Source organism: Podarcis melisellensis, assembly GCF_964234715.1.
Source record: "Podarcis melisellensis genome assembly, chromosome: 17".
NCBI classification, from domain to species: Eukaryota; Metazoa; Chordata; class Lepidosauria; order Squamata; family Lacertidae; genus Podarcis; species Podarcis melisellensis.
The window spans coordinates 29,295,481-29,417,376 of record NC_138534.1 but is presented as its reverse complement, the minus strand read 5'-3'; the positions used below and the strand labels follow the sequence as shown (position 1 = coordinate 29,417,376).

The 121,896-nt window shown below is 44.2% G+C and overlaps 1 protein-coding gene across 1 annotated transcript; it reads right to left on the bottom strand.

Annotated features, from left to right (window-relative positions):
- Positions 1 to 357: 357 nt before the first annotated feature.
- On the bottom strand, positions 358 to 106,321 carry ABCA1 (ATP binding cassette subfamily A member 1). Its single transcript, XM_081893604.1, has 50 exons — positions 106,023 to 106,321; positions 87,447 to 87,588; positions 81,268 to 81,361; positions 79,987 to 80,128; positions 78,592 to 78,710; positions 58,866 to 58,987; positions 58,519 to 58,710; positions 52,677 to 52,763; positions 47,096 to 47,336; positions 46,500 to 46,639; positions 44,635 to 44,751; positions 41,168 to 41,356; positions 40,474 to 40,679; positions 40,202 to 40,378; positions 39,348 to 39,570; positions 38,074 to 38,295; positions 36,497 to 36,701; positions 34,729 to 34,839; positions 34,298 to 34,469; positions 34,072 to 34,203; positions 33,434 to 33,573; positions 32,039 to 32,176; positions 30,397 to 30,617; positions 29,609 to 29,681; positions 28,602 to 28,804; positions 27,509 to 27,557; positions 25,802 to 25,912; positions 24,386 to 24,534; positions 23,807 to 23,931; positions 22,920 to 23,018; positions 21,702 to 21,891; positions 20,968 to 21,062; positions 20,739 to 20,771; positions 20,180 to 20,285; positions 19,833 to 19,907; positions 19,371 to 19,540; positions 18,962 to 19,139; positions 18,371 to 18,486; positions 18,137 to 18,281; positions 16,034 to 16,157; positions 14,462 to 14,591; positions 13,584 to 13,704; positions 12,157 to 12,219; positions 11,546 to 11,652; positions 10,356 to 10,497; positions 8,936 to 9,070; positions 7,608 to 7,711; positions 6,103 to 6,195; positions 4,686 to 4,929; positions 358 to 3,192 (listed from the first exon to the last, which is right to left on the bottom strand). The coding sequence occupies exons 2-50, from the start codon at positions 87,510 to 87,512 to the stop codon at positions 3,052 to 3,054; spliced, it is 6,777 nt and encodes a 2,258-aa protein (XP_081749730.1). The 5' UTR covers positions 87,513 to 87,588; positions 106,023 to 106,321; the 3' UTR covers positions 358 to 3,051.
- Positions 106,322 to 121,896: the final 15,575 nt, after the last annotated feature.

Genomic DNA, 121,896 nt, shown 5'->3' with positions numbered 1-121,896 from the left:
GGGTTTCATAATATTTTTTTCCTTGTTTTCCTCCTCCAAAAAATAGGTGCGTCTTATGGTCTGGTGCGTCTTATAGAGCGAAAAATACAGTATTTTAGAAACCCAAGGGTGGGGTTTTTTTTTTGCAGATGCAGGAAGAGTTCATGTACAGACTTCACAAGGAAGAATGCAGCAGCTGAGATCCATCGTCTTTAGGTGCTGAGCTACTTAATGATGCAGAAATGAATTTTTGGACTGTGCCACTTCAAATGGCAATGGGGTGGCAGATTTTTGAACATCACTTTTTACCAGTAAACCTGGAAATGATTTCTAACTTGGCAACAGATTCATGCAGTAGTCTTAATAGTAAATGCACAATTGTAGACCAGCAACACTTTATTTTTTTATGCTCGATACAAGGCAATTAACAAATGCCTATTAATACTTCACAAATAGTTATTAGCAATACAAATATATATTCGTTTTTCATGAAAATGTCCATTGAAAAGATTAACTTAATTTGTGTGTGAGGAAAATTGCTCTAGATTTTTTGCAAAGTTAACGGGGTATTCCAGTGCAAAAATAGATCCCATTACAGCTAGCATAAAGTGCTTGGAATGAAGGACCAATCGTCTTAAAGGGAGAGGAGTTTGAAACTGGGTTGGGAGGAAAGGCATGGTAATAGACAATTACCATATTACTTCCATAAGGAAAAAAAGTGTCGATAGGAAAGAGCCTCTACAGCGGTACGAATACTGCAGAGGGATGCAACAACTTTGCCACACACATACTGAAGTGGTAGGTGTTCTTAACACAGTTCCATGATCAGTGGTTTTGTATCACAATATGTTTAGCACGGAGGATAACCAGACAAAAAGCTTGCGTAACATGACTGATTTTGAGGCAACTGTACCATATTATACACAGTGCTAAGTGTTCAGTATGAGGTCAATTCTAGTCTGGATCTCCACTCCTGCCAGGAAGCACTGCTAAGAACTCGTTTCTCATGAAAAGAGTTAAGCACGTGTCCTTGCAAGCAGTTGAGATTTACAGTGCAGTCCTCTCTACATGTCTCTCATTTCAAACTCTTGCTGCAACCCTATACCATTTGCATGGGAGCAATTGTCACTGAACTCAAATGAAACAAGACTTCTGAGTAGACACGTAGAAGAGCTTAACCTCTTGCTTGGACTGTGTCTTTCTTGGGCAAAATTGCAAGTAATATTCTAAATAATACATTAAAAGGGCACTCTAAGTTTATATTATGCCCAGAGAGGCTGACCGTTGTGTACAATCAGTTAAGCACTCTTGTGCGTTAGCATTGCCAAACAGCGGCTGAGTACTAACTATTCATAGTATCCTCTGCAGGGAAAAGAGAAGCACCCAGCATTGAGTTGCATGAGCTGTAGGCATTTTGTGACTAGTGGCTTGGATGGAAAAGGATGTTAAAGGATGACAAAAAGCGTTTGGGCATACTCTAGCAAAAGCTAGTTGTATGGGCACTCAGGACATGGTTTCTAAATAAATGAGTAGGATCCTGACGCCTGTCCCATTTGCTTTCAAAGACCTTTGCTTTAACTAGCCTTTTCTGCCTTATACTGTCGTATTGCAATAAGGACATGGTCGTGTTGCAGGCATGACGATGTTTGGCAAACTCCAGTTTTTGTGTAAAAGAAAGAAAGTCCAGTGTTACAAAGAATCGCCCACAGCCATTTGCCCACTAAGCCTAGCCTTGCATAAAAGTACCTACTCGATTGACTTTTTTCCCTAAAACAAAACATTCCGATTGCTTCCCAAATGAGCAACTGTTTTGCAAATCACCTTTAAAAGATCCCTTCTTCATATTTTTCTGTTGATTCAGTCTCTTAAACTTTTTGCCTGGGATTGCCACGCCTAAACTGGCATGGGATAGATGGCAGGACTTTGTGAGGAACAAGTGGCATCAATGTCCACCATGCGTCAGAGAAACATGGCTTGACTTCTAACGTGGGAAAACCTATCACAGTACATTATATGATTACCAAAACTGGGGAAAGGATTGCTAGACTAGAAAAAGAAATGTGACAGTTTGTACAAATGAATCTAGGTTCTAGACACTTGGTGTAATATAGATCCAAGACTGAAAGTGATTTGATACTTTGGGACAAGGGAGGCGTGACAGCATTTCCCAGAAGGTGCCAGGTCACATTTAAATAATACTGTTGCAATGAAAACAGACATCTCAAACTTGATTCTTAACAAAAGCTGAAAACAGCAACGGCTTCACGAAAGCAGAGTGGAAGAACGAGCAATTGGTCACCATACCATTGGGACAGAAATCCTCTCAAATGTTTCCATGGTTGATTGTTAGTTCTGCCCAATAAGAAACTAAGTGAATTGTTGTTGTTTTTATGCGTGTTTTGAGATGGTGTGCTTCACGGCCCGCTGGTAAGGCCAACGGTGATCTTCCTCCTCATCCCCCTAAACTTGTGTAGTTAATGGGGCCCAACCGCTAATACTTAAATAAGGCCACAACAATGCATTACGTGGTGAAGAATTGGCACTGGTTTCGCCGGTACACTCATTGCCAGCAATGGATGTTGCGCCACAGCAATTCCACCCGCCCTCTGGAAGGGCAATGCATGCCTTAAAATGGCAAATAAATAATTACTGGCCAAGAATCCTCTGAGCAGTTGTTGCGCCACCCCTGACCGGGAAACGTACTAAGTAGAAACAAGCAGGAGTATGGCAGAAGACCACATAGCAGAAAGTGGCACCATACGAGAATTTCACAGAGTTATTATAACGAAAGAACAACTAGATTCAAGTCTTTCACTAGAGAACAGTACAACAAGGCAACATCTCCAAGAGGCACTGCCTCCGTAATGGAATATTGATTTCTTTGCATTGAGTTGCATTGCATCAAATGGTTACTAGTAAAAAACAACAACACACGTTCAGTTTTATTTCCTTCCTCTCTGTATCCTCTTGTCTCTTTGCTGGTGGGACGATCTCCCCACTATGGCACAGAAAGGATGTCTGCCTTCACCTTTCTGCTCAGAACGGCTGCTGCACCCTTTGCAACAGGGCTGCTCATACATAGCTTTCTTTCACCTTTTCATCTTTCAAAAAGGAAGTCAGAAGTGAGACATCTACAACAGTCTGGTTTTTGTGCAACGACAAGTCCTTTGTGTGGTCGTCATCGCTTTGGTCCTTGGCGAAGTTTACAAATACCTGAGAGGGAGAAAAGGTAGACAGACTAGGATAAGTTGTTGACATTTTTATTATTATTGGGATATATCCCTCTAAGCACATTAATTCATGCACATTAATTTCAATGGGTCCTGGTCTACTTTCGAACCCAGATCAGGTTGCAACACACATAAAACAAAGCACACCATCATAATATACTATCAGGATGCTGTCAGTGGCTCCCGGCTGGTTGTCCAGGAAAGTATAAAGACAAGGAAAAGTTTCTTACTGTCCTTTTTTATTTCAATCTTTACAGAGAGAGGCTATAGAACCCAGCCTCTTGGATAATGGCATTGTCCGAGGGAATCTCCACACACCCCTTCTCTCCCACTTCCTCATCCACCATTCTCATTGTCTCCTCTATGGGTGCCTCTGTCTTTGAGCTCTTTGCTCTCCTACTTTTAAGGCTCGCCAGGTTCTGGGAGATGGAGTGTCTGGAATGCTTTCTAATGACAACGTGTCAGCTGGGTGTTGTTGTTCTGGCTCTCCCTTGACTTCCCAACTCTTCCCCTCATCTGCCTCTGAGCTGTGACCTCCCGCAAACCCCGGTTGTAAATCTATACTGTCTTCCTCTTCCTCCTCCCTGGAAGGGTCAGGATGAGGAGACAGTCTCCACTGTTCCTCCTCCTCTGCCCAGTCCCCAACATATACACATGCAAAATTATCGGAACAGCTGTTAAACATTAAAACAAGCAGAAATTTAAAACAAACAGAAAAGTACACATTTAAATGCGTACAGAAGAAAGGCCAGTCTTCAGGTTCTGGCGAAAGATACTCTAAGGCAGAGCTTTCCAAACTTTTCACGTTGGTGACACACTTTTCAGACATGCATCATTTTGCAGCACAGTAATTCAGTTTTACTAGCAAACCAGAGGTTCAACTAACCCCTTGTAAGAGATATGCACACATATTGTTCCGACACACCTACACACTGCAGCCAACACACAAACGTGTCATGATACGCAGTTTGGAAAGCTCTGCTCTAAGGGGACGTCAACTGGTTCACACATGCAAGTTGGTCATCAAGTGAGCCACAAGCGTGTGGAACTTCACCCCATGCTTCTCATGGAACAATAATTCCCCAGAGTTCCTCCACAGCTAGGCCCTGTGAAAGGGGCTACACATATCTTCCTTCTGCCAGCTGTGGTTTGGGCACATGGTGCTTTGCAACATGATGGAGGGACATGGTGCTTTGCAACATGATAGCGATGATGAATGGGCTAGATAACTTGGCATACTATGACCAGGGCTGAAATTGTCCAAGGAGGAGAGGAGCTTTTTGTGTGTGTGTGGGGGGGGGGGGCATCTCCATGTCGATACACCAGGACAGATGCCTGAGGGCAAATGTGACTCTCCGGACCTACCTGTCTGGCCCTCTGAACTCTCCTGGACACAAAAATCCTACAAAAAGCAACTGAAGAGCCTCTGGGTTTCCACTCAATATGAGCACTGCCCTTAAGATATGAGAAACTTACTTGGTCAAGTGTGGTCTGTGAAACGGAGTAGTCTTCTATGTGGAGTCTCTTTTTGTTCTGGGAGAGGATGCTAAATATCCGAGCCAGAGAAGACTGGGAGGAGGGCAGCTGGTACTGCAGCATGTTGCAATGCTTCTCCTTCAGCACGCTGCCCGGGAAGGCGAGCTCAAAGAAGTCTTGAACAGGCTTCAGGTCAGGGTTTGCCCCTGCTATTCGCACTATGATTGTGTAGCCATCTCCAAACCTGCAAAAAACAAACGGAGGAAAGTGTGGGACTTTCAACAGAGTAGCCTTCAAAAAATGGAGCGTTTTTTATTCCTGTAGCTTAAAAGCACAGTAGGTGTTTGGTAAAGATCTTAACAGAAGTAGAATGAACACAAAACTTCAACCGATTTAACTTTTAGGCTAATCAACCAGCAGCGCAATCGTATACAGTGGTACCTCTAGATGTGAACGAGATCCGTTCCGGAGCCCCGTTCGCATCTAGAAGCAAATGTAACTAGTGACGCCACGTCTGCACACGACCGTGTCGCTTTTCGCAGCTTCTGCGCATGCGGGTGACGTCATTTTGAGCGTCTGCGCATGTGCAAGCGGTGAAACCCGGAAGTAACGCGCTCCGTTACTTCTGGGTTGCTGCGGAGTGCAACTGGAATGCGCTCATCCCAAAGCACATTCAACCCGAGGTATGACTGTACAACATATCTACAGTGGTACCTCAGTTTACGAACTTAATCTGTTCCGGAAGTCCGTTCTTAAAATGAAGCCATTCCTAAACCAAGGCGTGCTTTCCCGAATGAGGCCTCCCACCGCCGGTGCCCTTCCACTGTTCAGCTTCCGTTCGTAGACCAAGGTAAAGTTGCAAACCGGGACACTACTTCCTGTTTTGCAGAGTTCGTAAACCGAATAGTTCGTAAACAGAGCTGTTTTTAAACCAAGGTACCACTGTACTGAGAAGCAAACTGCTTGAGTTCAAGGGAAGTTCAAAGTGGGCATAGCAGGCCTCCCCAAGTTTAAATTAATCAACCGGGGCTCATTTTAAAATGGCAGGACAGCAACGTAAGGACAACCAGGTTAATTTTTGAGGCTATTTGGTTCTGGTGTGAGATTGGGGGGTGGGGACACACATTAATGATGGCCTTTTCTCCTAACTGTTTTTGTTTATTATGTTGTAAGGTACCTAAAGCATCATTATTTTCAAAAAGATGCTGATAGTGTTGTTTTGATATTATGTCAATGTGAATAAGTGTAACCCATTAATGTATCAGATGATCCAGAACAGACTTGAAAATAAGTAGAGTTACACCTATTTGTTGGCTGCATGCAATCTATTCTGAAGCAGATTCTGGAAATGCTGACATGAGCTGTCTTGGTGCATTCACCTGTGCAAAGGCAGCAAGCATAAAGCAGTGGCGCTTACCTGTTCTTCAGGTGCTGGACACTGCCAAGGCACCTGAACCGCCCATTGACCATGATCGCCATTCGAGTGCACAGGGCCTCACATTCTTCCATGCTGTGGGTAAGAGAACAAAGGAGTTAAATTGCGCAAATAAAGGTTCCAGCATGTTTGCGAAATCACTTTTGCACGGCACAGTTTTACATCCTCAAACAAAAGGAAGACCTGGATATGCAGGCTTTAGAATCTTTAACACTAGAAGCTGCGTTCTTTTAAAAAGAGAGAGTAATTGTCCTTCTAGCTAGCTCAATACAGTGGTAAGGTAAAAAAGGTAAAGGTACCCCTGCCCGTACGGGCCAGTCTTGACAGACTCTGGGGTTGTGCGCCCATCTCACTTAAGAGGCCAGGGGCCAGCGCTGTCCGGAGACACTTCCGGGTCACGTGGCCAGCGTGACAAAGCTGCATCTGGCGAGCCAGAGCCGCACACGGAAACGCCGTTTACCTTCCCGCTGGTAAGCGGTCCCTATTTATCTACTTGCACCCGGAGGTGCTTTCGAACTGCTAGGTTGGCAGGCGCTGGGACCGAGCAGCGGGAGCGCACCCATGCTGCAGGGATTCGAACCGCCGACCTTTCAATCGGCAAGTCCTAGGCGCTGAGGCTTTAACCCACAGCGCCACCTGCGTCCCCAATACAGTGGTACCTTGGGTTAAGTACTTAATTCGTTCTGGAGGTCCGTTCTTAACCTGAAACTGTTCTTAACCTGAAGCACCACTTTAGTTAATGGGGCCTCCTGCTGCTGCTGCGCCGCCGCGGCCGCGTGATTTCTGTTCTCATCCTGAAGCAAAGTTCTTAACCCGAGGTAATATTTCTGGGTTAGTGGAGTCTGTAACCTGAAGCATATGTAACCTGAAGCGTATGTAACCCGAGGTACCACTGTATTGCCAAGGCTGGCTGGTAGCAGTGCCAGGTCTAGTTTCAGGTTTTCGGCACCCTCCTAGCTGAGACAGAAATATCTCAGGACAGACATGTGCTCTACCACTAAGTGACAAGACCTTGATACTTAAGTATTATTAATATTATTATTTCTGAAACTGCTACCATCAGCTGCTATTTTTCTTCATTTTCTCTACAACTACTAAGCTCTCTTTTTCCTTGTATGGCTATGTTTAGTTACTTGAATTTAAAAATCAATTTAAAAAAGAATATGAAAAAAAGAATATTCAGTACTGTTAGGATATCCTGCTGTGTTCTGTTTCACATTGTGTGTCTGTCTGGAGTTTTTGTACAATTTACACTAAATCCAGCCAAAATTAAACATGTCTCATTCATTTTGATGAAAGGGATTTTAGCATCCATTTTATGTTCCCAGTGGACTCAAATGGTGTTTTAAACAGCTTCTTTAGCTAGATGATGACAGCTCCTTTTTTTGGTCACAATCCACTTGCAACCAAAAATGAAACAGTGACTGAAACACATCGCTATGCTGTGTGATGCAAATAGCAGCTAAGAGCCCCCCAACCCCGCTTACCTGTGAGATGTAAGGACCACAGACCTTCCCTCCTTGATGACACTCAAGGCGCAGTTCCAAAGGAATCGGCGGGCCTTGGGGTCCATTCCTGTGGTCGGCTCATCCTGCAATTGAGATATAATAAATAAGCACTGATCTTACTTGCCAGAGCATAATTTCATGATGATAAGCTCCATCACGCCTTCCCTCCCTCAACCATCATGAAGCAGGGCTCATTCCATCAGTTTTGCTAAAAGACCAGCTGCATTAGTGCCTCCTTGACCCTGAGCTGTTTCCTGTGGCAGCTGGACATTATAATAATGTGGTGTAGTGGTTAAGTGGTTAAGAGCGGTAGTCTAGAGACAGCCATTTTTAAAGATGGAACCAAGTGAGGCATTGGTTCCCATAGTGTACCTGCTCTTGAGAGCCAGTGTAGTGTAGTGGTTAAGAGCGGTAGTCTCATAATCTGGTGAAGCGGGTTCGCGTCTCCGCTCCTCCACATGCAGCTGCTGGGTGACCTTGGGCCAGTCACACTTCTCTGAAGTCTCTCAGCCCCACTCACCTCACAGTGTTTGTTGTGGGGGAGGAAGGGAAAGGAGAATGTTAGCCGCTTGGAGACTCCTTAAAGGGAGTGAAAGGCGGGATATCAAATCCAAACTCTCTTCTCTAACTACTATTTAAGAACTGGTACTAGAGGCCTGGGAAAAGACATATAAAAATTTGAAGAGAATGTGGGAAATGATTGTTGTTAAAAAAACCTGAAGTTATGATACTGAGATGTACAGGATTTGATGGACTTATTGAGAGAAGGACTTGGTTCCTATATTTGAGAGTGGATCCTAGGGCAAGACCATCCCATCCCTATATATCACCAAAGAAAATAAAGAAGATTGGCAAAATAAATCAGTGAACTATGCTGGACATATTAAATAATTTGAAACCCCAAACAGGGACAATTATTTAATGCATGTATTATTATTTTTTGGGAAGCTTTGTGTATAGATTCCTACATTGGCATAACTTTTAAAACTCACTTGTAATAAGATGAAAAGGTTTTAAAATTGGATTGTTAAGAATATATTCATGGACAGGCATGAATAAGTACTAAACAATAAAACCAAGAGGGAAGTCAACTGAAATAATGGTTAAAAAATTGTTCATGATGCTTGCTCCCCCCTCTTTTTTATACAATGTTGATATTTTAATGCATTGTTGTTATTTATTTATTCTGGAAATTTTATAAAATGTTATTGAAATAGGGGGGGGGGAGAAGGGGGAAAAAAAGAACTGGTACTAGAATTGCCTTTTAGCAGAATACACATTGCTTATGTGAGCAACACCCTACTCACCAGGAACACCACAGGAGGCCCTCCGATTAGGGCCATGGCAGTTGACAGCTTGCGCTTGTTCCCACCGCTGTAAGTGCCGGCGCATCTTTCTGCATACTTCACGAGGCCCAGCTTGCGAACAGCCCATTCACCAACCTGCCAGATAAGAGGGCAATATGAACAGAGAAGAACAACCTCCAGTCTCTCTGCAGCTTTAAAAAGCTGCTGTTTGCGACTCCAGAGTCCTACTTAGGTTTTATCAGTCTGTTATATATTCCAGGCCATTCAGCACAGCAAACGAGGCCGAAGCACCTCCAGGTTCTTTAAGGTTGGAGACTTGACAACAGTTTTGTTTCTAAAGAAAGTTGAAAGTGGCTCAGTTCACTTCCCACGAGGTATTTACACCTTCCTTTTTACCCTCTTCTGCCTCTGTTCAGTTGGAAACAATTCAAAAAACGCCCAGTGTTGCGTAAGTGGCTTGCTGTACATCATAATAAGTGGGGGCCTCTTTTTCAAGATGCCTTTGATCCTCTGAAAAACATGACTGTCTATATCCAGTCAAAGGGAGCTGACAGCACAGCCAGAATGTTATGCCCATTGGGCTTTGCTGCCGCGTTGCTGTTTTGCAAACATTCCTATTGTGTGTGCATTTACTTGCTGCTTTAGATCATTGTTGCAAGCCACCACATGCTTCTGGTGAAGCAAGATAGAAATGTTTTAAAGTAAATAAAAAAATTATTTACATTAAATAAATAAAGTAAGAGACCAACTAAGTTTGTTCTGGGTATAAGCTTTCATGTGCATGCAGACACAAAAGCTTATACCCAGAACAAACTTAGTTGGTCTCTAAGGTGCTACTCTAAGGTGCCGAAGAATTGATGCTTTTGAATTATGGGGCTGGAGGAGACTCTTCAGAGTCCCATGGACTGCAAGAAGATCAAACCTCTCCATTCTTAAGGAAATCAGCCCTGAGTGCTCACTGGAAGGACAGATCCTGAAGCTGAGGCTCCAGTACTTTGGCCACCTCATGAGAAGAGAAGACTCCCTGGAAAAGACCCTGATGTTGGGAAAGATGGATGGCAGAAGGAGAAGAGGACGGCAGAGGAAGAGATGGTTGGACAGTGTTCTTGGAGCTACCAGCATGAGTTTGACCAAACTGCGGGAGGCAGTGGAAGACAGAAGTGCCTGGCGTGCTCTGGTCCATGGGGTCACGAAGAGTCGGACACGACTCAACGACTAAACAACAACAATAACAAGGTCCTACTGGACAATTTTTTATTTATTTCGACTGCATCAGACCAACACAGCTACCTACCTGAATGCTTTAAAGCAAACAGAGATAAATGCCCCCTTTGCTTCCCCCCCTTCATCACCAACCCTATGGAGCTTGTTGCAGTAATTAGCACTGGTATCTCTGTCCTGCCACCTTGAATTTTTTTACCTTGCAGACTTCTTTCTCAGGGACGCCTCTTAAGAGTGCAAATAATTCCAGGTGTTCCCTCCCCGTCAGCAGCTCGTTTATGGCATCGAACTGAGGGCAGTATCCCATATTCTGGTGGACATCTTGGATGTTAGACAAAATACTGCAACGAGAGAAGATGCAGATCTTGAGTGTTTTTTGCTAGTGGTTCAGCACAGGGTGGGTTGTGGTGGACCGACCAATTGGGAATTATCAGATGTTGACAGCTAATGCAAAAAAAAAATACCACTACATGGAATTAAGTCAGAATTTTAAAAGGATGTATTGGAAGTGCTAATACATTGTGCCGCTGGCAACAACCTTACTAATGTCAATCAAGACTTTTGGAAATGGTGCATTTCAATACAGAGTTTGTGATCATGGTGTTGAATTCTATGCCTTTCCTTCTGGCTCATGCTAATGAACAGAGCTGCCAAACATTATGAAAATTCAAATTAGGAAGTGAAAGCACATTTGCATAACCCTAGTTTTTCTAGCCATAGGGAGGAGCAAGAGTTGTGCAGAGTACCAAAGCCACAACTGAAAATCTTATTCAGCCACCCTCCAGGCTCCTAAAGTTATGGACTTGCAAACTTGAGGACCTTGATGACTACAGTGGTACCTCAGGTTACATATGCTTCAGGTTAGATATGCTTCAGGTTACAGACTCCGCTAACCCAGAAATATTACCTCAGGTTAAGAACTTTGCTTCAGGATGAGGACAGAAATCGCGTGGCAGCAGCAGGAGGCCCAATTAGCTAAAGTGCTGCTTCAGGTTAAGAACAGTTTCAGGTTAAGAACGGACCTCTGGAATGAATTAAGTACGTAACCAGAGGTACCACTGTAGTCTCATTTTATTCGATGAAATGTAATTTCATTTCATGCAGTGCAAGTCACTGCTGAAACAAGCCCCACTTTGAGTTTTGTGGGATTTGTTCTCAGGATGTTAAATAGTGTGACCAATACCAAGTTCTTCCCTTGCATGGAATACATACAGCAACCATGAGCATGTCACTGCCCCAACAGGGGAGCACAATCTAGTCTCACAGACCAAACCAACTTTTGCTGTGAATGGCAATGAAATCACATCTGCTCTGAAAGTGCAACAGCAGACAGAAAGGCCCATGAAAAACATGGTTTTCTGCAGAAGGAGCCACCATTTTTTTTCATACCTGTTGCCCTTAAGGAAAGCATCTCCTCCTGTAACATCTGTATCTCCTGTCAACATCTTGAAAGTGGAGGATTTGCCAGCACCATTCACACCCAGGAGTCCAAAGCACTGCAAATATTTAAAAAGACCTGATTAGCACATGCATGCTCCATTCATCTCTCACACACTCCTTGTGTTGTTGCATGAAAACAGAAGGGAGCCATGGGCACAGCAGTTGGCAATGGTGGGAGATTCCATGGCAGGGAGCTTGGGCTGGCCAGAGTAGAATACCGTATTTTTCGTTCTATAAGACGCACCAGACCACAAGAAGCACCTAGTTTTTAGAGGAGGAAAACAAGAAAAAAAAATCTGAATCTCAGAAGCCAGAACAGCAAGAGGGATCGCTGCACAGTGAAAGCAGCTGTTCTGGCTTCTGGGATAGCTGCACAGCCTGCATTCGCTCTATAACACACACACACACATTTCCCCTTACTTTTTAGGAGGGAAAAAGTGAGACTTATAGAGCAAAAAATACGGTATGTTTGTGTGGGATTTCCCGTGTCCCCGAGAAGAGCCTCGCATCTTGAGCAATATTTCACTAAATACATGCAAATGATGACTTGGAAATCTTACCTCTCCGGGTGGAATTCCGACGCAGATCCTATCCACAGCAGGCTTTCGTTTCATTCTGTATACCTGGAATGAAGAAAAGAAATTTGCTCATAGCTGGCAACAACTAAGCTTTTCATCCTCTACCAGTGCATTTCTCTTCTTTGGCCAAATCAATAGCAGGGCCTCTGCCTACAGTTCAGTTTCTCAAAGGACATCCAGATTTTGTCATATTTGTTTGTAAATTCGGCAAATCCCAGCAAGTGTATATGGGGGAAAAGCACTTATGTGATCGACGAATGCATGAATGTGGCCATACCAACTAATCCAGGCATAGGCAAACTCGGCCCTCCAGATGTTTTGGGACCACAACTCCCATCATCCCTAGCTAACAGGACCAGTGGTCAGGGATGTTGGGAATTGTAGTCCGAAAACATTCCTAGTAGTGGCAGACTTTGGACTCTCAAATTTCAGCAGCACTCTGTGTGATGATAAAATTTGGTGCACACACCCCCCTTCCGCACTATGTTCTGTGTTGTTGTTGTGGCACCTAGTGCAGTTCAACCGGTCAGGAAGTAGGGCAATCATCTGATGTGCATAGTGCTGGGAGGCAGAGCTAGTTAGCATAGCCCTGTTCATACGTTGATTCAATGAGTGAGAGGTTCTTTCTGTTTTAAATGCAGACCATTATCAACAGCGGCAATCCCTTTTGATTCTAGGGAATGCATGAAAATAGAGAGTGAACCCCATGAATTTGGGGTGTCATGGAACGGTCGCTGTGACGTTAACATATGAGAGTGCTGGAGGTGAAATAGTTAAACAGGTTACCCAATCAGAACCCAGGGGGTGGAGTCAGGGGGACTATAAAACCAGCTCTGGAAAGGGCGAAGGGGGGAGTTTGCTGGGAGTTGGGTGGTTGGTTGGAGTGGGAGTGAATTGGGATAGAGTTTGTGGGTAGCTTGAGTTAGTGTAGCGAAATAAGCTGAGTCAGGAACAGTTAGGGGCTAGGAAGACAAGTAAATATCTGAGAGGTGGTTTGGTGAGTGAGAGCAGGTAGCGGAAGTTATAGGTCTGGATAGGCACCCCACGATTGTAATGGACCGATACTGTTTATGAAACCACACGCTTGTTAAACTGGAATAAATAAACAGAAGTTTATGTTCCAATTTAACCCTGACTGGACTCAGTTTTGTACCAGGTAGGGCCTGGGTGGTGGCAGCGAGAAATAAAGTGGTGGCACAGGGATCAATAGACGGTGAAACGTCCAGGGACCCTGTGTGATCGCCACAGTTGCTACCAACACTTGCTCCATAATTTCAAGCATCCATCAGCAGGAAATTGTACAGCAGCACCATTAGGTGGGTTGCTAGGCCCCATGCGTCAGTGGCAATGGAAATGCAAGCTTCCCCCATGCACAGAATGCCCAAAGAACTTCTCGCTTGTCCTCTCACCTTGGTTAGTTCTTTGATTTCTAAGATATCGCTCTGCCCACCGCCACCAATGATCCTCTGCCGTTCTCTGTTCACGTCCTCATCCTCTTCATGCACAGGCGGCAGCTTAGCATTGCCAGTTCTGTTGGGGGGGGGGGGAATGCATCACTTGGAGGTTAAGTTTGTGCACTGATAATTCAAGATGCATTCAGTAACATGCAGACCAGTCCTAGACTTCTGGATCCCATTCCAAAGGTGGTGTAAAAAGTAAAGGGACCCCTGACCATTAGGTCCAGTCGTGGTCGACTCTGGGGTTGCGGTGCTCATCTCGCTTTATTGGCCAAGGAAGCCGGCATACAGCTTCCGGGTCATGTGGCCAGCAGGACTAAGCCACTTCTGGTGAACCAGAGCAGTGCATAGAAACGCCGTTTACCTTCCCACCAGAGTGGTACCTATTTATCTACTTGCACTTTGACGTGCTTTCAAACTGCTAGGTTGGCAGGAGAAAGGTGGTGTACACAATCTCTTTTGTAATTAATTAAGGTTGAAACTCACTCTTTAGCTAATGGCCAGCTCCCAGCACATCCTGGAAATTAACACACAATTTCGCGAGCCACTTCCCACCTTACATTTTAAGGTGTGGACCTTAACATTTGTAGGCAGCTCGGGGAGTTTATTTTTGGCTGGGATAAAATGCTTTTGAATGAATGAATGAAGCATGGGTTTCTGGTGCTATTATTGCTCCCTGTGTTTCCTCTTTTCTGACTTCACTTACTGGGGGGAGGGGTGGTAGAGACGCTTGTCTTGGCCGCTCTCCCCCCCCCCCATTATTTGGATCCTCAAAATCTGCATATGCCTTTCCCCAGGATGGGCGTTCATTGTCACAAGGGCCATTTTACCTGGATTTGATAAAGAACCTGTACTGGATAAGCACAGTGATGAGGAAGAAGACGACTCCTTCCACAGCCATGGCGAAGAGATTCCGTCCCACCAGGTCCCAGGAGAGAGGGGAGACAAAGCGGTTCTCGCCTAATGGGGAAGAGCAGAGGCTGTCATTCAACTGTCTGATCAGACGTCTAGGAAGGCCCCCTATTACAACACTGCATGCAACAAGCTCGTACGTAAGAGCAACACACACTGTACTGATCTTTAATATACCTCAGATGTTCGTCGCAACAGAGACACAATTTAAACACTCAGCAAACCTGATGGCTGGCATCTGAGATGTTCTAATGCTGATTTCAGTCATTTGCAAATTACCAAGGATTTTTTCCACATGCTGCACAGGAAACCCCTGAGTCTGCCTCTGATCAAAGAGTCAATCCTGGCCCCTCAGTTTGTAAACATGATACATCTGCTAGAAAATGTGAATTTGTTGCCGCTTGTTACCCATACAGTGGTACCTTGGGTTACAAACACTTTGGGTTACAGACGCTTCAGGTTACAGACTCCACTAACCCAGAAATAGTACCTTGGGTTAAGAACTTTGCCTTTAGGATGAGAACAGAAATCGTGCAGTGGTGGTATGGTGGCAGTGGGAGGCCCCAGTAGCTAAAGTGGTGCTTCAGGTTAAGAACAGTTTCAGGTTAAGAACGAACCTCCAGAACGAATTAAGTTCTTAACCTGAGGTACCACTGTACATTAAAGCATCTTAGGATGAACACCTAAAAGATTGGTTGCGTGCAAAGTGGTTCTCATATTCTAATGTTCCTGACGACAAACAGTACTTTTGAAAGGACATTCCTATCCCAAATAGTTGCAAAGTTATGCTTGGAACTACGTTAAGTAAAGGCTGCTGAAATATCTGAAGACAAACAGGTGGCCAATTAAGTTTTCCAATGGTTGGGGTGGAGAAGAGCATAATTATTTTGGCCTCCCTCTACATTGTGTAAAATGGTTAAGAATTGCAGAATAAATAAGAGTACACAAATGCACTTAATTTGCATACTTTATACAGGTTGTAAAATTCAGTTTCCTCAGTGCTAAATGTGGGTTGTTTGATTTCAGAGTATCCACCCAACAGTGCCTTACAGCCCAAGTCTCCACAATCTAGGACGTGTTGAGAATTCCATTCCACCTTAAGGGACAAATGTGTGGAATTGTTGAATGTCACATGTCTGTTTACATTCCAGCACAGTATGCTGGGAACTTCCATTTGTGTATAGTTTCCTGTTTTGCTTTGGACACGAAGGAGATCAGACATGTTTTCCTTTTGTCCTGATCTACGCTGAATAAACCTGCTTGTAAATGTGCTCACACAGCCTCTTGTGCCGCTTCTGCACGGCATTTTCTCTGCTGCATAGCGTGCTCAGTCTTCTGAAGCCTGGGCCGCAGATTTATGCTGCACCAAGGACCGGATTTGTCTGGCACACCGGCCGGTGGGCTGGAGCCAGCTGGTGGCCTGCCAATTGCCCCCGTTTCCTTGGGTGCATGTCAACAGGATGATGCCACTAGGCCAACACCTCACTTACCAAATCTTTCTAGGGCATCTGCCATAGCTTGATTTTTCACCATGTCAATCAGGCCCCGGCCCAGGCAGAAATGGGGAAAGATGAGGAATACTGACTTCAGGATGTCATTGATGTTGGTCAGCTTCTAAAGACACAAAATCAGTGGCAGTCAGTTGCTTGGAAATTTATACCACGACAACGAAAAAGGGACACATATCAAGAGGCAGAGAATGGAAAAACTCAGAGAACTTATCCAGAAAGAGTGAAGCATGCACTCACTGAAATTAAAGACTAAACTGATTTCGAGATTAAGGACTTATTTCTTTGGCATAAAAGAATTCAGGTTGGTTTTGGGTTAAAAATGTGGCAGATTTAAGGGCAACGTCGCATTATTGAAGCCAAAATTAATGGCTTACCATGAGCGAATAGGGTGCTAGTGCATGCAGCCCTGAAGCTCTGCTTTTCCATTGATAAAAGCAACAGGCCATCAAGCCTTGGCTTGCTGTTACATACGAACCACGGTTGTGCTTTGTTTTTCCTGAACATGCCAGGTTCAAACTTTGGCTTCCTCAACTTTTTTCCCAGAAAAAACAAATCACAATCCCAGTTTTGACATAACAACAGTACAAGCTCCATGGCTTGTTGTTCTTGTCTGTGCAAGGAGAGGGGCAAGGCAGGAGCAACTGGGCGGTGTTCACTAGCATGCTGCTTGACTTATTCTGACAGGCAAATTGGTCCACTGTGTTCAATCCAAATGGACCAGAACCTTCCAATGTTGAACTTTGAAACAGAACCTGATCTGGTTCAGATGTCACACAAGAACGAGCCTAGATGCATGTCAGAGTCACACACTTTTCTTTTACTCCAGCATGGCCACAAGAAGTGTGGAAGCTTTTGCTACTGTTTTGGATAAACCACAGCTTTTGTTTCAGCTGAAGCCAACAAAACTGTGCTTAATATGCACTATGGTTTGTTTGGAATAAGGCAGCTTCAAACCATGGGTTATATGAAGCTGCATTGTTCCAACAAACTATAAATTAAGGGAAACTACAGTTTAGGGTTCGGATGTAATGCTGAACTGTAGTTAATTGAAGCAAAAACTTCTAATCTCCTCCTCGTGGCCATGCCAGAGGGGTGTGAGAGCATGTGAACCTAAGGCTCACCTAGGCTCCTGTCATCCAGGGACATTGTACAAAAGGAGAGCGGTTGCCCCTATGGGTCCAGCTATATTTTTTTCCGTACAGTTTCCTTTGAAGGGATGGCATAGCAGCATGTCTCTTCACTCCCAGAGGTATTTGCGACTGCATTTTTAATGTGATCTTGATAGGTCCTGCCTGGATTTCTAGTCACATGCAAATGGCCTTTGCATGTGACTAGAAATCCAGGCAGGACCTATCAAGATTCACATGTTTGTGTACACACTGGCTTAGGGATATGGGGGGTGGAGGGGCGCCCCACCTCGGGTGTCATGCCTAAGGAGGGTGACAAGATTGCCCCCCCCTCGGGTGGATCACCAATGCACCAATCGGCACAGCAGATCCGCTCGGGGAGCAATCTTGTCACCCCCTCGGCGGATTGCCGACACGTTGATCCATTTGGGGGGGCCCACGCGAGGCTTGTGGCAGCTGCCCCCCCCCCCCACATAAGGATTGCGGCGGCAGCCCCATGGGCAGGTTGCTCTGCCCCTGCCGCACCGGGTACCAGAGGAACTAGCTACATCCCTGTGGTTACAGTGTTAGGCTAGGAGGAGAGGAATGAATTCCTTAAAGCAAAATAGAGGGCAAACGAATTACCTGAGCATCTATACTTCAGTTTCCTCCTAGTCTCTTTCACCTATTTCTCTATTGCTACAGAGAAATCGCTTATCAACTCAAAGATATATTTTTTTTAAAGGATTCTGAATTCCGGCAATATTTCTCAATTGGAATAAATCAGGAAATCTAAGCAAAATCATGAAAATGTGACTAATTCACCTTTTAGCAACCATCTAGTATTTCTGTGCTGAAATCTGAAAGGCCACGGAGCAGGCTGAATTAATCAATTCAACTTTTATCAAATCTTTTTTTAAAAAAATAAAGCACAGCAAACAGCAAAGCATGCTGGCTGCGGCCACCAAGAACTCACATTGCTGGTGAAAAGCTCGAGGACAAAAGTGGCGACACTCCCATTAATACCGATGAAGAGGTTCACACTGGTGAGCACCACGTATGCTGTGCTAGGGATCTTGAACACAAAGGATGCCGGGTACATGAGAGGCGTTATGGACCACCTGGGAAACAGAAAGGATGTGACATTAAGGAACCCCATTGCTACATCTTGATCGGTCGTCAGCACCTGAGCAGAAAGGGCCTCCCTTACCCATAGAGCAAGAGGAGAAGAGCCAGCACGGGAAGGTTGCTTGAGGACACGTAGGATTTCTGCTGGAAGCCAATGAAGATGATGATGACCAAGGTGGCTGGAACTACATAGTTGCACTGCAAGTTGAAAAGAGAGAAAGGAGAATGCAATCAGAATAGCTCCAGCTTAAAGGATTCAAATGACCATAGACAGGGTAGGGTTTCCCCCCTATCACAGAAACATAGCTGTCAATGTTTCCCTTTTTTAAAGGGAAATTCCCTTATTCCGAATAGGATTCCTCGCAAGAAAAGCGAAAAGTGGACAGCTGTGCATAGAAAGCAACCCTAAAGTCAAGCAACGGACAAAACTGAGCTTCTCCAGATTGCGACCACAGTGAGACAAAGATGGTGCAGGAAGCAGAATTCTCTCTCCTCCTTTGCACAGGTAGATGGACAGAAAAGGGAAGGGAGCCTGATGAGACTTCATGATGCCTATATTACTCTCTTAGCAGTTCAGAGTGTGGGGATAGGCATGCAATACACACTTCAGATGCACTCTTTGATAGAATGTGTTCTAAAGACAAAAGTGGGGGGGAAACATATATAGCCTTACCATATCCCACACAAAATTAGCCAGCCAGTAGGTCACTGGCTTCACGCCACAGATGAACTGAAGGTGCTTGGCCTTAGTGACACGCTCCTGGATCAAGAAAACCACAAAGCTGGCCGGGACAAAGGACATGGCAAAGATGACGCAGATGGAGACCAAAACATCCACCGATGTCGTCATCCTGAGCAAAGAGAAATTTCAAAAGAAATGAGCTTGTAGATTTGACCGGGTGCACCGTAACCCGTTGCTCAGCTACATCCTTGCTTAGGAGTACCCATGGAAACAGGCCAGTTTCTACTACGCCCTGTAGCTGCCGAAGCAGAAACTGGCCCTAACTCTCCTGTTTAATTTTAAGGAGGTCATTTCCCCTCTCCCCTTATCCTCTCCCCATCCACCCTCTTCCGGGACGTACAAGGCGACTTCCGAGAGCTGCTGCTTGGTGAGGTTCAGAGGGTGGTTGAAGGCCGTGATGCCGTAAGCGCTGGGGTCCTCTCCCTCTTGCAGGTTGGCACGCAGAATAGCATTGTTCATTATGTTGAGAAAGGCGCTGATGGCGTGCCAGCCTTTGTTGTTGAACCACACCTGGAAAGGGCGCACAGTGGAATTAACAAAGAGTAACGCAGAAGCTCTTCACTTTGGGAATCAAACTGTAGAGGCTCCCCACCGGTTTATTGCAAATTTGGCCTTTTCTCTTACCAGGTTAATTTCAAACATAGTAAGAGGAAATGCTTCTGGGTGTCTCAGTGAAGCATGCCTTCGATTTTATTTTATTATCAAGTGCTTTAGCTGTTAAACTTTGAGAGAAGCCTCTGTGGACATTCAAGAACAACTTGCACCTGGGCTACTAGGATACAGAACAAGCAGGTGGAATTACCTTTACATTATCATTCGTGTCCATGCCCTTCATGAAGCTCGACAGGCTGTTAAGGAACCGTTCTCCAGAGCCCCCCTAAAAGGAGTAATAACAAAGAACATGAATCACAATATACTTTGGGGAGGGGGGGACAATCCTACACAAGTATACTCAAAAATACCATCGAGTTCCCTGGGGCTTACTCCCAGGTAAGTTGTTATAGAATTGCAATCTTGCGTACCTAAGTTTGCACTGTTTAGCTGTTTTAGAATTCCTTCCTACCCTTTCCCAAAAGACCACCTGAATTCCAAATCAAGTAGCAAGGCCTAAGCCATTTATTTTCGCATAGAAATCTCTGCTCTGTTTACCTTGGCTATTTCCAAGATTTTCTTCACTTGCTTGATTGCTTCATTAACTTCTTCACGGCGAGGAAGCACCAGAGAGCTACTGGCTCCCAATGAAAAGCCACCATACCTGGGAACACATTAAACCAGATTAATTTTTATGGTTTGCGTATATGAGTCTTCCCCTTCCATTAAGAGACTTTTGCTTTTCTTGTCAGCAATTTCAGGTTTGCAATCCTGGTCTGCTACTCAACAAAAAGAAATTAAATTGTTGGGATGCACAGCTCTCTGGAGCCTCACACTGACTGAGATAATAAAATAATAACGTACACTATAATCTTGGACATAAAGATGCCTGTTGACATATATACATACAGTGGAAAGCCATTTCGTACATGCCTGTGAGTCACATTATCTCCCAGTGGTCAGATACACTGAGTGAATAATTACTGGGTAAAATTAATGATCTAATCCTGCAAATGTATTTCAGGAGTTCCTATCATTCTGAAATTAGAAGCAGGAGTGGGGCATTTGGGAATGAACAAGCTTCACCAAAAAAAGACAAAGAGAAAGGTGTATTTACCTGAATTCGTTCACCCAAAACTTATTGCTCAAACTGTGAATGCAAAAAGAAGAGAAAAGGGGGTTGTTACGTCAGACACAATGAAGTAAAGCAAGGACAAACATAGCAACCTCCAGATGTTCTCAGACTACAACTTCCATCCTCCCTGACAGGCTAGGGTAATTGGAGATGGAGTCCAAAAACAACTGGGAGGACATCATGTTGTTAAAGCATACTGGACATCGGGTACCTTTTCCCGATGATCTGTGCATAGGTCTTCACCAGGTAATCAGAAATGTTGCGACCTGTCAGGTTTTGCAGGATATCTGTAGTGTTCAGTACTCTCTGTGGCCAAGGCGGGGGAAAGAAGAAAACAAAAAGATAGATCAAGGGTTTTATCGGCTATGAAATACCTCGAATGCTGTATGTCATTCATTTGGTCTACCTGAAATCTAAAGCTATGAAGAAACATTGAGCTTTTGTGTGGAAACCTGATGGAATTTAATCAGCTCATGGCTGATTAAAACAAGATATAGCCATAATGAGAAAATTAGACAAAGGCACCATGGCATATCTAAAAACACATGTTAGGTTTCCACAGGAAGGTTCAGTTCTTGCTGCACTTACAGAGGCTGATCCTTTACTCTGGAATCGTACAGGATCCGGTGAGAGTGTTTTGACTAGTTATTGTGAATAGCTCAAAAGCCTCTTTTATTCAGACTATAAAACGTTACTCTTGAATATAAATATATGTTATACTTCATTATTATCATCATTGGATTTTTGAGTTGCCTGGTGTGCTTTGTTAAGTGTTGGCAGAAAGTGTTTATTTTATTATTTGCTTATAAAAAGATCTCTATATGCTGCTAATTTATTTATTCAAAAAACCAGGGCAGCTTACAATTGTACATAAAAAGCATATGTCACCTTACACACCAAAACCTAGCCTTTTCTACATACCAAAGTAACCAAAATATTTTTTACCTGGGGAGGAGGGAGGCCACCAGCTGCTGCAGGGCAAACTGGGAGCATCTTCTTCACCTTTTCGTTGCTACAGACGCACGATGGGGAAGGGTTCTCCATAGTCCAATTGCCGTTCTGGAAGATTTCCATCAATTCCTCAGGCACAGGATCAGTGGTCCAGCCCTCTTCACCTACTGAGCAAGGAGTATTCCTGCACAGAAAAAAGGCAGAGTCAACATCAAAGCGTTTCAGAAGTCATATCGTCCACCAGGTTGTCTTTGTCACCTGCTACGCTCTAGCAGCTGTTGTGGTCAGTCCATCTGTTGCACTTCTAAGTTGCGCTTTAAGTAGATTATGGTTGAAAGGAAATGAGTTATAATAAAAATAACAATTGTTGTTGTGTTTATGGTTCGCCAAACTTATAACTTCAGGAACGGTATCATGCTTCAGGTGATAGTTACGATGCTGTGATGTGATGAGTGGCCAGAAGGGACAGAGCACTGAAGCCCCACTTTAAAATACTGGAAGCCTAGGCTGGATCTACAATGGTACCTCTGGTTGTGAACGGGATCCATTCTGGAGGCCTGTTCACAAGATTAAAAGAGCGCAACCCACAGTGGCGCATCTGCGCACATGTGGCTTGCAATTTGCCCCTTCTGTGCATGTGAGTGATGTCATTTTGAGCTTCTGCGCATGCGCAAGCAGCTAAACCCGGAAGTAACCCTTTCTGGGTACTTCCAGGTTGCCACAGGACATATCCTGAAAGAACGTAACATGAAGCAGATGTAACATGAGGTATGACTAGATATTGATCTTCTAAACATTGTTAACAGAACGTTCTATAACTCTTAATGGCAGTTTTCCATTGCTGGTGGCTTGCTGCTCTGAAGCACTCTCTGCTGTCACATTTTAGTGACGCATTTTTAACGTCGTAAATGACGGGTGTAGATCCGACCCTATTCAGCGACTTCTCTGGGCTACGGAGATTTTATCATGATTTCACCATAGCATGCACTTCCCAACATATTGTAACTGATAGGCTAAAGTTGCAAACAGAGATCTTTTTCATAAGCTGCATTCTGCAGTCAACACCACCTTCGGCAGCTCCCACAGAATCAAGATATACACACACACAGCCTTGACAATAACTTCAAAGAGAGGCATTAAGGAAAGAGAGCGGACTTCTCCTCCAACGCCAACCCCCGCTTTCCACAAGGGTTTTGCAAAGGTTCCACTTACGGAATGGAGTATCCCTCCATGCAGCGGGTACCGAAACCAGGTTTGTTGAGGAGAGCATCCAAAAGCTTCTGAGTTCCAGTGTCTTCTGGAGCATCATTGCTATGGGACCAAAGACACCATCAGGGGCCTGAACTACAGTGCAGGCAGAGAAAGCAACCAACACACTGAGGCATAGGAACACAGAAGCGTTCAGGGAGATGAAGTCTTTGCTTCAAGCAACAGTATCTGTGCCTTATTCTTAATACTTTTATTGTTTGGAATGGCACAAATTTTATTTGGGCAGGAAGGCTAGGTAATACAGTGGCACCTTGGTTCTCAAATGCCTTGGGACTCAAACAACTTGGAACCCAAACACTGCAAACCCGGAAGTGTTCTGGTTTGCGAACTTTTTTCGGAAGCCGAACGTGCTCCGTTTTGAGTGTTACACTTCCAATTTGAGCGCCACACTTCCGTTTTGAATGTTATGCTGAGGTGAGTCTGTTTTTGCTATTTATTTATTTCGCATTTTTGTGGCTCTTTTGTTTTTGTGACTGTGTGGAACCCAGTTCAGCTACTGACTGATTGATTGAGTGACTTCAGTACATTATTTATTGCTTTCATTTTATGGATCAACGGTCTCGTTAGATAGTAAAATTCATGTTAAATGGCTGCTTTAGGGGTTGTTTTTAAAAGTCTGGAATTGATTAATCCATTTTGCATTACTTTCTGTGGTAAAGCGCGCCTTGGTTTAGGAACGCTTTGGTTTTGGAACAGACTTCTGGAACGGATTAAGTTTGAGAACCAAGGTATCAGTGCAGTAACAAAAAAAACAGCTGGTGTTCTCATCGCACAGTTCACATTTTACTTCTATCCTCCCTCCCACCTCCATTGCAGAGTTTGATACGTACCTGATAAACGTGTACTGCTGATCATACATCCATGGTTGCAACTCCAAACTGGGATATTTACCAAAGGGAGGCACAATCAAACTGAATATAAGGGCAATGCAGACGAAGACTGCTGGGAGAACAATCTGAAAATTATAATTGGGAAGAGTCATTCACATCAAATGTTCTGAGAAATAAGAATGCCCCCTCACGCTCACACTGGGACTTGGTTCTTCCCACTTCTAAAACCTTGACACCAACAGCTGAGTCAACTTGGTCACTGAATTGCAGACTTATTTAACCACACTGCCCTCTGGCGGTAATGATGACAAACAAAAATTCACTAGCAAAAGTAGCCTGCTTAAGATTGGATTAGACGGGTGTTCATATCAGTTCTGCTTTTTTCAAGTCTGCTAGCTGCTATTGAGTGTCAGCTAACCGGATTCTATCAAATTCCAAAAACAACCTGGGTGAAAACTTGCCTGTAAGACAGAATCTGTCTCAAGCGGTGCGTTTATGAAACAAGAGGAAAACGTTTTCGAGAAACCAATAAAATACAACCCACCCACCCCCTTTTGTAGCAGGCAGAGCCCATCTCACCTGGGCAAAGAAACCTTTCCTGCTGCGTTTGGCAATAAGCAGTCTCTTCCATAGCAGAGCTACAAACTGCTGCTGCATCAGCTTCCAGCCCTTGATCTGGCTAGATCCTTTGCCATCCATCCCACTCAGCAGGTCGGTCTCTCGGGATTCTGCAGGCAAATAATTGCAGGTCATGAAACACTCACCCCTCTATCCCCTAAGCCAAGCAATCTCCCCTAGGCAAGATATGTTCTCTGATTTAACCTGTTCATCAAATGCAAGAAGCAGGATGAATATTTAAGCAGGGAGAAATATATTACATCATCCAAATGTTTGAGGTTGAAGGCACGCCAGCTCCTCTTGCCTTTGATGTAGCTGAAGGAAAATGCTGGCAGCCACACAACAGAGAAACCCTCACCAATATTGCTAACAGACTTGTACGTGGATCCATAATGCAGTTTGTCTGGCCTACATTTATGGAATGCTGAACTTGCAGTCATAAGCCTCCAGAGATAAGGCGTTGGGGACTGCTCTTCTCGGTCCATTGTCACACTTGGCTAGAGGTTTTATGGGGTTCTGTTGGCTGGCTTGGGCTGTATTGGGACTAAGAGCTGGCTCACACATGCATGGAAAACACTTGACTACTCATCACTTGACGATTCAGTCTGATGGCTCGACATGGCCATCAGGTGATGAACATGTAAGGTGTACATTATGGGTAGGCAAACTAAGGCCAGGGGGCTGGATCCAGCCCAATCGCCTTCTAAATCCAGCCCACAGACAGTCTAGGAATCAGAGTGTTTTTACATGTGTAGGATGTGTCCTTTTATTCAAAATGCATCTCTGGGTTATTTGTGGGGCATAGGAATTCGTTCTCCCCCCCAAAAAAAAATATAGTCCGCCCCCCAAGGTCTGAGGGACAGTGGACTGGCCCCCTGCTGAAAAAGTTTGCTGACCCCTATATATCATGTCTTAGCTTATCGGCAACGGTGTTTCACCCTTTAAATGCAGTATAACATACAGTGGTACCTTTGTTTACAAACTTAATCCGTTCCAGAAGTCCATTCTTAAACCAAGGTGTGCTTTCCCATAGCAGCGGGGGACTCAGTTTACACTCAACAGGAAGCGGAACATGTTCTGCTTCCAAGGCAAAGTTCACAAACCAAAACACCTAGTTCCAGGTTTGCAGCGTTCTTAATCCAAGTTGTTCATAAACTAAGCTGTTCTTAAACCAAGGCACCACTGTATTATACTTCAGTAAAGGGAGACCAATTATGGGCTCTCCCTTCCCGGAGTTTTCAAGCAGAGGTTGGAGAGCCATCTGCTGTGAGGGGAGGGGTCCCTCTAGTTCTGGATTTCCACCTACACACTCTGGGGTGAAGTAGCCCCCATCCACCTGGCTCCATGAATCACACAGGGACCCTTTTCATCTTTTACCTGGGTCCACGTCGGAATCGTTGGGGTCAAAAGCATCATCTTCTGTGAATGGACGGAGGCAGCTTTGCCTGTCTCCAAAGACACGGTTTCTTCTGGCTGGTAATGTCCCATCTGAAAGGGAAAGCTCAAGAGTTAGCTTACTGAGGTTCACCAGAAATGTTCAGCTGGCTCCATCTTCTTCTAACGCTAACTAGAGAAGTGACACTAATGAACTGTTGCAGCAGGAAGTCTTCAGGTGGGCTTCCATTTTGTTTCATTTTCTCAGTAGTAAGAACCCTAGATGGGATGCAGCTTCAAGGAAGTAGCATGTGCATTCTTCAGGTTGCAAGGGAAATGCAAAGTGTTATGAGATGAATGCAGGTTTGGTTCAAAACTGAGAGTTGGACAGAGGGAGAGAGACACACCTCTCTAGGCCAGGGGAACTTGTGCCTCCTCTCCCTCCTCAAAGGTTGATTCACAACAACATCTATCATCCCTGGCCATTGGCAATGTTGATTGGGGCTGGTAGGAGCTGGAGCTCAGCAACATCACACTCCAAACTCCAGCCCCTCGGGCTTGTCAAGGCTGGCCCAAGACATTTTGCTGCCTGAAGTAAAGCAGCAAATGTCCCCCCCTCCCTACAGGCTAAGGTGCACCGTCAAAGCAGGTCAATTCCCGAGGCAGAAAATCAAGCAAACAAACAATAATTTGCTGCCTTCTCATGACACTCAAAAGCAGCTGCCTGAGTTGACTGCCTCCCTCTGCCTAACAGCAGGGCCGGCCCTGATGGGTTTCTGAATATTCTGTGCAGCCATGCTAAGGGTAAACTCAAATGGCATAGCCCCTTAATGAAAGCTACCCCCAAATGAAAACAGCAATGCCACCAACCCAGGCACATTAAAGGATCACCAAAGCAGTACTCCACAAATTCCTGAAGGTCACTATTGCTGATGTAGAGTTTCACTGTGCTTGGCATGGACTTGCCATGTGTTTGAGCTGAACCACGTGGCAAAAGGATTGCACACAGATCTGAATCTGATATGTATTGGAAATGTAGGGAAGTAGAAGGAACATTTTTTTCATATGTAGTCGACACGCAGAATAGTTATGGAGTATTGGGAAGTGATACATAATGAGATGCGGGAGAAAAAGTTTTAAAAAACATTCGCCCCAAAACCAGAGGCATTCCTTCTGGGAACGGTGATGAGACAGAGGTGCCCAGGATCCAGAAAAACTTGTTTATGTATGCAACTACAGCAGCTCGGATTTTGTTAGCCCAAAAGTGGAAGGCGAGAGAGAGGCATAACCAGCAAAATAAGAGAGCAAGAAGATCAAGTATATAAAGAGGAGTGGAATTTTGTGTGTGGAATATTTGGAAAATAACGCTAGCAGGATTAAAGTATAATATAGTATAAAGATATAATTGGGGTGGGGGGAGGGGGACGAACTAAATTAAATGGATTTTTTTGTTCTTAGAATATGCAGAAATTATGGAAATTTTTTAAAGAACCATGGATGGGGAAGAATGTATGACTACAATGGTGGATATTTAATGATGGAAAATGCATATCTGAAAAATTTCCTATAATAATCAATATTTTTAAAAAAGGATTGCAAACAGGATGGACACAAATGAAGTGCTGCCATGCAGAAATATATTTTTTTTGGCAGGCCCAACATTGGGGACCATAATGTCTTAATAGTCAGATCTGCCAACATCATATTTACCTGAGGTCTCTGCGTCCACACCATGTTCTTCTGCCACTTTGAGAAATATCTGCAAGAGAAAAATGTTGAAATGACTGCACTCACCTTTGTTAGCCACACAATGGGACCTACTTTCCCCCAAAGATCTCTGTAATTCCCTCCCTCCCACTTCAGAGCATGCTGTCAATAGAACACAAGCCATCTGAACAACAACAAACTGCTTTCAGTATCGGGCAGGTTTATACAACTGAGAGAATTGCATGGCAAAGTTTCTCCTGGATTAATAATTTCAGGAAGCAGGTGAGGGAATCAGACTTTTTGATAGGGTTTGCCTGAATATGCAGAGAAAGCTCATGCCTCCAAAATTGCTGTTATTTCTTCAGGCTTGGTGGAAATCTAAATTCACCCACACATTTTGGACAAAGGGTCTCCAATACCATTTCCAAAATTGTTAAAACAACCTCTCTCGCCAATTCCAGCTTTAGCCTTGCTCTCATTTAAACCTAGATTCTGATCTTATATTCAACATAAAGATCTAACTTTTCCTTCTACTGATGGCTGCACGTTTGGCAATAGTATGCTTTTGGAAATCCCAGAATGAGCTTCCCCTTAACTCATGGTTCAACAATATCTGGGACATGGCTATTTCAGTGTGAATAACTGGGCTTAGAAAGGCAGCAAAAGGAGCATCTCCACCCCCATCGTTCTGCCCAGACACTGAGGTCCAGTGCCGAGGGCCTTCTGGTGGTTCCCTCACTGCAAGAAGTCAAGTTACAGGGAACCAGGCAGAGGGCCTTCTTGGTGGTGTCACCCGCCCTGTGGAACGCCCTCCCACCAGATGTCAAAGAGAAAAACAACTACCAGACTTTTAGAAGACATCTGAAGGCATCCCTCTTTAGGGAAGCTTTTAATGTTTAACAGACTACTGTATTTTAATACTTTGTTGGAAGTCGCCCAGAGTGGTTGGGGAATAAATAATAAATTATTATTATTATTATTATTATTATACGTAAGAGAACTAGATAGCAAATTGTTCCTCCACCACCACTAAAGAGAGAGGGGGGGGGAGAGAATTGCTGGTATTTCTTCATTAGGAAGCACATGGCTCACATACCTCTTCCAGAGTCGTCTCAGAGATGCCATAGCTGGAAATGCCAAGGTCAGAGAGGCGGTCGTCAATCTCATGAAACAACTCCACAAAAGCTCCCTCTTTAGCGGCTTCGTAGGGCAGAACATAAGTTATCTCATGGCCAATGTCTTCCACCAGCCTGGCTTCAGGGACGTGCTTCATAATGAGATTAGAAATCGCAGAAACATCTAGAAGAACCAAGAGATCATCAAATTCTTCCACTGCTGAGAGTTTGCTCTCCACCACACTAATCACAAACCAGAATTATTTAATATTTGAGGATTTTTGATCCATTTCTCTGGGCAACATCCCTGCATGTAGGCTTACAAGTATACACTCATAAGGAACCCATGTTTTAGCACAGAAGAACTTACCCTCTGAAATTCCACCCACATTGAAATTCGGCAGGCAACTTCACTGTACTGTTTAAGGAAGGTGCTAAAAACTTTGCTTAGTCAAGCCTGCCCAGATATGTAACGTTGACATGCATTTAAATAGGTGGTTTTATCTTTAAAATGTGTGTTTAAACTGCTCCTTTTCATTTTATTTTTTTGTTAAGTTGGTTTTTAACTCTGACTTCTATTGATAATTTAAATGTATATGTGATTTTGTGATTAAGAAGTATACAAATGTCATTACGAAAATAAAGTAAAATAAATGATGGAAGATTTAAGGTAAATGAAAAAGAGAGGGGAGGAGGAAGAGGAGAAGAAGAAGAAGAAGAGGAAGGAGGAGAGGAGGAGGAGGAGGAGGAGGAAGAGTATTGGATCAAGCCAATAAATAAAAATTGCTGGGAAAAGCAACAGAAAAGTGACAGGGTGAAAACCTTTTTTAAAAGAAGGCACAGAGGAAGCCAGGCAGATGAGATTATTGACTAATCTCAACAATAATTTAAAAAAACACAACCACCACCACTCTGGTGACTTATAATTATAAAAGACAGAGACACAAGAAACAACCTGAATGTTTTGTTATCTTTTAAAATCCCTTACCTATTGTCAAGGTGTCACTTTCATGGTCACTGCCAAGTCCAGCATCTGAACTGCTCTGAGACACACTGTCATCCTAATGAGAAAAGAAAAGGCGATCCAATTATCTGAACAAAGTCAGGGTTTTTTTTAAAAAAAGAGAGAGAGAGAGAGAGAGAGAGAGAGAGAGAGAGAGAGAGAGAGAGAGGAAAAAATGCAATTCTCAAGAAACAAAAAGGACACTGATATTATGTCTCTAAGGAGCCCGTGTGGTGCAGTGGTTAGAGAGTCAGTCTAGGACCTGGGAGACCAGAGTTGAAATCTCCACTTAGCCTTCAAGAGAAAATGGGGTGTGGAGAACCATTTACATACAATACACTGAGCTCCTTCTATGAGGAGGAGTAATTCTGAGGGGTCAAACAAAGAAATAATAAAAAAGTGACAAAAAAGTTATTTTTATAATGACGAGTTTTGCGGCTCCCAGTTTTTTTTTTCTTTGGAAACGGGTCCAAGTGGCTCTTTTTGTCTTAAAGGTTGCAGACCCCTGGCTTATACCAAGAACAAACTTAGTTGGTCTCTAAGGTGCTACTGGACAATTTTTTAATTTTTTAGATATTTCGACTGCGTCAGACCAACACGGCTACCTACCTGAATCTAGAACCTTTTTTATTGTACGGGCTATTTCTGGTTGTTGGCTAAAGAAATAGGATATGTTACTTGAGGGGCCCCCAAATCTCCCCATTGTTTCTAGAAGAAATCAGCAAACTGCACCCCTCCCCCTCTCCCCTTGACAGCACTTCTGAAAGCAGTACCTTTTTCAGGTAAGACACGGTGCTGCTACTGTTCCTGTAGGAGCTGAGTGAGGAATCCACGTCCTTCTTGACTAAGGTCAGATAATATCCAGTCCCCAACTGGTTCTTCAGGAACAGCGAAGAGCCAACGCAGCACAGTTTGCCATGAGAAATGATAGCAATTCGGTCTCCGAGGATGTCCGCCTCGTCCATATGGTGTGTGGAGAGGATGATGGTGCGACCTGACAACCAGGAAGAGAAGAAGCCAAATAGACCAGACTGGTTTAGTGACTGTGCACCCATATATTGTTCCTAACAAATGGCAGCTTAAAGAAAGCTGGTTTACATTAAGGAAACAGCATAGCCCTACAGCATCATAGCCCCAGTCCAACTGTGGGAGAGTGGAGGGGCTGCCGTTGCTTTTGGAGACCATCAAGAAGGCTGATCGCCGAAGAATTGATGCTTTTGAATTATGATGCTGGAGGAGACTCTTGAGAGTCCCATGGACTGCAAGAAGATCAAACCTATCCATTCTTAAGGAAATCAGCCCTGAGTGCTCACTGGAAGGACAGATCCTGAAGCGGAGGCTCCAATACTTTGGCCACCTCATGAGAAGAAAAGACTCCCTGGAAAAGACCCTGATGTTGGGAAAGATGGAGGGCACAAGGAGAAGGGGACGACAGAGGACAAGATGATGGGACAGTGTTCTTGAAGCTACCAGCATGAGTTTGACCAAACTGCGGAAGGCAGTGGAAGACAGGAGTGCCTGGCGTGCTCTGGTCCATGGGGTCACAAAGAGTCGGACACGACTAAACAACAACAACAACAACAAATAGAAATGAGGGATCTGGTTGCAGATCTCCACCAATTTGTCTAGTTTGACTCAAGTCTTTAAAAACAGCAACCCATGATTGAGCTGTCTGTTCGTAATAACTTTAATTAATTAATTTTTAATTACTATACAATTTTGTAACATGCGGAGAATAGCATTTATAAAGAAACCAGAGATTGGAACTGAGGGAAGTCAGGGGTGGGGGTGGGGGGGGTTGTTTTATGGGAGGGAGGGGGAGGGGGAAATGGGGTGGGGGATGAAGGATCATATGTTTTAAGATAATATGTTTTGTTTAAAATTTTTAATAAAAATGTGTATATAAAGGTCTCATATACCATGAAGCTAACAGATGCACAGATTTAAGCCAAAGAAGCTGTACTGATATTTGCCAAAATTGATACAGGCTGATGCAATAGGAGTTTTATCAACATCACAATAAACTTTATTTTACTGAAGAATAAAAATAATAATTAATTTTTAATTAAATCTCATTTTTTTTAATTTTAAAAAATGAGAAAACCCCATCTAACCAGGATTTTTAATAGGGCAGGGGTCTTTTTAATACTGGTATACAAATAAAGAAAAGGACGGTCTTCTCCAACCGTTTGCCAATCTTCCTTCTTCAGTTCCATTTGTGGATCCGTTTTCAAACTGCACGTTAACTTACTTATATAGGAGAAGGAGAAAGGTGGGGTCTAAAATCTCTAAAGGCCAGCAATACCAGAAGGAAGTCATCAAAGAGACGCCAGGGAACATGGCTGCAATGCAGAACCACCACACCATACAGATGCAACTTTTCACTGGGTCGCAAGAGGAAAAGGCAAGGGGTACCTTGGCGATATTTCACAAGCAGCTCCCAGATGCCTCTGCGAGAATAAGGGTCAACTCCAGCCGTCGGCTCATCCAGAATGACAACCTTAGAACCGCCTACAAAGGCCAAAGCCACCGAAAGCTTTCTCTGCATACCACCTACGAAGCAAAAAAGGACAAGATTCAGTCTAATTTAATCTAGGATTCGATTCCGCTTTACCTGGGGTGGTCTGTGGAACTGCTGCTATGCACTTATGTGAATGCATGCATGGTAGAAGAGATTTAGGTCTAAGACAACATTCCCCAGCCTACTGCCCTCCAGGTATTTTAGACTCCCATCAGCTCCAGACAGAATAGTCAATGATCAGGGTGTATGGGCAATCTATCTGGAATATATTTGTATTTCGAGGAGTTAAGTGATCTGACTCAATCGCCCTCTCCTGCCGCCTCTTCCTTCCCCCTCCCTATCTCTTGTTAAGATCCTTGATGGTTGGAAGGAAGTGATAGTGTTGGGTACCTTCTTTGATGTTGGACATGGTTTGGACAAAGTGAGGCATTGGGTAAAAGGTAAAGGGACTCTGGCGTTGTGGTGTTCATCTCACTTTATTGGCCGAGGGAGCCGGCGTACAGCTTCTGGGTCATGTGGCCAGCATGACTAAGCCACTTCTGGCAAACCAGAGCAGCGCACGGAAACACCGTTTACCTTCCCGCCGGAGCGGTACCTATTTATCTACTTGCACTTTGACGTGCTTTCAAACTGCTAGGTTAGCAGGAGCAGGGAGCTCGCCCTGTTGCGGGGATTCGAACCGCCGACCTTCTGATCGGCAAGTCCTAGGCTCTGTGGTTTAACCCACAGCACCACCCGCGTCCCTCTCGAGGCATTGGGAGAGAGTGGCTAATGAATCATCTGCATACAGCTAGTAATGTATGACTGCAAGTAGCCAGTCAGGCAAGCCACAAGGGCTAGCTATCTAGCTATCAATAAACTGGATGGTTTGGGGCAGGGATTTGGAGAAGCTTGTGCATGGACTGATTGGCCGCAGGGGCCATGCAACCTGAGGCTACTTGGGGGAGCCACTTCTTGAGGCTTCCAAGTGGCAGGTTGAAGAGCATGCTTGGTACGCATATACTGCTTGCTGTTTAGAATAAAATCTTTAATCTTCTCACTCAGTCATGTTTTGTATTGCTTCTGAATCTCATTTTAAAAGAACGACCTTGCATGTGGCAAGACACAGGGACGGTGGGAGTTACAGTCCCAAACATCCACAGGCATTTGGCTGCCAATTACTGGAAGCCAACAGACAGATTAGATGGGTCTCAGGCCTGATCCAGAAGATCTCTTGTTATGCTTTGCATGCAGGGGTATACAGGGCAAGGCAAACAATAGTTGCATTGGGCTGAATAAATGAAATTTACCAGAGAGTTGGCTTGTCTTTGATTTGAGTTTATGAGGCAAACCAACATCTATGGCCATCTGCTTCATTTCCTTTTTCACCAGCTTTTCCGACAGTCCCTTCAGGCGCGCATAGAACCAGATGTGTTCCTCCACTGTCAACCTAGGCGTGCGGGGAGAACAGCCACATTTTGGTAAGAAAAAACACACATATTGTCTGTTCCTTGTCATCCAGTTTTAAAGTGCTAACGTGATAATAAAAATTGTACCTTGGATCCCGAATGTCTTGGTACGTTTTGGTTCGGTTTGCGAATGTTCTTTGGAACCCAAACGCCCGACGGGGCTTCTGCAGCTTCCAATTGGCTGCAGGAGCTTCCTTCAGCCAATCAGAAGCCGCGCTTTGGTTTCTGAACATTTTGGAAGTCAAACGGACTTCTGGAACAGATTCTGTTCAACCTCCGAGGTACGATTGTATTCAGAGCCGGAATCCCAAATTAGGCATGATAGGAAACTGCCTTATACCGGGTTGGATAACTGATATTGTCTTTGCTGATTCTCTCTCTCTAAACACACACACACACCCATCACAATCGTGGGAATTTTGCTAGTTAAGAAACAAATGAAAAGGTCCAAGGGAATGGTGATTCATAGCGTGACTCACTCATCAAACAGGACATTGTGCTGGGGGCAGACACCCAGATTCTTCCGAATGGTGCTGAGCTCAGAACGGATGTCTTTGCCAAGGATGAAGGCTGTGCCCGAAGTTGGGGGGAATAACCCAGTCAGGATGGACCTAAATATAACAAAAGGGAAGTTGAGTGCAAAGAAGCAAAGCAAAGCATGACTTTGGAAGGTGTTTTCCCACCGTACCAATTTTGCCCTCTTACATTGTGGTGGTTTTCCCAGCTCCGTTGTGTCCCAGGAAGGAGGTAATCTGCCCTTCGTAGAAATTCAGAGTAAGGCCGTCGACAGCCAGTTTCTTGCCATCGCGGTAAACCTTCACCAGGCTTTGAATCGACACGCCAAGGTGAAGATGACTTGGCTCTTCTTCCATGCAGACTGTTGCAACAGGAAAGTAAATCTACTTAGTGAGGCATGACATGTTTATAATACCTGCAAGCTACTTCAGCATCGGACTGGACAGGAGCGGGCAGAGGGAGAACTGCGGTGTGAACCCCCCAAAAAATTGGGTTTCCCGAATCCAAGGGGCTGCAGGTCTTAAGAAATCAAACTGAGAACAGCAGGGAGCCTTATCCATTGGGAAGGATTCCATCAGAGAAGCCACTGAATAAAATGTAGGAGAACACCAGTTGCTTACTTTCAGATGAATTTTTGTGAAGAGAAGGGGTCTGTTGCTCTCCAGATTCCTCACCACACCAGTAGGACTTCGTAAAGGGAAAGTACCAGGGTCTGGGGATGCCGTATTGACCTAAACAAAAAGGGACAAAATGGCCTGGGTGAGACTTGGGGGGGAAATCATTCAGATGTGCAGAAGATAAGATGCATCTCCAAGTACTGATTTTTGCAAAGATTGGAGCCCGATCTGTCCATATTATCTAGTCACTTTACCAAACATCCTTCCCACACCTTGAGGTGGCTAAAGGTAGTTTGTATGGAGTAGCTTCAACCCGCCAGAAACAATCCAGCCAAGGGAGTGAATGTGCCACAGACCTGGGGAAAGGAAGGATTGCTAACGGCTGAAAGGAACACTCTGCCCTTGATTTTGGAGGAAGCAGCCTCATAACAGTGATTTAAGAGGACCAAAGGCATTTCACTGCCTCAGGTGAAGGACAAGACAACACCACTGTCCTGTTCCATGGGCTGGGTTAGCACCTGAAAGCTACTAAAATGCTGGCACCTGAACAGCATCCTCCATTGCAGGACAAGGATACAGGGCAAGCCACATGCAGCTCTGTCCTCTCCTCTTCCCTATAGCCTCTGCTGCCTTAGGTGACCAGCTCACTTTGCTCAACAGCAGAGTCGGCCCTGTCTAATGCATAACCTTTTTTATTACATTTTCAGATTTTACAAGTTCTTTTAAACAACAAATCTCTCATATCCGCTGACTTCCCATCCACCCTTCTGCAGTGTTCTAAAGTTGCTATGTTACAGTGGTACCACAGGTTACATATGCTTCAGGTTACATACGCTTCAGGTTACACACTCCGCTAACCCAGAAATAGTGCTTCAGGATAAGAACAGAAATTGGGCTCTGGTGGCGTGGCAGTAGCAGGAGACCCCCATTAGCTAAAGTGGTGCTTCAGGTTAAGAACAGTTTCAGGTTAAAAACGGACCTCTGGAATGAATTAAGTATTTAACCTGAGGTACCACTGTACTTACATTTTACCCATTACAGTGGTACCTCTGGTTAGGTACTTAATTCATTCTGGAGGTCCGTTCTTAACCTGAAACTGTTCTTAACCTGAGGTACCACTTAAGCTAATGGGGCCTCCCAATGATGCCGTGATGCCGCCGCGTGATTTCTGTTCTCATCCTGAAGCAAAGTTCTTAACCCGAGGTACTATTTCTGGGTTAGTGGAGTCTGTAACCTGAAGCGTATGTAACCCGGAGGTACCACTGTACATCAATTCTGACTTGTTAAACTACCAGTTCTCATCTGTTGCTATCCTGAATACGTTTTAACATAACCATGGTATTTTTTCTTCCAAACATTCCACAAATTATTTCCATTCTTCAAAAGACATTCCCTCCTTTAATTCTAACAGTTGGTCTAGCCATCTCAGCATATTCCACCATCTTCATAAGCCAATCTTCTTTCAGTGGGACTTCTTCTTTCAATTTTTTGCACAAAGATTATTCTTGCCACCGTTGTAACACGCATAAACAAATCAAACAATTCCTTCAGAGCACAGTCAGCCCCGTCATGGCTCTTGTACTTGCTATCTCTGGTGGATCTGCAAGAATCTGTCACCGCTCCTCCTCCTGTGAGACTGCTGTTTCTGGGATCTCCCATGGCTGGATAATAATATGGAAACAGCAGCATCCCTGACTTCCAAAGGGAGGGAAGAGGGGTAATGGGAAGTAATGGGCTAAGACGGAGAGAGATTTGATGTGCTACTGCTCACCTGGAAAGACAGCCTCGATGTACCAAGTCAGAACCCCATACAGCAGACTATCAAACAGCATCATACACACAGAAGTTGTCAGGTTGTAGCTGTCTCCTTCCAAAGGGCTCATGAAGACATTGTCCCATTGCAATCCAACACCCTGCTCTTCAAACAGGGAAAGGTACTCACTGCCGAACCCAAAGGCGACCGGAGAAAGCAGGCTCTGCAGAGGAAAAACACCAGTTAACATCCTGGGTGCATTCACTCACTCGCTCACTCACTCAAGTTTTCAGTGCAAGGAAAGATTAACCCTGCCATAATGGCAACAGGGAACAAAAGCAAAAGCCGATTCAGCTGTGACCAAATGGGTACCTGAGCTAGTTCCACATGGGTGGGACAAAGGATGCAGTTCCTTACCATCTGGTTATCATCTCTTTAGTATGGAGGCTGGCAATCAGGTGGTGAGGAACTAAACCATTGGCCCTGCTCATGTAATCTCGAAACCAAATATTCCTGGAGCAGATTTGGAATAAGTTGGGGGGAAGAGTTTCCAGTACCACTATGGGAAACATACACACACATCCCAGGAATTCCCGAGAAGGACAGTGTTTGTGGTTGCAACTCTGTGTCAACAGAAGATACAACTCATGTGCTCCTTGAATGCCCTTTTTATAATGATCTTAGAAACAACCACATTTACCCATTGTTAAGATCACAGAAGGGAAGCTCACCCCTAGCAAAGACTTGTTTTTTGCTGTCCTATGTAGAGACGTATACAGTCATACCTCATGTTACATTTGCTTCAGGTTACACATTTTCAGGTTGCATGCCACAGCGACCCGGAAGTAACAGAACGGGTTACTTCTGGGTTTCACTGCTTGCGCATGCGTGGCGAATTGCAACCCCGTGCACGCACAGACGTGGGTTGCGTTCTATCCAGGTTGTGAATGGGCCTCTGGAACAGGTCCCGTTTGCAACCAGAGGTACCACTGTATATACTTCAGAATATCTAAATTTCTTGCTAAGGCTCTACAAATCTGTGCTATTAAACTTAAAGGGAGTATGTGAAATGAATTATCCTTTAATGGTTAAGGAGCAGAAATATAAATCTCTATTATTATTATTACTACTACTACTACTACTACTATTATTATTATAGTTATCATTTGTATAATGGCTGCCTGCTAAAACACAATGAACTGACTTGATCCCAACTTTCCCCCAAAGTGCTAAAGGGTGTAGGTGGTATACATATTATTTTCATAATAACCCTGGGAGGTAGATTAGGCTGAGAGTTGGTAACTGGCTTAACAGTGCCCAGTGAGTTTCATGGCCACGTGGTCATTTGAACTCTGATCTCCCAGGTCCCAATTCAATACTCTAACAACTACACTGGTGTAGTGAAACCAATTAAAGTTTGATTAAAAGTTGAAAGAATTAGGGAATGGGGGAAGGGGATGTGCAGGACCAACTCCCCCCCCCCCCAAAAAAAAATTAGTCCAAGAAGGTCTGCCCAGACCAGATTAAAAAAAGATCTCTCCTTGCTGGCGGTGCTACCCTCCCCTCGCCACCCCGTCCCTCTTGCACTGACTCACCGCAAACGTTTTGAGAGAGAAGGTCATGTAATCATGCCAGGCAAAATTCAACGTGCAAGGCAAGTAGAGAGTAAAGTAGATGATCCCCGCACAAGCTGCCGCCAAGTTGGCCCTTGAGAAAAAGGTGCTGATGAGGAAGCACTGTGTTATGGTCACTATGCCAAAGATAGACAGGAAGACAAACACCACGCTGGGGTCACTGTAGGGGAGCAGGTTTCCTTTCTGGAGAAAGAGAGGGACCAGATGTACAGCCATGAAACATTTGACAATTCACATTTCATCATTGCTTTATTATTATCACAACTTATTACAATTACTAGTATTACTGTTATTATTTGTACACACCTGCGGTGGTTTACATTAACATGTGGGGGCAAACATGTGTTTGCAGTAAGCAAGTTGATGTGTCAGACATACAGAGACAGTCCTATGGGGCCTGGCAGGGTAGGATATAGATCCTTGGCCAATGTGTTTAGCTATCAAACCCACATTTGCTACTGTGGAATATGTGAAAAGGAGCTTAGCCATCCCATCTTCCAAAAAAAGAATGGTCACCTCTGAGCTCAGGTGTTCTTTCTGAAGACAATATTATTATTATTATTATTATTATTATTATTATTATTATTAGCCGCTCTGGGCAGCTTCCAACATATACAAAAACTTCCTGATACAGGGCTGCCTTCAGATGTCTTCTAAAGACAGATGTGTTGTATAGTTACTTATCTCCTTGACATTTGATGGGAGGGCATTCCACAGGGTGGGCTCCACTGCTGAGAAGGCCCCCGTCACCTCACTTCTCTCAATGAGGGAATCACCAGAAGGCCCTCGGAGCTGGACCTCAGTGTCTGGCTGAACGATGGGTGTGTGTGTTTGTGTGTGGAGATGCTCTTTCAGGTATACAAGGCCGAGGCCGTTTAGGGCTTTAAAGATCAGCACCAACATTGTGCTTGGAAATGTACTGGAAGCCAATGTTTCAGAACTAGTATTCATTGACTACTATGCTCTGCTATTATTTTTACGTTCTTGTTCATCCTTAAGGGAGCACAGGCAAGCAATTTATACCACAGGATGCATTCTTCTATCCCCTTACCTGGGAGTAAGTCCCATGGAACCCAGTGGGACTTACTCAAGAACATAAGAAGAGATCCGTAGCTAAGGTGAGAATTGAACAGTGGGGGATCCTAATATTGCATGGTAAGCCACTATAGTAGATCAACAGTTGTGGATTAAACATCCTATTAACCAAAGGAGTGAGAACATGGAGCCAGGCTAACCTTGAGGATGAGCGTCAGGAGCCCAGCGCTCATGAGAAGGGGGATGAGGCTGCTAATGAACCAGCTGAGCCAGAGGGTGCCGTTGTTTAGGCCCATAATCCTCATGGTCTCTTTCAGGCGGGCCTCCTTTTCGTACACAATGCCCTTGACGATCACGGCCACAGAGTAGATCCAAGCCAGAGTCATGAAGAGGGGCATGGAGCCACTCATGACACGCAAGAATCTGCAGAGGAGAAACCAGAGGAAGGCCAAGACTTGGGGTTATCGTTTATTGGTAACAAGTTGAAGGCAGACCAAAAGAAATACTTCGTCATGCAGTGTGTAATTCACCTTTCAAGATTCGATGGCGGCTGCCTGCTTACAAAGCTTTTCTAAAGAATGAGAATTTGTCTATGAGTGGCTACCATAATAGCTAAACAGAAAGTCGATGTTCTGAATGCTGGGGGAAACAAGGGGGAGACCATTTCTGCTTGGTTTCAGAGCCATCTGTTCAGCCACTGCTGGAAACAGAATCTAGATTGCCCTCTCCTCCCCCTCCAGCGCTATCTTGGACCCAAGAAGTATGAGCTGCTCTAGGAGGCTAACCTGCCACCATCTTGAAAGCTTCCTCAAAGATGACCCATGGAGGCTTTATAGAGAAGCTTGCCTTCCCCCAGGAAGTGGCATCTTTGAGAAAATGTCACCACTTGAAGAAGACTCCCAAACCCCATCATGGAGGTTCTTTACTGTCACTGCCTCTGCAGTCGAACCAGCTCACGTTTCTCCAAAATCTGCCACCCTAAAACTCAGGTCCACTCTGACTTAAGCAGAGTCAGCCACGCCAGGGGACCACTCACTCAGAGACTGTCACTTACACATCATCCACATAACAGGGGTAGGGCATCTGCTGAACGTAGACTCCCGTTTTCTTCTCGGAGCCGGTCACAGTACGGATGATCGCCTGCTCTATCACATCCTGCAAGTAAGCAAAGCCTCCCCAGACGTAGCGCATGTCCTCAAAAGGATCAGCTCGAGGACCTGGATCCCAGTACCTATAGCACCAAAGCAAAACAATAGTTGGGTCAGAATTCTCACGCCCATTCCTGTTAATCGCGAACCTACCAAGGCCTCTTTGAGGACTGCTCACCCGTCCTTAATTTTGTTTGTTCTCTCCACGCTATCGATGTCCATCCTAATCTTGTACTTGACATGTTGCGGCAACTTCACGCTGCTAGGAGTGATTTCGGGGAAAACGATGCCTGCCCAAAACCTCCTCTGATCCAGCAGCTCCAGGGACTTGTCGATAAGTCGCACTTCACTAGGCATGGCTTCCAGTTTGTCCAGATTGACACACTGCAACCATGACGGACAAAATGAATCAGAACCTGGGCTGAAGTTTCTTTGAGAAGCAAATATTTGCGCAAACACTGAAATAAGAAGCATGCACCATTTCTGTCCGATTAAATGCTACAGTGCCAGTGTGGTGTAGCGGTCATAGTGTCAAGACTAAGATCAAGAATGGTGGACTTTGACTTACATCATCAAGTCGAAATGTAGCTTTCCCCCCGAAAGATGTGGGCTCAACAGACTTGGTATTCTTAGGGACACCTAAGCTCTAGTCCATTTGGCCAGCTAAGGAGGCCCACTGATGACATCTTTTCTGAGAGTGCTCTTCCCCCACCGCCCAAATCCTGAAAAATGGCCTTGTGTATCTCTTAGGACCAGTTTCTGTTCTGCAGTCTATTGCAGAAATTATTCTTTCTGAATCGACTTGGAGAGAGAAAAGGAATAGCCCCAATAATAATGAACAAGATCAAAACACTAGTAAATATGAGACTCACTTCCATGAAGCGGGATATAGTCAGAACAGCATGGTCAGTTTCATTGAAAGCTTCCCTCCAGGTGCGGGTTGAGCCATTCACCGGATGGACATCCTCTGGGTTCTTTGCCAAGAACAGGGATAGATCTTCTACGGTCCAGCTTGAACCCATTAAGTGGTGTTTCCAAAGGAACTTGTTCTTCAGTAACGTCTGGTGTTAGCAACATAGCGAAGAAACTTAGTGAAATTCACCATGAAGTAAGAGCAAAGAGCATAAATAGCATTTCACAGATCTATTGCCTGTGTTTGCACAGAACAGCAGGATGAACAAACCAAGAAGCTTTGGCTTCCCATTACACCCAACCCATGGATGGTGGCCTCTTGTTCCCTAACAAACCGTGATCAATGGCCAGCCTGAAGCCATTAGTTTGGGGCTAACTTACTAAGGAAGCCACACACCATAGTCCTGGGTTTAGATGGAATGGGAAGCCTAAACTACTTGATTTGTTTGTCACACTTGTACCAGGGGAGAAGTAAGTGATCAGGCAACCGACTAAAGCGTGCTGCTCATCCAAAGTAAACCATGACAAGCCAAGATGTCTGGATTGTCATTGCGAGAGAACACAGTCACTGTCAGTCTTCCCTCTTGCAGCTCAATCTCAGGCTTACTGCTACTGGACAAAACCTCTTTCCTACACTGGAATTCAGATTAGGTGGGAAAGGCTGCTCATTATTTAATGGTGTATTCCACTATTTTGGACATGCCCAGACTGCTTGTTGCCTAACTCTCAGTTGCCTGGTTATGAGCAATTGGGTGGAATATTGCCTGCGTAAATTTGCAGGCAGTATTTCTGTCCAGTTGCTCACTATGATCACTGAAGGAGGGGCCTGGAAGACCCCTGAGAGGCCAGGCCCCCTCAGGCTTCCTTGTGACAGTGGTCCTGAGTAGGACTCTAGTGACACTACTGCTACACAGGGCATAAACTGAACTGGGTAAGCTGAACATTCACATGATAGCTCAGTTAGCTATCATATGGGACAGCTGCATATTCCTGTATTGCAAGGGGTTGAGCTAGATGATTCTTAGGGTCCCTTCCTACTCTACAATTCTAAGATTCTATGATGGTCTCGTTCTGCTCATTGTCAGATCTGAGCCTTCCCTTTCCACAATTTCTATTTTTGGCTCACTAGGCGGCAGCCTTGTACAATATCTCAGCAGGGAAGCAACAGCCGTTGCTGAAAGCAAACAAACAAGGCCCTGTTGAAAACTGGAGAGGGGCAAGGGAAGAAATTTGTTTCAGCTGCTTGGCGATTGTTAAAAGCACTGCCAGCACTGTCTAGAGAGCACAGGCAAAGAGGCAACGAAACATAAATGGAATATTAACGTCATAACACAGGGTTCCTCCGATGCCATGAAGCCAGAGGGAGCCTCTCTCGCACAGCGATCTACAGGGCTCTTCAAACGAGTTAGGAACAAATCAGAAACTGGGCATATCAGATTTTCCCCCCTCCCCTTTTTAAATGCATGTTCCGTATTTATACTGTGTCAAAGAGTTCAGTTAACAAGTTGAGGTGCCATGGTAACCAAACTCTGGCCACGTTTGCAGGGCCAGCCATTATGCAGTGGGAGGTGCCGCCGTTGGCCAATTTGGGAAGGTATCATCATAAATCAGCAACATGTCTATTTCCCAGCTTATGCTTAGCTCCGTGAAGGACAGCCATGGGAGTGGCACCAAAATTTGGGGTTGTATATGTCATATTGGTATGTTTATAGTTTGACCACAGAGAAGAACTTAATGAGGATGGTTTTGGCTCTGTGTTGCCCATTATGCTTCCCTCTTATCAGCCAAAGGGGAAGACCCGTTCCAAACAGCAGGCCAGGACAACGGGACGCACACAACGGAAGGTATGCAGAAAAATATTTGAAATTTGCAAATGGAACGTGAGTAAAACATAGCAAAATCAACAACTGCACATGGACACTGTCCTAATGCTTCCATAGAACTCTGGCAGGATTAGGGTTGCCAGGATTATTAGGGTTGCCATATTTCAGAAAGCGAAAATCCAGACAGAAAAGTTGTTTTGAGCCCTCCCCTGCTGTACAGCACTGAGGATTTTGGTCCCTAACAGTCCACAGGCACACGCCCTGTTAAAACATCGAAACAAGTCACAACATCATGTTGCAACACCCACTTGTTTTCCTTCTGATTAATATGTGCAGAAATGGGAAACGGAGGGAGCCATAAAAAAAAAAGACCACCATCCGGCTGGGTGGAAAGGTCATTCACCAGAGAACCTGGCTTGCATCCTCTCTGGGACATCACAGAGCACACTTTGTGTTCTTGTGAACTCTAAACAAAAAGTCTGTCTTTAGAGAATGCTACCACCTGGACATCTCTCCCACTGTCACAACTGACCATATGTGCTGCTGCAAAATGTATCTGCTGAGGCAGCTGGCCAGACACTTCTTGTTTTCTGGCAGCAGGTACACAGGCAGAAATGAGGTGTTCTCCTCACACGTGACGGTCCCTACAGTTTCTCTGTTTTCTCATAGAAGTTGTGGGTGAGTCAGGCTCCATAAGAAAGCAGTGGATTTAACAAAAGAGTTATGTGGTCGATCTGGATCTGAACAGGTTATTAGGCTTCCAGAGTGAGTATCTTTGATTAATGGGACATCCTGAGCTTTAGGTCACTGGCAGGACAGTTTTCTTCTCTCTCTTCCTAGTAAGCTTCATGGCTTGAGAAGGAATTTCAACCCCCCAGCAATGCAAACTACATCACACTGGCTCTCCAATAGCAAATAGCACACTGACCTTGTATTGGAATTTTTTAAAAGGCAATATTACAATACAATAAAGGTTGGAATGAATTATTGTTGTCATTCCAAATAGTTATTTAAATACAATGCTTGTTTTTTCACACATCTGGATAGCGCCAGTATGACCTGCGTCTGTTTCCTCTGTTAAAACGGGTGAGGTAATATTTAATCACATTCGTCTCTAGTTCAGAGCCCCATGTTATGTGATTATGGCAGAACTCAACATAACAGAATGTGAAGCCTGCCTGTACTTGAATAGCCCCTCGTTTCACATTCATTATGGGCCATGTCCTTGGCAGGTGAACACACACAGCAGCCTGTGGAAGGGAGGATGCAGGCCTGATTTATATGCTGGCCAGAATCTGCCTGAGTTGTGCACAACAAATCAGCCAACTTGGCACTTGGGGAAATCACAGAGGGGAGAGCTATTGTCTAGAAGGAATCACCTTCCTGCCGAATCTCAGGTTAGAGTCACATTGCACAGACAAGGAGGCCCTGCCCAAGCAAGCTTGTCAGAAGAAATGAGGTACTACATAGACATGCACGCACTTGCTCGAGGCCAAACGCCAATCACGATACCAAAGTAAACAGATTAAAATCACTTCTTGTAAACTGGTCTCCTAAGAAATATCCAATCTTATCTGAGGAGCGAGAAGTTATGGCATACTGACCCGAACTAGATCCATTTCCTGGCTTTCCTCCATGAACACTTTTATCTTTGGTTTTATCTCCTCCCACATCCCTCCGAGATCACGGAAGACACTCAGCTCCTGGAACGTCTTGTTTACCTGCCAGGATAGTGAAAGGGTCAAAGGTGACATCGAAAAGGTAACAACCAGGGACAGAAATTTGTGGGGCCACCCCCAGATGATTAAGTTGTTTATGTATGCAACAACAGTGGCTAGGGTTCTCTATGCACAAAAATGGAAAAATTAGTTCCCACCAAAGAAGAATGGATACGTAAGGTGAGGGACTATGCTAAACTGGCAAAGTTAACAGCCAAAATAAGAGAACCTAACGATGTTTGCTTTGTGGAAGAATAATATTGATGTTATGGTATAAGAGTTTGAAGGCAGCATGTAGCAGAGGGGGAGAAATAAAAACACCATGGAAAATGGGGTGGAAAGTCGGGGAAAATATAAATTTATTATTTATGTTAAATTTTTGAAAATTTCTTTTATAAAACAAAAAGGTGACAACCTGCAGGACAGGCTAAAAAGAGTGGCTCTCTCTGGCTTCTGCCCTAAGAAGAAGCAGTGTTGGCTTTATCTTTCAATATCAATAGCCTTTGATTAAATTCTGGTCTGGACATTAGAACCCAGTTGCAACATCTCCCCCACCCCACCCCATCAGTCAAGCAACATCAAAACATCAAGCACTGCAGTGCTTGAACATAAAACCTAGCTGTTCTTGAGCATCTGCCTGGGTCAGCAAATGTAGCATGTGAGCGAGGACCTTACGAATGTTAAAGCAGAATTGCATAAATGAGCAGAACGTTCCAGTACAGCATATCAGCACAGAATCTGCCAGAGTTACAATGGCACAGGATTCAGCAAGGCCTTCGGCAATGTCTTCTTATGGACAAGAAGTGCTGTGCAAACCACGTTTCCCGAAAGGCAGAAAAAATGCCCAAGAATATAATGTATACACTTAAAAAAGTATGGCTGCACACGTGACCCTACCTTATACTGAGCCAAGTTATTGCTTCATTTAACCCAGTATTGTCACTGGAAGTTCTTTAAGGCTAAGCAAAAATGCCATCTTCTAAATCTGCCATTCCACTTGCAGTCAAATTGAAGGGGTATTTGAGTGTTTTGGGGAAAGGATTTAAAGTCTTCAAAATGTTAGCAAATACAATGGCAGAGGTTTCTTTTCTATCTGTCTCTCTCTCTCTCTCTCTCTCTCTCTCTCTCTCTCTCTCTCTCTCTGTGTGTGTGTGTGTGTGTGTCTCTTTGCAGTCCAGTTGCAGGAGTCTCTGCAATGGTTGTTTGGCTTCCTGGCCAGCTCACAGATCCACCCACTCCAACAGTCACAAGGACAGAGAGCAAGGCAGGAGCTTCAGGGACATCAGCAAACTGGTGAACCAGACATGAGTCCATTCAGAAGAACCAGGAAGCGGACAGAGCCTCTAGTTCCTATATAAGCTGCCAGTAAGAGTTGAATCATTGTTGGAAGGAAAACCTCATTGGTGCTCCAAGCTCCAGAACACAGCCTCCTGCAGACTGGGAAAATACGACCAAGTGCAAACTATGCGGCAAGTGGCAAGTCCGCTTTGACCCCCTACTCCAGCGGTTCTCAACCTGTGGGTCCCCAGATGTTGTTGGACTACAACTCCCATCATCCCTGAGCTCTGGCTTTGCTAGCTAGGGGTGATGGGAGTTGTAGTTCAACAACATCTGGGGACCCACAGGTTGAGAAAGGCTGCCCTACTCAATACTTTCAGTTCCCTCTTGTGCATTTGCTGCAGGAGCCCCGACAGCAGCAGTACAAAGCAAGCCCCCCCTTTCCTTTGAACGATGTGGAATTGGGATCTTACCTCAGACATGACTGCCCTTGTTGCTGGCGTGTCAGGGGTGTACAAGACCTTCCCCATAAGCAAAGGTTTCAGAGCTCTCCATATGATTCTGGAAAGTGGGCTGGACTCCAGTTTCTTCATGAGGTCATTGCAGTAGGGTGCTTTAAAAGAGTTTAAAAGAAGAAGAAGAGAAGAAGAGTTTGGATTTGATATCCCACTTTATCACTACCCAAAGGAGTCTCAAAGAGGCTAACGTTCTCCTTTCCCTTCCTCCCCCACAACAAACACTCTGTGAGGTGAGTGGGGCTGAGAGACTTCAGAGAAGTGTGACTAGCCCAAGGACACCCAGCAGCTGCATGTGGAGGAGCGGGGAAGCGAACCCGGTTCCCCAGATTACGAGACTACCGCTCTTAACCACTATACCACACTGGCTCCTATGGGAGATGAGCTAGGTGCACAGTATCTTTCTCACCTCAGTCCTAGACAGCACACCCGGTATAGACAAGTGCTATCCACCCATCATCATACAGTAGCTTCCTGCATCTTTGAAAATAAAAAAGGACTGTAATCCAAATGATCTGCCCAAAATTAATAAGCATGCACGGAGTTCCACTTACTTGTGTAGTTGTCATAGAAATCGGCAGCATCTTCGTCAGTGCTGTTGCCTCCAAACAAAGCTTTGTAGTTGCTGTCTTCATACCAGTTGAGAGACTTGATCTGCAATCCCCCTCCCTCAGGATGTCCACAAACTATTCGGGATACCGCCTGGTAAATTTCGGTAGAAGAACTTGTGCTGTTCACATTGGTTAGGAACACCACCTCCTGCCTCATGTCGCTCCAGCTTTTCATGCTCCCAAGCTTTAGTTCAAAAGGGGAGGGAAAAAAATAGGGGTTCACCTACAGATCAAAGCTTGATCCATTTTGCTGTAAAACTGGTAACAAATATTACACCAAAGATCAATTGGTTCAAAAGCATCCCGAACAAACCTTAGATTTCCTATTGTGTCCAAGGAACAGAAACTGCTTGCCTACCAGTTTATATTTGTGCAAACTGCTTGCATTTCATTGCATTCCCTGCCATTCCATGGAAGGCGTGGAATGTATTCTTCTTAGGGAGCAAAATCCATTCATTCTCTCACCCCAGAAGAGTCACCTTCCTTTAAGGTGGAGTGTATGAAGACAGGATATCAACAGGCCAAACTAATGAGAAAGCCCTTCTCTCCAATTCCTAAGGACTAATTTTCTTGGGGTTATGCCTGTCTATAATTTGGACCCAACTTTAGTTAAATGCCATTGGAGATATCCCAGTTTGATTTCGCCAGCAAACAGAATGTGTGAGCCTGAACTAGCTCCATTTTTTTTTAATCGCAAGCAATGATATTTTTTGAATCACAGTCAATACAGAAGATGAACTTCTAGGTAAAGGTAAAGGTACCCCTGACCATAAGGTCCAGTCATGACCGACTCTGGGGTTGTGCGCTCATCTCACTCTATAGGCCGAGGGAGCTGGCGTTTGTCCGCAGACAGCTTCCGGGTCACGAGGCCAGCATGACAAAGCCGCTTCTGGCGAACCAGAGCAGCACACGAAAACGCCGTTTATCTTCCTGCCAGAGCGGTACCTATTTATCTACTTGCACTTTTGATGTGCTTTTGAACTGCTAAGTTGGCAGGAGCTGGGACCGAGCAATGGGAGCTCACCCCGTCGCGGGGATTCGAACTGTCGACCTTCTGGTTGGCAAGTCCTAGGCTCTGTGGTTTAACCTCTGTGGTTTAACTTCTACTGAACAATTAATAAAAGGTGCTTCTACATTGTACGGTGCATGTCCAAAAATCTGGAAAGGAATTTGCAACTCATGTGATGTTAGGAGAGCATTTCATGAGTACAATGATGAAGTCACACGTCCAGGGGGGAAAGAATCATTGGAGCCACTGGGCAGTATTCAACTAATTTTTAATCATTGTAGTCCCATTGTCTAAGTTAGGCCCATTAATTTTAATGGGTCTACTCTGACCCATTGGCAGGGAAATAAATGCTATGAAATTGGATCTTTAAGTATTGCAGTAGCCAAATGTAACCCACAACTCCCTTTGTTTTATTTGTATCCTACTCTCTTCCTCCAGGAAACTCTTGGCTAATCTTGGCATTTTATCCTCAGGACCTTCCTATGAGATGGCGCAGGATGAGGAAGAAGGCTCCTATTGCTGAAATTGCTGGAACTCAATTCCAGCACCTCTAAGGTGCCCCTGCCATTCTAAGAGGGAGGTGTTCACGGCGAGTTCCGGCACCTCTTTTTCCAGGAAAAATAGCACTGGTTATATGACACCATAGTTAGGCTTTCCGTGTCCTAAACTGTGCTTTGTCCCTCCTTCCTTTAAGGCTTATACACCACTGCTCAAAAATCACATGGGCATGACATGAAGTCGAAGAACATTCAGGCGTTCTGATAATTCTGACATCCCAATTGTCGTGATCTGCCACCTAAATTTAAAAGGAAGAGAAATAGCCAAGGTCCTTCCAGAGAACTGACATAAGAGTGATTGTGCAAGACGTGACAGGAACATTCTAGAGAAAAGTGTGCGAAGTTCTTGCTTTGCTTGACAACACTCAAGGCAGTGGGTTTATAAAGATATAGTTCAAAAACAGGAGAAGGGAGAAAGGAGGGGGAAATAAACTCACACACTAGTTCTTAGGTATAACTTTCTTATGACAATAAGTCACACATGCTGAAATTCCCATTTTTGCACAACTACTAAAGGCGAAGATGCCCTGTCCTTTTTTACCGTATTTTTTGCTCTATAAGACTCACTTTTTCCCTCCTAAAAAGTAAGGGGAAATGTGTGTGCATCTTATGGAGCGAATGCAGGCTGCGCAACTATCCCAGGAGCCGGAACAGCAAGAGGGATCGCTGCTTTCGCTGCACAGCGATCCCTCTTGCTGTTCTGGCTTCTGGGATTCAGAATTTTTTTCTTGTTTTCCTCCTCCAAAAACTAGGTGCGTCTTATGGTCTGGTGCGTCTTATAGAGCGAAAAATACGGTATCTAGGCACTTTACTGGGGTGCGGGGAGAGGGAGCGAGAGAAAGAGAGAGAATTTGAACAACAGTGTGCAGTAGCATACAGTATTAGGAAGCTGAAAGGGAGTTCCCCATGACTGTTTGCAGCTATCCATTCTGACTGCTACAGTCACCCAGAGACTTCTGAGCACAGGAAGTCCAGTTCACAGGCTGCTGTGCAAGCCAGATTTAAGAGCTGCACCAATGGCACAAAACTCAACAGTTTCTAAACATCAGCGTTTCCTGAAGAAGGAATTTCAGAACATCTTTTACTGCAATAAAAGCCTCACGAGATACGTTCGGAACAAGCCGCCTGTTCCCAGCTGCCCAGTTTTACATCTAGTTCAATTTCATATGGACTTGTCTGGTTATGGCTGCCACCTGTCCATGTTTTTGTTTTTTGTTTTTAATATAGCTAAGCTGCAACCATTCAAAGTACAGTGGTTAAAATTTGCATACATTTAAATAGATTAGTAAATGCATATCAGTGGCGTCTGGAAACTTGGTTGCCCTGCCCCTGCCCCTCCCCCTCCCCAGACAGATGGCAGCCGTACTAACACAACACTAACCTAGGGAGAGAAAAAATGCCGGGCTTAATGTCTCTATTCCTATACATATTTGTCAGAGAGGATTTAGCGAGCCATGACATTAAAAAGCAAATTTTGGTCATGCAGTTCAGAGTGGTTTTCATGCAAAGCCTCCAAGCTGTCTTTGTTTTGAAGTTGAATAGGACAGCAAGAAAAGGTACTGACTGCTGTTTGGGAAGACTGCCAAAGAAAAGTCACATTCCTCAGCAATCCAGCCACATCAGCAAAGAGAATGTCACATGGTTTTGATTTCTGATTTTTTTTTAAACTCCATACCAAAAGAGAAAAGGAGAAAGAATGAAACATCACCAATGCTCAAATGATGTAACAGGAAACAGCTGTAACCAGAAACTCATAGGCAAACTTTTAGGATAGTTAAAACTGACTGCAGTTTTATCTTGATTCCAACCAGATTTTTCTGCTAATTTCCATTAGCCAGCCAAAAAGAACACAGCAGGTTCTATAACTCAACAGAGGGCAATCTACTCCTAGGAAACAAAGTGGCTGGAGCAACAGGGAAAAGGGGGTGGGATATTGCTCCCGCTCCTCCACAGGAGTACAGTTCTTAACAACCTCGAGTGACCTCACCGCAGCTCCGCAGAGAGGTTATTATAGTTCAGGGAGGAAAAGCTTCACCAGCGAACAGTAAGAGAGAAAGAACAATAGGTGTAGCTGAATCTCCGCCCCTCGTTACTTGTTTAAAATGGCAACTTTCAAACTGGAGGAGAAAACGTTTCGAGAATGGCAAAAAGCAACAACAACAACAAAAAGCACTTTGCAGAAAAGGTTAGGCAGAAGAAAAGAGGCAGCTCGTTTGCTCAGGAAAGAACACACAGCATAACTTTATATATTCAAAGGACTTGGAAAGGGAGCTCCAAGCCCCCAAGCCGAAACAATGAACCTGAATTTCCAAAGAAACCATCCACTATCAAAAGCAGTTCCGACAAGGAAGTTCAAATCCGCTGTCTCTTTGGCTGGGTACACACCAGAGTACCAATGCGCATCTGGGTTGGGCAGATCTGGTTCTTCCATGTGCACTTCCATGTGCACATTCAATTGACCTCAGTATTTCCTGCCCACACTAGTGGACAGGCTTGATAGGATGAATTCACATTGTGTATTGTTATCTCCTCCCATCAGTTAGTATTTTCCCATCCTCCCAGAGTTCTGGAAACTTGAGGCCCATTGTGGGCATGCGCGCAGATGCTTGTTCACCTATGTCCATAGCCAATTTTTAATTTCATTCTCGAGCTACAAGTTTTATGATATACCAGGCTTGTACAAAGCAGCTGGTTACAAACAACAACATGCATGTGTGTGTGTATCAGAACCAGCCCAACTATCAGCCCACTTTACCTCGTTTCCCCCCTTTATAACATCATCTGCAGATCAGGAAGATCCAAATTAATTGGAGGGGGTAGGTAAAGGGTAAAGGACTCCTGGACAGTTAAGTCCAGTCCAAGGAGACTATGGGGTTGCGGCGCTCATCTTGCTTTCAGGCCGAGGGAGCCGGTGTTTGTCTGCAGACAGCTTTCCGGGTCATGTGGCCAGCAGGACTAAACTGCTTTTGGCGCAACGGAACACTGTGATGGAAACCAGAGCGCACGGAAATGCTGTTTACCTTCCTGTCGCAATGGTACCTATTTATCTATTTGCACTGGCGTGCTTTCAAACTGCTAGGTTGGCAGGAGCTGGGACAGAGCAACAGGAGCACACTCCATCGCGAGGATTTGAACTGCCAACCTTCTGATCGGCAAGCCCGAGAGGGTCAGTGGTTTATACCACAGGGCCACTTGCATGTGGCATGCCATTTAGCTGAGGGCAATGCCATGAGGACAAGGTGGCAAACATGCATATCTAGGATGCGTCAAAAGCACTTTAAACTGCTGCAGCCGTAAGCAGAGGATCCTGGCACCATCTGTACAGCGCTGGAGCAGCGCCGGCAGCAACAAACTGCTATACAGCACATGTGCAACATCGCTACATACAGCGCATGCGTGTGACGCTGCACATGTGCTGTACTTAGCTGTTTGCCGTGGCTGTAGTGGCGACGGAGGGATCCTGGCACCATCCGTACAGCGCTGGAGCAGCACTGGCGGCAAATTGCTATACAGCGCATGTGCAGCATCGCTACGTACGGTGCATGCGTCATGCGTAGCAACACCGCATGTGCGCCCTACGTAGCAACGCCCGCCCCAGGTGTCACGCCACCTTCCTTCGCCCCTGCTCCCATGTGGCCACAACAGGGTGGGGGGAGCTGAACTGCTTCTTCTAATGGCTCCTCCTGGGCTCCCTCCACCACAAGGAAGGGCAGCCTGCACCTGGCTCTGGCAGACGTAGCGTGTGTGGCACAAATTGGAGATGGGCAGCAATCTTCAGTTAAAGAGCCAAGTTAATGGCTTTGGTGAAGTCCAGCACAGCAGAAACCTCTGCCCAGAGGCAGCAGGAATGCACTCACAGGCCTCACTGAGCTGCTCAGGATTAGAGTAATTTGGATACCTCAACTGGGAACATTGCTGTATCAGTGAACTGAGGCAAGAGACAAAAGGCACAGCCTACCTCCCTAAGGAGTTTCCCGAGGCTCTCCATGAAAGTCTCTGTGGTTTCCTTGAGATCCTGAAGAGTGGAGTTGGAGGCGATTCCTTTCTGGAATGACAAATGGGGATTTAGTTTTAGAAGAATCTTAATTGCAACACAGCAGATAGGAATCAACATCATCATTTGCATTTAGTTCTCAAAGGAGGACAAATAGTGGCATTTTGTATCAGCAAGGGCATCTCTCATATGTCTAGTTCAAGGATCACAAGTGAAGCCAGCACACACTCAAAAAAGGATGCCATTTGGCAAGAGAAGGAAAGCACCCCCCCTTCCTCCTGTGTTTCTGAAAATTCCTCATGAGAACCAGCATCTCTGGCCGTCTCACTTCCCATTATTGCTGCTCTAAACAATTACATTAAATGGGCCTGGGCATTAGCTAAGCAAGCGGAAAGCACAAATCCATTTGTTTCAAGAAACTCTGGCTGCTTACACTGCACTGAAAACACTACCACAACTACTGTGGGACATAAAAAATAAATTAATCACATCAAATGCTTGCAAGATACATATTTTGGCAATGTGCCTCAGATTGGGCCTTTGCACCTCAATTGTTAATCAATTCCATCAAGGACATATGAAATGGAAGCCTCAGGATATGACAGTCAGCCAAAGTTACTTCACCCTCGGGACATCACGTTATTGTGCAGGCTTGTCCACACGTGGTTTTCTATTTGCCCTGCCACTTTCCCTGGAGAAAACCCGCTCTTTTGCACTAAATGGGAGCACCTGTAAATCCATGGAAAACCCATTTGACATTTGCTCTGATTCAATGGTAAAAAGCAGGTTTCCTAGGGGACAAGTTGTGGGGCAAGCAGAACTGTGGAAGCTCTGTGTCTCAGGTTCTCATTTTGGGAAGGAAGGAAGGAAGGAAGGAAGGAAGGAAGGAAGGAAGGAAGGAAGGAAGGAAGGAAGGAAGGAAGGAAGGAAGGAAGGACACCATATTTAATGGCTTGATTCAGGTTACACAGCATGAGTTTTGGCACATATTTTTCCCATTTGCTCAGCTACAAGGACAAAGATGCCTATGTATACTATAGCATGTGAATTACAATACAGATGACACCTAGGAACAGAAGAAGCTGCCTCCTACTGAGTCAGATCATTGGCCCATTTGGCTCGCTATTGTAGAGTCAAAGCTGATTGGCTACAGCTCTCCAGGGTTTCAGAAATAAGCCACCTCCCCTAACTCTGCCTTTGAGATTTATCCGTCCACTGGCTTCCCATCACTCCGAAAACATTGTATCACCCGATAGCACTGCAGAGTTCATTAAAACTTAATTGCCATTGGCATTACAGATCCACATAGCTCTATTTTCCAGCACCGAAACATAAATTGTTGATAAAATAATTGTTTTACAAGAAATTAGAACCCATGAAAACTCAATTAAATTTGTGTTTCTACAGAGCTTCAGAGCTAGCTGCCTGCCCTGGTGCCATCTTCACCCCTTAACTCTACCTGGAGATGGTTGCAGTTTGTACCAATGACCATCTGCATGTGTTGGGTGTTCAGCCTTTATTCCAGCTGGTATTATTCAGTGTTTCTTTCATGCTACGGGAACACTAAAATGTCACCCAAATTATTTAGAAAACATGCAGACAACACAAGGGCTTTCAGAGCTATTCCAAGTTCCTTTGTGGCCTCTGAATGAAGCATGAATCACAACCATCAGAGTCATCTGAAACAGCCGCCCACACAATATAATAAAAGACTGGGTCAAGATTATGCATGAGAAATATCCCTCCAACCTTTTTTAATCATACATAGTTCGTCACACCCTAACAGCCTACCCTACTGGTTTATGAACACATGATTATTTGGAGCACATACGTTTATTTGGAGATGACAGCTTTCCTTCCATTCCAGAGCTGGCCTGAATCATTTTTGTTCCTGCACAAAAGCTAATCAGGTTGCGAGTTCAATCTTATTTCAACACTGCTGATCAGACTGCACCTTCCAATGCACTTGAGGGCACCAGGATAGATTGAGAATGGAGGCCATGTACCACAACACAGCAATATCTGCTCTCCAGTCTTTTTACATCTACCACCTGAGGCAGTAGTCTGCCCACTTAAGCTTTTGCTAGAAGAGGAATGGTATCACCAAACATGGAGGATTAAGAAACGGACACAGATTTGCGTAACATTTCCATATGGGAACTCATATGCTTAGAAGCAAATGCAGACATAATTGCTAAAATTTAAATAGAAATACAGTGGTACCTTGGGTTACTAACGGTTCACAAACACTTTGGGTTACAAACTCTGCTAACCCGGAAGTAGTACCTCAGGTTGAGAACTTTGCCCCAGGATGAGAATGGAAATTGTGTGGCAGCAGCAGGAGGCCCCATTAGCTAAAGTGGTACCTCAGGTTAAGAATGGACCTCCGGAACGAATTAAGTTCATAACCCGAGGTACAATACATCTATCTCACCATCGTATGGAAGGCAGTGACCAGGTGACATGTTTGCATGTCCAGTTTGCTGTTGGAATAGCAACTGCTGAAGGGCAACATCCAAGACCCCTGCTCTCCCTTCTTAGGGTCCAGCCCCTTTAAACCATACTTGGACCTAACAGCCCTTCAAATAGGACCTTCAAACAGAGGTCTGACCTCTCTAAAGTAAGACACATGGCCACTGCCTCATTCTACATAACAGATACTCCTGGCCTGTTCTTCATAATTTTAGAAATCTCCTTATGTCCTGTTCATGTATCTAAATAAGCAGTATCTAGAGGTGAGGGGCAGGTGAGTATTATATACTTTAAATAGTGAGATGGCTTGGGATATCAATGGGGGAGTTATTTGTTTTGTTGCTATGTTATGTATTTTTGTGGTTTTTATATTGTAAATTGCCCTGTGGTCCTTGGATGAAGAGCAGCATAGAAATAACAACAACAACAACATTGTTCACTTTCCCTGTTACTTAGAACAAGCCAAGAGCCACCTAGGTTTGGGTAGGAAAGCTTGACCCATGGGACACGAATATCTGGGTCTAGCTTGGCAATACATGATGGATTTTAATTGTAGTGACTTTGGGAGTCAACCTTAGCTGAAAATAAGGGAATAAATGAATTAATAAGCAAAGGCCATATAAATCACTACCTCCGTCTATTCCTAAACCCAGACTCCCACCAACATATGTACTGGTCCTGGCAATAAAGTAATGGGAAGTGACTGCTAACATCTCATGACTGAGGGTAGTTTTCCACTCATGTGTTTGGTAAAGCGTAGCTCATGATGGATAGTGGGCCATTGGTCTGACTCATCAAAGCTCTTCTTCCTGTGTCTCCTTTCCCCTTCTAGGTTCCTGAACCAAAATTTTATTTATGATGCTTGTAATCCTAATTTCCTTAGAAAGTACAGAGAAGTTTAAGTAAGACTCCCCAAGGTCTCCCACTGATCAACCTCAAACCTTCTTAGCTTCAACAGTGTCAGGCATGAGACCAACACACAGACGTCATTCACATTTCCCATGGCACTGGTTTCCCAGTAAATAATATTGCTGACTTGAACCATCACAAGATTTCCCTAAGTTTCTTTTACTGATCAGAAAGTAGCTTTTCATTTAGCTGCAAACGGAAGCTCAGCTTGTTTAATTTATGGCTTCCAGCTCTGCTCCTAAATTTGCAGTATGATTTATAGAAAAGGGTTTATATTCACCATATTAAACCCAAGCCTTTCATTTGGAAAGTAAAGCGAGTTATAATACACATATCGAAAACATTTCCAAGCATTGCAATGTAACAAACAACTACTTAATTCAATTAAGCTCTATTATCTCCATACAGAAAAAAACCCAAGAAAATGTTCTGTCCCTTGAGTGCTAGTGTAATGAGATTCCTGCATAATCCTGTCAAGCATTAACATTTTCCTCAGATGTCGTTCTCTGAGATCCCATGTCACCTGAAGCCAGAGAGGCACCACAACCGAAAAGACCCTGCCTTTGGAAATCTCTCCCTAGAAGGACTAGCTAAGCAAGATTTCTTTCTGGTGCCAGGTGAAATCATTTCTATTTGCACGGTCCTTAGGAGTCTAAACTTTAGGCTGAGTGGTTTTCAATGAGCTGGAATTTTATTAGCTTTCAACTTTTGCTGTTTGGCTTGATGCCTTATTATACTACAGCTACTCTCAGTAACCCTTAGGCTGGAGAACAGGTGATAAGCTTTCAAGCAAGCAAGCAAACAAGCAAATGACAAGGAAAAATATAAGAATCCAAGCAGTTTAGTGAAAAACAATAACAGTTTAAAAAGAGCTGACCTTTACATTCCAGACTGAGCAGAAATATGACTCCAGTGTCAGATATCCTATGCTTTTGGCTAGGTGAATAGCCAAACAACTGAGACTTAATTCTGTATTCCCCAAGATATATCAAAACTAAAAAGGACTTTTGTTTGGCACTTAGCCAGGCATTCACATGCTGGACCATAAGAGTGTTGCTTTCTGTTGCTCCCATCATTTCTGAACAGCTCGCTCCCACTTTAGCTTTTTAACATAGCTTTATAGCTAAGGAGGGACGCAGGTGGCACTGTGGGTTAAAGCCTCAGCGCCTAGGACTTGCCGATCGAAAGGTCGGCGGTTCGAATCCCTGCGGCGGGGTGCGCTCCCGCTGCTCGGTCCCAGCGCCTGCCAACCTAGCAGTTCGAAAGCACCTCCGGGTGCAAGTAGATAAATAGGGACCGCTTACCAGCGGGAAGGTAAACGGCGTTTCCGTGTGCGGCTCTGGCTCGCCAGAGCAGCGATGTCATGCTGGCCACGTGACCCGGAAGTGTCTCCGGACAGCGCTGGCCCCTGGCCTCTTGAGTGAGATGGGCGCACAACCCCAGAGTCTGTCAAGACTGGCCCGTACGGGCAGGGGTACCTTTACCTTTACCTTTATAGCTAAGGAAAGTAACAGCTACTGCGGAAAGCAAGTTGCCCCTTTAACATGGAGCTCTATTTGAATAGGCAGTGAAAAAAATCTGATGGACAGAGTCGCACCATTTCATAGGCTGCTTAAGAAAAGTTAAGTCTCCCAGTCCTTTGGGAGCAGGGATTAGTCTGTTTTGCTTATGTTACCATTGATGACACTGAATAAATAAATAGCAACACAACCTTATTATGCTAAAGTGGAAACTGGTGCAAATGTAACCCTGGCTAACCCCAAACCATGGTTTACAGATCTGAAGCTAGTCTCAGAGATCTGAAATCTATCCCCCCTCCCTCTTCCATTTTCTGAAGCGAATAACTCCTCCATTCTTCTATCAGTATTAACTAAGGTTTAGAATTACAGCTGGACATATGCTAACCAGGTTCCCTCATAAAGATGATTTGCAAACACACTTCGAATCAAGGTTTCAAATTGGAGTTATGATGGGGCCATGTTACTATAAAACTGGCTAACATCAAAACACATGTAATTCTAAACCATGGCAAATGCCAATAAAGGAAGGAAGGAGGGGAAAGGGATATGTATCCCAAAGACTGGCTCCTGGTTTTCAAACCATGGGTTACAGGGATGCCTAGACAAGACCTAAATATTTAGCTTTAGATACTAAGACCACAGAAGTAGAAAATTTTGACCTTTGGACTCTCTCCCTTCTTTTTGCAGAGATAATGAATCACACAGTGAATTGAAATAACCAGTCGAATCTTTGGCCACAGGTCTCCTACAATCCAGGTATAATGATAAATGTGGAAAGGGTTTGTCTGCATTTTGTTTTGTAACATAGTGCGCTATATTATGTGAACCACGATATTCTGCTGATTTAAAAACTTGCACTGTACCTTGGTAAATACAATTCAAAATACTCAAGGTAATACACTCACCATAAATGGCTTCATGACATCTAGATTGTCCTGAAACACTCTCTCTGCAGCAGAAAGCTTTTCCTTAGGAATGGAGCAAATCAAGGCACTGCTGAGAACATCTACCACTGGGTTTTGGATGTTGACAAACTTTGACAGCTTGGTTGAATTGCAAAGGTCTTTCACACTTATCCGGTAGCCAGATGTAATGACCTAGAAACATGTACCAGAGGTTGTAAATCTATAAATCACTCCTGGGACTCGAGCTAAATCATCTTTTCCACATCACATTCACAATCATGACATACAAATTGAGAACTGTAGACTTTCTTCCCAAGTGCTGTTCATTGACAGTATACGCTTCTTACCTGTTGGAGGTTAACCTCGGCATTCAGGATTTCATCTACAACAAACTTTGGTAGGGAGGCATTGTGATGGAGAAAGTCAGAGAAGGTCTCATTGTCAACCAGGAAATCCCGGACTTTCACACCTGCCAGATAACAAGAAAACGATTTTTTCAAAATTCAAAACAAATGAAAACTCAGAGAGGGTATGTCAATATTACAGCATCAAACTTGTTCAGATATCATGCACTTTTCCCTTTGAAGGCTATAATTTGGATGGAATCGCGGGAGTGAGAGGCTAGGAATTGTCCAACAGAAAATTATGTATCATTCTCCTTACCAAACTACTGCTAGGGCTGTTCAGGGGGAAAGTGTAACCGTTAAAACTAGAATAAAGATCACACCACTTTGTAACAGAGATGTGCCCTTTAGCCAGAACCCGCTCCCCTGCTCTGGTGCATAAGTAGAAAATATTTATTTGCAATCATGGGAAGAGAGAGGTGACATTTCTTTCCTGCTACAGCCGTTCACATCTCATAGATATACTTCTCAGGCCTCCCAGGTGCCTTAGCCAGTTCACATTGTCACATTTTATTTATATAATTTATGCACAGAAAACATTTCTACACCACTTTTTGGATTTGCAGACTGCAACAACAAAACGGCATGTGAGCCTGGGCTTCCCTTTCACACTGTATAATATACATTGAGGATAAATCCTGTAACTATGGAGTGTGTAGTGTTTGGTGGTACACTGCATGGGGTGCTTCCCCTCTAACCTTTGCAATGAGCCCCTTTAGCTACTGTTTTGGAGGCTTTGGGGAGGCATGATTTGACCCCATAGCTCTTCTGAAGACCTCCCATTGCTCCCTTGTCTAGATCTCTCCACTATCCTCCTCTAAGGCAGGGACAGCCAATGTGACGCCCTCCATTTGTTGAGGACCACACTCCCATCATGCCCTACCATTGGCCATGCCAGCTGGGGAGCTGTAGGCCACAACATCTGGGAAGGTTCCATATTTGCTTCCCTTGCTCTAAGGCCATGTACCTGGCTGAAGGGGTCAGTCTTGTCCCCAGCTCTGTATTGCTTTGTTCACTCAGATCCACCCATGTTCAGCGCTTAGATATCAACGGGGATTATCAAGAGAGTTACAGTCCTCCCATAGGGCTGCTAGGCCGAAAAATGGCGTCCAGGTGGATTTTTGGCAAATTGGGCAAGATGTCCGAGAAGGGGTGCTAAATATTTTTTTTAAATCTTTATAAATTTCCAAAAAAGGCAAAACAATTGGTTTTGGGGCAGATGTACCCCCCAAAAAGCTCAACATCTTTGAACAAACCAAACGCAACAACTTTGACCTTAAAAAAAACCCTCAACAACTTTATGATGTGTACCCCTCCAGCTGCTGTTTTTATTTTGTTCCTATTTATTTGTTTCATATAAATAATAATAATTATACCCCACCCATCTGGCTGGGTTTCCCCAGCCACTCTGGGAGGCTCGCAATCGAATATTAAAAACACAACACAATATAAAAACTTCTCTCCTACCCTTCCAGTGTCTAGGAAGCTTACAGCCATTTAAAGTCACAATCTCATTTAGACCAAACAATGCATTCAACTAAATTACAGTAAAAAAAAAAAGATAACAGAAGTAGGAACCACAGATACAACACAATCTTGAAGTAAAACAACACTTTTTACAAGACTATGAATTGGGGGTGGGTCTGCCTAAAATTTGGAGGAGTCAGTGATTATTACTGGGTATTATTCAGGGCTGCCTCTGCTTCTCCCCTCCCATAATTCACACACGGTGCTTGTGGCAGTGGGGAAGATGTATTTCGGGGAACATCATCCACAAGTTGTTGTTGTCATCCATCTCTAGAGACAACGGAGTATGCCTCCAAGGGTGAAGTCAAACTACTGTGTTAGCAGCACCTAAGTGACTTCCCCTAGGGCACAAGCCTGGGCAGTGTGTATGGAGGTCCCGGGCTGCCTAGATGACAAGACACCCCCCTCAGCCTCGCTGATGTGGTCCAAAGGAAAGCAGAGTAAGACGTATGGCACCGGCACTGATCAACATATCGAAGAATCCCTGGAATACGCTATGAAACAAACTGATCTAAATCATATAATCTGGGTGGGCACAATTGCATTATGGATGGGCACGGCTTCTCCCACCCTTTCCCTCAAACAGCGAATACAGTGGTACCTCGGGTTACAGACGCTTCAGGTTACAGACTGCGCTAACCCAGAAATATTACCTCGGGTTAAGAACTTTGCTTCAGGATGAGAACAGAAATCGTGCTCTGGCGGTGCAGCGGCAGCAGGAGACCCCATTAGCTAAAGTGGTGCTTCAGGTTAAGAACAGTTTCAGGTTAAGAATGGACCACAAGAACGAATAAAGTTCTTAACAGAGGTACCACTGTATTATGAGGAGACTTATGTAGCTTGAAAGCTTTAACCCTGTTCCTTAACATGTTATAAAGGCACATTCTCAGTATGTGTGTTTTTGAGCTGCGGACAATGACGTGGCTGCGAAGGCTTCAGGAGCTCAAGTGCAAAGCGCAGAACACCTTCTGGGATAAAGAGGAGGCAATGCGATGCCAACGCAGCCTTTAGAAGCTCACATTCCCAAACGCCGTTGCCGGATCCCAAGGGGGCAGCCGATGCTGGTCTGCGAGGCTGCCTGATACTTTTTAAAAATGTTAATTAGCCGGCTCGCTTACAAGAGACACTCAGCATGCCAAGATGGAAGGAGAACTCCACAGATCTCCGCTGCAATGGAATGGCGGGTGGAAGACGAGAAAGGAAGGCGGAGGCACTGTGTTTTCTGCATTTTGTGGTTTGCAGCCTCTTCCCACACCCTGCCCTTGCCTTTATGCCGCTAAGCATTGCGATTGTATTGCTCAGACCCTGATTTGGCAGGACACCAGTCTGGTTTGGAGGAGAAAAGTTATGAAGAAAGAAACACTTCCTATTTTTCTCCCGAATCCCCGTGCTCTGGGGTTACTGTCGGTCAACGCTCTCTATCCCAGTTCTCCGGTTACATGTTCCCTGAAGCTTTTTTGTTCTACAAGCAAAATAATCGCTGTCACCAGAGGGCTTGAGGCAAAAGCTGGGTTACTTGAGGATGAAATCTTTTCAGGGCTGTTTAACAACATGCTCTTAGATCAGGGTAGGGGTTGAGGAGAGAAGAACAGGCTTGGGGAGAAAGAAAGAAATTTATTCTTTGATGCCACATCCAGGAACTTCAAAGGTAAAAAACTGATCTAGACCTATAACCACGGATAGAATGATTTACTCTGAATGGCACCCTTCTTTCAATACAGTGGTACCTCGGGTTAAGAACTTAATTTGTTCTGGAGGTCCGTTCTTAACCTGAAACTGTTCTTAACCTGAAGCACCACTTTAGCTAATGGGGCCTCCTGCTGCCACTGCGCTGCCACGGCGCGATTTCTGTTCTCATCCTGAAGCAAAGTTCTTAACCTGAGGTACTATTTCTGGCCTAGTGGAGTCTGTAACCTGAAGCATCTGTAACCTGAAGCATATGTAACCCGAGGTACCACTGTATTCTGATGACATGGGAGGTGCAAGCCACATTGTTAAAAGCCATACAGTGGTCTCTCTCCATGCCAGCACCCCTGGGTGATCCTGACACAAGAATCATAGAATTTTAGAGTTGGGAGAAGACTACAAGGGTCATCTAATCCAACACCCTGCAAATGCAGGAATCTTTTTGCCCAACGTGGGATTCGAACCCACATTCCTGAGATTAAGAGACTCACTGAGCTATCCCAGATAAGAAGGAACCGTAGCATGGTGAAGGGTTTACTTGGCGCAGGAAGGAGCAGTGGTCTAGCACTGAGCTGGTAATGGAAGAACAGAATCAGTAAGAGCAACAGAAACAATAAACTGGGTTTTTAGTTATAATGCATTTAAAAAAAAAAAGCCAAGCCTGTGATTCCCCTTTCTGCCAGTTTAGTTGCAAAACTTCTGTGTGGAAAAGAGCATTCCGTATTATTGTCTAAGTGTGCCTCACAAATATGTTTGGAGAACAATGCTCACTCAGAAAGAGCTGCTTGTGTAATACAGTGAGAGCAACTTGACCCAGAAAACTGGCTCATTCCTGCTTTTCCTGGCTTGTCAAAGTACCCCTGCAGTAAATATAAAGACCTACTAAAAAGGGGGGTAGGAGTTGGAAAGTACAACAATGTCTAGTGTGAGTGTAACTAATTTACTAATGCTTTCTGGTACAGTCTGTGAGTAATGGAAAGGGACACTTAGATATCAGATCAGACACACGCCTGTCTCGGCTTCAGAGTGCCATCTTTATCACGGAATCATCATACACAAAGGCTTGTTTTGAGATGTCACAAGACTGTCAAAGGAATTGGTAGCAATGGCCTCGTTCTGATTGGCTAGAAAGGCCTCCCAGAGGTGATCCAGATGGCACAGTTTCCTTGATTGCCGGCATGGAGCTGGTCGCACCCTCAAGCATGATATTATCAGATGCTCTGGAGCAGGAATGTATACCTCCAGCTCCCTGGACAGCACCTTGCACTGGGAGCACCAGAGCCACTGAGGATAACCAGGGACCGTCTGCTTTCTCCTTCCTCGATGCATAGCAGTTCCCTTTGGGCTATGGGACAGCTTGAGATAGCACCAAATGAATGCGTTTTTCTAGCTCTCTCTGAACTGTTACACACCTGCCTATAGCCAGAGGATGCTTTTCTCTTATGCTGCTGTTCTTCATTCCCAAAAGAGGGGAAGAGACAAACATCCCTCGCTACACCTCTTATTTCTGCTGGGTCATTGCAAGCATGAAGAAAGTCATGAATGTTCAACACTGCCTTTTTAATTTGATTGTTTTCAATGTTTCTTATTGAACAACAAAAGCACAATCCAACATCCACAATATAGTCTGTTTTCATATACCTAGTTGCTGCAGAAGGGACAGAAATACACCCTTTACTCTTCCCTTTTCAATTTAAAATCAGTTTCCACTTTAAAAAAAAGAAAGAAAGGCTTATGAAAGGAATTGCTCTTATCAATAGGAATACCGGAAGCTATCTAACTCAGTACAGTAATATCTAACTCAGCTCTATCTGATTGGCTGAGAGCATTTCTCCAGGGTTTTCAGATAGGAGGAAGAAGCTGAACCTGGGATTGTGCCGCTGAACCACAACTCTTCCTGATAGCAATTATAAAGCGCTTTCCCACTGCCTTCTGCAGTGACAGAATAATTTTGAACCATGCTCAAGTGACCCATAATTTTAGCAACCCAAGAGCAAAGGCAATTGTACTGGCCTACTAGTAGAACAGCTTTCCCTACAAAGACAGGCTCAGCCAGCCTATAATCGTGAACATGCCCTGAATTCCACGGAACAATTGGTATAAAAGAACTCTGCATGTAAGATCTAGAAAGTTTAAAATGGAAAAACCATTATCACTGCAAACAGCGCTGGAGAAACAGTGGCTTGAATTTAAACATATCAGTGCCCATTGTTTTGAGGGCAGGCAGATAATAACTACCCCCTTCTGAATAACTTCAAAAGCTTTTAAAGACAAAGTAATCCCAGATACAGTAAATCCAGGCTAGTGATAAGATTCAGTTGGAATACTTGGCCCTAAACAGGTAAGTTAGGAAAGCAAAGGGACTGCTTTACTGTCATCCAGCCACAATGATTGCATTTGGCCCTGGTATGTAGAATAGTTGGGAAGCAAGGTTATTCCATCCCATTGGCTCCCTTTTGCTCTCATTGTCAGGGAGAGATGAGAAGCAGGGACACCCCCCTCCCTGTCAGCCTTGTGATAAAACAGCTCCATTTGTCTCCTCTGCTCCCGCAACTGTTTTTCCAGCTGCTCTTTGTACAAACTTTGCCACGTCATTAAAACTTGGGGCAACAACTTTCCTCCCCCTTCTCCTCCCTTTTTCATTTGTGTCATGACTTTTAGATGGATCTGTTTTACGCCTTGTTCTAAATTACTTCTGGTAAACCAAGAGAGAAAAGAAACATTTCCTTTTTTTATTCTTTTGAGTTCATCATTCCCAAAGACCCTCCTAAGTTCAGGTTATCTTATAAGGCCTAATTATCAGCCAGGCTAACATGGGAAGGGAGAAAGGAGCAGGGGAGATTCACTTGCTTTAAAGGTAAAGGTAAAGGACCCCTGGACAGTTAAGTCCAGTCGTGAACGAGGCTGGGGTTGCGGCGCTCATCTTGCTTTACTGGCCGAGGGAGCCGACGTTTGTCCACAGACAGTTTTTCCGGGTCATGTGGCCAGCATGACTAAGCCACTTCTGGCGAAACCAGAGCAGCGCACTGAAACACTTTTTACCTTCCCGCCGGAGTGGTACCTATTTATCTACTTGCACTTTGACGTGCTTTCGAACTGCTAGGTTGGCAGGAGCTGGGACTGAGCATCGGGATTTGAACCGCCGACCTTCTGATCGGCAAGCCCTAGGCTCAGTGGTTTAGACCACAGTGCCACCTGCGTCCCTTGCTTTAAACACCTATAATTTCTTGGATCACTCCTTCATAAATTCACCCCAGTTGAGGAATAGGGATCGTGCACAGTGTTTCAAACCAGAGCTTTCTGACTGCCAGGCTTAGGGCATGCCCAAACTTATATCCCTGCTTCTTTCTGCATGTTCTGAAACTGTACTGAAGCCAAAAGTCTTTAGGCATGTTGAGCTTTGCCAATACTGGGTAGTATTTAAAACAAAGATCACTCTGATTCAGTAGCTCTACAAGAAACCAATGTGCCCACAGTGATCACCAAAAGCCTGCCCCATCAACCATAGACTTAACTGTATGCCATACATAAGTGATCACCTTCATTTATGAAACAATATGTGTGCATCTGAATAATAGTAACTTGGAATTGTAAAGTCTGGTCAATAACAAGCAGAGTAATCCAAGCTTCCAATACTCTGAGCTGGGAATGGGAGGCTTGGATGAGGTGGAATTGTCCCTCTGCCCTGCTCTCCCAGTTAAGCTGGCGTCCTGCCAGCCACCAATATGTACAGGCGATGAGGAGGCCCACTGGTGGAATCCATGCCAGCAGAAGTGGGGTGTTCTAAGGGCAGAAAGGGGCTCAGCCAGCCAGCAAGGGATCTGCTGAATCTCAAGCTGGTCTCACAGCTGATGTGCAATGACATCCAACCTGATCTGGGCCTGTGCTAGCCTGAAGTTGGCACAGGAATTGGGTCCAGATTCCCTCCTGATTGCCCTGGCCCCTAATTCCACTGCAGGTCTTGTGAGTGGCAGGGTTGCAGGTGCAGCAGTGGTCCCGCCGCTCAGCAAAGCCAAGGAGATAATTAAGATTATGCCTGAAACAATCAACAAGCTGTATCAGATCCCTGTAGAGACTATTATATTTGGGGTGGGGGTTAGACGTGAAGATTCATAGCTATGGATGAAGGTCAAAAATCGTTAGATTGATGAATGTTAGAAAGATGTTGGAATGAAGTTACATGGCTTTAGCAGAAATGGTATAAAGAATTAAGTACAATAGATTGTAAATGGATTAAAGGGAAAAATAAGGTTAGAATGTATTAAGATAAATTATAGGACAGAAAATTGAGGAAGATGGAAAGGATTTGCTGAAACAATTAATTGAAGTGGAATACAAAAAAGGGAGGTGTGAGGAAGTCGCTGAAACAAGTAAATGAAAGATAACAATATTGAAAGTATTGGATGTGTTTTCTTAAATGTTTTTGTTTTGTTTTCGCTATGTATATGTAGTTTTTTGTTTTTGCATTTTATTGTTTTGTTATGTTTGATTCTTTTTCCTTTCTTTTTGTAACTTTTAAAATTTTAATAAATATCATTAAAAAAAATCGTTAGATTGCAGTGCGGAATATGCTACAAAGTGCACGTGAAGTTGCACAGGTGAAAGACTCTGTGTATTCATCACAATTAAAAACAACAACAATAATCTGACCAAGTATGGTTTAAAAGACAAGATTTCAAACACTTCAGATGACTAAAGCAAAGCCTGCTCCCTCCCCCAACATCTCTCCCTAAAATAATCTGACATCATGGCTGATAAATGTTCAACTTCCTCATAAGTAATCATGAGGCAAATAAGACAGCACCTTTGAGTTGCTACACCGCCTCTTCCTCCAGGAACAACACTTGTCATGTTCAGCAAAATCTATCACTGAAACATGCAAACCAACCAGGCATGCAGCCAGTCTGGACACTGGCAGCTAATCTGCCTACGGCGTAAGCAAAGGAGGTGCCGAGAGTTTCTGAGCCATCCTCTCTGTCTGACACAACAGCCTTGGTTCAAAGCAGCACGACTGCGTACGATATGGCAGGGTGCACAGTCTTCACGACACACAATTTTTTTTTGCATCAAATTCCTCAGGTGGTCCTAAGGCAGGGCTCAAATATACCCTCCTGGAGTGGAATGGCAAAGGAACGACACGATGCCTTGCCATGTGCATCAAACACCCTGTTACTTTAGATGGATTAATTCTAAAACTTTGTTCACTATCTGTGAATGCAATGAGAGAGAGGAAGAGAGGAAGGGGAGGGACAAACTGCCCCTAATTAATTATAACTTAAGGTAAAGGGACCCCTGACCATTACGTCCAGTCGCGACCGACTCTGGGGTTGTGGCACTCATCTCGCTTTACTGGCCGAGGGAGCCGGCGTACAGCTTCCGGGTCACGTGGCCAGCATGACCAAGTCGTTTCTGGCGAATCAGAGCAGCGCACAGAAACGCCATTTTACCTTCCCACCAGAGTGGTACCTATTTATCTACTTGCACTTTGACGTGCTTTCAAACTGCTAGGTGGGTAGGAGCTGGGACCGAGCAACAGGAGCTCACCCCGTCACGGGGATTTGAACCGCCGACCTTCTGATCAGCAAGTCCTAGGCTCTATGGTTTAACCCACAGCGCCACCCACATCCCCACAGCGCCACCCACATCCCCACAGTGCCACCCACATCCCCACAGCGCCACCCACGTCAATTATAACTTAATAACTCAACTCAACTGCTTATTTAAAAAGTTACTGGGTCAACTTTTTTTATTCATTCTCCATACAACAGGACTGATATTTCAAAGTTGTAGGCACCTTTGTGTTATCCCCTTTGTTGAGAATTAAGAAAACAACAACCGAGGGGAGCCTAAATCTGCCAGTTTCCGTGTTCATCTACAGCAAGGGTACCCAACCCACCTTCAGATGCTTTTGGTTGACAACTCCCATCATCCCGGACCACAGGTCATGTTGGCAGAGGCTGATGGGAGTTGGAGTCAAGCATCGCCTGCAAGGCACTACATGGGCAATCCCTGCTCTACAGTACTGTATAATTGAATTTGCCACAGAAACTCATCCGGGGATTTTTCCTCTGCTCTCAGTTTTGTTCTTTGATGTAAGACCAGTGTTCCATTTGCAGACAACACAGGGATATGCATATGCAGTGCACAGAGCCAAGATTTGAGATAGATCTTCCCTTGAGAGAGTACGGCATCAATCAACCTCAATGAGATGCCTCTAATGATAGCACCATCATTCAACAGCACTGCTCATCCCACTAATCAATACTAAATTAAAGTGGCAAAGTTTTAGCAGTCAAAAATCCCACACTTCATTAAGCTTTGTAGCTGTGCTGTTTGTCTCGGTTAGAAATTTGATCACCATGATGTCATAGCAATTTAAAGCTATATTGACATTTGCTGACCACTATGGCTTCTTCTTGGTACTAGCCATACTCCTCAATGGAGGCCTCCTGCAGACAACCGGTTTGTTCAGCAATCATCCTCATTTGTTTACACAAAGCATTCAATGGTGGTTAGACTATGTCCGGTCTTTATTGAACATTCCTTTTGATTTATTTGCAGGACAGCTCCCTGTCAAGAAGCATTCATCCTACATTCATCCTGATTTCATTGCAGGGTGTTCACAGAGTGGCTGGGGCAACCAAGTCAGATGGACAGGGTATTATTATTATTATTATTATTATTATTAGGGATGCGGGTGGCGCTGTGGGTTAAACCACAGAGCCTAGGACTTGCCGATCAGAAGGTCGGCAGTTCGAATCCCCGCGATGGGGTGAGCTCCCGTTGCTCAGTCCCTGCTCCTGCCAACCTAGCAGTTCGAAAGCACATCAAAGTGCAAGTAGATAAATAGGTACCACTCTGGCGGGAAGGTAAACGGCATTTCCGTGCGCTGCTCTGGTTCGCCAGAAGTGGCCTAGTCATGCTGGCCACATGACCCGGAAGCTGTACTCCCTCAGCCAATAAAGCAAGATGAGCGCCACAACCCCAGAGTCAGCCATGACTGGACCTAATGGTCAGGGGCCCCTTTACCTTTACTTATTATTATTATTATTATTATTATTATTATTATTATTATTATTATTATTATCATCATCATTATACTTGCTTCTGCTAATCATTTGTTCACATGCACACACACTTTTCAATGTACAGTCATACCTTGGTTTTTGAACAGCTTAGTTCTCAAATGTTTTGGCTCCCGAATGCCGCAAACCTGTAAGTGAGTGTTCTGGTTTGTGAATTATTTTTGGAAGCCGAACGCCCGATGGGGATTCCATGGCTTCTGACTGGAAGCTCCTGCAGCCAACCAGAAGCCATGCTTTGGTTTCCGAACATTTTAGAAGTCGGACAAACTTCCGGAACCTTACCTTTTTGTAGAAACCTCTTCACTGCTTTTTTAAGAAGGCTACCAGTGGCTCATTGTTTGATTAAAACTGGAAGGACTCAGTGGGTGGAGTTTGTTATTTGTGGGTTTTTAAAGGGTCTCCTACTTCCTCCCTCATAATTTATTATTTAAAAAGCAAAAAAAAAAAAAAGGTCATTCTCTCATATATATATATTCTTTTTTTCTTTTTAGAATTCAAACAACCTTAAAATATCAGTAACTTCCCTTCTTTTCTTTCCATGTTTCATTTTGCATATCATAAATCCCTGCATATTTTACATAAACTAAACCATTCAGTATTCTATTATTGCATCCATCAAAACTTATTTACACTGTCGAATTTATCTTAATGCTGCCAACGTTTTCAAATGTACACAATTCCCTCCCCCCGTATATTCAATAAACATTTTCCAATCTTCTCTAAAAAGTGGGGGCGGGGAGTTCTGGACAAAAGGTATACTTTAGGAACATAATTGACATGTGACATGCCCTGTGATATCCCTTAAGAGTTCACATTGAGTCTCACCAGCTGCAGCAGGTAAAATAGCATGCAAAAAGTGCCTCCGAAATAACTGAAAACCACCATAGGCAAAAGATTGAATTGATTCCCCTTCCCATGCTGTTTCAGCTGATTATACCCTTGTTTTGTGGTTCTTCGGAGCTAAATTGTCAGGTGAAGAGCCCCTAACTTGCAAAGTTACTCAGTGTGTGTTCTCAGCTTGATAAACTTTAACAGCTGGAGATAAAGGTACATCATTGATAAGAAGTACATTTCGCGTACTTGGCTCTCCATAAAAAAAAGTAGCTGAGTCAATGCATGTGCATGTTCTGATAGCAGAGTTCTGAAGAGAGCTACAAGGTCAGTCAGAACTTAGGTCCTTCTGTGCAGAGAGATTCAGCTGGAGGCAGATTACTGTTAAGAGCTGACTGAAGGAGCTATCCTGGTTCAGGATAGTCACCTCTTTGCACAGCTGTTTTTAAAACAGAGAAAGAGGACAAGAAGAAGAAGAAAAAGAGGAGGAGTTTGTATTTGATATCCCGCTTTATCACTACCTGAAGGAGTTTCAAAGCGGCTCACATTCTCCTTTCCCTTCCTCCCCCACAACAAACACTCTGTGAGGTGAGTGGGGCTGAGAGACTTCAGAGAAGTGTGACTAGCCCAAGGTCACCCAGCAGCTGCATGTGGAGGAGCGGAGACGCGAACCCGGTTCCCCAGATTACGAGACTACCGCTCTTAACCACTACACCACACTGGCTCTCAAGAGCAGGTACACTATGGGAACCAATGCCTCACTTGGTTCCATCTTTAAAAATGGCTAACCCTAGTCTAAGCTTGCTATGGATGCAACTAACTGAAGGAAGTACCTACTCAGACAATACCTCTTGTGTTGAGGGATATTATGGTAGGAGAATATGCTCCCAAGGAAGAGAACTTGGCTACAACATATATGCTGTGCTCTAATATACTGTTCCACAGCTCATCAGAACACATTGTATCTTGAAGCCTGTTCCTTGGTTTGGTTTTCATCAATCCAGTGAAACCCTGTTACTGGGGATTTAAATTCCAATAGGAAGACAAATAATTAGATCTGAATATTGCTTGAGTCTCAGAGCCTCGTTGCGGGAGAGGCCTCTTGTGCTTTCTAGTTATAACTACACCCATTTGCATGATTAACAAGTACGGCAAGAAGTCCAGTGAGGCCCAACATCATGGCCCAAGATCCCCATTCCAAGCCCCTGAGACCCTAACAGAAATGTCAAAAACTCCTCTGTGCAGACTGAAATGTTAATGGCAGCATGGCTAAAAGTCAGCATGGCCCAGTACAATTACTTCAGCTGCAAGGAGCTCAGAAGAGCTGTGTGAACTAGCCTCAAGTTTGAGGAAGGGTAAGGCTCAGTGCAGGGGTTTGCTGATCGGAAAGTCGGTGGTTCGAATCCCCACGACGGGGTGAGCTCCTGTTGCTCGATCCCAGCTACTGCCAACCAAGCAGTTCGAAAGCACGCCAAAAATGCAAGTAGATAAATAGGTACCGCTCTAGAGGGAAGGTTTCCGTGTGCTGCTCTGGTTTCGCCAGAAGCGGCTCAGTCATGCTGGCCACATGACCCGGAAAAACTGTCTGCGGACAAACGCCGGCTCCCTCGGCCTGTCAAGGGTCCTTTACCTTTTTTTTTTTTTTTTTAAGGCTCAGTGCAGAGGCAAGAAATTCCTGCTGGAAAAGCAAGTTGCAAAATTTCAAGAAACTGATGCCAGTTCCATGTCTTTCAGGGGTTAAGAAACACAATTTTGCCAAATGGCTGACAGGGGCGCAGGTTGAAAGCATGATGTCTGACCTTGCAGCCTTTATGTCCTGATGGGAGACTAGCTTGTGTGTGCCATGATATCAACGTTTTGACTCAGCCGTACCTTTTAGATACAGGCAGTTAATAGCATTACAACTGCACCCACTCTTGAGATTTATTTCTGGCTCCGACCCAAAAAGTGACTCAGTGAAACGGAGACACAATATACAGTCATGGATAACAAATGCTTGGCTCCTAGTCCTTGTAAGAAATGGCTAGACTAAATGTGGAATCACTGCCCTGAGATTATCAATCAAAACAAAGCCACTAAGTCATGCCACAGAAGCAAATTGAATCTGGCACAAGTAAAGTTTGGAACACAGTGCTCAACAATGGTGTAGAAATAATATTTTCATTGCCATGTTCCAGGAGCAATTCAATCTGCATATTTTAACCATTTTTATGTGTGGAATAGTTTTTAAATGTTTGTATTTTTTTTTACATATGGAGAGGTTTTTAGACTTGTTTTATGGTTGCAGCTGTTTTATTTGCTTCACAATTGTATATTATATGGCTGTAAACAAACTTGGGACCTGTGTGAAGTGGCGAGCAAGAAATCTAATACAATATATAAATGGCGGGGAAAACAAATGGTGTTTCTCCCCTGCAAACCTCCCCTTGATTTTAAAGGTTGCTGCCTTAACCCTTAGTCTATTATCATGTTGTTATCTCAGAAAACAAGAATGATCAGAGAGCATCGGTTCAAGAAGCAATTTTTACAATAGCTCAAATGAAGAAGCCACATATTTATTCCCCTTCCCCCCCAAAAAAAAAGCTTTGTCCAAGGGATTCATTCTGTCCAAGATGTTCCTCCATGCATTAAAATGCATCAGAAGCTGTCGACAATAACCAGAAGGCAATTGCTTGAGGGAAAAAATGATATTATCTCAAAAACAAACCATCCCATTCAATGGGTCCTTTTTACACCATGGCTGATGTTTTATGGGAAAGGCAGGAAGACTCTCCTGGCTGGTGGTGGTTTCTTCTTGACTTCTTCAGGCAAATAATCTCCAGTTACGAATCAACCCTAATATCTCTTAAGCAATCTATCAAGTTCCATTTGAGCACGGCTCTGGTTCTTATTATTCATGGCTCTTGCCAAACATTTATTCCACTACTCTGATGTTCCAGTTCATAACAATCTCCAAAATATATGGTTTTGTACTTAACGACCACATTGTAGCCCAAGTCAAAAAAGTTCCATCTCTCATGGCCCTACCTTCAGCTTTATTCGGCAAAGGTGCAATCCTGTCCCCATATATCCACATTTCAGTCCAGCTGACTTAAGCACATAGTGATGTGTGAGGGTTGCTTCCTATTGTATTTGCAGAGCACAGCCCTATCTTCTCTCAACTTCCTTTTCCCTAGGCTCAAGAGGCAAAGGTCTTTTAACCTCTTCTCAGTAGTAAAGGATCAGGAGAGCACACAAATGCTTCAAGGCCCTAAATATCTGCAGACAACAATAATTGTAATGACATTCCACAACAATGTCACTAGGCCACTGAAGGTCATACTAGTTGTGATATTTAAAGTGTCCTTGTATTTAACCATCTTTTTTTAAAAAAAATGAAAAAAGAATAGCAGCCACAGGGGGGCAGGGATGGGAGGCATCAGGATCAGAAAGGGAGAAGGAATCGAACTTTCCTCTCTTCTGCTCCTCTGGCACCACTATTTTAAGGTTACCAGATTTTTTTCAGTGAATCCGGGGACACTTTTGTATGGGGACTGATTCGTAAATACTGGGAGTGTCCCCAGGAAACGGGGACGTCTGGTAACCTTACATTTGCATTCAGGAGGAAGGATGTGGTTGGTGCCAGTGAGGGATTTCTTCCCAAGGCAAATACCAGCCCTGATTTTTCAAAGAAGTAACATTCCTAGTCCCATTTGGGAATTCTCTCCTGAAGGAATTTTGAAAGGTGAACAAGCAGTGGCTTTGAAAAGGGACATGGTCTTCAGAGCTTCGACCCACAACACAGTTTTGCTAAAAAGCAAAAACTAATGTGGAGAGTTCTGCTTTGGCAAGACATCCTGCAGAGGGGTTGGAGTAGTTGAATCTTGGGGTCCCTTCCAAATCTACGATTCTGTAGTCCTAGGAATTCTGGAGGAATCCAAAACAGTTTTGATAAGACTAGCAAAACATATACAGTACCTGGAGGTGGGGGTGAGCAGGTGAGGAGTTGCGACACTGTCCTGGTATAGTTGTTGACATGTCCCAATCTAGTACAGTGGTACCTCAGGTTACAAACACCTTAGGTTACAAACACTTCAGGTTACAGACTCCACTAACCCGGAAGTAGTACCTCGGGTTAAGAACTTTACCTCAGGATGAGAACAGAAATCGCACGATGGCAGCAGGAGGTCCCATTAGCTAAAGTGGTACCTCAGGTTAAGAATGGTTTCAGGTTAAGAACGGACCTCCACAACGAATTAAGTTCTTAACCTGAGGTACCACTGCATAGAATATTATTTTATGGTGAGCTAAAATGGGGCAAGCCAGAAAGCTTTAGGGCTGAAGTAAAGAACTGGCAGCAAACATGGCAGCTGCTGAATGGCCATAATGTGGCAGTGGGAGGGCATAGTTTGGAAGGGTGAAAGGGTCCTGCTACTCTCCTCCCAGTTGTACCATCCCTGCAACTTCTCATCTGTTTTGTCTCACTGTGGGCCAGATGAAGCAATGCAAAATATAAAAATAATAAAAAAACCGGCATGCAATTATGGTGTTATTATGGAACACACTGTTCTTACACGGAAAGTGAAGAAAAAGCCAGCTGCCCAGATGTTTGTGATAGCTGCAGGAGAGAAAGCTTAATATGGCTTTATGGTTCCTGGTGACATCTCAAAGCCAATGGAGTCTGGATCATACCCCACCTGCCAGTGTGGGGGATAAAGGAAATATTTTTGCCATTCATATCTAGCCAAAGAAAAATGCCTGAGTTTTGCAGCCCCAGGGGAGCTGCATGGGTCTGCAGTTGCTTTTGGGGGGCCAACACTGATTCAATGTTGGTAATTGCCCATCGTAAGCAAACAGATATTACAAAAGCATTGTTAAGTACAGTGGTACCTCGGGTTAAGTACTTAATTCGTTCCGGAGGTCCATTCTTAACCTGAAACTGTTCTTAACCAGAAGCACCACTTTAACTAATGAGGCCTCCCGCTGCCGCCCCACAATTTCTGTTCTCATCCTGAAGCAAAGTTCTTAACCTGAGGTACTATTTCTGGGTTAGGACTGTAACCTGAAGCGTATGTAACCTGAAGGTACCACTGTATTGTCTCATCATGAGGAAAGTCACTCTGAAAAAAGGTGCCCTCAGATTTCCTACTACTTGGGGAAACTGAAAACCTGAAGTAGCATGTATGTTTTCAAGGCCTCCTCTTTATGCTTTAGAAATAATGGTCATCTAATCCTGAAAGGTGCTTTTCATTTCTGTGCGTGGTCTTTCTTTTCCATTTGCTGGCAACAGAACCCTGAAGCTATAGGTCATTGCTACAACAGCTTCTGACGAATTTTCCCGGAGACTGTGTGAGTGTAACATAAAGGACAAGCACCCTTTTGTTCAGCACAGCTCGCACCAACAATATGGTGTCTGTCATACAAACATTCTGAATTGCAGTGCACAATGTTCTTCTTTTTTTAAAAAAGTACACACATTCGACTGCACATTCTCAAGTTGCCTTATAAAACAAACATGTGCTTGCCCCAGGCCTTGTTTATCCAATCATTTTGTTAGCTTTCATTTTATTAGCATTAACACCATACATTTCACTTTTCGCTGCTGTTGCCATTCCTTTCCCCAGCATCAGGGTATTGGTTAAGAAGAGCATGAGCTGCAAAATGCTGACAGTTCACAGTTCGCATCGGCCAGGCGCTCACTGTGTGGCCTTAGCAAAGTCACTGTTTTCTCCACCTCAGCTTGGCCCCTGCCCAGCCGCCAATCTGCAATATCGATGGAACAGCAATGGCCTGTCGCCAGGATTACTAAGATCACTTTTATGAAGTGCCTTATACACTTGAAATGCAAAGTGCTGTTTATTAATATTTTGCTCAACTCTTGTCAGTGTTTTCCATCTGTAGAAGACTTTCAGGAAACGTCAGCTCTATTGCAGAACAAGAGGAGGCGCATGCTTGTTCTCTGAAGTGCAACATCTTTTGTTGTATGCACGCAAACACAAACTAATCTTACGCCCATGTGTTTCCGACACATGCTAACCATGCACACACACTACTTCACATCCCACCAATGCTCAAAGGGAGACAAGGTATCACCCCGCTTTTCTTTTTAAAGAGGGAAACAATCAGATTGGGCCTAACCATCCTTTCCGTACTCACTTTGAGCACTGTATATCACTCTCAAACTCATGCACACCATGTTTTACTATGTTTTTGTATATGCTGTAAGCCACTCAAGAGTGGCTGAGGCAACCCTGTCAGATGGGCGAGGAACAAATAATAAAATTTATTATTCTTATTAGTCAACATTCCAATAAGCAATCTGTTGACTAACATTTCAGTAGTGCTGGCTACTCTCTTCTCTATTGAACACCTTCCCCATCTGTTCCTAGCACTCATACTTAAAATGAAAACAAAGTTCTGAAGGATGTGAATTTGGAAACTTCGTATACATTTCATACCTCAGAAGGTTAGGGAGAGCTCATTTCAACATATTTAACAGGTCTAAGTGGAGTTCTCATCTTAATTGGATTTCAGCTAATATTATGTGTATACTGTGGTTTTAAACTGCATCGCTGTAATTTTTTAAAATTGTTTTTATACATATCACTGTTTTATATAGATGGATAATTACAAATAGAGTTAACAATAAAATTTAAGCTCAGAGATACTCATTACTCATTTAATCCTGCAACAAGTAATTTTATGGCGTTAGCTGCCGAAATCACTAGGTGTTTTCTGCCAACTTACAGGATTTGCACTTTGACTGGATACCTTACTCACTTCTTTACAAGCATCATCAACATGAGCTAGCAGATTACAAGCACCGTCCTCATAAAACATTAACCAACCAAACATGGGCAAAATATTCAAAAAAAGCACACAGATGCTACAGCCCAGGCATCTTCTTCAATGAATTTCCCTTGCAGCTTTCCAAGGAGTGTGGTTTTGCATTACAAAGAAATCACACTCCCTTTAAAGTCTGAATAAAAACTACGAGAAATGCGGAAGAACTCTTGCAATGGAGAAGATGAGAGGGGAGGGTGAAGAAATGGAACATCATGTTAGAGAAGAAACGTAGTGAGAGCAAACATATTTATCGTTCAGGTGTTTTCCCCATTCACACATAAAGCACAGGGGTTGAGGGTGATGGTTTAACAACAACAATAGGGAACCTCCTCTTCCACCTTGCTTACATATGACAGTAGCAGCTATTTCTCCCAGCCCAGTTCCTGTATCAGAAACAAGAAGGTAAAAAAGAGGGGGCCTAATGCATGATTCAAGCCTATCTTCTCAGAAGGGTCAAAAGAATGGTCCTGGGGCTGAAAGTTTATTTTGCCACATATATCTGATCCCTTCATAGAACACCACACCCTATGTCTGCTATATAAGCAGTAAGTAAGTAAATCAGGGACGCGGGTGGCGCTGGGTTAAACCACAGAGCCTAGGATTTGCCGATCAGAAGGTTGGCGGTTCGAATCCCTGTGACAGGGTGAGCTCCCGTTGCTCAGTCCCTGCTCCTGCCAACCTAGCAGTTCAAAAGCACGTCAAAGTGCAAGTAGATAAATAGGTACCGCTCAGGTGGGAAGGTAAACAGCGTTTCCGTGCGCTGCTCTGGTTCGCCAGAAGCGGCTTAGTCCTGCTGGCCACATGACCCGGAAGCTGTACTCCCTTGGCCAATAAAGTGAGATGAGCGCCGCAACCCCAGAGTCGGTCATGACTGGACCTAATAGTCAGGGGTCCCTTTCCTTTACCTTTACCTATTATTATTACTACTACTACTACTATTATTATTACTACACTTGCTTCTGCTAGTCATTTGTTCACACACACTTTTCAATGTAGTGTCTGTGGACAAACGTTGGCTCCCTCGGCCAATAAAGCGAGATGAGTGCCGCAACCCCTGAGTCAGCCACGACTGGACTGAATGGTCAGGGGTCCCTTTACCTTTAAGTAAGTAAGTAAGTAAGTAAGTAAGTAAGTAAGTAAATAAGAATGCACACACACACACACACAGATATATATGTGTGTGTGTATATGTATATGTATATAAACAACAATAAATAACAACAAAGTCGTTGCCACCTCAGTGTAAAGGCTCCACAAACACATAAACCACAGAGAGCTGAGGATGGGGGAAAGTACTGAAATAGAGATGCTGACACACAAGAAACCAAACACATTTGGGGAGAATGAAGGGGCTCTCTGAAAGAAATAGTGGCCTATTTCACATTAAGATGAAAGCATTAAACATACTTTCTCTGAAAACAGATCTTTTATCGATTTTGAAGGGTTGATTTACAACTAAGCATGCACAGGATTGCAGCTATATTTTAAATTCCAGCTTCTGATTCAGTTATCTTTTTTACCTGAAAAGTGCCTTTACTTTTCTGGTAAACACAGGGGTCCAGCCATGGGGTAGGGACAGATGGGGGTGAACTCCTTGTTGTGGTATGGTTGGGGGCCCCCTTACAAAGTTAGCCAGTGCACATTTAAGCATCAGTGAGCCCTTTCCATCTTATTGACGCAACACCATATGTACAGCACATCCTTTGTTCATTTACCTGAAATAGTCTTCCCAACTTTCTGCAGTTTCCCTGCAACTTTCTGTGCATCCTTAATGCTGGTGTCTTTCTGGCTATACAGTAGCAATCGTTTGGCATCAGAGAACAGGCGGGAAACGCTAAGGAAGATAGGATAATATAAGAGGGGGAAAGAAGGATAGATCGCTTGACCCCCAAATTCTGTTCTTTGTATTGCACATTCCCGTTTACAATTGAAAGTGGGGAAATAAGACTCATGGATCTGTTTTGCAAGTCCCACTAAAACATATGAGGGTTAGGGAAGAGCACCACCGTGTTTTGTGAGCGCTCGTTCCAACAGGATTGTGTCCCGTGTGAATTAGTGGCTGGATGTGCCATTTGCATTTTCTCCCTTCGCCAATTAAATTTTGGTGTTTTTCTGACCAGCTGCTCATATAAATGCTTTATTCTTTTACATCAAAAACTCCAGGTGTGACAACATGCTTCCCATTTCCTCTTGGGATCAGGACCTCAGAAGGTGTTGCAACTTAGACACGTGATTAGAGAGGTTGGTCACAGTTCCAGAGCAAAGGGCAGCTGGTCATTCACTCCTCAGATGCAATAAGCATGCTAAGACAGAGCAGAGTTATCTGATCCTAATAGGATCAAGCGAGAAACAGGACCATCCTCATTTGTACTAGTCAAAAATGTACTTGAATAACTCAGGATTGCCACTTATTGGTGCCCCCACACAAGGACCCCAGACTCTCAGCTTTCATTTTAAAAATGTACATCTCTAGCCATCATAGAAAGAAAGTTATGACGCAAACTGTGCAGGTACCCTTCCAAGTGATTTCTGCGTGCTGAGCAAGCCTAGCTGCTTCTCCATGTCGGTGATCTTATCTAATGAGTGAAGTCACAATTATAGGAACTGCTAAGGTTTCCGTGCGCTGCTCTGGTTTGCCAGAAGCGGCTTAGTCATGCTGGCCACATGACCCGGAAGCTGTATGCCGGCTCCCTCAGCCAATAAAGCAAGATGAGCGCCGCAACCCCAGAGTCGGCCGCGACTGGACCTAATGGTCAGGGGTCCCTTTACCTTTACCGTAAGGTCCTAAAGAGCTGCAGTTTTGCCCTCCCCTTTAATCCACTTTTCCTACTGCTTCCTACCTGCAAAGTTTTGCCCTGGATGAAACTTTTCCCGATTCACTGCCCTGTATGTTCCGCCCCAACATTCACCCTGCCAAGCACAGCCACTATCTCAGAACCAAGTGTACTTTTCTACAAAGGCTTCTTGCAGGGGTGCCAAAAAAAAAGAACAGCCAGCACCTTTTATAATGCAGACCAGTGCAAAGCCGTTTTGCCTCCATTCCGTTCTTCATACTTGTCCCTTCACTACTCCCTGGGCAAGAGATTCATAAAGGAAGATATGGTACTCACATAGATTTGTTAAAATTTCCAACAATGCCCGGTGACTCTCCAGGAGTTGGGTAGCGGAAGCAGGGATTGTTGGCATTGCAAATAATCCCTTGGACCCATGGCAACGTTCCAGCTGAAGGCATGGCCTTGTTTGGAAAATGACCTGAAACACAAGGACAAAACTTAGGAATGTACATATTAGGCCATCAAGTTGCTTTCTCTCCTTTTGAAAAACCTTTGTCCTCAGTGTGTCTCCACCCCTCAAAAAAATATTATTCCGTGTCCACCATGAGAGAAGATGCATCTCTCTATCACAGAGGTTTCTAATGTATGCAAAGAGTTTACAGCTAGCAAACAACAACAGGAAAATAGCCAGAGAACTTTCAAAAACCTTCAGAAATTTTTTGAACAGCGAATACAGTGGACACACAAAATGTGCTTGTATACCTTGGGGAATTTCAATTTTCCTTAAAACTACTCACTCCCAGATAGGTGTGTATAGAATTGATGCCTGAAAAAATTCCCGTTGTTGAATCACTTTAAAAATCATTAACCGAGCCATATTTAAAATATCCAGTGGTTTAAAGAGCTATGCACCTACAGCTTCGCTGCTGTCGCAATATTATGTGGTAAGCTATCCAAAGCTCATGTCGAAAAAACACCAAAGAACGTTGGAACATTAGATAACAGTTCTGTCCCTTAAATTCCTAAGCAGACCTAAAGAGGTCACAGTCACCTGCAATCAAGGTTTCTCTGAACAGCCCCAGATCTTGGTATAGGGGGAGGAAGGTACACCTGCGTGTGTTCATGACCTGGCAAAATGTTTGATGTAACTGAACTGCACTTAATGCATAAAATGAAGAGTATCTTCTTTTCTCAGAAGGCAAACAGTAATATCAATATTGTTAAAACAACTGGTATTTGTTGACCCATTGGCACAGGAAGAAACATGGTGGGTTGTTAATCACCCGGAAAGCCACTGTTATATGGCAGTTTAGTTGCATTTATCCTTGGTGTCTTTCTACCAATTTGACCGAGTATCCTCTGCAAGTTATCAAGCTTAGCTTTGTACTACCATTTTTGTTTGCTTGTTTTTGCCATAATGCACAGCAAAGGTGTTTCTCTTCCATGCTACCTTAGGTCCATCTGTGCTATAGATGCCAAACCTGCATGCAGGAGAAGGGAGAGGATGAAGGCAATCCCTTCCTTCCTTCCTTCCTTCCTTCCTTCCTTCCTTCCTTCCTTCCTTCCTTCTCAACATCACCAAATATAAAGCAAAGCATATGCATGTTCCATACTTACATTCATGTTGTTCATAGGGTGGAAATGATAGCCGTACAGAGATCAATATAAAGAAGATAAGTAAAGGCCAAATGATTTCAATCAGCAGCTGGAACTAGAAGAGAGAAGAGGAAAGAAGAAACAAAATATTAATCATCCACATTTGTTATCAATAGGAAACTGAGGACAATGTGGTAAAGTCCTTCACAAGCAGTATTAGAGTTGCGTCTTTATGTCAGCGTAATAACACTTATGAAGAAGATACTGCATTTCAGTGTTTCATGAAAACTTCGTCAATGGGTCACTGATGCACGGGCTGCTTTGTGGAATTCACGTATCTCATGAAAACACAGGGTAAAAATTACATAGTGTTTTCTCTTATCATATCCACAAGCTTTTCAACCCACCACAGCATATGTGGTTATTTTCTCACAAAAATACAGTTGCCCCAGAAAAAAATAAATAAATCCATAAACCTCCAGGGAAATACTTCATAGTGTTGTGGGATTGGTGGCTTGGACAAGGGAGGTTCAATGGAACTATCAGTTAGTGCTGGAAGCTGACTTAATAATCAAAGGAAAGTTGTCAAAAAAATCTCATTTGCTGGGAAAACTGCAGGTAAATGGGCCAACAATGGCTAGGAAATTGTTGGGGACCAAGGATGGTGTAATCTGTGAAGCAAACGATGGGGTAAACTGTAATCTAAGTTGGAATGTGTTTTTGGGGTGCTGTCTCCCTGGAGCAGAAACCTGACGCAGGAGCAGTGGACTTTGGGTGCCTGTTGGAGAATTGAAGGTGTGACTCCTCCTTTGGTCAATGTGTATATATGTAAATAGTCACAGAAATCACAAAATTCTAAGAAGCCTCCAATGAACCAAACCTGAGTAAGGTCACTTCAGTCCTGGAACTTCGCACCACTTGGAAAACAGTTGGGAGAGCGTAACAATATACTTATCCACACAGTCACTGCCAACTGTCATATATATAATGTTTTACATGTCAGTGCAGGAGTGCTGTTTAGAGCATTCGTAGCGGCATCAACATGTATCTAAAATTAGGCAACTGACATTTAACATAGGGCCAAGGCATGAAGAAGGACTGGGGGTGTTACTGTAACTCAGCTAAGTCTAAACTGTAAATAAATCCCACACCTTCCCCCAAACACGGTAGGACTAACAGAGCAATTTCCACAGCATGGCCTGAAGTCACAGGGTACAGAAAATTTTGCTGAAGCTAAGCAAGTCTAGTCTGGCCAGCATTTGGATGCGAGGCTCTATGGCGGGGTGAGCGGGCAGCAAAAGGCAGAGCTCAGGCGCCTTTAATAGATGTGTCATGTCATAGCACGCTAGACCTCTCTTTTCGTTACAGTCAAACCTTGGCTCCCGAACTCCTCCGTTCGGGAACGTTTCGGTTCCCGAACGCTGAAAACCTGAAAGCAAATGCTCCATTTTTTTCAACGTTTTTTGGAAGCCAAGTGTCCAATGAGGCTTCCGCTTGAGGGCAGGAAGCTCCTGCAACCAATCAGAAGCCATGTGTTGGTTGCCAACATTTTGGAAGCCGAATGGGCTTCTGGAATGGATTACAGTCGACAACCAAGGTTTGACTATATTTTATTTCTGGGGATCTTTTATTCCCCTTTTCTAAACCTTTTCTTATCTGAAAATCAGATACCCAAATACTCAGTGGGATCTCTATCTATCTATCTATCTATCTATCTATCTATCTATCATCTATCATCTATCATCTATCATCTATCATCTATCTATCTATCTATCTATCTATCTATCTATCTATCTATCATCTATCATCTATCTATCTATCTATCTATCTATCTATCTATCTATCTATCCTAGCAGTTCTCACACCTAGGTCTCAATGGGAAAAAGGGGAGATATAATGATAACAAATGCATAAATAATAAAATGACTTTAATGTGGTAGCATTCCTTGCTCCCACAGCAGTGAAACTTAACAGTGCTTAAATATAATGCAGATTCATGCTGTCTGTTAAAAAAAATCATAGCCAAAGCTAATGGTGGATGGACCTATCTTGGTCCAATACAAAATTAGTCTGGAAAAGCTGGACTAATGGCTCAGATGCCTGGTGGATGTTCAGAGGTTAATCCGTATGCTTCCCAGATTAAAACTGTAAGGTTGGGACACTCGTGTGGCTTATGTTGGGTCCTCCTCACTACCACCCTCACAGAATCACCCAGGTGGTCAGTCAAGGAAAGAGGGATCATTCAAGTGGTTGAGGAGGGGCCCAACTTGCACTAGGAGAGGTGTGGTCAAGCTGGGAGGCAATAATAATAATAATAATAATAATAATAATAATAATAATAATAATAAAATAGCAGCATTTGCAAACCGCTTAATATTTCTTTATATATCCAAGCAGTGTACAACAGCAAAACAAAAAAACAGTATCATTAAAATAAGAACGCAACATAAAACAATTAGAATAGTAAGATTCGCAAAACGTTCACAAAGAACGTTCGCAAACTGAAACACTCGCTCCCAGGCTTGCAACATTCAGGAGCTGATTCATTTGACAACTAGGCATATAAAAACTGGCGAATTCAAATTTGATATCCTTTTGGACCATTTTAGGTGGCCCAAAATTGGCCCATCTCCCCCAAATCTGGAATCTGAACCTGGAGAGTCTGTCTTAAATCCCTTGAAGTATTATGTCACTTGCAGACAACCTTTTCCATGGAGTGTGCCACAAGGCAAGTTAAAGGAAACACGTTTTTTTCTCGAGTTTGCAGTGGTACCTTGGTTCTTGAATTGCCTCCGATTGGCTGCAGGAGCTTCCTGCACTCAATCAGAAGTTGCTGAAGTTGCATTGGACGTTTGGCTTCCAAAAAATGTTCGCAAACTGGAACACTCACTCCCAGGCTTGCAACATTCAGGAGCTGATTCATTTGACAACTAAGGCGTTTGACGACCAAGGTACCACTGTACTCTAAATCTAGTGCCATCCAACTGCTGGTTTGGGAAGTGGTATACACACAGCAATAGCCACATATGTATATCAATCCTGTTGTTCCTTATGAAATACTCTGTTTTGCTGTGTTCCCCCGCAAAACCAGATTCTATCGGAATTGAGAGAAAAAATTGCTTATTGCTGTTCTTTTCAGAAAATTGGTTAGAGTCTTTAAAAAGGGGGGAAATGAAAACATCTAGCCAGGCTACGTATCTGCTGTGAAGGTGCAGTTCAATGGCTCAGAGTGTGCATGCCATCTCAGTAAGTAATCTTGAGCAATCATCTTTTATTTCAACTCCTCATACTACTCGTATCTACATTAAGGAGGCAATAATGCTGGCCTCCCGTACAAGGATACATTAATTCATATTTGCAATATATTTAAATTAATATTTTCTATATAAATGCTAAAGTTCTAATTCTTCTGCAACTAACGATGTTGCAATTTGGGATATCTCACTTTATACACACCTAAAGAGATGTGTGCTTCAACCTTACAGGGGGAGTGGGTGGGTTTCTTTTCCTTTATGGTGAAAGATTCTTTTCCCACAAGAGCTCGTCCCGTAAATAGCCTGGGCTGCATTTCCCTTCTCCGCCAGTTTTCCAAGCAGCAGCGGTGGCGGGAGCTGAAATAAGCATTGCGAAAGCCGGGTACAAAGCTCAGCTTGACGTGTGCAGAGCAAGAGTTACATTTGTGCTGCTGGAAGGCAGCCAGGACAAAGTATATCCTGGCTGAACCCTGTGGGAGGAAAAAGCAACTTCAGGGGCAAGAGCTGAGCAAATACACATGCACTCGCCTCCTTGTTCAGCATCTCTTCCTCTTCATTTATGCATTTGAAAGCAGCCAGCTATCTACGAAGCTGATGCAAACCGTGCTAGATGTAGCAAGGGGCAGGATATTGACTGCAATCCACCAGGGGACTGCTGATATAGGCGTCCCCTCACTTACAAGGGGAGTTATGTTTTGGGCCCTGCATGCATAAGCAAAAACTGTTAAGTGGGAAGCACCCTCTAAACACTCTTTAAACACACTCTCTGCTGCTCTCTCTCCAATCCAGACCAAAAAACACGGCATCCAAAAATACCCACAACTAGAATTGAAGCTCTGGGGCCAGCTGGAGGCTAAAGGATGTGCAGAAAAGCAACTTCGGCTGCTGTGCTACCACATGCATCAGCTGTTAGGCGGAGAGGCCGAGCAGCCTAAACAAAGCCCTGCTGCGTCTTCGGTCTCTTCAAAGCTTCTTCCGCCCTCGCTGAAGTTCTCTTTGGGTTCCAGGGAGGGTCTCCTCATGAGCCATGAGGACTCACCAGCTCTCTCCCGCCATTTCAAGGTTCGAACCAAATTATTTATTTCCTGGTGCTTCGTGTGCGAGTCAATTGTGCGTAAGTTAGGGCTGCCATACGTCCAGAATTTCCCAGACATAGCCGGGATTCGTCTGCCAAAAACGGCGTTTGGGTGGAATTTTTGAAAATTAGTCAAAGTGCCTGGATTTCCTAAAAAACAGCTTAAAAACTTGATGGGGGGGAGAGATGTTGCAAAAAACCAACAACTCAACTTTTTGAAATATGACAACCTTAATATAAGTAGCGGGACACCTATACAATTCTTTTTTGGTTGGCCAAAGCTCTTGCCACCCCTGTTAATCCCCAACCACCAGGAAAATTATCAAAGATGGTAGTCTCGCTCACAGACAGTGTCAGTGTCATCTCTGTATGGGCATGATGCATGTGCAAGCGTTGGTGACCTCACTATTCATAACCAGGCGTGGTGAGCCTTTGGCCCTCCAGATGTTGCTGAACTACAACTCCCATCAGCCTCAGCAAGCAGAGCCAACGGCCAGGGATGGTGGGAGTTGCTATTCAGCCACATCTGGAGGGCCAAAGGCTCCCAACGCCTGGTGTAAATTATATACTGGTAGAGTTCCTCCATCTTTGGGATGAGTTCCAAACAGGTAGCTGTGTAGGGTTTAAAATTCCAGTCCCTGTCCTTGCAATTTGAACACAATATACAACCAGGAATAGCTCAAGCAAGCAAGCAAGCAAGCAAAAGTCAAGACCAGTGGCACCTTAAAGTCTCACAAATGTATTGTGGCAAAAGCTCTGGTGTGCTAATGCCCACATTGTTTGAGGCATGAAGTGGCTTTCAGAGATGCATAGACCCCCCCCTGAGCACAGAGAGAAGAAAAGGCTTATAAAATAAACTCATTCTCAACAGCTGCAACTGGTGATGACACTATCTTTCCCCCACTGATAAATTTAACATAATGTAAATTCTTTGCGTAAGCTCTTATTGTTCTTTTGGTTCTACGGCAACGCTACCCCACTGGGTACCTCTGCTGAGTTCTTGTAAGAATTAAGGAATTATCAAGCATTGTCCATGAGAGGAGTCAGCATTGAGTGTCCTGCTAACCTGCAGGGTGGGAAAGCTCAGGTGATCACAGCATGTGCTCCTTAATCTACAGTTTCTTCAGCCTGAGGACACACATGCTTTGACCCAAAGGTATCCTGAGGTGTGTATGTGTATGTATCAGCTTCCAAATGCTGAGGCCAAATTTGCAGCCATAGAAATGGGGATTCCCCCAGGTTTACCTAGATTGGTCCACTAATGGGAGGAGTCAACTGATTTTACACAATATATGTACCTCTTCATACAATGTCTTTGCTGGGTGTGCACCTATTTTTTTTAATTAAGACATCTCTCTATGAAGTTTTTGGTGGCAGCATTGTAAATAAAAGCAGCATGAGCCTGCCCTGTTCTCTGATTAGGCACCAACTAACAGAGGAGAGGGGGCATTTTTCATGGAATCCCCCCCCCATGTCCAAAAGAAATTGCTCCATATTCTCTGCAACAGTGTGGGAGGTGGTAGCTATATGGAGGAAGAATCACCAAACATTACACTTCTTCTGTTAACGAGAACCTTCAAGAGATCAAAAAGCCTTTCCATGACTTCTTCAGGGCATCATAAGATCCAACTAACCGATTACTTATCTTCAGATCAATAGAACATCAAAGCCACTATACAAATCCTGTAGCTGTTTTTATCGAAAAGACTACTCAGATCAATGGGAGATTTGCACATGTGAGTAACCAGTTGTGTTTACTGTTTGGCACAAAAAAATATAAAATGGTTTTATAAGAAGGCCCTGTATTGGGAACCAAGCAACCAGTATCCTTACCTACTTCGTGAAAACCAAGCAATTGTGTGAGATCTTACCGTTTGCCTTCTCCTATAGGTGAAATTTTTCCATAGCAGCAAACCAAGCTGTGTCCAGAACACCATCTTCTTCCCTCCGTTTACACTGGCACCACCGCAGATGGCAACAGCACACAGCAGAGATACTGTGGCTGGTCATCAACTAGAAACAACAAAAGGAGTGGATTAGCAGGATTTGTTAATTCTTAAAGCAAAACAAACCACTTCCTTGTTTATGTTGCTTTGTTCTTACCCAATGTAGGGCTGTGTAGCCCAATAACACCCACACAGTCACAGCAGCAATATTAAGGAAGATGAAGCAGGGGATTGATTACAGAGCTGAAACCAGATCTTGAATTCTAAGCCAAGTGTTTCCAAACTTAACTTTTTGTCAATAATCTGCCCTTAAGTAATGCAAGTACATTCCCCCACAAACCCCTGTCATCCACCACACACCATAGTTCAAGGCCACAGGCAACTATTCCACAGAGGCACCTGTAATTCTGTACAGTGGTACCTCTGGTTACTTACGTACAGGGAAAAACCAACGCACTCAGATTTCTGTTGTAGACCGCCCCTTCTCTGATGTACATATGATGTATTGTGGGGTGGTCTTGGGCTACACCCCTTCTGTGATGTATATATGATGGAGGGGTGGTCTTGGGCTCCAGGGTGGGCAGTTAAAAAGTCTATTTAAGGGCTTGCACACCTTTGTCCTGGGTCCCTCCTGCTTCCTGTTTGTGGCAGTGAGCACCCTGTTGCAACAGTTAATAAAGATCAGGCTTATAGCCGCTTTGCTTTTGTATATCCTTATCTGGGTCTCTGTTCATTTCCTGACCAGTTTGAGCCTTAAAAGGTCGCTCTCTCCGAAGGTCCAGTCTTCCTTAAGAAGCTGAACCCCTTGAAGGGACCCCTCAATATTCTTGTTTCACACATGTATGTTTTGCTCTGCAGGGCAAATGCCAGCTTGAAGTGGGTAGGGCAATTCGCAGTGTAGGAGAAAGGAGAGACCTTCTCTGCTCCAAAGCAATAGTCCCAATCTGATTCAGGGGCCCATGGCTTCTTTTACCTTGGAAGAGGAGGGAAGCAGGAAATCTGAAGATAGATTTCCTTGTGTCACATCAAATTTGGCCCTAAACCCAAACCAGCAGAAGGATTGCTGCTACAGAACAGTGTTTGTTAAAACTGCTGTGGTGTCTGCAGACCATTCATGGTCTGCAATGCACTCCCCGCAACAGGATGCATTGCTGTATACCCGCTTGTATCCCCTTCTTGATGAAGGGTAGTTTATATATTTAATAGATAAATATATAATATAAGAAAATGCAGAGAGCTCTTTCCAGAGCAAAACAGTGACTAATGCAAGATTAGAACTCAGCTCTCAATCACCCTTCCCCCAACCCCCAGATTGGATTACTGAAAAGTGCCGGAGACACCGGCGGATAAGCCCCTCCCTGCTATGTGACAATGCCTCCTGTTTATCCTCCTCCCCCCATTTTCAATACAGCTGCACCAAAGGGCAGAAGAGGTGGAGTTTTGATCCACAAACCTTTCAAGCAACTTGCCATGTGGCAATTGTCAGGGAGGAAAGTGTGACAGTGATACACCGATTCTCGGGAAGGAACTGCTTTTAATCCACGAAGCAGAAAGTGCAAAATTCTAAGCACAAATTAATAATAATAATAATAATAATAATAATAATAATAAAAAAAAATAATTTATTTATACCCCAGCCACTCTGGGCAGCTTCCAACAAAACACTAAAATACAATAACCTATTAAACATTAAAAGCTTCCCTAAACAGGGCTGCCTTTAGATGTCTTCTAAAAGTCTGGTAGTTATTTTTCTCTTTGACATCTGGTTGGAGGGCTTTCCACAGGGTGGGTGCCACTACCGAGAAGGCCCTCTGCCTGGTTCCCTGTAACTTGGCTTCTTTCAGTGAGGGAACCGCCAGAAGGCCCTCGGCGCTGGACCTCAGTGTCCTGCCTTTGCTTTAGGAAGGCTGGCATGGACAGATGTCATTTCTGAGCACCCCAAAGGCAGCCCAGGACAGTATGCTTGTGCAGCTCCAAAAAACCCCTAAAAATCTTCCTTTTCAGCCTCTTATTGTTTGCATCAGTCTCGACAGTGTGCCTCTGGGAGTGAATTCAAACCGTTGTTAGCAGCACCAAAGTGACCTTCCCGGTGTGCAAGCCTGGGCAGTGTATATGGTCCTGGGCTGCCTAGATGAGACTAAACCCTCTCACTCGGCCTAGCTCGGTCCAAAGGAAAGCACAGCTTGGCTGCAGGAGTTTCTGGAAGGAGGCATGTTGTTGTTTAGCCATTTAGTCGTGTCCGACTCTTCGTGACCCCATGGACCAGAGCATCTTCTTGCAGTCCATGGGACTCTCAAGAGTCTCCTCCAGCACCATAATTCAAAAACATCAATTCTTCGGCGATCAGCATTCTTTATGGTCCAGCTCTCACTTCCATACATCACTACTGGGAAAATCATGGCTTTTACTATACGGACCTTTGTTGGCAAGACGATGTCTCTGCTTTTTAGGATGCTGTCTAGGTTTGTCATTGCTTTTCTCCCAAGAAGCAGGCGTCTTTTAATTTCGTGACTGCTGTCACCATCTGCAGTGATCATGGAGCCCAAGAAAGTAAAATCTCTCACTGCCTCCATTTCTTCCCCTTCTATTTGCCAGGAGGTGATGGGACCAGTGGCCATGATCTTCATTTTTTTGATGTTGAGCTTCAGACCATAGGAAGGAGGCATACAAGGCGCCATCCAACTGTCTTAGGGACTCCAGACATGTGTAGGATTTACTCCTTAGCCTTTTCTTCTCCTGGAGATATCCCACAAGGCAGCGGCGGTTTAAGATCAGAGTTTTCCTTCTCCTAAATGGGCTACCTTCCCAGGTGGACAAGCCCCATCTGCCCCTCACTTCCCTCTACAGCAGCAGTTCTCAACCTGTGGGTCCCCAGATGTTGTTGGACTACAACTCCCATCATCCCTGAACTCTGGCCTTGCTAGCCAGGGGTGATAGGAGTTGTAGTTCAACAACATCTGGGGACCCACAGGTTGAGAAAGGCTGCTCTACAGCATGTGCAGAAACCGCCTTCTTGACCGTTGGACCCACTATTGCTCTCATCCGCTCAATCTGCTGGAGCCTGTCTATGCATGAAGGGCAAGTCCCTAACTTACCAAGAGTTTGAGGCCCGTTGGCTACCTTCACCTGGTTTAGCCAGCCAGTCAAGGCCATTCCTGGAGTTTGGCTGCTGTTTTATGCTGACAACTTCTAGGATTCATGAAATGAGTGCAGGGTAGAGACCAAAGGTGGACAAACTACCCCAGAGGGAGCACAACATGTCTCCCACCAGAGGTACTACCCCTGCTCTAACACCCCATACAATAACCTAAAATCAGTCTCCATATCTTAGCAGGGTCCACCCATTACCTTATTTTCACAGCTGTATAGTTTAAGGGGTGTTGGAAATTAAAACTGTGCAGTTGCATTTCATTCTCAACTCATCCTTCACCACAGCTGTACTGAACAAACATTAAACAGCCTTAGGGAAGAGGGAAGCTTTGGCAAACAATACAGTTGTTTGCTCTCTGACTAGGAGAAAAAATGGTATGGGGGGGGGGGAGAACCTTTCCCCTAAAAAGTAACTATTTAGTCAGTGACTGAGCAATGTTATAAAACCGGAGAGCGGACAGCGAAGGCTCTTGGCAGTAGGGCTTAACTATACAAGGAAAATACCACTCTCTTCATTTTATTATTATTATTTATTCATTAAATTTATATCCTGCCCTTCTTCCTGGAGGCACCCAGGACAATAAAAACATAGACAATTAAAAAACAAAACATTTAAAACATTCTAAAACCAATTGCAATTAAAAACACCCCAAAGCAGTTTCAATTAAAAACACAGTTGTGTATTATGTTTTAAAAAAACAAAGAAATAATTCTGAGAAACCAGGCTTTATTTTTTAATTATTATTATTAAAAATGAAGAACAGAAGGAAGGATATAGCCCTCATGGCTCCTGAGATTCCCAATTTGCTATATCTGTGTAATAAGACCTCTACTCTGAAGTTTCAACACTGGTCTCCACAGAGCAGGATGTGATTTTCTGGCAGGTTTGCGATCTAGCTAACATGGTCTGGAGGTGCTTATAGTATGACCCAGGAACTCCCAATAAGACTGCACAAATTTCAGCACCAGGATAGAATCACAGACTGGTAGAGTTGGAAGCAGATGACCACGAGGGGCATCTAGTCCAACCCCCTGCAATGCAGGAATATTTTGCCCAACGTTGGGATCGAACCCATGAACCTGAAGTATATGCTTTACCAACTGAGCTACTCCACAATTCCACGGATCAGCACCAAACAGAGTTAGTGCCCCAGATGGCGAACACCTCTACATAATCACAGCATAGCATAGTTACAACACCACCAGTGGACCAGCATACCTCACCCCAGGGGACGGCATAAATGAGGGGTTGGATTGGATAATCGCCAACCATTATGACCAGGGATGGTAGCAGTCATAATCATGACAACTGCAGGAGCACAGCTTATCTATCCCTAGTATAGACACTGCTGAATGTATGAATATCAGGTATTGCAGTCCAGTATGAAGCAAATATTAAGCATGAGAACCTCACAGTCGTGGGTTCAAGCCCCACGTTGGGCAAAAGATTCCTGTGTTACAAGGGTTTGGATTATATGACCCTTGTAGTCCCTTCTAATTCTATAATTCTATGAAACAATCCACCATGAAGTACATAGAGTTTTCTATTTAATCTCTGGCATACTTGTGTTGAGCAGGGATGGAGAATGAGTGGCCCTTTAGATGTTTCCAGTCTACAGTTACCATCAACCCCAACAGTTGCCCATGCTATATCGCAGGCCACACATCTCTCACCTCTGCATTAAAGGCACCACGCACTTCCCGCCCTTCTAATGAAAAACAAGGAACAAGGGACTAGAGAGACTGAGCTGTTCTTCCATCTCCCAAATGCAGGGCCCGCAGGGCAGCGGCAAACGATCTTGGCAGGCTAACGCCAGCTCGCCCTGCTGTTTCTGATGTGCTGTCCTTGCTCCGAGAACAGATAAAACTATTTGAGCCTGGGGTGGTGGTGGGAGGAATCAGTCCAGGCTCTTTCATAATAAAGATCAAAGGTTGGATCCAACTCCTCTTGCAAGCAGTGTTTGACTTTTAAATATAATGTAAGATTAAACTCTCAAAGGTGAGTTCTTCTTGGCCATTCCAACTTTGGGGAAAAGAACACCAAATTACAACAGCCACTTGAAACAGGCCAGCTGCCCAAACAGTGCTTCCACCATTCTTGTTTTGCACCCATCAACCATTATGGTTGGAGACGGCATCAGATAACTATCCATTTCTATACACATTGCCCTTTTCAGATTGGGGGGACAGAGCCTGTACCCCAGTCTTGATCCAACTGGAACTCCATGCCCACCTAAAGGTCTGACTTGGCACTTAGTGCTGGTTCACACCTGCATTGCTTTATATCTACAGTTTCAGGTAGTGGTGTTGCATGTGTGAACAAGCCATCCAGTTCAATCACCAGAATTTTGATATCACATCAGCGCACAACGCTTTTCCATGGAGTCAGTCCATAGAATCAACCACAACTCATCAAACCATTTATGTTCAAGCAATGAGAAATCAAGTGAGGTGTATGCATGTGTGAATCAGCCTTTACACGAGCTGCCTTCAAGAACGTTATATTTTTGGACAACCAGGTTGGCTTTTGCTGCCTTCAATAAAATGCATCAGTACTACAGGTCTTGGTTATATACATATCCTGAATTCTTCTCTGTGTGCTGCATTTCTAAGTATGTCTCGTCAGAAGAGAATCTAATTAAGTCCCTAGGGACTTGATCCCTTGTAAGTGTGCTTAGGAGTGGAACCAAACAATATGCTCCTATGCTTGTTTATTCAGAAGTAAGCTCACCTGTGGTCCATAAGGCTTACCCTTACTTAGAGATATGTGTGCATACCATTTTCAGCCTTAAGGTAGAATCCTATACACACTAAACTAGGAGTATGTCCCACTTAACTCAGTGATACTTACTTCTGTAGAAGCATACATAGGATTGTGCTGTTAGTGCACCTTTCCCCTTCCTCTCTCCTCTTTTCCCTTCCTCTCCTCTCTCTTCCCTCTGTTAAGATCTGTTTTAATTGGACTTTTACATGCTTTAGTCCAGTGTTGTACCAACAAAAGTTTCCTCCTTTCAAATATGCACAGTTACGATCCTTAGAATCTGGTAAGTGATTAAACAACAGAAGCAAAAATAACACACAGCCCACCACCATTTTCCTAACTAAAAGGCTACCAAAAAATAAAACAGTAATAATCTGGGCATGAAATATTGTGCTTCAGACACATGAATCTTCTTCCCCAGTCTTCAACTGGATCGCTTTAGTAAGTGTTATAATTCTAGCTGTTTTAACCTGCTGGTCAGTTACTCATGTCTCCCTGCTCTATATTATGGCTTGTTTTTATTGTATCTTGTTTTTATAATTTTGTATTTTAGCTATTTTAAAAATGCTGATCTATGACCATAAGAAACTGATTGATTGATTAACTAAAAGGCCCAGCACACCAGACAGGATCCGCACCATAAGGCCATCAGATTCCTAACTAATTTGAGAAAAGTTCCTTTCAAAATAACATCACCTAATGTAGTACGTTTTTCAGTTAAAAACAATAATAATAAAATAGTGTTGAACTGGTATGTTCATGTGTGTGTGAGAGAGAATGAATATCTATATACTGGTCACAGTGAACCATCATTGTGATGCTGGCAGGGCTAATGGACACTGTTTCAGACTGAAGTCCTAAAATGGTGCCACAAAACATGGGCTCAACAGCTCATGGAAACCAAAATCAAAATTTTAAAATCCTGGTGGTCAGTTTTGGAGCTGAGCAGAGATCTAAATTCAGCCACCATCATCCCACACCCAACAGCTCCCAAAGAACTGATCAGCAGGATTTTAGGTTTTTCAAATACAAAGCCCTGGCTGCCCTATGCAGGCAGTGTTAAGATGAGAAACATTAAAACCACCATAAAAATGAAAGGGAAGTACCATTCAAACAAACTAACCATTCAAACCTTTTGAAACAAGTAATAATTTTTTCACAAAAAGTACACAACCAGCTATTTTTCTTGTTGGTTTTCCAAAAGGAAGGCAGAAAAGTTCTACAAAACACTGAAGGACGGTCACTTTGCACCATTTCTCAAAAGGATTCCTTTTGGAATGATCTCCCGGCCACCCAAAATAAAATAAAAAATAGCCAGGGTAGTTGATTACCTCTTTATGTTTCACAGAAGGTACAAACCGGTAGGATGGCACAGCAACTGTAAGGAATGTCATCGATGAAATTACCCACAGCTGTAATTTAAGCAGGCAGTTCCACTCAAAATCTTACAAAGCTGAAAGACTTACCTGAATCTACTCCGCAAATCTAGATTTTCAACTAGCAATAGCTCCAACAGACCCAGCTTATTGCTATCTAAGTTCTATGAAGAACTGTAGTCCACGCCAAGTGCTGTCCCGGTCACAAATGTCAGCAGTGGCTGTGAGCTTTGAACCTCAAACCTTGGGGCCGAGCCATTATCAGATGAATGGAGCCGATATGGCCAATTGTGCTTTCTGGAATCCCAAAAGCAATGCTTTCTGATAACTAGATTTTAAAGTTTCCCTACATCTTCTATCTAGATTTCAAAGCGACTCCACAATAATTCGCCTCAACCTTGAGATATTGAAATGTATCTGAACAATATGAATCCCACTGTTGACGTTTAAGCATTTTAAATGGGAGCTTTCATTCTTAAAAATTGCAAGCGTATTGCAGAACTGCAGACAGATGCAATTTTCTAAACATTGCATCAGATTAAAGAGCATATATATATGGTTGGCCATGCTGTGGCCATTACACATCTTTCTGTGCCTTGCTGTTACAGAAATAATATTCAGTTTGTGTTAACTTTATCAGTAACTTGACATCCCTGCCTTATTTTACATTGTTAGGCAGAAGGCTTGGCAGCGTTGGATTTCAAAACACCTCCATACCTGGTGGTAACAGTGTCAGGTCCTGGTGTCATCCCAGTGGGTCAGGGCAGAGAAGGAGGCAGCAACACTTAGGCAAGCATGCTAGGCAAATCATAAAATTAATTACAGCAGCTTGAAAGTGTAATGGTTAAGAATGGCTGTGTGCCAATCTGCCGCCAGACTGTAAACTTCTCAGGTTTACCTCTCTTGATAAGAGCTTCTAAACGTTCACAGCTTGATATGCTTTGACTAAGTGACAAACATGAGGTTTTAAGAAACACAGGCCAGTGTGCCTAAGAACTTTCTCCTGCAAAAAAATAAAAAATAAAACATCTTTGGGGGAAACTCTAAGTTATGTGAATCTGAAGTCCTGTTTAGCTCCACAAATTTAGATAATGTTGGTCTAAATATCATGGGAGAACGGCCAAATGGGAGAAGTTTTTGCAGCTACCCTGTGCTTTGCATCTTTGGAAGCTTTGCAAGATTCTGCAGGTGAGAAACTGTGAGTAACATTGTTGGAGGATTTATTTTTTATAATGATCAAGGTGTTAGGCTCCCTTGTTATTCTTGCTATTGCAACAGTGTCGTGTTGTTAATATAATCTGGTTATATTTATAGTACTGAAATGTTGCTTTCCGTACGTTGCTCCATTTGCTATTGTGTTGCTGATTTATTATGTTACATTTTTCTAACTGTTTTTGCACTGTTTGGATTGTGATATGCATCTCTGCTTCGGCCATGTTTCTTCTTTTTTGTGGAAAAGCAACATGCAGATGAAATCATCAACGGACGAACTCTAGATAAGTCAGGAAATGCAATCAATGAAGGAGAAAAGACGAATCTCTTTTGTATGCAAAGCATTATGATAGAAATCCAGAGCCTATCCTGTAATCTCCTTTCCAGATGCTAGGGTGTACATTGATATACTTCATCAGGTTTTCCGTCCCATGTTCCCCTCAAGATCAAGGTGGCCGGCCTAGTATCAGCACCCAGTATCTTTGGGCAACTGCTGGGACCCAGTATCACGGCAGGACTCACTTCTGAAACCCATACCCCCCTTAAACAATTATTTTCCTGATGGGAGCTAGGCTACCATTTTGATTTCCCACAATACCTCAGTAGTCACTTTTATTTCCTCAAAATGTAGCAACAGTACTGAATACTGAGTTGGAGCCAGAATGGAAGATAGGTTTTACCACATGACCACCCATCCTGGGCTTGTTATTTACAGCAGCTGGTGGTGATAGGGTCTGGACCACAGGGTATGGAGAAGGGGGAGGGTTTGCCATTTCCTGCTAAAATCTCTCCTCCAGGCTCCAGTTGATATTTGCCCCAAAGCTGTCTTTTACTGGAATGGTATTTCTGGGGTATCATAGCGGAGAGGAAGTTTTTTTGTAGAAAAATGGGGGGTTGAAGCCAGATCCCACAGCCCTATGTACCATAGTCCCAGTCTGTACCATGTCATTCCACCACTTTCTAATGCTTTAAAAACAACAATCCAAGGATGTACAGTGGTACCTCAGGTTACAGATGCTTCAGGTTAGAGACGCTTCAGGTTACAGACTCCGCTAACCCAGAAATAGTACCTCGAGTTAAGAATTTTACCTCAGGATGAGAACAGAAATCGCGCGGCGGCAGCGGGAGGCCCCATTAGCTAAAGTGGTGCTTCAGGTTAAGAAAAGTTTCAGGTTAAGAACAGACTTCCAGAACGAATTAAGTTCTTAACCCGAGGCACCACCGTACAATCACATGGCAACCACATTGCCTTTTCCAGGTCTTTTTCTTAGCAGGAAACAGGATTCTATGCCTCAAACTTCTTTTTTCTCCTGTGCTTCCACAGAATGGCATCCATACAGCCCAGAGGCCCCCGACAGGAATGCCAGATTGAAATTTCAAACACATTTTGGAGCTCTGCCCCTGAAGAAAGAAATAGTTCCTTCTTTGAAATGGCGAAATGAGGCAATATATAAGGGGCACGAATTATGTCAGGGTATCTAACAATTTCAGGCTGAAAACATCACAGTGCTTCTCCAATCGATGAGCTCATATAGCAGTGAAGATGGGGCTGACTGGCAGGCTGACTCGGCTGGCTTATGACCTCACCGTAAATTCAAGAGCTTTCTACAAGTCAAGTGATATTTTTACTGGCATTATGTTTTATCTGCATAAAACCATGAAACACCCAGATGTAATTTTATGAGACAGCGCCACATAAAACGCTGGAAGTCCCAAACGTTGCCAGTGAAAACAAGAGCTGAACTTATCAATCCATAAGAAGATCGTTTACATTCTGAAAGTGGAAGATATTCACTCTCAGAAAAATTCTGGCCAGAGAGGACAGCAGTGTTTAGAGAACCTCATCTCTGAAAGAGATATGAGAGATTACTGGCAATGCATTACAGAGAAAATAAGAAGTAGTATTTACCAATCAATGCAGAACAGAATACCGTAAGCTATGATGTGGACTGTAAAAGCCATTATTAACGGCATCCATAATAAAATATGCTCTCTTGTTATAATGAGATTTCCAATATACCTCCACCCAACCTTGCAAACTTCCAAGTGAAGCCAATAGTTCTTGGTGGTGGGACTAATCAAGATTCTGGACTGACTAAGTCAAATAAAATACAATAAAATGTTTAATTAATCATGTCTAGTCTTCTTTTTATTGCCAATAAACAAGCCCATGAATGAGATAAGAAAAACTCAAGACAAACTACATTATCTCCAAAGCCAGACAGAGTCCCAGATGACGAGATTATTTTTCAGGTTTAACATGGATCCCATATGCTGTATATGGATTTACAGCCATGGGAATTGGTTTATTTGAATGACATTAAAAACAATTGTTTCTTGGTGGCAAGGGTAGCCAACATGGTACCCGCCAAAAGTTTTGGACTATAACTACCATCATCCCTGAGCATCAGCCATGCTTGCTGGGGTTGCAAGGAGGTGTGCCCACAACAGCTAGAAGCCACCACATCGGCTAACCTTGCTCTAGGGCAACTGCTGTCAAAGTGTGTCCTGGGAGGAGTCTTTGGTTCCTTCGAAGCACATCAATGGGCCCTTGGGCAACAGCTTGCCCAACATTGTCGTTTCTCCTCCACAGTGAGAAGTCACAATGAAATGTTTCAAGAGTTTTGGCATACCTTCTGTTCTCAGTTGTTGTGGGGCAACAAGATGGACCAACAGAACTAGCCAGCACAGTAAGGTCTATTCAAAACAAATCCCATTGACCTTAATGGAGCTTTCTCTAGGTTAGTAAGTCTAGGATTGCAGCCTAAAATGCACACATATAGTCTCTCCCTCATATTAGTTCAAAGTCTCATTACTGTAGCGTTCAAGCATGCAACAGTACCGTACAACCTTAATTCTTGTTTATCTTTCTACAGAAATTGTCCTTTGGGTATAAATACCTCCATGTGTTTGTATGCCGGTAAATACTCTGCCCTCTGGTGTCAAACTCTCAGAATTACTTTAAAAATCTACCTCTAAAGAACTGGACAGGGGGCACTCCCTGAACTTTACAGTCTTCAGAAAATGCTGGGCTGTCATTATTCAAGTGGCAATCACACACGGATTGTCTGGATTGTGTGGTCTGTTCCTATGTCAGCACCAGTAGACACAATGGAAGCACACCAGTGTCCTAGCATGGGCCAGGAACTACTGTAACCATATAATCAGATTGTACACCTGGTTGCCACTCACAAGTGGAGCACCAAACAAACAGAAGCAGCACATGGGGCGACATTCACACTGTACCAGCAACGTATTAAACAAGATAGCAGAAGTACAAACAAGCCCACTATAGGCAAAACAGAGATTTGAGACTGGCTCAAGGGAGTCTAATCCGCGTTTCAGAGATGCTGAATTGGTGTATTGCATTGCCCATGTGAGCCCAACACTGAAAGGCACACACAGTTTTACAATGCATCTCTTCTGTCCCACTTTAATAACAGTAACTACAAATAGTGCAAGATCAAGGATGCTTGTTGGGTTGTGCGTTAAAAAGAAGGAGGACAGTTAAAGGATTTTCAGTTAATACTTCAGCTTTTCAGTGATTGATTTGACTTACTTTAAAAAATGAGCATTCTACTCAACAGTGGGGCCTTTTGATATACCAAAGAGGATGCTGGCCTAATAAACAAAAGCTAGCACTCAGGGTTAAGATTATAATTTGCCACCTGATTCAAAGTGCCACCGCTAATTTATCAGCAAAGTTTTAGCTGATTAGTCTACCCATTGATCTAACAGCACAATCTAATGTTTATTCAGAAGTAAGCCCCACTGAGTTCAAATGGACTTACTCCCAGGTAAGCAGGTACAGAATTGTAACCTAAGCCTATTAAAGAAGTGGGGGGGGACCCCATTGATTTCATGCAGACCATAAAGTCAGCTTGGTATGTAATTTTGATTTCTTATTTCTGCAGCACCCCTCAGATTGCCTGTTAGAAGTAGAAGCCAGAGTTTATTTTGAGGGAAAACTATCGTCCCATCTGCTTCCCCCCCCAAAAAAGATGGTGCCTCCAGTCCAGACTAGCTCAAACTCATAATGTCTAAAAAAGCACTCTCTTTCTCACCTAACACACTAACTGCTTCCTAATGGAGTTAAGATGATGTGAAGAAAGTGTTTCTTTATTGGATTAACCTAAGAGCTATTTAGGAGCAGAGCTAGGGGGATAAAATGTCCAATTCAATGTAGTCATTCATGTTAAAGAAGAAGCAGGAGACTGATATTGACGCTTACACCTTTGTGAAGCATTTATCCCCAACCCAAGTCAAGAATTTATTAGAAGGAACGAAGGAACAATCAAAACTTCTCATTTAAATTGATAGAGCTAATCTATCCCGCCCCCCCCCTACTTCTTATTTGCTCACAGAATTAAGCGGCTTTGTCTGGGAGAAGAAAACACAGTGTCAACAGTTTTTCATCCTATCCGACTGCCTGCCTGCCTGTCTTGTCTTTCTGACACAGTACTTGACACAGGATCACATGTTTTCGTCTAGTGACCAAGGCTGAAAAGTGCAAAGGGAGCAGACTTTTCCCCTTTGTGAATCATACATAACACAAAACAGAAAAAGGAACACTAATGTTAAAGTGGCAGTGAAGTCTCCCAAGCATTTAACACAAACTCCATCAAAATGGGACTGCAGTCCCACAGGTTCATAGCTGCACTACTCTATAAAGGCAACAGCGTGGAATAAGAAAAGTGTTCAGTGCCATTTATATGGAGACTAGATATGGGGTTCCTAGGGTACAGAGAGGATGTGAAACCCACATTGGAGGTCTGTGTCACATTTCATAATGCAACTTCCTTTGTTCCCTGGATTTCTAGCCAATATTCTGCATCAGGCGTAGCTCAGTAAACTTTTCCTTTCTGGCTCCCATTTTGCAGATCTCTTTACACCCAATTGCTATAAAAGTGTGATTTTGCTGGCTGTAGACAATTTTGTATCATGGAAGTCAACGGAAACCACTGAGAACGAAGCTCAATTTCAATAGCCCCATCCAGTGTTTCCTATCCCCTGGTTATCCAAGAATGTAACATACAGAAAGAACCAAGGAACTGCATCTTATATATATATATATGGCTACTGAGTCTTTCTATGAATACTAGAAAAGTGAAGATAAATATCCTCAGCGACTGCAGTGAAGACATTTTAGTTCAGAGTGTGATCACAAGCTGAACGAATTAAGGCCCAACACATTTTCAATTGTCAGGCTCGTCTTCAAACAAAAATAATATGTGATCCACTTTATAAAAACCACACAATCAATTTGCCGCCTGCAGTAACACCCATGTGGTATTCTATCAAAAGCCAAATCTAACCTGATAGAACATAACACAGGAAGACAAGAGGAAGCCTCCCTTATTTAATATTTTTAACTGAGGGAGAACAGACTGAATCCCTAATGGATAGCTATTACTTTTACAAATAGACAGAACCTTTCTCTAGAACGATTTAGATGATTGTGTGGCACACATTTTGGCAGTGAATTTTATCTGCAGCATAGTAGAAGATGTTCACGCTAAGGGCATTGATGAAATCACTGCCTTAGGAGACAGATGCAGGAGGAGACAAGCTGAATGATAGAACAGCATGTGTTCAAGCTCCCATCAACACAATGGACTCCAGTAGATCAGAGGGAGCAGTTACATCTGCCATGTCAACAATATGGTGCCCCAGGAGACCCCAACGCTATGTGTTTAGCGCAAATCTGCAGAATGTCTCACAGAAGCCCAGAATGCTCCATCTGTCCTGGGAAGGGACTGTGATTGCACACAGAGACATAGAGGGACATATTTTCATCCAGAGATAATGGAATCGTTGCACACAAAGAGTATCAAATAGGAACGCAAGAATGCTTGCATTTGATTTCCATGTGAATTTCCATGTCACTATCATAGAAAATTCGAGTGTCTTGAATCAAGACCATAAAAACATAAAAGTCTGTTTGTTCTGCCACCTGCAAAAGTTCATTAAAAGATATTTATCGCAGGAGATAAGAGGTAAAGTTAAAAAGAAAGCTGCAGCAGGAAACATTAATCGTTTGTTATAATTGTAGTTATCAGCATAATTGCTTTCTGCATGCTGGAATTATCTTATTGGCTTTTATTACATAATTCATGAATTTATTTTGCCTTGCAAGGATTACAAAAAGGATGCAGTCTTTTATAAACAGAATGACTACTTAGGAGTTCTGCAATCCAAAACATTGATTCTACTATGTGTCATTATTATTACTTGGTGAGAGCCAATGAAGTGTAGTGATTAAAGAGTGTTGGACAAGGAAGACCTGGGTTCAAAAACCCCATGAAACTCATGCAGTGACTTTGGGTCACTTAATATATCTCAGCCTACCCTACCCAACAGGTTTGTTGGTAGAATAGAATGCCAGTGGGAAGAGTACCAATCACATTGCTATGCTGCCTTGGAAGAAATGTAGGATATAAATGAAATGATTATTCTATTTGCAGGAAGCTGCCTACGGTTCCAACTCTAGGCAGACTTCACTGGAAGAAGTCCTGGAATGGGAAACTCACTACAGAGATGTTTTTGGTTAGACAAAAGATTACTGCGCTGCAGGGGGCTAAACTGGATGACTATCGAACCAGATACAAAAAAAACGAAACTGACTTTCACAGAGAGCAATTCCAATGACCCTTAGGAATCAGGTCGTTGGTCATTTACTCTGCTGTAATCCCAGCACTGTGAGCCTCCCAAAGTATCTTTTGGGGAAAGTAGGGGTTCTGGGTCCTGGCCAGGCACCTACATCTTTAAAAATGACCCCAGGAGTAGCCGCAGATGTTAAGCTTCTAGTCACCTTCCTCCACAGGCATGGGAGGAAAGGGACAAGCAAGTGATTTTAGTTACCCTCCCTCTTAACTTCACTGAATGTTCCCTGGCAGGAAGAGGAGAACTTCTGCTGTAGTGTGGGGTGGAATAGGAAGATGTGAGGCTTCTTCTTTCCATTTGCTCAGTAACGTCCACTCCTGTCTTTTCTGCCTTTAGGGACCCTTTCCCCTGCTGCAGCCAAGCAGGCAGTTCTAGGACACATTGCAAGATGTACATTTGGTCCACGTGGAGAACCAGCCAGGACTGCTGGCCCTCGCTGTGACCTTGGATGAACCAAGAGCTCTGCTTTAGAACAAAAACAGCTGGAGTTTCACAAGGCCACAGGATAGAAAAGCAGGACAGGGAGCAGGGGAAGCTTACACAGCAGAGAAGAAGTGGGAGGATGGCTTGGATAAGGGACATTCCAGGATGTGGGGAAACTCTACACTATAAGGAGGCAAAACTAACCTCGCGCAGACAGAATAATTGTGTGTTTCCTGCAGTTGGAGAACTTTGGGGAGAGGGGTCAGCTAAAATGTCTCTCCCAACTTCGCTAGTTCCATGTATATGAAGAAGATGTGCAGCAACATCAAAAAGGCACTCTGCATAATTTCACAATTGGTGAGTAGGCTGGGGCCCTGCAGATGTTGTTGGAGTCTAGCTCCCATCAGGCTCCATCAGACTGACTAATAGGCAGGGATGATGAACGTCCTAGTTCAGCAATGTCTTGAGGGCCAACGCATTGCCTCGAAAAAGATCTCCATACAGAGAAAGAACGTTTGGCGTCTTCATTTCTGAAGAAGATCTTATTTAAACCTTGCAATGATGGTATCGTCAGGTGGTGTAATGGACAACTGTGTGCCAGTCATACAAGTCTGGGGTACTGATCCTGGTGAACCTGGTCTACATAGTATGTGCAGGCAACTAAAGACATGCATGTAGGATCTACAGCGATGCTTCATGAAAATGATTTCTAAGCACACTTTTAAAATAAAAAACAAACAAACCTGAAATTGCAACAAGCTCACTGGGTAGAAACAAACTCATTAAATTTAAAGTTGAAAACATAGGTTGGGTTGTGTTTTTTTAAGAGAGCCAGTGTTGTGTTGTGGTTAGAGTGTTGGAACTGAGAGACCAGGATATGAATCCCTACTCTGCCATTAAGATTACAGGGTGACCATGGACCACTCACTGCCTCTCGGCCTCACACCTCTGCGGCATCGTTGTGGGGATTAAATGGGGGGGGGGGAGAACCATGTATGCTGCTTTTAAGTCCATGAAGGAAAAGGTGCATCAAACATCTCAAACTTCTTTTTATTCTTGTTTATTTGCCACATTTGTCTCTCAACTTTCCTCCAAAGAACTCAGAGCGGGGTTTGATTCATGGTTTTCCTTCCCCACCACCACAACTACCCAGTAAAGTAGATAAGTCTGAGAGAAAGTGGTGAGGGTCTTCAGCTCACCTAACAAGCTTCATGGCTGAGGGGGGATTTTTACCCAGGCTGTTAACCTAATCCACAAACACAACCATATGCATACAACACCAAACTCTCATTTATCACCAATACACACACACACACACCCAACACAACTATGGCCTTTTTGTTCACATATTTACAATGCTCCCAGACCAATGGATCAGAAGGATCTCACTGTATATCAGCTTGGGCAGGAAAATAACCATTGCTAGTCCCTGTTCCCTTGGGCTTCCTTTTTTCTATCCCAACTCTTGCAAAACAAAACTCCCAGTTCCTGTTAGGTCCTGACTCACAAAGAATGGAATCTGTTTCCACAACAGTGGGCCAAAAGACCAGAAGCATGTTTTAAACTTATTGCTACTATTCTTACAAATATATTGTTATCGCTATATGTTGCTTCTCCTAGCAAAAAAAACCCCCAAAACCCAAAAAACGTTTCCTGTGTCCAGAGTGCTTTCTTTCCAGGGCTGAGGTGCAAAATCCATCAGATGAGATGGATTTGCACCATTATTATTATTATTATTATTATTATTATTATTATTCCATTTGCCAGGCTGATGGCTTTCATTAAGCTGCCATACATACCCCGGGGTTACTCTCGGTCATTTCTAGCTACTTAGAGCTCCTCGTATCTGTCTGTCTCTCCTCGCAGCCCTATTTTTTTTTTTGGGTCTTGCCTCAACAGCCCCAACTGCAGGCGTCTTCTGATAAAGCAGCAGTCGAAAGAGAGAAAAAGAGAAAAACAGGCTCCCTCTCTCAGGCTCGGCTCCAAGGGAACCAATCCTCCATGCCGGCAGAAACCTTATTTGTTTCTTTTCAAGGTGCCCCAAGTCTCGTGCAGAGAACCTTTTCTGCAAGAAGGAAAAATTTGCGCGCTGCTCAACTCCTCAACTAAACCCTGAGGAGCTAAATGTGTTGTTTTGACACGGGGGGGGGGGGGACAAAGAGGGGCAGGATAGAAAGGAAGAAAACGAAAGGAAAATATATCTGGGGGGACCTCAAGCAACCTGAGGCGTCGCTTTTTGTCTCTAGCTAGAACCCCCAACATTTACATGCTTCGCCAAGCCAGGCTCGCCTCGCCTCTTTTGTCCTCTCCAAAACGCGTCCCAATTCCCGGCCAGAGTTGCACCCAACAGGCACCGAAACGAAACGGAACAAAAAAATAAGGGTGCTGGGGCGCCCAGGCATGCTCGGAACGTGCGGGGGAGGAAGGTGTGTGTGAGAGAGGAACAAAACGCACTCTGCACATGCTCAGAGGTCTGCTTCCCCAGCCCCACGCAAAGCATGAAAAGAAAAGCAGCGAGGTCCCCCAAAGTGAGTTGTTTTCGGCGCCAGCGCTGAGGCTCTTTGTGTCGGTTTTGCATAGGCGCAAATGAAGCCCCGGCAGCTTTCTATGGGGCGGCTGGTGTGGGAAGGGTGGAAGTGGGGGGAGCCCCCCAAAGCAGTGGCGTAGCGTGGGGGGTGCAGGGGGGCCGGCCGCACCGGGCGCAACATCTGGGGGTTAGGGTTAGGGGGCGCAAATCCACGGGTTAGGGGGCGCAAATTACTTGCCTTGCCCCGGGTACTGACAACCCACGCTACGCCACTGCCCCAAAGTCCATCTTAACCGGAGGTGGGGTGATTTTCAACAACCCTCTTGAACCCCCAACCATTTTCCCAGCCCCATGCCCCCCCCCAAAAAAAATTCCCCATCTCATTTTACCTGCTCGCCAGTTTGATCTGAGGGTGTCTTTCTTGTCCCCTTCGATGGGGAATGGAAAAGAGAAAAGTCCTCGCCACGAAGCCTGATGATAGTCCCCCCGGACCCGGGCGAAGGGGTTGTGGCTGTTGTTATTTGCAGGCGGGGCGAGTAAGGCGGCGGGGAGAGCTGCCTCTGCCCCCTGCCACGGACGGAGACCAGGAGATCTGTTGAACCCGGAGCTCCTTATATAGATTCCGCCGGCGCTGCACGGAGGAGGTTATTATCGGTCAACCGCGGCTTCCTTCTGCTCTCGCTGCTGCTGCTGCTCTGCCTCTGTTTATGTATTTCAGTCACTCACCGCCAGCACGTGGAGGAGAAGCACGCCTCTTAAAAGGGCGACGCGGGGTGCCATGCATTTCACCAATGGAAACAGCAGTGATGGCCAAACTTGGCCCTCCAGCTGTTTGGGGACTACAACTCCCATCATCCCTAGCTAACAGGACCAGTGGTCGGGGATGATGGGAACTGTAGTCCGAAAACAGCTGGAGGGCCAAGTTTGGCCATCACTGTAAGGGAAAGCGGGAAATCAGAAACCGGGATGGCTCCTGTAAACTGGAAAACAGGGACACTTGGAGGGTTTGGGATCACCTACCCTGAGAGGAAGGGGACGTGGGTGGCGCTGTGGGTTAAACCACAGAGCCTAGGACTTGCCGATCAGAAGGTCGGCGGTTCGAATCCCCCAATGGGGTGATCTCCCATTGCTCGATCCCTGCTCCTGCCCACCTAGCAGTTCAAAAGCACGTTAAAGTGCAAGTAGATAAATAGGTACCGCTCTGGCGGGAAGGTAAACGGCGTTTCCGTGTGCTGCTCTGGTTTGCCAGAAGCGGCTTAATCATGCTGACCACATGACCCGGAAGCTGTACGCTGGCTCCCTCGGCCAATAAAGCGAGATGAGTGCCGCAACCCCAGAGTCGGTCACGGCTGTACCTAATGGTCAGGTCCTTTTTACCCCGAGAGGAAGGGGACAGTGGGGATCAGTCCCCCGGGAGGCCCCACCACCTCTGCCCTTGTGTCAGGTTGAAATATCATTACAACAACCCTGTGATGTAGGGTAGGCTGAGAGGCAGCGCTTGGCCAAAGGTCACCCATTGGGTTTCATGGCTGAGCATGGATTTGAGCCCTGGTCTCCCATGTCCTATAACTGCTACATCACTAAGCCCTCTGTTGCGCATATTATCGGTTGCGCTTAAGTTTGCACTCCACAGTATACCTGACTGTGGCATTTTTCCTTCCCTCAGTAAGGATGTGTGGCAGCCATTCACATATAGGGTAGGAAGTAAATGGTAGTGCCATTGAGGTGAGAGTAAAACCTGTTCTCTGCTGCGGCTCTTCCCCACCGAACTGCTTTGACCCAGCTTGGGTTCAGTTTCTTCGTCAGACTGTGCTGGAATCTTAGACAACCAGACAGAATCAGACAGACAAATGCAGAGAGACCTGCCACATGGATGTGCCATGTGGCACAGCCAGCGGGCATTTAAGGTGCACAGGAACAGGCAGATGAAGTCTGTGGGTTTTGGGTTTTTTGGTTTATTTTACTCATAGCTTACTTTCACCTCCTCTTTCCCTCTCCCAGTCACCACAGCTTCTTGCTGAGATTTGAAATCTAACATTTATTTGCCTTGGGCAACTGCCTTGCTCAGCCTAAAAGTAGGGCTGGTCTTGGTACCTAACCTTTCACTCTCAGTTTGCATGTATGTTTGCTCTGCTCAGATACAGTCCTATGTGCTCATCCCCAGAGAACACTCTGGACTGAGTAAGAAGTGCTCTTTTTCTGGGGGTACCCAAGGGTATGTAGTACTGGCATTCTCCGCCTCCCCAAGAAGAAAATAACTAGTTAAAAGTGTGACACTTAACTGTAACAACTTCATGGTGAGTACTACTGACACCATTTTTTTCTAGAAGAAAGGCAGTGTGTGTAAGAAAATGAGGTTGGGGGCAGGCCTAACACTTGCGTGGAGGATCTGGTAGACTGGAAGGTAAAGGAGACGTTCTCTCCAGGTAAGGGGGGGGTAAGACAGAACACACCTTGTCTAGTCTGGATTCTCACAGTTTAGTACTTGTACAGTATAAATCAGGAAATCAGCCCTGAGCACTCACTGGAAGGACAGATCCTGAAGCTGAGACTCCAATACTTTGGCCACCTCATGAGAAGAGAAGACTCCCTAGAAAAGACCCTGATGTTGGGAAAGATGGAGGGCACAAGGAGAAGGGGACGACAGAGGACGAGATGGTCGAAGCTACCAGCGTGAGTTTGACCAAACTGCGGGAGGCAGTGGAGGACAGAAGTGCCTGGCGTGCTCTGGTCCAGGGGGTCACGAAGAGTCGGACACGACTAAACAACTAAACAACAACAATAGTATAAACGATGTTCTCCTGAAAACTGAGTGTGTGGACTTCTGCTCCTCTGTGTCTACAGGATTTACAGTGGTACCTCAGTTTTCGAACGTTTCCCTTGACAAATGTTTTGGAACTCGAACGCCTTGGACGTCAAACAGGAAACACAGCTTTTGTTTTGAGTTTTGCATTTTCGAACGTTTCGGAACTCAAACGATCTTCCGGAACGGATGACTTTCACAAACCGAGGTACCACTGTACTGGAGTCAGGATTTTGCTTGAAGGGACCCATAGGAATGAAAGCGCACACTCCAGAATTTCAGAATGGCTGTCCCACTACAGTCTCCTTATGCGCTCTAGTGAGATTCCCAGCTTACAGACTGAGAGCTGACAGGATAAGCGTAACATGGGGCAGTTCATAATAAGCTAGTAAAGCACAGTGCATCTTTCCTCTTTCCCCTTGAAAATGTGAGCAGCGAACAAGAACATGTTTGACCTTCAAACAGAGGAGGTACTAAACGTGCACAGTCAAGTTTCACTGTGGTAACTTCAGCGCTCACAAAAGAGTTTGCATTGCAATAGGAATTGCAAGTCCTCTCCCTTCCTTTGTAAAATCCGTCTGTGGGCGATGTTTCAACTTCAAATGGGGAATTATGCCACAAACATAAGGTTACCAGATTTTTTTCAAAGAATCCGGGGACACTTTTGTTTTTTGAAGAGGGGGGGGGAAAGTTATTTTGTGCCGTTGAACCAATCACGCAATATTCATACCTTACTGATAAATCTACAACACTTAAAATATAAATCCGGGGACATTAAATGAAATCTGGGGGCTGTCCCCGGGAAACGGGGACGTTTGGTAACCATACACAAACATAAGCCCCAGCTTTCAATCCTACATGTCACTCATTGTGCAAAGCAGATGCCAATCTCTTGAAATGGTGCATTTTATACTGAATGAGATTCAATCAATCAATCAATCAATCAACTGGAAGTTTTATTCCAGTTATCAATGCGTTGAATGGAGATACTGTACTGCAAACAAAAAGATGGATTGTCAAGCAGGCAAGTGAAAACAAGAAGCCTCATTTCCCCCAGCCCACTAATAATGGGGTTATCTGCTCTCACACAAGCCGTTTTTCTCCAGAACACATCTGAAGAATAGCCCAGGCAGTCAGCACCACATCCTGGGTGGCGTCTTTCATTGCTGTCACAGGCAGGGAAATGAGTTCATCACTCCAAAGCTACTCACTTCCCTCACAATGGTTCTCACAAGGCATGAACAATGGAATGTCAGATGCAAAAGTCCAGGGAGGAAAGTAGGAGGATGTAAAGGCAGATGGAGAACATGTGACTTTCTCTCCTGGGGTGGGGAATCCATGGCTGTCTGGATGTTGCTAGGCCAGTGTTTCCCAACCTTGGGCCTCCAGCTGTTTTTGGACTACAACTCCCATCATCCCTAGCTAGCAAGACTAGTGGTCAGGGATTATGGGAATTGTAGTTCAAAACGCGGGTGGCGCTGTGGGTAAAAGCCTCAGCGCCTAGGGCTTGCCGATTGAAAGGTCAGCGGTTCGAATCCCCGCGGCGGGGTGCGCTCCCGTTGCTCGGTCCCAGCGCCTGCCAACCTAGCAGTTCGAAAGCACCCTCGGGTGCAAGTAGATAAATAGGGACCGCTTTCTAGCGGGAAGGTAAACGGCATTTCTGTGTGCAGCTCTGGCTCACCAGAGCAGCGATGTCACGCTGGCCACGTGACCCGGAAGTGTCTTAGGACAGCGCTGGCCCCTGGCCTCTTGAGTGAGATGGGCGCACAACCCCAGAGTCTGGCAAGACTGGCCCGTACGGGCAGGGGTACCTTTACCTTTACCTTTACTAGTTCAAAAACAGCTGGAGGCCCAAGGTTGGGAAACACTGCTAGGCAATCGTTCCTGTCTTCCCTGACCATTGGACATACTGACTGGAGACCAAAGTGAAGCAAGGAACATCTGGATTCCCCAATCCCTGTTCTAGCTATTTGAAGGCACTGGGATATTGGAAACATGGGCTATTTTGGGTAAGATGTGTGAAATATAATGGCCACTGAACTTTGGTGTACAAACGCAATAGTGTTCTGAATACTTGCTTCTGGAAGCAGACAAATGGGAAGGCTCATCAACTTGTGATTTAAAAACAAAAACTGGTCAAGGGGTCTAGCCAGGACAGGTTTAGAATTGTCAAGTCTGGTGCAGTATGAGATTTTGGATGTGACAAGGATGGAGTCTGCTGCCTGCCAAGCATGGACACTCCAGGAGAGGAGTGCCAACTTGAATAAAATATGGGGGGGCAGGTAACAGACACTCCAAGTGTCCCTATTTTCCAGGGACAGCCCCAGATTTACAGGTGTCATTCTGGTTTCTGATTTGATCCCAGAATGTCCCACTTTTCCTGATGACACCCCTATTTTCATCAGAGAAATGTTGGAGGGCATGGCGTTATCTGACCCCCAAGCTGTCTGAAGGAGATAAGTAACTATACAACCTTTAGAAGACATCTGAAGACAGCCTTGTATAGAGGTTTTTTTAATGTTTGATGTTTTATTGTGTTTTTATACATATTGGTAGCTGCCTAGAGTGGCTGGGGCAACCCAATCAGATGGGCAGAATATTATTATTATTATTATTATTATTATTATTATTATTATTATTATTATTATTAGCCTATTTTCATCACAGAAATGTTGGAGAGTATGAGGTAAGCCCCACCCCACAAAATAGTTCACAAGACATGGCACACATACAGCATTTGATTGGCAATGCCCATCAACTGGGGGGGGGACCCCTGGCCCCCTCAATTATTTTATTGACTGAAGGGACTGAAGGGATCTTGGGCCCTAGGACTTAGCTCCTATGTTAAACCACAGAGCCTAGGACTTGCTGATCAGAAGGTCGGCGGTTCGAATCCCCATGACGGGGTGAGCTCCCGTTGCTCAGTCCCTGCTCCTGCCCACCTAGCAGTTCGAAAGCACGTCAAAGTGCAAGTAGACAAATAGGTACTGCTCCAGCGGGAAGGTAAACGGTGTTTCCGTGCGCTGCTCTGGTTCGCCAGAAGCGGCTTAGTCATGCTGGCCCCATGACCCGGAAGCTGTACGCCGGCTCCCTCGGCCAATAAAGCGAGATGTGCACCACAACTCCAGAGTCAACCACGACTGGACCTAATGGTCAGGGGTCCCTTTACCATTATGAAGAGATTGGGCCTGCCACATTTTGGCAGAGTCTCCCAGCACACATTGTGGGAAGTTAATAGAAATTTTGTTTAACAGCAACAACACACAACCACAGAACACGTGGCTTTTGTGACAAAATGCCCAGTGCCAACCCTGAGTCAAAGAGATCAAATGAACAGAGAAAGTAACTGCTGGTGAGCCACCCTACAATAAGGAAAGATCGTTACTTTCTTCCCTTGCTTCTTTGTTCCTAGAGTCATCCAAGTAGCTGCAGCTTAAGAAAACAAAGTGAGACGAATCCTAGTTTGGTCCCATAAAGCAGTTCTTCAATTCTAAACTTTGCATGTGGTTTTTAACTTAAAACAAATGCCCTAGTTTGTGTCCTAGTTAGAAAGCAAGACAGATAACATGATCCTTTTGGTTGAAAAACAACAACACACATATTCAGGAAATTGCATTCCAGAATATTTTTTTATTTTTTTAACCTTTCCTCTGGCATTAGATGACAAGAGAGATCAAGCATATCTTCACCACCATCACACCCTGTTCTCTCTGTTTTTATTCAAAAGCATCACTTTTCCATTACATTAAATAAGGATGTTTCCAGGCAGGCGGGACTTAATATTACAGGTTAGCCATTAAGTTATCACAAAACAGTCACAGGTAACAGTTTGCTTCGTTAATTTGCCAGATTTGCCTGGATGAATCCAGATTAAAAATACGTGCTAGCATTTTGATGCTGACAATGTTGTGTGGACTCATCCCATCCCATGGTATACACCTGTCTGGAAGCATCTTTGGTCTGTAGAACTTGAACATGCTTTCATTTCTTTCTGTTATCTTTTAAAAAACCATGTTCAAGTGCCTTTTAAATGTTCAGCATTCATGGTTCTGTTCTGATGTTGTTTCAACTGTGCTCATGTCGTGCTTTTATATTTCATGTACTTTTATATGTTGCCCAGAGGACAGATTAATATCCCTGATTGGCTTCAGCAAAGTGAAGGTATTGTAACTTAGATGAAAGGTGCTTGTTGCCTAACTCAGCCTATTTTGGTCCAGAGAGTCTTGCTGGATTGATACTAAAGCAACAGCCTTTTGATTTGGCAGCAGTGAAGAAATCAAAAGAGAAGTTGTGCCTCTAAGACTAAAACCAAATCAAAACAGTTGAATCACTTATTCAGCTAATGTACACTTGCATTTCACTCTATGGCAGTCATTCCATACATGGTACATGATACCAGACAGTCGGCCAATCGATCAATCAATCAATCAATCAATCAATGGCTACTTTAAGATCAAAGTAAAGGTAAAGGTAAAGAGACCCCTGACCATTAGGTCCAGTCGTGGCCAACTCTGGGGTTGCGGCGCTCATCTCGCTTTATTGGCCGAGGGAGCCAGCGTACAGCTTCTGGGTCATGTGGCCAGCATGACTAAGCCACTTCTGGCGAACCAGAGCAGCGCACGAAAACGTCGTTTACCTTCCTGCTGGAGTGGTACCTATTTATCTACTTGCACTTTGACGTGCTTTCGAACTGCTAGGTTGGCAGGAGCAGGGACCGAGCAATGGGAGCTCACCCCATTGCGGGGATTTGAACCACCAACCTTCTGATCAGCAAGTCCTAGGCTCTGTGGTTTAACCCACAGTGCCACCCATGTCCCTAAGATCAAAGTATCCCCTGCCTAACAGAGCATACTGGTCACTATAACTTTGTAACATTATGTGTTCTGCCCTACCTGCTTCCCAAGCAGCCATCATTGGGGGCAGGTAATTCTGCATCAGGTACTATTGGCTCCTCCTATCAGTCTTAGGTCACTTTCAGGTATTTTGCAGATGGGATTTGATTGCATAGGTGAATTCATATTCAAATTCATGGGTTTTTTATACTGGGTTGTTTTTGTTTTGTTTATGTATTTTGTGTTTTTATATTGTGGCTTTATGTTGTAACTGCCCTGAGAGCTGTATAGGTATGGGGCGGTCTACAAATTTAACAAATAAATTTCATCTCATGAATAAAGTGACCTGGTACTCTGGCGCAACAAAATCACATCTAAAAACCCACAAACATTTTACTGCAAATAAAGTTACATGAAAATGCATTGGAAAGTGTGGGATAACAATTGCCTGATGTGATGTCATCAAACCTCCACACAAATCAGAATGATGCAAGAGGCCCCCATCAGAATTGATTGATTGATTGATTGATTGATTGATTGATTGATTGAATTTATATACTGCCCTGTACCCGGGAGTCTCAGGGCGGTTCACAGAATAAAATCAAGATATAAAACCTTTTTTCATATTGCCATTATTCCTCCTTACTCCCGTTATTTTTAATAAACAATACTTATTTGTTTTTTTACAGTGCCTCTTGAAATCCCACTAACGTTGTATTTATACCACATATGTTTTTCAGATAATCCACCAATTTTGAAAAAAGGGAATGTGTATCAAAGGTATAAATATGGATGATTGTCAGAGGCACTGAAGGAAGTTCAAAACAGGTATAATTTGTTGTATTCGGTTTAAAATGTATAACTGGATGAAAATCAATAAAATTTATTTAAATTTATTTAAAAAATAATAATCAAGATATAAAACCACAAAATACATAATAAAAATAAAAACAACAACCCAATAGCACCCCTCCACCACCACAAAAAACCCCCACATTTTAAAAGGGCATAGTATGTAAATCAGATCAACCAAAGTCCTGGTTAAAAAGAAAGGAACTTACCTGGGGAGAGCATTCCACAAATGGGGAGCCACTGCAGAGAAGGCCCCGTTCTTGTGTTGCCATCCTCTGGACATCTCAAGGAGGAGGCACATGAAGGAGGGCCTCAGAAGATGATCTTATCTGATGGCTCTTCAACAGAGGTCAGCAAACTTTTTCAGCAGGGGGCTGGTCACTGTCCCTCAGACCTTGTGGGGGTCAGACTATATTTTTTTGGGGGGGGAATGAACTAATTCCTATGCCCCACAAATAAGCCAGAGATGCATTTTAAATAAAAAGGCACATTCTACTCATGTAAAAACACACTGATTCCTGGACCATCCGTGGACCAGATTTAGAGGGCGATTGGGCCAGATCCGGCCCCTGGGCCTTCGTTTGCCTACCCACGCTCTTCAAGATGTAACTTTTACGTCAAGTATCCCCAGAACCTGCACTGGTTTTAACTGCACTTTAAACTTTTAAAATTGCCATGCCTTTCCATAGGGCTTGCTTCATTGTACATTTTACAGTAATTACGGATGCTTTTAATGTTTTGATGGAATTCTTTTAATGTGCATTTTAATTATGTATGCCTGCCATCTTCCACGTTTTTTTGCCAGCCATTCTTTCACTGTGGGTGGTAACCTATTTCCTCCTTTGAGCAACAGGCACACAATTAGCAACAATTAAATTGCGCATGAGAGCCTTATCCTTGTGTGTGGAATTTACTTGTTCCATACCTGTAAATGGCTTAGGAGCTATTTTGGCATGTCAGTGGCATATAAATTATAAAGAATCATAGTAATAACAATCTACTTCAAAGGAAAGGCTGGTGGTCAGAAGAACAAAACTAGGGGAAGGCAATTGAAGTTTACAAGAGGGCTTGATTTATATTGTCTCCTGAGAACCTCCTGCAGCTGGGGTGGTTAATCTCATACAGAGAAATACTATTTGTTGTTATGCCAACCTCAATTCATTATGCACACCAAGAAGTGTGACTGTAAATGAAGGTGTGTTCAGATTTGCACAACCAGAAGATGGAGTAAGACTGGTATGCTAGCCATTGGCTAGAATTCTTACCAGCAGAGAGGAAAACACTTAAAAATTAAGGCAACCTCCTTTTTCTCATCCCCTTAACTGCAAGTAAGAATAACAAACTGAGCTCAGTTCTGTTCCTTCCTGAAAGATTCCAAACTCTGAAAAGACCCTTTGGAGTGTTAAATAATTTTTAATCACTTCATTAAACTCGTAAGGAGATTTGTAAAAGGAATTCCCAAAGGGATATGCTGTTTAAGCAAGAACTAAGCATTTTGATGGTGCTTTTTGAGTAGCCAGCAAGAGCTACCGGTAATTCACTTTTATAATTACACACATAGTCCTGCATTAAAGTTTTGCTTTTAAATGTCTGAAGGGAGTTAAAGAGCTGGAAAGCTATGGTGTTTAAATATATATATTGAAAAGGGGTACAATTTGAACACTATTCAGCTCACAGAGCAAGCTCTGCCAGCAACATTCCTCTACCATTTGAGACTCCAAGAGAGTGGAACCTCAGGGAATTATGCAAAATGGAGTTGCATGTGAAACAGTTTTGACTTTGGCTCATTCTTGAGGTTAAGTCTTGATCTTGCAACCAAAGCTACCCAAGAAAAGAAATCACTCTGACAAGCACACTATCATTATTAAACTATAATTTGTGTGTTGGTGAGCTAGCATTAGAGCTGGTTTAAACATGTCTAGAAACACTGGAAGCTGACTTCTATTGAGTCAGACCATTGATGCAATGAGGTCCTGTACACTGCCTACTCTGGCTGGCAGCAGCTCTTCAGGGCTCCCAGTTAGGACTGTGCATGCTCAGTTGCCATGGAATGCTGACTGATTGTTGTGGGAGGGAACTGGAAAACCAGAGATAGAATCAAATGGGACTAGCCGGAATCCTGAACAGAACCCTCCACAACGCAAAATTTCACTGCAGGATCCCACTTACACTAATCTAAAGTGTATCATTTTAATTAAAAAATTAAAACTCCAAGATGCTGCCATTCAACCCAGCACCTTTGCATTCATCAGCTGGAGAATAGTGGCAGGTGGAACCAGTGGCGTAGCGTGGGGGGTGCAGGAGGGCCGGCCGCACCGGGCGCAACATCTGGGGGGGGCGCTCCACGGGTTAGGGGGGGCAAATTACTTGCCTTGCCCCGGGTGCTGACAACCCATGCTACACCACTGGGTGGAACAGAAACACATAGAAGACTGTGTGCAGATTCTTCTGATCTTGGATAGCTCAGTCAGTAGAGCCTGAGACTCTTAATCCCAGGGTTGTGGGTTCAAGCCCCACATTGGGTGAAAGATTCCTGCATTGCAGGGGGTTGGACTAGATGACCCTCATGGCCCCTTTCAACTCTACAATTCTATGATCTCTGTGTAGAACAGGGGTAGCCAATGTGATGCTCTCCATATGATATTGGGCTACAATTTACATCAACTCTGACCACTGGTTAAAAATGGAAAAGTTGGGGAACGGGTCCAGTATGTCTTTGAGAGGGTTAGGTCACCAGTTGCTGCAAGCCATACTGATTTTTAATAATAATAATAATAATAATAATAATAATAATAATAATAATAATAATAATAAAAAATTACTTCCCCCTGCTTCTTTGTTAATTCCAAAAACACCTGTGAGATTCCACAGAAAGCATTTCATTATTCTTTTCCCCACAGTGTGAACACTTATCATCTTGCCCAGAAACCTCCTGAGATAAACTTAGCACTTGAAGAAACATAAATGGAACAGTTGAGGAGTGATTCCCTCTCATCCAGGCCAGCCACAAATTTAGGCTGCAATCCTGCGTGCAGTTGCGCTATTTAAATCCCATCAAAGTCTGCGGGGATTTGATCAGCCCAACTGTGTACAAAATTGCAGCCTCAGGATTTCAGTCTCAGGGGGGGAAGCCTGTGAATATTAACTGCTCTTTCTCTGGACGGTTACTGTTCTATGTTATGGTTTGCTTTCCTGTTACCATGGAGGTTGTTAAGAGCAGCGACACTCCAGGTCCACAAGTAGACCAAAGGCCGGATTTCCTCTAAATTCTTGCAATTATTTCAAGACATTCTTACTGTTGCCATGTCGGCATCACGGTTGGCTGCAGCTTATGCTCTCTCCATCTAGGTGACCGTTTGATTTCTGCACCGATTAATGTATTAAAAATATCTCCTATGTGGTGTACAGAAAACTGAAGCAACAATAAGCAATTTTGTTGTTGTTTAGCCGTTTAGTCATGTCCGACTCTTCGTGACCCCATGGACCAGAGCACGCCAGGCACTCCTGTCTTCCACTGCCTCCCGCAGTTTGGTCAAACTCATGCTGGTAGCTTGGAGAACACTATCCAACAATCTCATCCTCTGTCATCCCCTTCTCCTTGTGCCCTCCATCTTTCCCAACATCAGGGTCTTTTCCAGGGAGTCTTCTCTTCTCATGAGGTGGCCAAAGTATTGGAGCCTCAGCTTCAGGATCTGTCCTTCCAGTGAGCACTCAGGGCTGATTTCCTTCAGAATGGATAGGTTTGATCTTCTTGCAGTCCATGGGACTCTCAAGAGTCTCCTCCAGCACCATAATTCAAAAGCATCAATTCTTCGGTGATCAGCCTTCATTATGGTCCAGCTCTCACTTCCATACATCACTACTGGAAAACCATAGCTAAGCAAAAAGACACAATTACATATGAAAAAATGCCATGTTAAAACAAAGCAGCAGCATACAGTCAGCAGTTGGGCAGCACTTAAAACTGTTGACTTTCTTGTGCCTGCTGGATCTGGATCCTTGGCTATCGTGTTTCTGGATTTAAATGCTCACAGTAGGTGAAATAGCAAACATAGATTGAAACAGAGGCGACAGCAGGTGGGCCTGAGAGCAGGGGGACAGAATAGGGTTATCACTGCCAAACATTTATCTAAGTCCCTTTACTAAAGACAGACTGTGCCAGCTTTTCAGAGTTTGGATTGCTTTCCTGTGGCCATCTGGGCACGATTTGTGCCATCGAGTGAATGGCTGGCATATTGGATTTAACCAGGTGCTGTTCACAATCTTCCAACCCTCTCTTCATTGACCGAGGGACTAGAAACTTGCTAAAGACAATGAAGACTGGGATTCACAGGATTCTGTTATTCTGCACTCGGTACAAATTTGTGCACAAGCATCCCATGATCACTATATTGTAGATCAAGGTGGTCTACACCTGGAATACTGTGTCCAGTTCTGGGTGCCACAATTCAAGAAGGATGGTGACAAGCTGGAATGTGTGCAGAGGAGGGCAAACAAAAGGACCAAGGGTCTGGAAACCAAGCCTTATGAAGAACAGTTGAGGGAGCTGGAAAAGAGGAGACCGAGAGGCGATAGGACAGCCATCTTCAAATATCTCAAGGGCTGTCACATGGAAGATGGAGCAAGCTTGTTTCTCCTGCTCTGGAGGTTAGGGCTCAATCCACTGGCTTCAAGTTACAAGAAAAAGTTTTCAAGTAAACACCAGGAAGAAGCTTCTAAACAGAAACTTCCTCTGGATATTTTCTCCCTCAGGATATTTTCCTTCATTGGAAGATTTTAGCAGAGGTTGTATGGCCCTCTGTCATGGGTGCTGTAGCTGAGATTCCTGCATTGCAAGGGGTTGGACTAGATGAACCTTGGGATCCCTTCCATCTCTCTGAATCTGTGACTTTCCAGATGTTTCTACGCTGCAACTCCCATGATCCCTCAACATTGGTGTCATGGTCTGGTTCACGGGTGATCAAAGTCCTGGCAGGGAACGTCAGGACCGGCCGGGGGCAAGGACCAGGTGGGAGCAGGAACGGGGTCCAGAAGCCAGGAGTCTGGAAGCCAGGAGTCTGAGGGTTAGAGAGCTGGGTGTCAAGAAGCCAAGGGTCAGGAAGCAAGGAGGTAAAGTCCAAAGATCAAGAAGCAGGGAGTCAAGAAGCCGAGGTTCAAGGATCAGGAAGCAAGAACCAAAACACAGCAAAGCAGGGAGCATGTTGCCGTGGCAAAGAGCCAAAGGGAAAATGCTGACCTTATATCCCTTCCCAGCTCTTGCCACCAGGTGCTGTGAGTAACTAATCAGCCTCACCTGTGAGGCCGCGCCTTGCCTCTCCAGAACAAATTTAGGAAGGCCCCAGTCCTGCAAAGTCCTCTTGGTCACAGGGCCTGGCTCCTGCACACACACCTGACAATTGGTCACATTGGCTAGGGCTGATGGGGGCTGGAGTCGAACAACATCGGGGGGGGGGGCAGTAGGTTCGCCCTCCTGGCTGTAAATCCTACACAGCCCTCATATGACAGTAAGCATGAGGCAAGAGCAATTTCACAAACCCTTTTCCTAAATTGAGCACAGCACAGCTTCACATTTTTATCAACTGCTGCGGTCACCAGATTTTCGTTTACTTCCCTTTATGAATGCACGCACTTCTTTTGTTCCGCGGCAATGTCTTTAAAATGGTGCAAAAACATAATTACCAGAGGTGAAAGTGGGATGGGTGTACACATATCACAAACAGAAATCCTTTCAAGCTTGCTGCCAGCTTTTGGGGCGAGAATGTTTGTCTTTATGTCAATGCTTTTATTGCAAACCCATTGCCCTTTTAAGAAGATGTGGAAGTCCTATCTTTTAAAGGCAAGAAGTGCACTGGAAAATGTAGCTCTCCACTGTGTTTCTGTTTTCTTTTTCCCTGATACTGACTTCATCCACTTATGCACTGCAGTCCTCTCATTCTAACACGCAGGCTATTGTGTACAACAAAGAGAGAAGCAGTTCGTAGAAAATGGACTTCAGTCTCCTTTTGCTCTTGGGGGGGGGAGGACTAGGTAGAAGTGACTAGGGCCACTTGCGAAGCACAATTCTCCATAGAAATCACATGTGAACAAGTTAATTGTCCTGAACTGGCTCCAGCTCCTAGAAATGAGGTCTGAACAGCAATATATTTCTTGCAATGAAACCATTGTTTGAAACACGAGCTGGACTTTTTGTAACTACAAATGGAGCGGGGTGAACCTTTGGCATTTAACATACAGAATGTGCACCAGCGCATTCACTTCTTAGGCATATAGTGGTACCTCGGGTTAAGTACTTAATTCGTTCCGGAGGTCCATTCTTAACCTGAAACTGTTCTTAACCTGAAGCACCACTTTAACTAATGGGGCCTCCTGCTGCCGCCATGCAGCCAGAGCACGATTTCTATTCTCACCCTGAAGCAAAGTTCCTAACCCGAGGTACTATTTCTGGGTTAGCGGAGTCTGTAACCTGAAGCGTATGTAACCTGAAGTGTCTGTAACCTGAGGTTCCACTGTGATACACAGTTATAACAAACTAGGAAAAACACATGGATTCTTGAAGATGTAATGCATCACACACCTGTTGGATCCTGTCTGTGGCTCCTATGAAGGTACCTCCTAAGTTCAGCACCGTATTTTTTCCCCCTCACAGGAGTGAGTAACAACCAATTCACTTATACAGGAAGCGGTAAAGGAATGCACAGGAATCGGAGCTGAGCCTGTTTCTTGTCCCTCCTGACTCCTGGCCTCAGAAGTGTATCTCAACATCCAGGCAGGTTCATATGGGACAGCTAGCTTTCCCAAACCAGAGGCCTCCAGATGTTTTGGACTACAACTCTGATAATCCCTGAGCATTGGCCATGCTAGCTGGGACTGATGGGAATTGTAGCCCAAGCGTTAGAGGGCACAACAAACCTGGTGGAGGGTGCCAGGATGGGTAAAGTTGAGGAGCAGAAGGCAGTCCTCAAAATAGGCTGCCTAGGAGGTTAAAAAGATCCTGTCTAATTATGCCTGGGGGTGGGGGAGTGTTTTATTGATGACGAGATAATTGGCAAGATATGTTCTTATTGATCTTATCTTCCTTGTGATAGTTTTATGCTGGTTTTACACTTGTCTCTGTGCTGGTGGGACGCAGGTGGTGCTGTGGGTAAATCCTCAGCGCCTAGGGCTTGCCGATTGCATGGTCGGCGGTTCGAATCCCCGCGGCGGGGTGAGCTCCCGTCTACGGTCCCAGCTCCTGCCCACCTAGCAGTTCGAAAGCACCCATAAAGTGCAAGTAGATAAATAGGTACCGCTTTCTAGCGGGAAGGTAAACGGTGTTTCCGTGTGCTGCGCTGGTGCTGGCTTGCCAGAGCAGCTTCGTCACGCTGGCCACGTGACCCGGAAGTGTCTCCGGACAGCGCTGGCCCCCGGCCTCTAGAGTGAGATGGGCGCACAACCCTAGAGTCTGTCAAGACTGGCCCGTACGGGCAGGGTACCTTTACCTTTACCTGTGCTGGTACAGTTTTGTGTGTTGATTATCCCCCCCCCAAAAAAGGAGTGCCATCAAACATGTGATGCCTGCCCCTTCCATCTGCCTAAAGTAACAGAGTCCAGGAAAATCTTGATCACTTGTTTCGCCTGATTGTATAAAGAGGCTCTTCAAACATCTTATTGACCCATGTTATGCATTTGCGCTCGACTCCCTGAATTCACAGCTGGGACCTAGTTGACGCTGCCAATTTTTTCCTTGGATGCGTGACCAGAACCATCCACACTGACCAAGCCTATCACAGCCAAAAC

What these genes read in the sequence shown, in the direction of transcription:
- ABCA1 (XM_081893604.1), bottom strand. Translation starts at nt 87,512, where the DNA reads ATGGTGTTCTGGACACAGCTTGGTTTGCTGCTATGGAAAAATTTCACC. An exon ending in ACAAACAAAATTAAGGACGG is followed by an intron (nt 40,379 to 40,473) that starts GTGAGCAGTCCT and finishes TTGGTGCTATAG; the next exon opens with GTACTGGGATCCAGGTCCTC. An exon ending in GCACAGATCATCGGGAAAAG is followed by an intron (nt 20,772 to 20,967) that starts GTACCCGATGTC and finishes TTGCATTCACAG; the next exon opens with TTTGAGCAATAAGTTTTGGG.